Source organism: Heterodontus francisci, chromosome 6 (assembly GCF_036365525.1).
Source record: "Heterodontus francisci isolate sHetFra1 chromosome 6, sHetFra1.hap1, whole genome shotgun sequence".
NCBI classification, from domain to species: Eukaryota; Metazoa; Chordata; class Chondrichthyes; order Heterodontiformes; family Heterodontidae; genus Heterodontus; species Heterodontus francisci.
The window spans coordinates 119,820,087-119,929,667 of NC_090376.1; the positions used below are offsets into that span (position 1 = coordinate 119,820,087).

General features: G+C 42.9%; 2 protein-coding genes across 3 annotated transcripts; one reads left to right on the forward strand and one right to left on the reverse strand.

Moving 5' to 3' along the window:
* Window positions 1–2,978: 2,978 nt before the first annotated feature.
* Window positions 2,979–66,062, reverse strand: atp6v1ab (ATPase H+ transporting V1 subunit Ab). The gene is made up of 15 exons (XM_068034193.1): window positions 65,989–66,062; window positions 32,985–33,076; window positions 32,371–32,499; window positions 30,425–30,639; window positions 23,363–23,500; window positions 22,088–22,239; window positions 20,395–20,557; window positions 19,658–19,766; window positions 18,592–18,714; window positions 17,802–17,916; window positions 16,566–16,629; window positions 14,574–14,777; window positions 10,847–10,941; window positions 9,375–9,546; window positions 2,979–6,674 (listed from the first exon to the last, which is right to left on the reverse strand). The coding sequence occupies exons 2-15, from the start codon at window positions 33,064–33,066 to the stop codon at window positions 6,582–6,584; spliced, it is 1,854 nt and encodes a 617-aa protein (XP_067890294.1). The 5' UTR covers window positions 33,067–33,076; window positions 65,989–66,062; the 3' UTR covers window positions 2,979–6,581.
* A 751-nt stretch (window positions 66,063–66,813) lies between these two features.
* Window positions 66,814–101,069, forward strand: naa50 (N-alpha-acetyltransferase 50, NatE catalytic subunit). Of its 2 annotated transcripts, none has more exons than XM_068032924.1 (5): window positions 66,814–66,995; window positions 89,595–89,728; window positions 96,079–96,198; window positions 100,001–100,067; window positions 100,412–101,069. In XM_068032924.1, exons 1-5 carry the CDS (start codon window positions 66,988–66,990, stop codon window positions 100,581–100,583), a joined length of 501 nt encoding a protein of 166 aa, XP_067889025.1. In that variant the 5' UTR covers window positions 66,814–66,987; the 3' UTR covers window positions 100,584–101,069. The 2 variants fall into 2 exon arrangements, with proteins under 2 accessions (XP_067889025.1, XP_067889026.1); XM_068032925.1 differs by having other exon boundaries at window positions 66,815–66,995; window positions 89,592–89,728.
* The last annotated feature ends 8,512 nt before the right edge of the window (window positions 101,070–109,581 follow it).

Consider the following 109,581-nt stretch of genomic DNA (forward strand, 5'->3'; position numbering starts at 1 on the left):
ACAAAGGTTCTTCCTCAAATCCCACTTACATCTCTTGCCTACAATCTTAAATGCGTGTCCCATGGTCCTTGTACCAACAGCTAATGGGAACAGCTTATACTTTGTTTACTTTATCTAAACCTGTCATAATCTTGTGGACCTCTTAACAAATCTCCCCTCAATCTCCTTTACTCCAAGGAGAACAACCCCAACTTCTTCAACCTAACCTTGTAACTAAAATCCCTCATCCCTGGAACCATTCTGGCAAATCTCCTCTGCACGCTCTCAAGAACCCTTGCATCCTTCCTAAAGTATGACCAGGACTGGATGCAATACACTAGTTGTTGCTTAATCAGAGCTTTATACAGGTTCAGCATAATTTCCCTGCTTTTGAACAATACCACTATTTATGAAGCCCAAGATCCTATATGCTTTGCTAACGACTCAAAATGTCTTGCCACTTCCAAAGATATATGCACATGAACCCTCCAGGTCCCTGTCCCTGCACACTCTTAAAAACTATGCCATTAAGTCTACATTGCCTCTCCCTATCCCTTCTGCCAAAATGCATCACCTCACAATTTTCCGTATTAAATCCCATCTACCACTTGTCTGCCCATTCTGCTGGTCTGTATATGTCCTGTTGGAGTCACTTGGTATCATCCTCACTGTCTGCCACACCTCCAATTTTGGTATCAATCGCAAATTTTGAAATTTTACTCTGTATTCCATTATCCAGATTTTATATTGATCAAAAAAAGCAGTGGTCCTTACACTGAACCTTGGGGAACATGACTGTTTACCTCCCTCCAGTCCGAAAAACAACTGTTTACCACGACTCACTGTTTTCTGTCCTTAAGTAATTTTTTTTTAATCCAAGCAAACACTGGCCCTTCTATTTCATGAACCTTAATTTTGTTAACCAGAACTTTATGTAGTATGTTGTCAAAGGCTTTTTAAAAATCCATATAGACAACACCCATTGCTTTCCCTTCATCAACTTTCTCTGTTACTTCATCAAAAATTTCAGCTGGTCAAGCACTACCTGCCTTGTACAAACCTGTGCTGGATCTCCTTAATTAACTCAAACCTCTCCAAGTACCTGTTGATTTTTTCCAATTGTTAACTTACCAGCCTGTAGTTACTAGGAATGTCCTCACACCCTTTCTTGAATAAGGGTATCACATGTGCCACTCTCCAAACCTCTGGCACCACCTCCCATGTCTGGGGAAGATTGCAAGATTACAGTAAGCCCTTCTGCTTTCTACACTCCCACTTCCCTTAGCAAACTGGTATGCAAACCATCCAGATCAGCAACTTTCCCATTCTAAGCATTGCCAGCATATTCAGTACAACCTTCCTATTAATCTTCATCCCATCCATTATCTCGAACATCTCCGCTTCCACCAATGTTTTGTCAACATCCTCTTCCTTAGTAAATGCTGATACGAGGTAGTCATTAAGTATTCTAGCTGTGCCCTGCATCTAGGCATTATTGCCCTCTTCATTCCTAATAGGACCCACCCCACCTCTTACTACCTGCTTATTCGTTGGATTCACTACTGTCCTTCAGGGGAGGAAATCTGCTATCCTTACTGGTCTGACCTACATGTGACTCCAAACTCACACCAATGTGGCCGGCTCTGAACTGTCCTCTGAAATGATCTAGCAAGCAGGCAGATCACCACCACCTGCTCAAAAGGCATTTAGAGATGGGTAAAAAAATGCTGGCCTTGCCAGCAACGCTCACATCCCAAGAACGAATTAAACATCTATTTACATGTCAGGAGAGGATTTTTAGATTCCCTTTTATGTGAACTGCCATTCTGTTCTCATATTCTCTCTCTGCCGGTCTTATTTTCCTTTTCACTTCCCCTCTCAACTTACTATATTTGGCCTGGCTCTTGCATGAAGAATTCACCTGACTGGCATCATACACCCTCTTTTTTGTTTCATCATATTCTCTATCTCCCTCATCACGCAAAGAGCCCTGGCTTTGGTTCTTATACCTTTTACTCTTGTTAGAATGTACCTAACTGGGACCTGAAACGTCTCCTCAAAGACAACCCTTTGTTCTGTTAGTTTCTCTGTCAATCTTTGTTTACATTTTTCCTGGCTAGATCCCTTCTCATCCCATTGAATCTAGCACTCTTCCAATTTAAAATTTCTGCTCGATTGTTCCTTGTTCTCCATCACTAATCTAAACCTTATGATGCAATGATTACTCTTACTCAAGTGATCCCCCAGACACTTGGTCTACCTAATTCCCCATCTCTTATATCTCCTCCTGTGCACTATCCAATAAACTGCAAAGCTTATCATATGCACTCATATTTTGAAAGTGTGTTCCTCCACCAGTTGCATTACCTCTGATTGTTTGCAACTTTGCAAGGGATGAAGGAGGAATTGAATGTAATTACACACCTCTTCAGTCAGGTGAACAAAATGCACTTATGGGACTTCCTGCTCCCAGTCCCTATGCTTCTATTCTTTCCAGATCCCACTTCAGTCAGTAGAATGTCTATGGATGGATGCATCAGAAAACCTGGATCCCTTATAACTACTGACATCTTTCTTACTCCCCAAAGCTGTTCCTTCCTCCTTACAAACTTTCACTTCCTGTGGTGTGGTTCCAGCATGGATAAGATGCTTGTGGCCCTTCAATTAACTGCAGGCATTTAAAACACTGAGGAACAATTATTCTCTCTCTCTCCCAGCTATGATTACCAATTTTACTGTTGTAAACCAGCACCACATACATAATTGAGATATTGCAGAAAACCCTGTTATGTGGGCAGGAAGAAGTCCTGCCCTGCTACTAACCCACTAATCGGAACAAACCCCAGCCCTTAGTATCAGTTCCTTAAAGGAATCGTGATCAATCTGTAGATCTGTGAAAAGCCTTTCCCCTCACCTCCCCCCCCTCCCCCCCCCCCCACCCCCAAAGCTCATATACGCATATTACTGGCACCAGACACCATTTTAATACCTTCAACAACTTGTATTAATATAGCACTTTTAATGTAATAACCTTCGAGATAAGTCGTACATCTGGTAAACAGTAGAGGCCCCAGGGCCGTTTCCTTGGGCACTTGAAACATCACCACTGATCAATGGGCATCATTGCAAGTTTATTCGTTTTTTTTTTACAATTTTGCACAATGACCAAACAAATATGAAAAACGTAACCATCCTGTGCACACAAAAATCATTTACTGAACAGTGAAATTTACCATTGTCAAAACTGGAAAAATACAACTTGAATTATTGCCATACATGAATCACAATGTACAATTGCATCACTGTTTTAATTCCCAATATATTCTAATACCTTTTACAGGAAGATAATTAATTACACCCACTTTTCATTGCTATTTGCTGCATTACAAGATTTTTGACATGAACTTGATTAGAGGAAATGACTCCCCATTTTCACACAACTGGAAGCAGAATTACATGCATTTACTGCTTATGAAAATGATGTTATTTGAAGAAACCACCTATTCTGTTCCAGATGTGTAGAATGTCCTTCATTTGCTGCAGTCCATCATCTCTGGAGATGCTCATCCTCTCTTGCTAAAGCTCTAACATTCCAGGCATTGATAAGCAGAGACCAGATAAATCTCCACTGCCATGCTTCCTTTGAATTTTTTCAAAAGTCAGTTGAAAGAGTTGAAATAATCTTCAAAAAGGAGCTGTTGATTTAACATCCTTTCAAGTTTATTTTTGGGAAGAAATGCTGTTTGAAAGTGCTAAGAGCCAAATTCAAAATTATTTACAAAATGAACTTCAACATTTGTTTTTCTAGGATGAAATGGATTATGGACATTTATAAGTGGGTTCAAGTTAAATTAAAAAAATAACTGCAGCTGACTGAAACTGATCAGAGCCAGACTGTTCCAAGTTTAAACAAAAGTAATGTAGACGACTTTCTAATTTCCACAAGTATTGCACAATTTTTAAAGTTGGTTCAAAGGGAACTAGCATGCTTTGATCTATTTTTGTAAGCTCAAATTGGTCATAATTGGACTGAAAGCAACTGAATCTCAAATATTGAAAAACCCAAAAGCAGATTTACAATAACCCAAATTAGTTTTTTGTGGGTACCTTATCTAACTGGCACAGGGCCTGAATGCATTGAAATGGCCTTAACATTCGCAGACGACTCAATGATAAATAATAGCAAATTAATGAAAGTGAACCTTCTAGTAAGCTTTGCGTTGGAATACGGGACTATTTATTCTAATGTGCACTGAAACATTAGCACTATATTAGTGCATTAATTATTAAACAGCAGTGAATGTGTCCACAAACTAAACTAAGCTGTGCTTTCCTTCCTAACTCCAGCAGCTATGCTCTCGCCTGGCTTTCATACATTGTGTTTTTCCCACCCACTATTACTTCACATTTACAAATATCACACAATCTCCTCCAATATATTCTCATCACCAATCACAACCAGATTATGGGCAGCATAATGAACAATTACAAAAATCAAAATTAAGTTAGCAAGAATATGAAAAAAATTACAAGTCGAAACAATCCTCTAGTAGGCAAGCTCACCAGTTGCATCCCTACGAGAACTGATTCATTTGTAATCATTACTTCTGCACATATTTTAACCACACCCAACTAAAATAGTAATGCAATACGATTCTAACTTCCTACACAACTCTGATAACAGCTACCCAGCAAACTCTTCCATTAGACAAACTAGTAGTGCAGATAATCTAAACTCCTGGAAGGCAACTTTGCACCATTTCCAGTTATCTCCCAAAAAACAAATCCATTATAGGACTGGAGATCCTGTAACAATACTAACAGATAGACTATCCCATCAATACAACTAACCTACCCGACAGTGCAGTGTTTTAAGCACAGACCAGTCACACCTTGTGAACCAGAATTGTCTTGTGACAAAGAGAAAATGCTATCCACACATAGGAACATTCTGGGCTAAGGATCAGGGCCATGTTCTTGGGAGGTGTAACTCAAAGATTGCGAGCAAAAAAGTGTGAAAAAAAATCCACAAATAGGAGCACCAGCACTAACCCAGTGTTTGAACTGGTAACACTGGCAGATACAATGTACATGTACCAAATAAAACCAATTTCAAAACTCCTCTCCCAAGCCCATCTTTCTGGTTTACCAAGAACACTTTCCTTACAGATAACCTTAGCTTCATTATGTTCTTTCTTACCGTGACAACTTTCTCTTAACTTCATTGATTCGGTTTTCTGGCCCACATCATTAACCTGTACAGAAGTCTTCACCTTTTTCAGCAGAAAAGCAACAAAATTGGATGTTGAGCATACTTCTGATCAAACTGTACTTTTCATAGCCCCGAGTCCCGAAATAACTATCTGAACCTGGTGGTGTATTCAGTACAGATGGCTTTCCAAACCCCTCTCTGTGCACATGTCCTGGAATCAGTTTCACCATCCCATAAAAGCAAGTTTATTACAAACTCTTGTGGACTGGCCTTTTAAAATCACAGGTTGGCCTTCCCCTGTGATGACAGCCAAGTGATTGGATCTTCGGTTTCATAAGGATGAAGATCTTTGCTTTCTATTGACAAGCCTCCAAAAGCTCCACGTTAACAAAATTTTGAATTTAACTTATAAAGCAGTTGTCTGAATTTCACACACAAATCAAAGCAGAGATTCCAAAAGCTCAACACAGTGTAAATGAAGCACGTACCAGGACAGAAAGCTAAATCACAAGCTTTGTGCACAATTTCACTGTAGATCAAGTTAGAGAAGATACAAAGCTTACATAACCAAAGTCCTAGAACCTAGCCTTTAGCTGCTTTGTCTAATTTGAAGGACAAGATATCTCTGGCTCTCTTGCAAGGTTTGAAATTGGTGTTGCATGGACTGCCCAATTCCTTTCTACACTAATGAAAAAAATCTAAAAGCTAAATTCTGTCAAGAAAAATTTTGCATGCATGTCATCAGTGTCCATCAGCACCAGTTGCTGGTAATGCTGTTAGGATTGGAGCTGGTACTCCTGCTCGCTATTACTGCATTCCCCTTCCCCATGGTAGCTTTGCTCTGGCAAATAGTCATGAGAGTTTCTTCACATCAAGAATCATTTCAAAGTTGATGTTGTATTTCATGCCAAAATAGGATTACTTCTGAATGTTTTGGATTCAGAATTGAAGATAAGGCTAGATTGCAATAGTGCCAATAACTATTTTGAGTATATACAGAGGCTTATGTATACATGGACACCTTACAGCACATATTTGCCATTGACTTACATTTAAAAAATAAAGTGAGGTGGTCACATTCATTTCTGCAATGGTTTAAAAGTGAACTTGACCTGTTAGCTACAGGAAACCAAGGGTGTACAATACCAGTTATGGCAGAGACACAATACTGACAATTGTTTTCACTACTGGTAAGCAGATCCCACAATTCCACAAACACATCCAGAATAAACTAGACCTATCAAACTCCATCTGAATGATGAACTAATACATCGAATACATCAAAACATTTAAGATAAATGTAGAAAAGGAATGCAAGGAAACCAAAAAATAAGCTATAAATACTGGGCAAACTGGATTTTGTTTCAAGTAATCTCAGAAGCAACTGGTTTTAGTCTTCTAGACTACGGAATGCAGTTTGCATGTCTTCAAAAAGTTGGATGTAGTCTGTCTTGATTTTTGCCTCTCCATCCTTCACTGGATCCTGGAAGGAAAGTACACTCATATCAATATGTGCCTTTCAGGCTGAAAGACGCCTTTGCATTTCAAGTGGCATGTCACTGCAACAAGTGAGGTCACGTTTAAATATCACATTCACTGCTCATTCAGTTGTGACTAGCTTTGGGACACTGAAGTTGTGAACGATGCTATTAACTCCAAATTATTTAAGTAGTGTTTTCATGGTTGGCAAGCATCAAATGAACAAACAGCCCAAAACTTCTCATTCGGAGTACACTTCAGCTTTGCAGAGTATGACCATATTCTGGCCAAATTTACTTCTCCTTTCATTACTGTAAGTTTGCCATACTCAGCTGCACTCCAGAAAGATTGCCACAGATAGCTTGTTAAAACAGAACTGAAAGAGCACAGTACAGCTCCTTTTGTCTTGGAATGCATATACTATTGCTTATGAAGGCATTCTGACCTTTCGTAAACTCTGCCTTACACCCATATTGTTGCACCATTAACATGGGACTTCAGACAACATGCATCAGCATATTGAATGGGTAGCCAGGTTCATGAAAAAGCAGCTGCAGCTCATACCAAATAGAATCTCATGAGAAACTAGAGCTTCATTAGCGAAGGCAGTAGACTCACCAAGAAGCAAGCATGCAGAAGTACATTTTCACCACTGATGGCACCTTTGACATTATCAAAGTCTCCCACCGAGTGAAATCATTGGAATATACAACCAACCCAGTTAGGCCTTGTTTAATGGTCTTTGTTTGGTTAAGGTTTATTCCACTCTACATCTGATGAAATATAGAGATCAAGAGATCAGCACTAGTGGTGCTTCTCTGACCCGTGCTCCTTGCTGGGAATATGGAATTAGTCCTATACCTGAGCAAAAGTATTTTGGAGGGAGGGGGTTTAATATTCCACATGCTTTGTGATATTGAAATGGATTCTAATTTTATGGTACATTAAGGTTATACAAAATTTGAAATATGAATGGCTCCAGGATCGCATTAGAAAACCACATTGTTATGACCGACCGCTCACGTCAAAGCCCCCAATCAAAATATATGATTCTGATTGCAGTGGAAGAAACGCACTGTCAATTCAGTCCCGTCCCTCCACAGATCGCCTAACATATCACTTTAAACTTTCCAAATTAAAGAAATCCACAGCCAAATTGAACCATCTATTAACCCCTGAATGAGGCGAACCAAACCAGGTGTCTTTAGATCAACAACTTAACTGTTTATTAGAAAAAATAAACTCTTAAACACTAGGATATAAACATTAAAAAAAAAATGTCCTTTCAGATTTACACTTCCCGATGAGCAATCCTCTGATAAAAGTCCACTCGCAGTCTTCCGAGGTCCAATGAGGGAAGAAAAATGTCCAACATCCAAATTTTCAACTCCTCTTTCATCCAGTGATGACCTCGGCAGATCAACAACTCGCAAACACTCTTCAATGAATTAATTTGGCTTTAGAATTTTGAGGGATTATAAAAGTCAGTCTAACTTCCCTTCCTTCAGTTTAAATCAGAGATCTCTGTTCAATTCATGCTGGTCCAGCTGTCTGTGTCTCTCAAAAGCCCGTTTTTTTCAGCTATTTTCAAACAGTTAATCGCAACATTGTATATTTAACCTCAATCTGAGTGGCTGTATCTGGGGCAACCAAGATGCACTTTCCTTTGTAACTTCTGAGGCTAGCTGTTCTCCCTCTCTGTATGGCTGTATCCAACAGCAACAAGAATGCATCTTCTCTAACTCCTGAGGCTTGCTTGTTCTTAAAGCAGTACTGATCCTTTGCTGTCTTAAAGACACACTGCATACTTCACAAAAAAACCCACCAGGATCAAAGCAACATCTACTGAAGGATCAAAGCAACATCTACTGAAGAATCAAACTATTTCTAAGAATGATTGGACTACCAGGTAGTACCAGAGGTTAAAACTCCAACCCAGATTGATGGAACAAACATCTCGTGCATCTGTAGGATGAAACGATTTGGGGGAAAAAAAATTAGGCCATCTCAAACAGTTTCGATAGAGAATGGACCCGAAGCAAGACCCTGATTCAGTTTCAGAGAGGGGCTAGTGGACAGCTGGTCCATGGAACAATGTCAGTGGTGCATAAAGGTATAATGAGGGGTGTTGAGGGCAAGAAATGAGGCTTAGCATGAGTCAAACTACAGCGAGCTTTACTCCATGCTCGGTTGTGCTATACATAACTTGTATCCTTGGTGCTGATAAAGCCTGAAATGGAAATTTGTTGTGCTTTTCACTGCAAACATCCTCACCATAAGAAGAAAATTCCCCAACCCGCCCAAGAAATATCAGACATCGTAACACCTTCAAATCAGTTTCAAAGTAAGGTGGTCAATGCTTTAAAATATTTAACCCATCCTTCTTGAATTTTCATTGAGTAAAAATAAAAAGGCTTTGCTGATGGGACTAAATTTCTTAGCAGGAATCACTCAGTGCAGGGAACCGCTTTCACCGTGTATTGTATCACTTTGGATTAGACCAACCGCCAACAACCATTATCCATAACCAAAATGAAAAGAACAGAATAGTCACAATGTGGTGAAATGACAACACTTTCCCCTCTCCTCCACTTCCTTCCCACCATCCTGTCTTCAGCAATTCTGTGGTCAGAAGTGCGATATATTGAGACACACAAGCACCCAGGAGAGTTTGGTAGAAATTATGCTTTTTCTAACCCATTACCTTGAATTTCATGGAACTCAGCTTGTACAGGATCTCACCCATGTGTTCACGGATAATTGACCACGTGATCTTGTTATCACTTTGGGCAGTCGACTCAACTGCATGACGAGCCATGTCATAGAAGCCAATCATATTTGCCAGCATACCAACAGTTTTGTAGAACGGGCAGAAGCTTGGGTGGGGAGAAGAGAAAAAAAAAATTGGAACAGCAGTGTCAGAATACAATGAGCAACAATATTGATAGCTACTTCAAAATCATTTTGTATTATGCTTTGGAAATTCTGTTAAATTAAGCTCAGCCAAATCCACAATAGCACGGTGGAAAGCCAGAACTCCAAACTTCTCACCACGAGTCACCTCCTCTGATATTCTTCCACCACCCCTACTATCCTCACTTAAGACATTAAAGTACAAGGAAATCATGCACTTCTTTATTGCCCAAGATCAGGCTTCAACCTGCTCCCTTCTACTGTCCTCCTTCTACTCTGCTTCTCTCTCCACAGACACTGCCAGACCTGCCGAGTATTTCCAGCATTTCTTGTTTTTATATCAACTTCTGATAGCCTGAATACCAATCTGAACCAGAAAAGCCAGAACTAAACAGATGCTATGTACTCACTCAGACTGTCTGTCTTTTAATGTGATGCACATGGCAACTCTAGGCTCCATGAATTGCTAAACTTTCAGTCCTCTTCTTCCAAATATACCAAGGCAATACCCAAAACATCTGCCTCTACCAATGCAAAGTAACTGGCAACCGGAGCACACTCATTAACACCCACCCTCTGTCAAGGTGTCTCAAAATGCAATTCATCTCCACACACATCATTCCAAGCACTCATCAGGATATTGTCATTTTTCAAGACCTTTGTGAGGCTACAGTTAGATAAATCATATGGCTTTACTTGCTGTACATTAAACCACCTGGTAAGTACCTTCATTAGCACTGTAAGAATCAGGAAACACAAAGTGGGGGGAGGGGGGCAAATACTACCACAAACCCACATACCACCGCCACCCACCTTAACACAGAATATATAGCACCTTTCATAACAGCGCAGCAGAGATATGTTGTAAATGATTAACTATTAAAAATATTCAGTTGCAATTTAAACACAGTAGATAAGAACATAAGAAATAGGAGCAGGAGTAGGCCATTCAGCACCTTGAGCCCACTCTGCCATTCAATGAGATCATGGCTGATCTTCTACTTCAAGACCATTTTCCTGCACTATCCCCGTATCCCTTGATGTTTTTAATATGTAGAAATTTATCTCATTCTTGAACATACTCTATGACTGAGCCTCCACAGCCCTCTGGGACAGAGAATTCCAAAAGGTATGAAGAAATTCCTCCTCATCTCAGTCCTAAATGGCTTGCCCCTTATTCTGATATTCTCATTTCAAAACAGACATTACACAGAGTAAGTGCACGCGCTTGTTGGGAGGGGAAAAACCTGGGGGAACATTCACCGGTCGTAGGGAGTGTATCCATTCTGCTGCAGGAAATCATCCTTTATCAACTTTGCCACTTCCAATGTTATTTTGTCGGTCTCCGCCAGAGATGCCTGTACAAAAATTTAGACATTTGAAATAAGCAATCAAACCCAGAGGAAAATTTGCCATCATCCCTTTCATCAGCATTTTAAAGTATAACATATCTTGTAAAGTGAAGACAGAGGAAAGTTACACAAAAAAACCTCATGACCAATGAAAAAAAAAAGGTGGCATTTGGTGAGGCCGCAATTGCAGATGGCACATTTCCTGCCCATGCGCAGTTGCAATATCTGTATTAATGATATAGCCCACACATACTATTGCAATAATAGTATATATAATGGGGAAAGACTATGTTTAATCCTCATTATATTCTACTAGATCATAACATATTATGCATAATGTTTCATCAATATATTTTGCACTATATTACATTCTATTCTTAATCCTCAAACCTATAACATATCCATTTCATATTTTCCTCCTCAATTTCCTGTCATAAAAATTACTTCTGTAGGCTGGTACGAAAACCATATCCCCAATTTAATGGCATATTCTGTACAGTTTCTGGTATTGTAATTGATCCATTCCTAATAACTGATTAAATCTGGCATCTGATTACTGCTCGAGATACATAGAACATAGAACAGTACAGCACCGTACAGGCCTTTCGGCCCACGATGTTGTGCCGAACCTTTAACCTACTCTAAGATCAAACTACCTACCCTTCATTCTACTATCATCCATGTACCTATCCAAGAGTCGCTTAAATGCCCCTAATGTATCTGCTTCTACTACCACCGCTGGCAGCGCATTCCACGCACCCACCACTCTCTGTGTAAAGAACCTACCTCTGACATCTCCCCGAAACCTTCCTCCAATCACCCTAAAATTATGCCCCCTGGTGATAGCCCTTTCCACCCTGGGAAAAAGTCTCTGGCTATCCACTCTATCTATGCCTCTCATCATCTTGTACCCCTCTATCAAGTCACCTCTCATCCTTCTTCGCTCCAATGAGAAAAGCCCTAGCTCCCTCAATCTTTCTTCGTAGGACATGCCCTCCAGTCCAGGCAGCATCCTGGTAAATCTCCTCTGCACCCTCTCTAAAGCTTCCACATCCTTCCTATAAGGCGACCAGAACTGAACACAATATTCCAAGTGAGGTCGAACCAGGGCTTTATAGAGCTGCAGCATAACCTCGCAGCTCAAACTCAATCCCCCTGTTAATGAAAGCCAACACACCATACGCCTTAACAACCCTATCAACTTGGGTGGCAACTTTGAGCGATCTATGGACATGGACCCCAAGATCCCTCTGTTCCTCCACACTACCAAGAATCCTGTCTTTAAGCCTGTATTCTGCATTCAAATTCGACCTTCCAAAATGAATCACTTCACACTTTTCCAGGTTGAACTCCATCTGCCACTTCTCAGCCCAGCTCTGCATCCTGTCAATGTCCCGTTGCAACCGACAACAGCCCTCCACACTATCCACAACTCCAGCAACCTTTGTGTCATCGGCAAACTTGCTAACCCAGCCTTCCACTTCCTCATCTAAGTCATTTATAAAAATCACAAAGAGCAGAGGTCCCAGAACAGATCCTTGTGGAACACCACTGGTCACCGAGCTCCATGCTGAATACTTTCCATCTACTGAGGTAACACTGAGGTAAACTTGAACTCTGCTCGACATAATAGCATACACACAACCTATGGGGAAAAGTGCATATGCGCGGGCGGATGCAATGCGAGGCGAGTGCATCAGGTGATACAGTGGAAAGCAAAAGCACCAGTCACCTGAAAATGGACACAAAAGGAAATGTAATTATTTAAAGTGTAAAACTTGACATTCTCACAGCACAGTGCACCTATTTTCTGAAGCTCCTCAGAGTCCAAAGCTGATAATTTCACTCTGAAACGGGTGCATAGAAATAAAACAGCCTCATCAGTCAGCACAATTATTCCAATGCAGCTCAGTAGAGACAAAAATTCAGATTGCTGTTCGGAATATTAATATTCAATTTTAAAAATCAATTATAAATTCAAATTTAGTCCCAATTCGCAACCTTTGTAGAACTAAAATCATTGAATCGAATCACTAGTCTAGCCCCATCTGAAAGTTAGCTGCTTGTGTCTGCACCACAGAATGCAAGGTCCCATAAATTGATGTAAACAGGACTACCGATGAAAGCAATGTCTAACTGTCCATCAATGAACGTGTCGCGCTGCCCATCCCCTTTAGAGTAAGGGTGCCTAATACCACTGACGTTTGGCACTGCATGAATGGTGTTCCTTGAAGCCTCAGATAAAGTTCAAACCACTTTGCTATTAATTTTCAACAACTCAAGTTGCTGTTACTAATAGATCTCGGTGTTCTGATTTAGGCCCTTTCTCTCGGTCTGTGAAATTCAAATCAGACAAATCAATGAATCAAAAGTGAGCATAAATAGGACTTTGATACCTGGGTTTCAAGGGCTGCATGTGCCCATAAGGATATGGGTTGGATTCATCTTTTTTTAAGGAACTACCCATACTCCAACTGTGATCAGAACAAGATTGCGGAGAAAACAGCCTCAGTTCCTGCCCTATGCAGTGTGTGTCACTGACAGCTGACTGGTTTGTGCAAGGGGTTTACAGAGAGTGGTCTGACATACTGAGTAACCTCCAGGAACCTCCCAAATCAGCTACCACAGTAAGGAATGGCTGTAAAGCTGTTGAAATCAATGCAATGGAATGCTGAATTTTCAACGCAATTCTAATGCCACTCAGTAAAAAGAAGTTCCAAAGCACTTCATGGCTGATGAATTCCTTTGGCAGTCACTGCAGTAGATAAACTGTAACCAATCTACACACAGCAAGATCCCACAGGCAACATTGAGATGGATGACAAGTTAATATCTTGTTTTTTTTTTAAAAGTAGCGTTGATTGAGGGTAAAACATTGGCCTGGATACCAAAGTACTCCTTGCGCTTCTTCGAATAGTGCCATGGGATCTTGTGTCCACCTGAGACTGCAGACAGGGCCTTGGTACAAGTTCCTCAGTACTGCACCAATTTGTCACCCCAGATTGTGCAGTCAAATCCTGGTGTGGGACAGAGGTGAGAGGCTATCAAACAGCCCCTGTGGAAACACAATTATTGCACAAACTGGCACGGTTATCAGTGCTGATCTCAGTAGAGCTGCCAACTTGAAATCTAACTGCAGGATCTCAAGTCAAACAGTGGGAGCTGCAAACAAAGAGCAACAAGTTAATTCACTCAACCACAATTTGTATTTATATAGCGCCTTTAACATAACAAACTGTCTCAAGGCACTCCACAGGAGCATTATCAAACAAAATTTGACACCAAGACACATAAGGGGCTATTAGAACAAAAGCTTGGTCAATGAGTTTTAAGGAGCATCTTAAAGCAGGAGAAAGAGTAGAAAAGCGCCGAGCTTTAGGAAGGGAATTCCAGAGCATAGGGCCTAGGCAACTAATGCAGTTAGCTACATGGACGAGTTAGCTACATGATACATCTAGAGCAACAGGAACCTGCATTTAAAAAAGACTGTTTAACACTGAAATAAACAGCAGTACTTTTAGTGTCTGGATTTTGCCTGTTCCAGTGTGGTCAGCTCTAAGTGGAACAGATTTGAGCAACGTGATGCTTCCCACTTCCATACTGAGGCTCACAACACAATGCTCGAGAAAAGTACTCACTTTTCCAACAAGTTGGACAATTTCTGCTAGGTCCTCCTCTTCCTGTAGGATTTCTTTAGCTTTGGTCCTCAGTGGCACAAATTCGGGGAAGTGCTTGTCATAGTATTCGTCCAGAGCACGTGTGTACTTACTGTAGCTGATCAGCCAGTTGACTGAAGGAAAGTGTTTGCGTTGCGCCAACTTCTTATCCAACCCCCAAAATACCTGGACAAGAGGGGGGGGGGAAAAAATCAGCTTTCAATACGTCTCAATTCCTTTATGGAAAATCTTGCTGACAGCACTTTTTCCCCCAAAGCCTCAAAGTTTAAATTCTTATCCTCGAATTTCGATTTCCATGGCCTCACTCTTCCCCATCTCCAACACTGCCATCACCCCCTCCCCAAACTCTTCATTCCTTTGCAGTGTTGGGAGCGGGTGCCTTGAGGGGGAGAGATGGGAGCAGGAGTTGGGTGTGGCAAGGAGGAGGTGGTGGGGGTGCGGCAGAGGGGGAAGAGGTAGGGGGTACGGCAGAGAGGGGACAGCAGAGACGGGGAGGTGAGGGGGCAGCAGAGTGTGTGGGAGCAGGCAATGAATGAGCGTATGAGAAATAAGGGGGAGAATAAAGACAGATGTGTGAAAGCAGCCAGTGCTTTTTCTCTCCCTAATGCTTCTCATCGCCATCTGGTGGCGAGCATATGGATAGATGGGATTGGCAGATTGAGATACTTCCAGTAATTGAACTGCTCACCAACTTTTAGACTCCTCTGAGCGGTGGCCCCACCAGTATCGACACTGGGAGCAGCCTGGATTTTGTGCTCACGTCTCTGGAGTGGGACTTGAACCCACAACCTTCTGACTCAGAGGTGAGAGTGCTACCCACTGAGCCATGACCAATGCTGAATTTCTATTAACAGGGAAGCAGTTATACCAACAGTATGCTGTTTCACACAGCTATGGCCAATCTTACATACAATTTTTCTGCTTCAGGACTTTGTTCAGGTTTGAAGTCCACAACAGAACAAGGGCATGAGAACATAGATGAGGCCAGAGCCAGCCTGGAGATTCTTTGTCTCTGTCTAAAATTATTATTGGGAGAGGGATCAGGGAAGAGGAACTTCACTGGGTTGCCAGTGACAACACTGGCAAATACACTGTCTGTGACTGGCTGAAGTGACTTTCAATGATTTACACAATCCATGTATGTGGTGGAGGTTGGCCCTGGTGTGAGCAGATATGAAAACTGGCAGCTGCAGCTCTCGATTCTCTGGTGGGCCAATGGAGACATGCAATTGTTTTGAGAAGATTTCTCCCTCACATCGCTTGGGTTGTGCGCTACTCCAATAGTCCGATTTATTCTAGTACAAACCATATTTGAACTTTTCTTTCACAGAGGTAGAAATAGATCATAGTGAAATGAATGACCAAGGATTTTTTTAAATTGGCTCCACAGGTGGCTATAACTAGAGACTGAGCCTCTGGGTACCTCATGGTACCACTTCACTCTCTGGTAAAATTACACTCAAGTAATTGTCGAGAAAGACTTCAGTAATGGTTAGGTTTGGCATTCTTTCTAAATAATCTGAGCCAAATTGCAGATACTGCATGACTCAGAATTCAAGGCCCCCTCAAAGCACCACCCTGGGGCGCATTACAAATATATATATATTTTTTTGAGTGGATAGGCTTCAGAGAAATCATATGAGTTTTATACAGGACAAGGCAGGCAAACGCATGAGTATTAACATTTGGATAATACACCTACCCCCTCAATACACTTATGTGGTATATTAAAAATATGAATGATTGCAAGAATTAAGAAACTTCCAACTACCTCATTCCTGGTAAAATTCAAGATAACCTATTATGTACATTGTGTCACATTCAATTACAATTACTGTGACTGAATGTTTTAGTAGATTAAAATAGATTGATCATATTCCAATTTGTTGACTGTTGCCAACAGGAGTGGTACAATCGAAAGCCTGCAGAAGTTTTCAATTTGTTTCAGTTTACCTGTACAATACCAAGAGTAGCTGATGTTACAGGATCAGAGAAATCACCACCAGGGGGAGAAACACTGTGCAATAAAAGACAAAATCAGTTTAGGAGGTTGAATAAAGTTTCTATGTTAGTCAGCTGATCTAGATGCAACTCCAATTACAGAGGTGCTGAAGGAATCATTTGCAATGAGAGAGAGAGAAGTTGGAAAGTACACGACAGCAAAAGAGCGAGAGGAAAGGGAGAAGACAGAGAAACAAAGAGCTAGAAAAAAAAACGAGATTATACACATATACAATTATTTAGTGTCCTGAAATAACGTAAAGGCACAGTTTTAGCACAAGATTATGTTAAAACATAAGATTTAGGACCTTCTCAGTCTGAGAGAAGACTTTGCAAACAGAAAGCCTTAGAAGATCTGGAGCAGTATTTTAGAATAAAGTCTCTCTTGCTCTCTAATTATCATCTTTCAATGTGACACAAGCTACAGATCATACATGATACAGTGTCTAATACCTTGCCAGAGATTTGAAAGAGTACCACGTCACGGCCCTCATTTCTTTCTAATGGGATTTTAGGTATCCTGTGGGAACTGTACGCAGCTGCCTGATGAAGGACTGCATAGAACTAGCAGCTCACACCCTCTGGCATCAGAATGTGGGACATACTTCAGTTAAGTGTGAATAACCATGGAACTGCTACCAAGCAGCATGTCAGATTCCTGCCCGCCTGTCCCACTCCTAGCTTGCTGAGGGAGTGTTTCTTATTGTCTGTTTTGCACATGCACAAGACATCAACCTCAGTAGCAGATCAAGACCCTGATTAAAGCAACTTAGATATGCAGAAGCGAATAGCCTCTTCCTGTTTTTTTTTTCTAAACGTAAATATGGGAAGCGCCGAATTCTAGAGTGCAATAAATAACTTCATAATATATATATATTATGAAGTTTTCAGTGGACAGGTGTTTAAAAATTGCTCAACAGAAGGGTGGGCACGATGAGCCAAAAGGCTATTATTCTGTGACTTAAGCTCTTAGCTCAATAAAACTCCAAGCAAATAAAGAAAATCACACTCTCAATGTACATCAGTACTTAGCCGATTTCATTTCATTATAGACTATGATTAAACGATGAACATGAAGTGGTGCACCTCACAATTTTACCCAATTGAAAAAAAATCAAGCAGCTTCCCATTGGGACAAGTTCCCTCACACACAAGGCTGATGCTTTTAGTTCCTGATTAAACACTTACGCTCCGACAATGCTGACACTACCCTCTCGCTCAGGGTTTCCCAGACACTTGACCCGACCTGCACGCTCATAAAATGAGGCCAAACGTGCGCCCAGGTAAGCAGGATAACCACTGTCTAGGAAGACAGATAAAGTTAGTTTCAATTGTATTCAACAATGAGTCACATTAAGTATTTGGATAATATCAGTCTGCTGAACATACAGATCCAAGTCCAATTAGCTCCAACTATTTTTGTAGAAAATAAAACAAGCTAAAAGTTTTGGATCTTAAATATCCTCTTGTGTGAGAGGATATTTAATCACCCCAGTAAGAAGTCCAAACACCTTGTCTTCAGAAGTGCCCTTGCTTCCCAATATCTAACCATAGGTTAGCGGAACCCAGGGTGCAATCACAAAGGGTATTTCTGTCTTTCACACACTAGCTTCTCCAATCTTTACAGTAGGCATCTTAACGCCTTATTGTGGGAGTAAAGTTGTTTTAACGATTCAAAATCAAGCCTCAACTTGCCTTGGGTTAATGTGGCCTGCCTTTGGAGACATTGGGGAAATCCATCCCAGGTTGCAAGGCATTTCATTATTACATACTCGATACCCGCTATCACATTTCTTGATAGAGCGGTGAGTCAACCATCATAAAAAGACACTCATCACTTATGGGAGCAAATGATGCCAATGAACGCAAGAAGGTACCTGCAGCATGACCTGAATTCACTACTATCACCAGCTCTCATTTCTACAATGAAGAGCAATATTCTAACAATTTGGCAGCAACACTGCACGCAAAAACCTACCAGCAGGCATTTCTGCCAGACGTCCGGAGATTTCTCTTAGTGCCTCAGCCCATCGGGAAGTGGAATCTGCCATCATACTGACGTGGTAACCCATATCACGGAAGTATTCAGAAAGGGTAATGCCTTAAAATAAGTGCCAAACAGGAAGAAATAGTTTAAAGTTATGCCATTTTCTGGTATAAACATTTAGAAGCTTGCATCACTTCATTAAGTTATGATAATGGTGGCGCACAATAAGCAGGGAATAGAAAGATAAAAGTTGGGTGCGTCACCAGCCCACTGCTTCAGATTATGTCACCAAAGGGCAGTATGCAGATGAGGATAAGGATGAATCTTTGGGATAATCCTGAGGTGAAAATGCAGGGGTGGAAATAGAAATCTTTGGCTGTGATTAGAATGGCTAAGCATGTGACAAGCAAGGACAGTCTCAAGAAACTGGATAATGAGCACAAAGGATTATGTGATGAACTGTCAGAAGCTATGGACAGGTCGAGGAGGAAGAGTGCATGGCCGCCTCAGAGGAGATTGTTGTGACTTTGGTTAGGGATGATTTGGTGATGTGGCAGGGGTAGAAACTGGACTGAAGGGATTCAAGCATGGAGCTGTGGGAGAAATGGGCACGGATATGGGAAGCGACAGCACATTAACAACATGGGAGAGGCAAGCGAAGTTGGAAGTGGTCCAGTAAATAGCAACAAGAAAGGAGTCGAGGGTGAGTTTTTAAAGGAAGGGATGATTAAAGCAGTTTTAAAAGATGGGTGCATAGTGTCTAAAGAGAGTGGCAATCAATTAAAATAAAATGTCAGGAAGGGAAGTTGGGTAATCAGAAGTAATCAAGTTTAAGCATTAAGTTATCCATTGGCAAACATGGGGTGGGAAGCGGGTATCTTTCTACCATCTCCTTACCACCCTGACAAATAAATGCAGGGTTATCTTCAGGCAAAATTAATTTATAAACCATCATGATACAGGCCCAATAACGCTTCTCTACCAGTAAAAGCCAAGTAATTCACTATTCCGTGCAGCAGCAAGCAATTTAAAATGTAAAAGAAATTAGATGTTATACCAGTATAGATGGAGGCTTCCCTGGCAGCAACAGGCATGTTTGAGGTATTAGCCACCAAAGATGTTCTCTTCATAATGCTTTCTACTTTCCCATCAACCTCCATTGTCAGCTAAAAGAGGCAAGAGAAATAGGGCACGTTAGCACCTAGAAAGATTAAAAGAATAAATTTGGAGAGATTTGGCCATTCAGCACCCGCAGGCTTTTGGCAATACAGACATGAAGCTGTAATACTGTTTTTATTTAAACAGTGCATCAGTGCATGCCCCTATCACTAATTCAGCCCCCGCCATCATTACCCAATAGGGAAGGGTGATATAATGCGAGCTGAATGGGACACAGAATACATCAACATACAATAATTGGAGGTCACAACTTTTATGAGATTACAAATGCTAACAGATCAGACACAGGACAGGTATCTTCTGATGTAGTCACTTCATATCACAGGAGGTGCAGGATTTAAAACAGACTCTGGTGTACACCTTTTCACCTCTGTGCTGAGTCACTTGGAAAAGGAATTAGGAGATGGTCAATCTCAGTAGACCAAATGAGTGTTCCCGGTGGATTAGTCAGAGTAGACCAAACCCTACATTTCAGCTCGTCTAATGCTTGCTGAACTTGCTGAGGAATCTGCGCTGAATTTTCAGAATATTCTGCAACTTTTTAAAAATAAAGTATTTGCAAACATAACTTCCAAGTTTGAAGTATTTTCTTTTTGAAGACAACTTTAAACTTACCTCTGGGAAATCTCTCAGGACTTCAGACATCTCATTGCCACGCTCCCCACATCCAACATAAATGATCACATCACTGTTGGAGTACTTTGATAGAGACTGTGAAATCACAGTCTTTCCACACCCAAAGGCGCCTGGTATGGCTGTGGTTCCACCCTGCACACACCTTAAACACAAGAACAGGACAAAGAAAAGCAATTAATTCACTATGAGCTGACTCTCCAGACAATGTAGGCAGAAACATGAAAATACTCCTTCCCACCAAATACTCATTAATACCCGGTTAAGCACAGCATTCATGACATATTGACATCAGTATAGAGAAGTGGACGAGACAGCATAATGCATTGTTTAGGGTCTATTAGTTCTTCCAAGTAGCGCTCTCCACACACACCTGCAGTAGATCACCACCAGGCTATAATGCACTTGGGGCAAGAGCAGTCGCCTGAAAAAAATCACGTACAAAAGCTTGTAATAACATGCACAACAACCCATGACCAACCCTATTCCCATATGGGGTCCTCATTTTAACTCCATGCAAGACCTGAAGGGACAGCACTCATGAGTGAAGGCCTTTCTTCAAGAGGAGGAAGCGAAAGCAGATGAGGGCCAAAAGGGAAAAAAAAGTGTGAAAGTGGGCGGCTTAAGTATAAGCATCAGTTGAATCATTATTCTACACCAGTCATTACCTGCACCAATTCCATATATCATCAGGGCCAATTGTGTTTCCTTTAAGAGTTACAACCCATGTGGATCTGGGTCAGTCAGGAAATCTCTGACTTCAAAACCCGCCCTCTGGTGTTCAGTCCAAACACAGTCTGTTTTTGCCTCTTTCTAGTGGAATTGCAGCCTCTGTGGCCCGGGAGCTATCTTGGCATAGAATCATAGAAGGGTTACAGCACAGAAGGAATGCAACTCAAGCTAGTCCCACTCCCATGCCCTTTCCCCAAAGTCCTGCATGTGTTTTCTTTTCAGATAATTATTCAATTCCCTTTTGAAAGTGATGATTGAATCTGTCTCCATCATATTCTCAGGCAGTACGTTACAGATCCTAATCATTGGCTATGTTAAAAAAAAAAGTTCATGTCGCTGTTGGATTTTTTTGCCAATCACCTTAAATCGGTATCCTTTTGTTTTCACTCCTTCGGCCAAAAGGAACAGTTTCTCCCTGTCTAGAGACCTCATGATTTTGAATACCTCTACCAAATCTCCTCTCAATCATCTCTTCACTAAGGAGAACAACCCCAACTTGTCCAATCGATGCAACAGAGGTCCCTCATTACTGCAACAAATCTCAAATCTTTTCTGCACCCTCTTTTCAAATACTTCCTAAAATGCAATGCCCAGAATTGTACACAATACTCTAGTTGAGACCAAACTAGTGTTTTATAAAGGTTCATTGCTTTTGTACCTTATGCCTCGATTTATAAAGCCCAGGATCCCATATGCCTTTCTAACCCCACTTTCTCAACCTGACCTGCCACCTTCAATGACTTGTGCACATATCCTACAAGAGACAAACCAGCTCCTGATCTCAGCATCAGATGGTGTCTCGCAGGAATTTAAGGGAATGCTACATTTTATACCATCAGTCTGATGCATGGCATGATAAGAGGCTGCAGCTGAGGATTCTGACAGTCTGGGGTTGGACTTTCCAACATATTAAACTGAAGTGCATTTGACTGGATAAACTTACGGGAAAAGTGCATCCAGCACACGCTGTCCCGTCAGCAGAGGGTGATTGGCTGGGAGCTTCTCAGTGACTGGCCTCACTTGACGAACTGGCCAAACCTGAATCATGGTAAACTTCTCCTTGATGCCTTCAAATTCAAGTTCCAGAACCACATCCTTTAAAGGGAAAAAGGAGAACGAAAACAATCGAGAGTCACAATTGATTGCCATCTACAAAGAGGTCAGCCATTTGAACAGCTTTGGCGCCATTTAAATGAACTCAGGAGATTTTAAGTCTCATTCACTTATCAAGACATCCACCCATGACTGGCGCACAGTGGCTGCAGTGTGTACAATTTACAAGATGCACTGCAGCAACTAGTCAAGGCTTCTTCGACACCATCTCCCAAACCTGCGACCTCTACCAGCTAGAAGGACAGCAGTAGCAGACACATGGGAACACCATTACCTACAAGTTCCCCACCAAGTCACATATCATCCTGACTTGGAAATATATCACTGTTTCTTCAATGTCACTGGGTCAAAATCCTGGAACTGCCTCCCTAACAATATTGTGGGTGTACCTTCACTGCACAGACTGCAGCAATGCAAGGCGGCAGCCCAGCACCACCTTCTCAAGGGCCATTAGGGATAGGTAATAAATGCTGGCCTTGCCAGCGATGCCCACATCCAGTGAACAGATAAAGACAGACAAGCTGGGTAATTTAGCGATTTTATTTTGCACTTTGGCATCGCTCAAATGCTCTTAAAACCTCTTCCAGCCCTTCATTGACTTTTCCCTACTTCAATCTCTCCATTCCTCTGATTCCAGCCTCTTGTGCATCTCTACACGCTCCTCTTACTCCACCATTAGCGGTTGGACCTTCAGTCACCTAGGCACAGTGCTCTGGAATTTCCTACCTAAGTTTCTCTGCCTCTCCAGCTTTCTCTCCTCCTTTAAGATCCTCCTTAGAACTCACTTTTTGGTCACCCTCCCTAGTATTTCATATTTTTTGCTTTCACCTTTGCAAAGCACCTTGGAATGTTTGTCTATGTTGAATGCAAGTAATTTTTTTTCATGCATTCACAGGATGTGACCGCCGCTGGAAAGACCAGCATTTACTGACCATCCCTAATTGTCCTCGAGACAGCTGAGTAGCTTGCCATTTTAGAGTTGTTGCACCGAAGTACAATTGAGAATTATACATCATCCAGTCTTGTGAAACATATTTGCAACTGATAAATCCAGAAACGCATCTGGTTCAGATTAATGGAATAAATGTAATCTTCAAATACTTACAGAGACATCATAGTTGCCTTGTGGCGCGACATACGTGACAGTTCCTCTGCTTTTTGGAGGAAGCATGATCTTGTGCTTAATAAGAGAATTCTCAAAAACAAAACCATATATATCTCCACCAGTGACGTGACTACCAACCTGAAAAACAATTTACAGCTCAAAATATAACGAAATAAACTATTTTTGAATATTTTCAACTTATAACTCCCAGTTTCCATTATTACTTAAGCTGTTCACCAAGAATGTCACAAATGCAAGTTATTCTTGTCATGGTATACAGCCACTAAATATAGACAGAGAGTTGAGCCAAAATGACTCAGAAGTCAATAGTCCACATAGCAGGTACAGATGACCAGACTTAACTCACTGGCAAAAAGATGGTATCGCAAGTCTTACCAACTCTATCAATACTCTTGCCTCAACTGCCATGTAGAATCTTACTTACCTTCCGAGAGCGCAGCGGACCTGTAGGAAGAACACGGAGCAGGGAGCCAATAAATACAGCCTGAGGATCGCGGCCTACAGCGCTTACCTTCCGGGAGAGCAACGGAGAGGACCTGCGGGAAGAACACTGCGCGAGGAGCGGATAAGTAGAGCCAGAGGACTGCAGCCTAGAGCATTTACCCTCAGGGAGGGCAGTGGAGAGGAGTGGACCTGCTGGAAGAATATGGAGCGAGGAGCGGATATACAGAGCCCGAGGATTGCAGCCTAGAATACTTACCTTCTGGGAGAGCAGCGGAGAGGAGTCCAGGCACGCTGGAGTTTGAAAACAAAGTGAGCAGTGATGTCACAGGAAAGCTGCAAGGTGATTGGTTGGTGAGTAACTGCTGTTTGGGAATAACTCTAAACAGCTGGGTTAGTACACTACTGTTAGAGGGTGCGTGTAAATAGCCTAATAATAAGGAACAAGTGAGTAGCTGGTATTTTTTGAGTAAGGTTTATTTTAACTAGTGAACAGTATTGATTTTTAGTAGGATTCATCAGTACTAGTAAGGTTTTATTAATAATTCTAAGCTGTTGCAGCATTGGCAACTTTTTTTTTTAGCAGTAGCAAAGGGTCAACTAATAAATAAGGCAAAGGCAAGGTTGCTTCAACCTTCAGAGTGCACCTCCTGTGCTATGTTGGAGCTCCAGGAAGCTTCCCGTATCCTGGAGAACACTTTGTGCTGCAAGTGTTGTCAATTGAAGCAGCTTGAGCTCCAGGTTTTGGAACTTGAGCGGCAGCTATCGACACTGCTGTGCATTTATGAGGATGAGAGTTACGTGGATAGCGCGTTTATAGATGTGATCACACCACAGTTTAAGAGTATGCAGGGAGAGAGGGAATGGGTGACCACCAGTCAAAAAGAATCAAGCAGGTACTGCAGGAGACCCCTGAATGCATCTCACTCTCCAACAAGTATTCAGCTCTGAATACTGAGGAAAGTGATGGTTCACCTGGGGAGTGCAGCCAAAGCCAAGTCCATGGCACCACGGGTGGCTCAGCTGCAGAGGGGGGTACAGGGAAGACTGGAAGAGCCATAGTGATGTGATTCAATAGTCAGGGGAACAGACAGGCGTTTCTGTGGCTACAGACGTGAATCCAACATGGTGTGTTGCCTCCCTGGTGCCAGGGTCAAGGATGTCACTTAGCGGCTGCAGAGCACCCTGAAGAGGGAGGTTGAACAGCCAGCAGTCATGCTCTACATCTGAACCAACGACATAGACAGAAAGAGGGATGCGGTCTTGCAGTCAGAATTTAGGGAGCTAGCTAAGAAATTAACAAGCAGGACCTCAAAAGTAGCAATCTCTGGATTACTCCCAGTGCCAAGCACAAGTGAGGAAAGAAAGAGAAGGATATGACAGATTACTGTGTGGCTGGAAAGATGGTGCAGGAGGGAGGGCTTCAGATTCCTGGGACATTGGGACTGGCTCTAGGGGAGATGGGACATGTACAGGCCAGATGGGTTGCACCTGAACAGAGCCTGGACTGAGTTCCTTGTGGGATGTTTTGCTAGTACTGTTGGGGAGGGTTTAAAGTAGTTTGGCAGGGGAATGGGGACCTGAGGGTAGACTCAGCTGGGACAAAAATCAGAAAATGGAAGGCGGAAAATTAATGGGAGAGTCTGGAAGACAGAAGAAACGAGGGTTAGGAAATAAAAAATAGTTTGGCAGTGCTCAAAGGTATCTATTTCAATGCAAAGAGTATCGAAAATAAAGCAGATGAGCTGAGGGCACAGATAGACATGTGGCAGTAAGATATCATAGCTATTACAGAAACATGGCTTAAGAAGGGACAGGAATGGTAGCTCAACCTTCCTGGATATAGGGTTTTCAGATGCGATAGGGAAATAAGAAAGGAGGGGGAGTGGCAGTTTTGGTCAAGGAAACTATTACAGCTATGAGAAGGGATAATATGCTGGAAGGTTCATCAAATGAGGCCATATGGATTGAGCTAAGGAACAAAAAAGGGGCAATCACACTGCTGGGAGTGGACTATAGACCCCCAGTCAGAGGGAGATAGAAGAGCAGATAGGTAGGCAAATCTCTGAGAAGTGCAAGAACAATAGGGCAGTAATAGTAGAAGATTTCAATTACCCCAATATTAACTGGGATAGTTTTAGTATGAAAAGAATTGAGGGAGCAGAATTCTTGAGGTGCATTCAGGAGATCTTTTTTGCCCAGAACGTAGCAAGTCCAAAAAGAGAGGGCACGGTTTTAGACTTAGTTTTAGAAAAAGATGGGAAGGTGGAAGGAGTGGCAGTAGGAGAGCATTTTGGTGGTAGTGATCATAGCCTCAAAATTAGAGGGAGCAGATTTAGGACTGAAATAAGAAGGAACTTCTTCACCCAGAGGGTTGTTAATCTATGGAATTCCTTGCCCAGTGAAGTAGTTGACGCTTCTTCAGTAAACGTCTTTAAAGCTAAGGTAGATATCTTTTTGAACAATAAAGGAATTAAGGGATACGGTGGGAGCGCGGGTAAGTGGATCTGAGTCCACGAAAAGATCAGTCATGATCTTATTGAATAGCGGAGCAGGCTCGAGGGGCTGGACAGCCTACTCCTGCTCCTAGTTCTTATGATCTTATGATCATAATTCAGTCAGTTTTAAGATAATTATGGAAAAGGACAGAGGTAGAACAGGAGTTAGAGTTCTCAACTGGGGCAAGGCCAATTTTACTAAACTGAGGAGTGATTTAGTAAAAGTGGACTGGAAACAGCTACTTGAAGGTAAATCAGTGTCAGAACAGTGGGAGGCAAACGAAGGGGAGATTCAAGGGGTTCAGGGTAAACATGTTCCCACAAAGAAAAAGGGTGAGGTGGCCAACTCTCGAGCCCCATGGATGTGAAGGAGTCTACAGGGTAAGATAAGGCAAAAAAGGAAAGCTTATGTCAGACACCCAGAACTCAATACTACAGAAAGCTGAGAGGAGTATAGAAAGTGGAGGGGTGAAATCAAAAAGGAAATTAGGAAAGCAAAGAGAGGGCATGAAAGAATATGGGCAAGCAAAATCAAGGTGAACCCAAAGATGTTTTATCAATACATTAAGAGTAAGAGAATAAGAGAATAACTACGGAGTGGGGCCTATAAAAGACCAAAAAGGTAACCTGCGTGTAGGAGCGGAAGATATTGGTATGGTTCTTAATGAATACTTTACGTCTTTCTTCACAAAAGAGGGAATGATGCAGATATTGTAGTTAAGGCAGAAGAGTGTGAAGTATTGGATGTGATAAACATAGGGAGAGAGGAAGTATTAATGGGATTAGCATCCTTAAAAGTTGATAAATCACCAACGCCAGATGAAATGTATCCTAGGCTGTTAAAAGAAGCAAGAGAGGAAATAGCAGAGGGTCTGACCATCGTTTTCCAGTCATCACTGGATACAGGTGTGGTGCTGGAGGATTGGAGAACTGCTAATGTTGTACCTCTGTTTAAAAAGGGAGCAAAGGATAATTACAGGCCAGTCAGTCTAACCTCACTAGTGGGCAAATTATTGGAAACTATTCTGAGAGATAGGATAAACTGTCACTTAGAAAGGCACAGATTAATGAAGGATAGTTAGCACGGATTTGTTAAGGGAAGATCTTGTTTGATCAACTTGATCAAATTTTTTGAATTAACAAGGAAGATAGATGAGGGTAGTGCAGTTGATGTGGTCTACATGGATTTTAGCAAGGCCTTTGACAAGGTCCCACGTCGCAGACTGGTTAAAAAAAATAAAATCCATCTGATCCAAGTAAATGCAGCAAGGTGGATACAAAATTGGCTCAGTGGCAGGAAACAAAGGGTAATCGTTAATGGGTGTTTTAGCGATTGGAGGGCTGTTTCTAGTGTCGTTCTGCAGGGCTCATGTACTCAGTCCTCGGTCCCCTGACTTTTATGGTGTATATTAATGATTTGGTCTGTAGCCCTGCAGATTACGGCACGATCAAGAGGTTTGCAGACAACACAAAGATTGGCTGTGTGGTAGATAGTGAGGAGGATAGCAGTAGGCTGCAGGAAAATATTGATGGTCTGATCAGATGGGCAGAAAAATGGCAAATGGAATTCAACCTGGAGAAGTGTGAAGTGATGCATTTGGGGAGGTCAAATAGAACAAAGTAATACACGATTAATCGGAAAATACTGAAAAGTGTAGAGGAAGTAAGGGACCTTGGAGTGAATGTCCACAGATCCCTGAAGGTAGCAGGACAAGTTAATAACTGCTTAAGAAAGCATATAGAATCCTTTCCTTTATTAGCCGAGGTATAGAATATAAGAGCAGGGAGGTTATGTTGGAACTGTATAACTCATTGGTTAGGCCACAACTTGAGTACTGTGTGCAGTTCTGGTCACCTCATTACAGAAAGGATGCAAGTGCATTAGAGACAGTACAGAGGAGATTTACGAGGATGTTGCCAGGACTGGAAAAATGCAGCTCTGAGGAAAGATTGGATAGGCTGGGGTTGTTCTTCTTGGAACAGAGAAGGCTGAGGGGAGATCTGATTCAAATGTACAAAGTTTTGACGGGTCTGAATAGAGTGGAGGTGAAGGGTCTATTCACCTTAGCAGAGAGGCCAGTGATGAGGGGGCATAGATTTAAAGTGTTTGGTAGAAAAATTAGAGGGGAGATGATGAAAAACTTTTTCACCCAGAGAGTGATAGACTGGAACTCTCTGCCTGAAAGGGTAGTTGAGGCAGAAACCCTCAACTCATTCAAAAGGAGTCTGGATATGTACCTCAAGTGCCGTAATCTGCAGGGCTACAGACCCTGGAAGGTGGGATTAGAATAGGTGCATCATATTTCAGCTGGCACAGACACAATGGGCCGAGTGGCCTCTTTCTGTGCCTTAACCTTTCTATGATTCTATGAATCCAGCTGTTGGAACTGCTTTTTATTGCTGCTCCCTTCCTATTCTCAGTGCCACAGCAAGGTATATTCAGGGCTACTTCAATTCACTTGTGCTTTTAAACTAGTTCACTCTCACTATGGGGGTGAGACTAGTTTAAGAAAGCAGTGGGAGGCTCATATAAATGCATCCCCCACCCCTAAGCAGCATTTCACATCTCCAGCAGCACACGATCCATGAGTAGCACATGGGGAGCAAGGCAGCAAATATTTTTAAGCAAAGCAATTGAAGAAGAGCCTACTTCAGTTTTGGAACCATGGCTTACGCCATGTGCCATTGATTTAGAAATTGAATCAGCCAAACGATTTATTGAATATGCAAATGAGCCTGGGATTTGGCTCACTGGTGTGTCAGTCAGCAGTGACTGAGGTAATACGGGCATCCAACTCCCCAGCAGCATTGGTCAGTAGCGCCCTGCTGCAAAGATTAAATGTGCAGTTTTGCAATTGGTTCCTAGAAGTGTGGCTGTGTCTGTCTGTCCCAAAGTAATTAGAATTACATTTTCTAACCAACAGCAGAAACATCAGTGCTAACTAGAGGCGATTTGTTTTGAAAATGCTTTTAAATTTTATCTGAAACAACTTCTAAAATTATTCTTCTCGCTTTTCTTCTGAGTGACAGAATGAAACCGTCTATCATTTGGCTATCGTAAATGCTACTAGGGTATCCTGGGAAATTGCGTATACTGCACATGCTCAGACTGTGGGAACTGCCTTCAGCTTCCAAAGTCACCTCTCCAGGCAAAAGAAAAATCAAATGCAAGCTCTGGTTTTGGGACAGGCTGAGGGCTTCACAAAACTTCAGTGGATGTATTACAAGACAAAAAAGCAGCTGATGCATTTATCCGTGCTATTTTATAGTACTGAAGATTGTGAAACTTAGCTCAAAATTATCAGAGTTCAAGGAGGAGGAAAAGAGTTGGAAGATGACAAATCACTTAAGAAATTGTTCAATATTGTATTGTATTACAATTCTGGGTTGGTTTGGCTCAATGTGCCAGCTTGGCAGTTGGGGGCATTCTGCTCCAAATTAGGAGATGAGTGCAAGAACCACTCCATGATGATAATCTAGGCTGACATCTCAGTGCAGTACTGAAGGAGCACAGCATTAAATACAAGTTCTTTGGTACAAGATGTAATATCAGTGCCCTATCTGCCTGCTCAGGTGGGAGTAAAAGATCCCATGGCGCTATTGGAAAAGTAGGGAGTTCTGTGTGTCCTGGCTAACAATTCCTCCCTCAAACAGCACCACCAAAAAATATTAACTCCTCATTCATCTGCTGTTGGTGGGACCTGGTTGAGCTCAATTGGCTCTCCAAGTGACAGGTGGATAAAGGGATAAGGGATATGGAACACGGTGGGTAAGTCTGGATTAGGATGATTTGCTTGAGCTGAGGGTAAATGCTGACATGGACTGGATGAGGCCTAGTGGCCCGTTTCTGTCTTATAACTTCTATACATTTAATGTCAAAAAGTAATCTATTGGGCGCAGTTTAGAATACCTCGAGGCATGTGATAAGTGAAAGTTATTTCTCTTAGTTACTGAGGAAGATATTAAATCATAATATTGCTGCATAATAGCGCATGGATTAGAATTAATTGGAATGCAGGTATCAATTAAATTACACATTTAGTAAGAGGCAGCCTGTCTGAAAGAATTGATTGAGTAAATCTTTTTTGCTCAAAGCTCCTACCCGCATACTCTTGGAAGGAGTAAATTCCCACTTCAAATCTCTACTCAGAGCATTCACGTTGACACCACGGGGGATGTAAATACTCTGTGTCAGATTATTGATGTCCTTTAGAGGTCGCTGGATCCCATCAAAGATGGCTCCCATGATGCCAGGCCCCAGCTCCACAGAAAGGGGTTTCCCTGTACGAAGCACTGGATCTCCAACTGATACACCAGCTGTTAGGTGGCAGCTTAGGAAAACACTGCTTAAAACATGCCTGATAAGATTAAGCATCAAATTCCAGGAACCTTCAATGACACTGCATGCCTACTAAATAAGTGCCTATAGCCCATCACTCCTTCTTAAGCTCACACACAAAGAACAGCTACTTGAAAATGTTATGGAATCATTTCACATCATGTGTCTGCCTTCAGTCAGAAAGTACTTTTTCCTCCTTGACCCTGGGTTTTGCTACCTCTTCCAAGAGATTACATGGCTGCAGGGTGGTGGTGGTGGTGCGGGGGGGGGGGGCAGGGCAGAGAGAGCAGGAAATGGAGGCGTGTGTCTGGTCATGATGTTTCAGCCATGAGTGTGGGGCAGGACTGAGATCAGCTGGTCTTTCCCTGCCTGTCAACTTCATAAGTTCAGAAGAACAGAAAGGGAGTGTGGGGGCAGGAGTGGAAGGAGAGTGAGACAAAAAAAAAACATGCATTTACATGTGTGGAAGTGAGCAGAAAGGCATGGCACTATGCCTAATGAGAAATATAGCCAAGTTAGGAATAGTAGCTTTGCTGAGCTTTGATTTTAAGTAGCAGAAACCACAATGAAATAGTTAAAAGCAAAGGCAGAGCGTGTGAGACTGTAAAGACTAGCCGACACTGGTAATTGCAAGGACATCTGTTCTTTATGGCCTGATTGTGTGACTCCCTGTGGTTTGGAACAAATGGACTCCTGTGAATCAAATGATATCCATCCCTGTGTGAGTGATAAGGAGTGCTAGGCCCCTCTTATCTTCGTGAGCTGCCACTACTTGTAGCTGCAGACTGCACGAAACACTCAGGAATGTAAACCTAATAGAGATAGCAGGATACTCCGCAATTACTTGTCACAAGATAGAAACAGAACTCATGATCCATGTAGGGAGTGAGACCAGCATGGTTATTGATGATTCCTATGCTCTTGCTAATTAGCTTGCTTGTCCGCTTTCTTTTATCTTGCTGGTACAAAACAATATTTTATTAGTAACAAGTATGTATTGAGAATGGAGTGTATTGTTAACCTCAGTAACAGATGTACTGCATGTCACCACGAGGGTGAAGTCGAATTGTATCGCACTGATTGGTTAAACAAGGAGGTGTAGCATGAATCTTAATGTATAAACAGTAGTACCTGTATCACAAACTTCACTTACTCTGGGGGGGGACCCGACAGACTCTGGTGGAGTGAGTGCCGCTGTTCTCAGAGTAAGTCCGCTGGCGACTGCGCAAATAAAGTAATTGATTTTACCTACACGTCCGACTCGGTATATTTACTGAACCAGACTGAAGGCAAAAAGAACTCAGATTTACACATGCTTCTAAAAAAGGTTTCCTTGCCCAGGCAAATGTGACTGTTAATGGTGTATGACGTCATTCTGGAGTGTTACAGGAAAAACATGCAGATCCTTTCCTCAGGCGATTAGTCGGATTGAGGTTTGAGATGAAGTACATGGTCTGTGGAAGAATAATCTTGCAGGCCAGTTGGCATTTTCCTATCTCACAGTGGTTTATGTGCTCATCACTGGAATATCCTCTCCTTCAATCACACCATTTACTGCAAGATCCAACCTATTTAGTCAGCTGCCTGCTCAGGGCAACTGGGAATGGGCAATAAAAATACAGCTTTTGCCGACATTGCCTCATCCCAAAAGACTGTTTCACTGAGCATCTCATCCAAGTTTATACAGATAATCAATTTGGAAAGGATACAGGTTTCTTCATAGACTTGGATTGTAGCCATATCTCCCTCCAGGCGGATAATCTCACCAACCAGCTCAGAATGACCTACACGAACCAGCTCATACATTGCTGCTCCAGCCATGTTGGAGGCAGTGACAACTGGAAAACACATGGAATACAGAAATAATGAACAAGTAAACACATCATCGGGAGCACAGGAACCTAACAAAACTTTGTATTTGCAAGGAAAATGATCCATTTAAATCTGAATGGCAGCTTGTTGCAGATATAAACAATCATTTACAACCAATTTGCAAGGTTTTAAATACATTTTTTCAAGAAAGGGAGACATTAAAAAGAATTAGATCCTCACCCTTGGGAAAAAGAGGGAAGTGAGGAATCTGATAAGTATACAGGCAATGCAGCATGATACTTCCGACTCAAACCCTGCATGTTAATTTCCAACAAATACAAATTCTCCCCCCGCACCCCACCATAAAATTGTACAATTTCCACAAAGCAGCAGTATTCACCAGGATGACCGAACATCTTTAGCAGACACAAAAAAGCATGTATTTTACAGAGTAACACATTCCCTCACCAACATGGTTGTTTAGCGCGTCGCCAATGAATGAAATACTCACCGGGACCCGAGACACCATGAACATATCCAACCATAGTCTCGTGGTCCTCATCCCGTATCTTCGGAAGTTTGCTGAAATCCATCTTGATCAATCTGAAAAGATTTCATAGCAGATCATATATAAGTAGAGAAATTGGGGCAACTAAAGACCTTGTAAAATTTCAGGCTCAAATTAAGAGTTTAAAAAAAACGTTCAAATACATCTGTGCTGTTTGCTTTCCAAATTAACTTTAAGATATGTATTCTGCACTGGCACATGGTTACAAGCAGTGTAGACTGCACAGGTCCAGTGTAGGGTTGCTGGATCATGTAATTGCTCACCATCAAAATAAAAATTTCATCTTGTAGGATATAGTCAAAACAAAAGCGCGCTTGGCTGACACATTGGACAACTCAGAACACTTTTCTCTTGGGTTACAGCAGTAAAAATGGATCACATCACAAAGAATATTCTTAAACTGTACGTTCCAGGAGCTTCACAAGTGCTAAGCAAGTACAGTGCCCTCTAAAATACAGCTCTCCTTCTCAGGTTAAGAGGGATCTTCACTTGCAGAAGCAACGAGTGACCAAAATTCTGCTTTTATTGCAGAAGATTCTGGGATTCCCTCAGGCCACCCAGTCAGAAGACAAACTCAGGAACTACATCCAACAATGCTGCTGACTTGTATATCAAAGTTCATAGATAGCTTCTAGCTGGTTACCACATAGCCTTTTCACTTCTTCAACCCAAGCTCTAAATCACACAGGCTAATGAGGCTAAGATAATAAGATTCTTGATAAGCAAGGGTTGTTGGGGGTAGACGGGAATGTGGAATTGAGGTTACAAATCAAATCAGCCATGATCTTGTTGAATGGTGGAGCAAACTCTAGGGGCCGAGTGGCCTACTCCTGCTTCTAATTCGTATGTTCTTATAAGAAATAGGAGCAGGAGTAGGCCACTCGGCCCATCAAGCGTACTCTGCCATTCACCAAGATCATGGCTGATCTGCGACCTCAATTCCACCTTCCTGCTCGATCCCCATATCCTGATTCCCGTACTGTCCAAAAATCTATCCATCAGTCTTGAATATAATCAACTGTGCATCCACAGCTCTCTGGGGGTAGATAATCCCAAAGATTCACAACTCTTGAGCAAATAATCTAATTTTAGCCCTAAATAGCCGACCGCTTACCTTGAGACTGTGTCACCTAGTTCTAGACTTCTCAGCCAGGGGAAACATCCTCTCAGCATCTACCCGAACAAGCCTTGAGAATTTTATATGTTTCAATGAGATTATCTCTCATTCTTCTAAATGTGAGGGAATTATAGGCCTAGTCTACTTAATCTCTCCTCATAGGACAGCCCTTTCTACCCAGTAATCAGTCTAGTGAACCTTCGTTGCACTCCCTCGAAGGCAAGTATATCCATCGCTGTATGTATGTATGCTGTTAACTGGTTTCAATTGGTTTGGGCAATCTTGGTTTATCTCTGAGTAGGAATGAAAAGCTCATTCCCCAAAGAGAGAATTGGCAATCTCAAAGGAGCCAGCAAAATGACCAATCTGAGAGAACATTTCAAACTCGAGCACTTCGAAGGCACTTTTTATCAAGCGGGGTACAAGCTGCTTTATTCTGTAATAGAAACAAGAAATGCTGGAAATGCTCAGGTCTGGCAGCATCTGTGGAGACAGAAGCAGAGTTAACGTTTCAGTTCAGTGACCCTTCATCAGTCATCAGGTCTGATGAAGGGTCACTGACCTGAAACGTTAACTCTGCTTCTGTCTCCACAGATGCTGCCAGACCTGCTGAGTATTTCCAGCATTTTTTGTTTTTATTACAGATTTCCAGCATCTGCAGTATTTTTCTTTTATTTTGCTGCTTTATTCAGTCTTCAATTCAAGTGGCCTGATCTTGGGAATGACATGATTTCTGCAAGGTGAGTAATGGTCCATTTGCTGGCACTGATGTCACCTAGATTGGCACTAAGTTCATGTATAACATCTATTTTAGCAAGAGCACTCGCTGGAGGGATTAATATTCCAGAGACACTTAGCAAAAGGTTAAGCTTTCATCATCTGCAAAATACAGAAAGGTAGTAAACCATGGAAGATTACATACTATCCCAAAATAACAGTAGCTACATTTTAAATGAAACAGAACAATTTTCTAATTACTACAGTATTAGATATAAAATGCAGCAGTACAAAGAGAAAGCAGGGTACAATTTCTAAATACTGGTAATCTCATGAAAACTTCAGGACCTCTTGGACTTAAGAATTTACTTGCCCAGGTCAACATTCTATCTAGAATGACTATTTACTACCATGGAATGTAATACCACTGTCAGCTTTGTAAATCACCACCTCAAAGTTCTTCCTGCTCCACTTTTTTGGTATTTTTAGCACCAGGTACATCTGTATACACCTGTCCACACTAACAGAGGCTCTTGCAAATGTGCAATCCCACTTGCCCCTGAAATTCTTGGGCAATGGGGCAAGATTTCCTGATGTGCCCCTGGCCCCATCCCGAATCCAAGGACAGAAGTCATTTTCATATAGGACGGGGCGAGGAGGAGGGAAAAGATGGAAGGAGAGAAGAGAGGCACCATGCCAATTATAGTATTACCAGGGCTGCAAGTGAGGGAAAGAAGGCAGAGATGGACAGGAATTTCACTGCAGCATCTTGCTGGAGTGGCCTTGTCAGCTTCAGACAGCCAGAAACTTCGCAATTTTAATAATTTAAAGCTGCCGCTTTCCCCAATGGCAAATCAATGGCAGTTGAACTGGAGAAAGCAGCTGGGGGTGCCAAGTCAACCAGACTGTGGTCATGGCATTCAAATATGCCTGGATCTTGCAGGCCTGCTTAGGTTTGAAGCAACAAAGGTGTAATTGGTATGACTTCTGGCAGATATCATTTTGCCTCTTCTAATGGGTGGCTGATGGGGAGAAGGGGGGGCAGGCACAATACGCCCCTGCCCCACTTCTTAAAATTTCCTGCAGAATGAGCATCTTGGGGCATTTTACTACTTTAAAGGTTCTATACAGATACACACTATTTTTCAACAAAAGGCAAGAGATCTAGCAGCAGGTCCTGTACCACATTCAGCCAATGCATCCCAAATTATACTGCTGCTATATCTCCACCCTGCAAACCCAGGAATATCAAGCTCACTTTATGTTTTAAACATCCAGTTTTTCCCCTCACCCCTCCACTTCTACAGTCCTTGTTGGAATATCTCACACAACTGCTGGCCATCCTCCAATACATGAAATGGGCCAAAATTTTAGTTCAAGACTGACGTCTGCGAGTTAACAGTGGGAAATATCATGGTGAACCCAATCCTGTACTGGTCCAACGTATACAGGTGCACACTTCATACATAGTGATCAGGACCACGAATCCTGGCCAATTTCACCCTCACTAACCCAATGATAGCAACATCAATTATAACAGACCTACAACTGTCCTGGACCCTGAACAAGATTAGCCAACTCAAAGCAGATCAGGAATTGTACCTGGGACCTTTCTGGTCTGCAGGGATCAACTACACACAACCTCCATCTGCTGGGCCATCAGCACAGCTTGGAAAATCAACTTTAAATGGAACTGATTCTTTTCTACATTTAGTTCGAGTCAAGTACAATGATGAATTTATCTTTGTGCAAACATTTCTGAGAAAACAGATGATGATTATTGGTACACAGAAACCCAGCTCCAGTACATACAAGGGACTGCTGCATGTAGGTTTAGCATGACAGACTAAGAGGGACTCCAGTGCTTTTTCACAGGATAGATAACACTTATGATTTCATCAGCATGAAATAAGGCAGTTGCGAAGTTTCCACAAGATTGAACTATAACAGAGAATGTCAGTTTTCACACACACACTTATATCAGATACAAGAGTACACAATTCTACTTTCCAATGCCTCCATTATTTGATTCCATTTAATTTTTCTCTTTCTTTAAGCTTATTCTCCATTAACCCCTCATTCCTGGTTTCAATCTAATAAAATCTCACTACACTTTCCATGGCCCCTTATATCCTTTCTTCCTATAATTGTGTGCCTCGGACTCCATGCAGTGCTCCCAACTGTGGCCTAACCATTGACTTGTACATATTCAAAATCAATTCCTTGCTTTTACAGTCAGCGCCCCCATGTGTGAAACCCAGTGGTTCAAGAAAGTGACAATCCTTGACTCCGTATTAACACTCTCGCCTTTTAAGTCAGAAGGTCATGTTCCACTCCAGAGAGTCAACAATTTGTATAGCACCTTTTAATGTAATAAAACATCCCAAGGCACTTCACAGAGACATCATAAAACAAAATATGACATCAAGCCACTTAAGATATTGGGGCAGATACCCAAAAGTTTGGTCAGAGGTAGATTTTAAGGAGCTTCTGAACAGGAGAGAGGGAGGGAGAGGTTTAGGGAGGGAACACAGAGCTTAGGCCCTAGACAGCTGAAGGCACGGCCTCTAGTGGTGGAGCGATTAATATCAGGGATGCTGCAGAGCCCGGAATTGGGCGTAGCGGTTAGCACCTCAGCCTCACAGCTCCAGTGACCCGGGTTCAATTTTAGGTACTGCCTGTGTGGAGTTTGCAAGTTCTCCCTGTGTCTGCATGGGTTTCCTCCGGGTGCTCCGGTTTCCTCCAACATGCCAAAGACTTGCAGGTTGATAGGTAAATTGGCCATTAGCAATTGTCCCTAGTATAGGTAGGTGGTAGGGAAATATAGGGACAGGTGGGGATGTGGTAGGAATATGGAATTAGTGTAGGATTAGTGTAAATGGGTGGTTGATGGTTGGCACAGACTCGGTGGGCCGAAGGGCCTGTTTCAGTGCTGTATCTCTAAACTAAACTATACATTATGGTTCTGAACAGCAGGGACTCAGTCTCGAGAACTCGGCTAGTTGTAGTCTCCAAATTATGATCATCATCAATTTAAACTACCTCAGTTTCCTATTAGCCAGCCAATTCATTGTTAGGTTTACAACATCTTCCTTTATCCTATAAGCATTTACTTGACACTCCGAGGATGGGACCCTGTGACTATTGCAACACTTGAAGAAATGGAAAACAAAATCCAAATCACCTTTCCCTCACACACCAATTTTATTGACAAGGTAAATTTATTGGTTTAAAACGAACAATTTGCATTCACTCGTTAGATTCTCACTCTCCCCAACCTCCATCACCTTTGGTTGTGCTAAAAATGCAGAATTTCAAATACATTGAATGAGGAAAAACACTCCAGTGTACTGGTTAACAAAAATCCACAGAGACACCCTGCAGAATTGCAGTGTGAGGAGTGTACAAGTATAGCATGCAGACAGACCACTTTAGGTTTAATACTCTAGTTCTTGGGCAAGGTACATGCTGGCTAGTAGCAGCCACACTGCTTTCTTTTGGTGACGCCACATTGCAGCCCTCGCGGGATAGTTTTACCAAAGGGAAGAAATGCCAGAAGCCCAGAGCCACCCTAGAAAAGCAGCTGCATATCGAAGTTAATTATTTTCCTTCGACGTTTAAAGCTTTTTTTTGGGGTTGGGTTGAGTGGGGAGAAAGGAGAAAGGTAATTTTTCCCACATATTACAATTCCATTTTAACCATCCTACCTTTTGTTATGTACGTACATTTTACAATCCTACAATCCTTGACTGCCATATAGTCAGTATTTCTAAAATACTACCAATTCCAAGGTCTTGTGTTCGGACTTTGCTTTATCCACACAAATACATGATTTGGACAGTAGCACACAGGAACATCAATTTGCCAATACCAGATTAGGGATATTGGTAAGTGGCAGGAAAGAAAGCAGGAAGCTACAGAGGAGCAAGCCTCCTTTGACAGCACCTTCCAAACCTGCAATTGCCACCACCTAGAAGGACAAGGGAGGCAGATGCATGGGAACACCACCACCTGCAAGTTCCCCTCCAGACCACACACCATCCTGACTGAGAATTCTGTCACCATTCCTTCACTGGTGCTGGGTCAAAATCCTGGGACTCCCTCCCTAACAATATCGTAGGTGTACCTGCACCACATGAACTGCAGCAGTTCAATATGACAGCTCATCACCACCTTCTCAATTAGGGATGGGCAACAAATGCTGGTCTTGCCAGTGATGCTCACATCCCATGAATGAATTTTTAAAAATGAAGTGCTACATTTTGGAAAAAACAGAAATAAAGACTAAATGGTTAAGTTCTGAGTTAAGTGGAAGAACAGGGAACGTAGAGTTGCAGCGATAGATTCTTAAAAGCAGGATTGAAGGTGGGAAAATCATAAAAAAAAGCAAATGGGATTCTGGAATTGCTGTATGTGGGCAATGAATTCAAAAGCAGGGAGGCAATGACGAATCAAAGCGAGACAGACAATGGCACATTTTACATAGGATAGCAGTTTGGGAAACCCTATTACAGAAAAGATACTGAGTCATGGAAAATGTGCAATGTAGATGATAAATGATAGAATGTATAGAACCACAGAAAAGTTACGCCACAGAAAGAGGCCATTCAGCCCATTCGTGTCTGCGCCAGCTGAAAGAACTAGCCGCCCATTCTAATGTGGTGGAAGGCATTGAACAACCCCAGCCAGGACTGATATGCCTGTCCATAGAAAGATCCATAGAACAGTTACAGCACAATAAGGAGCCATTCAGCCTATCGTGTCTGTGCTAGCTATAAAAAAAAACTAGCCCCTCAATCTAATCTCACCTTCCAGCACCTGGTTTGTAGCCTTGCAGATTACAGAACTTTAGCTGCATGTCCAGGTACCTTTTCAATGAGTTGAGGGTTTCTGCTTCCACCACCGATCCGGGCAGTGAATCCCAGACACCCACCACCCTCTGGGTGAAAAGGTTTTTCTTCACGTCCCCTCTAATACTTCCACCAATCACCTTAAATCTGTGCCCCGTGGTAATTGAACTCTCTGCTAGGGGAAACAGGTCCTTCCTGTCTACTCCACCTACGCCCCTCATAATTTTGTACACCTCAATTTAGTCATCCCTCAGCCTCCTCTGTTCTAAGGAAAACAACTCATTAGCCTATCCAATCTTTCCTCATAGCTGCAATTTTGCAGCCCTGGCAACATTCTTGTAAATCTCCTCTGTACTCTCTCCAGAGCAGGTATGTCCTTCCTGTAATGTGACGACCAGAACTGCATGCAATACTCCAACTGTGGCCTAACCAGTGTTTTATATAGGTCCAGCATTACACCCCTGCTTTTGAACTCTATACCTCAGCCAATAAAGGAAACCATTTCATATGCCTTCTTCACCACTTTATCTATCTGTCCTGCAACCTGCAGGGACCTGTCGACATGCAATCCAAGGTCTCTCACCTCCTTTACCCCTCTAAATATCATCTTGCTTATTGTGTATTCCCTTTGTTTGCCCTCTCCAAATGCATTACCTCATACTTCTCCAGATTGAATTCCGTTTGCCACTTTTTCGTCCACTCAACCAAACTATTGATATCTTTCTGGAGTCTACAGCTATCCTCTTCACTATCAACCACATGGCCAATTTTTATGTCATCAGCAAATTTCCCAATCATGCCTCCAACATTTAAGTCCAAATCATTAATATATACCACAAACAGCAAGGGACCCAACACTGAGCCCTGTGAAACGCCACTGGAAACCGCTTTCCATTCACAAGCATCCGTCGACCATTACCCTTTGCTTGCTGTCCTTGAGCCAATTTTGGACCCAACTCGCCACAATCCCCCGTATCCCACGGGCTTTCATTTTACTGACCAGTCTGCCATGTGGGACCTTGTCAAATGCCTTACTAAAATCCATGTAGACCACATCCACTGCACTATCCTCATCAATCCTCCTTGTTACTTCCTCAAAACATTTAATTTAGTAAGACATGACCTTCCCTGAACAAATCCATGCTGACTATCCCTGATTAATCCGTGCCTAAGTGACAGTTTATCCTATCTCTGAGCATTGATTCTAATAATTTGCCCACTACTGAGGTCAGACTGACCGACCTATAATTATTTGGTCTATCCCTCGCACCCTTTTTAAACAATAGTACAATGTTCGCAGACCTCCCAATTCTCTGGGACTGCACCTGCATCGAGTGAAGATTTGAAAATAATTGTCAGAGTACACGCTATTTCCTCCCTGGCTTCCTTTAACAACCTGGGATGCAATCCATCCAGCCCTGGTGATTTATCCACTTTCAAGGATGTCAGACCCTCTAGTACTTCCTCTCTCATTATGCTTATTGTATCTAATATTTCATACTCCTTAACTACAACGTCTGCATCATCCCTCTCCTTTGTGAAGACAGAGACAAAGTACTCATTAAGAACCCTATCCACATCTTCTGCATCCATGCACAAGTTACCTTGTACATCTGATAGCCTCTACCCTTTCCTTAGTTATCCTCTTGCTCTTAACGTACTGATAAAACATCTTTGGGTTTTCCTTGATTTTATCTGCCAATATTTTTCACATCCTCTCTTTGCTTTCCTAATTTCCTTCACTCCTGTACTTTCTATACTCCTCTAGGCTTTCTAAAATATTATGTTTTTTGTGACTGTCATAAGCTTTCTTTTTCTGCTTTATCTTACCCTGTATGCTTCTAGATAACCAGGGAGCTCTAGATTTGGCAGTACCACCCTTTTTCTTTGTGGGAACATGTATGCACTGTGCCTGTAGTATCTCACTTTTGAATGCTTCCCACTGATTTTCCTTCAAGTAGCTGTATCCAGTCCACTTTCGCCAGATCACCTCTCAGCTTTATAAATTTGCCTTCCCCCAACTTAGAACTTTTACTCCCGTTCTATCTTTGTCCTTTTCCACAATAATGCTAAATCTAACTGTATTGTGGTCACTATCTTCAAAATGGTCACCCACTACTACTTCATCTACTTGCCCAGCTTCATTTCCTAAAACTAGAATTGCGCCCCCTCTCGTTGGGCTTATGTGCTGGCTAAAAAAGTCCTCCTGAATGCAGTTCAAGAATTTTGTGCCCTCTGTACCATTCATACTGTTTGTTTTCTAGTTGATATTAGGGTAGTTGAAATCCCCAACTATTAATGCCCTATTATTTTTGCACTCAGAAATCTGCCTACATATTTGTTCTTCTATCACCATCTCACGACTTGAGGGTCTATAATACACTCCTAGTAGTGTGGCTGCCCCTTTTTTTTTATTTGAGTACAACCCATACGGCCTCATTTGATGATTCATTTAGCGTATCATCCCTTCTCACAGCTGTAGTTGATTCTTGAACAAATGCTACATCCAGTCCTTTTTTTATCCCCCTCTGTATACTGCTTGAAAACTATATCCAGGGATGTTGAGCTGCATTTTTGCCCTCTTTAAGCCACGTTTCTGTTATAGCCATATGGCCATATTCGCTGGGGAAGATGTGAGTGGAAAAATTATTTCCACTACTTGGTGAATTCGTAAAAATGGGAGCATAAATTTAGGATAAATGCCGGAAGAGTGGTGGTGGCGGCGAAGGGTTATTGTCCTGCAAAGGGTTATTGGAATACTAGTGGCCATTTCAACTGCAATCTTTAAGAGGGAGTTAAACACTTGAAGAGTGCATGTAAAGTTCAAGCAAATGTAACTGTACAGTAGAATAGCTCCAGTGTGAAGCCAAGTGTGGCACAATCACAGTGGCCTCCTGCTCTGTTTACTTTTCAATGCTTAATAGGTTAACACTGTTTGGCACTAAAAAAACCAAAGAGCAAATTTCTCTGACACCTTCTTGCTCCCAATGGTCCACGATATTAGCCCAACAATTTGAGTGAAATATTTCATGTATGAGTTTTATGATTGTTATGTACTTTTAAGTATTATTTCATAACATTTAAATTATGTATTTGCATCACTGCCATGAAATCTGTACCACTGCAATGAACACCCAACCACCCCATGGACAGATCCATCAATGTACAACATGGTTTGCAAATCAAAGTCCTTTACATCAAAAAAGTTTATCAAAAAGCACATTCAGACATTTTGTACAATCAGCCATCCATATTTTTGGCAAACTACTTGTTTGAGTGGAAATTTTGTAAATGTAGCTAAAATAGAAAAATAATAATCCTGAAGTCACAAATCCATGGCACACAATAATGAAGAACAGCCTAAAAAAAGAGCCCAGTACGAAGTCTGCTCCCAAGTTCAAGTTACTAATAACGACGTCTGTTAAGTATTGTGGTGAATATTTATAAACACGTGATCCAACACACTAAGCTTTTCAGCACGTCCTTTTAATTGCAAAACACATGAAGTTTACTGAAATACAAAGTCTGAACATTAAAGGGTTTATAACACTTCTATAGGTATTCATTAAATAAAGACAACTTCAACTATGCTGGTTTCTGGAAATAAGTCAGCATCTGATAAGAGGAAGACTTTCAGTCTGATAAAAATCTTGATAGTAGTTGACTTTGAGGTGACCCGTTAAACGCTCACAGACAGAACTGTGGCAGGTCTCCAGCAGGTCAATGTTGCAGTTAATTGGAAATGTTTTCACTGTGGCTTGTGCAATACTTAACTACCAGGGGAGAGACCATGATCTTCTCCTTTGACCCTGGCCCAGGTATGCTTTGAGTAAAATGGCTGTAACCAATCTTAGAGCTTCAGGCCAGGGAGTGTGTGACACTGTTCGGGTGGTGGTGAAGGACAAGGAAGGAGATGCACCAGTTGACCGTACCTTCATCAAGAGAATCCTCATTGATTGCTGTGGATTCCAAGCTACGGACATCTTCTGCCTGCAGGACTTCCCCAGCAGTGGATATTTCGACGTGACGTTCAAGAACGTGGCGGGATGCATCAAGTTCCTGAAGGTGTTCAAGGAGAAGGGAAAGCAGGCGCCGCTGTCCATCCTCAAAGCAGAACCGCTCTTCATGCTGACATCACAACGTGACCGGGTGGTGACAATTCACCTCTTTTACCCCCATGTTCCTCTCGTGGATGGACTCACCTTCCTCGCCAGGTACGTCGAGGTGGCCGGCAGCAGCACTGATGTCAAGGACCCGTTTGGGATTTGGACCAGCAAGCGGCAGGTCAAAGTGACTTTGAAGGTCGAAGCCAACGGAGTCATCATCCATCCTCCCTCCAACTTCGCTATTGGGGGAAGTCGAGGCTTCTTGGTCGACGCTGGGCAGCCCAGAGTTTGTCGCACCTGTGGCAAATCTGGTCACGTGGCAGCTAACTGCAGCACAGTCATCTGCAAGAACTGCAAGAAGGAAGGCCATCAGACCAAGGACTGTAAGCAGAGTAAGTGCTGCAACCTGTGCCGTGAGGCAGACCACCTCTGCAAAACCTGCCCCAAACACTGCCTCAGTTATACTCAGGTGGCAAGGTCCAAGGAAAGGCCAGGAGAAGGAATGACAAATGCGTCTGGTGCTGGGAAGGAGACAAACAACCCTCTCCACAGCGAGGAAAGTCTACTTGAGAAGGAGAAGGGGAGGCAGCTGAAACCAGCGACCCAACACCTACCCTGCGCCCGGAAACCCCTCCTCCACAGACAGAATCAATGGAGGAGGCAGCAGATGGACAAACAGGCCAGTGGCAAGTGGTACAAAGGAAAACCACAAAAAACCCCTCCAAAAACAGAACAGGCCACCACCTAAACCAGTGGCAAGAGGAGGCTACCGTCTGAGACGGACTACAGCAGCTCCTCCTCACTGGACGAGGAAGTGCCGGAACGACGGCACCTGCAAAAGAAACGGCAGAACTCAAAGGAGCTGGAAGAGAAAGTCCCCCAACCCCTGGGCACTGGAAGTTGTGATGGGCCCAGTGCACCCCAAACCCAAAGCGCTGAACCTAGCAACACGCCTAGCACATCCCAGCTCTGGGACACAGAGAACAAAGAAGTGTCAGGCGCACACCAGCTCCGGGAAGCCGGGAGCAGTGATGTTTTCGAGGAGGAACAGAGGGGAAAGATACCAACAGCAGTGGACAGCCCAATCCTTGCTGCCTACAAGACCACCCCCCCCCCCCCACTGATGTCACCCCAGCGAAACAAACCCTGCATTAGAAACCAGGAGGGGTTTCTGAGCCCAACCAACGTGAACAGCTTGTGTACACTATGGGTATGCAGGAACATACCGAAGGACTGGGACTAGCAAGGGCAAATGGTATGGAATGCAACAACTAACTTAAAAATGGGTATGAAGATTGCTTCAATTAACACGCGTAGCATTAAATCCACTACGCGATGTGTTTCAACCTTGGACTGCCTCGCCAAGGTCAAAGCCGACCTACTGTTTCTGCAGGAGTTTTTTTTTAAAATTCATTCACGGAATGTGGGCGTCACTGGCTAGGCCAGCATTTATTGCCCATCCCTAAATGCCCTTGAAAAGGTGGTGGTGAGCTGCCTTCTTGAACCGCTGCAGTCCATGTGAGGTAGGTACACCCACCGTGCTGTTAGGAAGGGAGTTTCAGGATTTTGACCCAGCGACAGCGAAGGAACGGCAATACAGTTCCAAGTTAGGATGGTGCGTGACTTGGACGGGAACTTGCAGGTGGTGGTGTTCCCATGCATCTGCTGCTCTTGTCCTTCGAGGTGGCAGAGGTCGCGGGTTTGGAAGGTGCTGTCTAAGAAGCCTTGGTGCATTGCTGCCGTACATCTTGTAGATGGTACACACTGCTGCCACTATGCGTCGGTGGTGGAGGGAGTGAATGTTTGCACATGGTGTGCCAATCAAGCGGGCTGCTTTGTCCTGGATGGTGTCGAGCTTCTTGAGTGTTGTTGGAGCTGCACCCATCCAGGCAAGTGGAGAGTATTCCATCACACTCCTGACTTGTGCCTTGTAGATGGTGGACAGGCTTTGGGGAGTCAGGAGGTGAGTTACTCACCACAGGATTTCTAGCCTCTGACCTGCTCTTGTAGCCACGGTATTTATATGGCTACTCCAGTTCAGTTTCTGGTCAATGGTATGGTAGGCCCTAGGATGTTGATAGTGGGGGATTCAGCGATGGTAAATGCCACTGAATGTCAAGGGGAGATGGCTAGATTCTCTCTTGTTGGAGATGGTCATTGCTTGGCACTTGTGTGGCGCAAATGTTACTTGCCACTTATCAGCCCAAGCCTGGATATTGTCCAGGCCTTGCTGTATTTCTACACGGACTGCTTCAGTATGAGGAGTCGCGAATGGTGCTTAACATTGTGCAATCCTCAGCGAACATCCCCACTTCTGACCTTATGATTGAAGGAAGGTCATTGATGAAGCAGCTGAAGATGGTTGGGCCTAGGACACCACCCTGAGGAGTGTGGAATACCACACCTCAGCACCTACAGGCAATGGTGGTCCCAAGGGCTATTGATCTCGTCAGGGGGTAATGATTCTTGTTCCTCCAGCCTGGGTATTCTGCTGGCAACTTCACCATCTCCGAAGTTAAGGAGGTTGCCTCCTTGTAGCAGATGTAATGTACAACAATGCTCCGCTCCAGTTGATCAATGTGCACGCCCCGGTTCAATGCAGCGAGCAGCTGACCGTCTTCCAGCAGCGCCCACTGCTGCTTGTGACGTCCAGGCTGGTCATTCTAGGCGGTGACTTCAGCTGCATCATCGGTGCAACTCGATGATCCGACAGTGACGACAGCAAACTGGACGCTACATCCAGATTCCCAATAGAAACAGTAAAAGATGCCAAGCTGCACGACGTCTTCAGCAAACCTGCAGACGGAGCGCAGCACAGATACACCTGGTCAAGATCAGACGGGTCTGTCCATTCCAGGATTGACTTCCTGTGTATCCCATGCTGTCACGGTCAGATCCACTGACGTCGAGCCGGTATTCTTCTCCGACCATTGCCTCTTACTGGACGACTGTCGCTTACAGGATGACCAGCGGGTTGGCAGGGGCACATGGAAGCTCAATACTACACTGCTAACCCCAGAGCATGTTGAGGAACTCAAAAGGGATTACTAAGGTTGGAGAACCGTGAAACCCCTCTGAGCCTCCAGTTCACTGCTGGGAGGTGACCAAGGAGATCAAGAGGTTCTTTATCTTCAAAGGTGTTCAGAGGGTGAGAGAGACACAGAGGGAAATGTCCCAACCCCAGAAAAGACTGCAAAACCTGCTCCGGCTGCAGTCGATGGGGGTCCAGGGCAAGGAGGACCTCCATGAGGCGAAGAGCCAGCAGGTCTCGCTCTTTGCCACAGAGGCCTCCAAGATCATCTTCCGGTCCAGAGTCCGCTCCATTGAGCAGGATGAGACGTGCTCGGGTTATTTCTTCCAAAAGGTACACAGAGTGAGCTCTGTGATCAGCAGCCTGAAGGAAGAGGATGGCTCAGTAACGTCTTCGCAGTCCGACATACTAAGGATCAGCAAATCCTTTTATGCTGGGCTGTACGACGTGAAGCCCACAGACAGCAGAGCCTCCCACTCCTTCCTGTCATCTATCAGAGGTCTTAGATGACAGCATGAGGGAAAGACGGGACAGGCCGCCGCTAACTCTGGACGAGCTGACAAAGGCCGTCAAGTCCTTCGAGACAAATAAAACTCCCGGAAGCGATGGCTTACTGGTTGATTTGTATTCGGCCCTGTGGGACTGGGTCGGCCCAGACCTGCTGGAAGTATATGAGAGTATGCTTCTGGCCGGCAGCATGTCAGAATCCATGAGGAAAGGCATCATCACCCTCATCTACAAGCGGAAGGGGGAGGGGGCAGAAATCAGAAATTGGCAGCCCATCTCACTGCTTAATGTTGACAAGATTCTGTCCAAAGTCATCGCCAGTCGAGTCAAGTCTGCTCTGGAGTTGGTGATTCACCCTGACCAGACCTGCGCTGTACCCGGCAGGAAGATCTCTGATAGTCTCGCTCTACTCAGGGATACCATCGCCTATGTACAGGGGGGACAGGAGGGTGGACACCTGCCTCATCAGCCTGGACCAGGAGAAGGCTTTTGATTGGATATCGCACACCTACATGATGGACGTGCTTTCCAAAATGGGGTTTGGAGGGGGAATCTGCAATTGGATCAAATTGCTCTACATAAACATCAGTAGTGCAGTCTCAATCAATGGGTGGGAATCAGAAAGTTTCCCGATCCAATCTGGAGTCAGACAGGGCTGACCTCTCTCCCCTGTCCTGTTTGTTTGCTGTATTGAACCCTTTGCTGAGTCTATTAGGAAGGATGCGAGCATAAGAGGGGTGACTATCCCAGGCAGCGGAGGCACTAGGGTTAAAACCGCCCTGTACATGGATGACGTCGCCATCTTCTGCTCGGATCCGCTGTCAGTTTGCAGACTGATGGGCATCTTCGACCAGTTCGAACTGGCCTGACTGATCTCCTTTGTCCCCTTCACCGTCAGGTCAGACTACCTGAAGATGCTGGGGATATGGTTCGGAAGGGCCGAGGCGTGCACCAAAACCTGGAGGGAGCGAGTAGCCAGGATACACCACAAGCTGAGCATGTGGGAGCAGCGATCTCTCTCCATTGTGGACAAGAACCTAGTCATCAGGTGCGAGGCGCTCATGTTGTTGCTGTACGTGGCACAGGTCTGGCCCATACCCCACTCCTGCGCCGTGGCGGTCAAACGAGCCATTTTCCGCTTCATCTGGGGACCCAAAATGGACCGGGTCCGGAGGGACACCATGTTCAAACCTCTGGATAAGGGCAGGAAAAATGTACCCAATGTCACCCTCATCCTGATGACCACCTTCGTGTGTGGCTGCATCAAGCTGTGTGTAGACCCCCAGTACGCAAACTCCAAATGTCACTACGTGCTGAGATTCTATCTGTCCCCGGTGTTGCGAAGGATGGGCCTGGTCACATGGCCACGGAATGCTCCATCCAGTTGGACCATGCCGTACCACCTATCCTTTGCGGAAAAGTTTCTGCGGAAAAACACCTCTGACCACCAATCCATCAGGCAGTGGTCTGCACGGAATGTCCTCAAGGCCCTACGGGAAAAGGAGACGGTGGATCCTGTCGGATGGTTCCCCGAGCAGACTGCCAAAGTCGTTTGGCAGAATGCCTCATCACCAGAACTTTCAAACAAGCACCAAGATGTAGCTTGGCTGGTGGTGAGAAGAGCCCTCCCCTTCCTGCACGCCCAGAGTCTCACCCCCTCCGCCCAATGCCCTTGAGGTGGCTGTGGTGGGGAAGAGACAGTTGCCCACCTACTTCTGGAATGTGACTTTGCAAAGCAGGTGTGGAAAGAGATGCAGTGGTTTGTGTCGCAGTTCATCCCAAGCAGCTTTGTAACACAGGACTCTGTGCTCTACGGGCTGTTCCCAGGGACACACACTGAGATAAACATCAACTGCTGCTGGAGGACTATCAATTCAGTGAAAGATGTTCTTTGGTCTGCCCAAAACTTGCTGGTCTTCCGGCGCAAAGAGTTGTCCACGACGGAGTGTTGCAGACTGGCACATTCCAAGGTCCAGGACTACGTGCTGTGGGACGTACTAAAACTTGGGACAGCCATGGCAAAGGCTCAATGGGGAAAGACCACTGTGTAAGGTCCCCCCACCAAGGTGATCTGAGGGGCTGGATCCATGGAAAATCCCTCGGGTTGTATCCAGCAAATATGGGTTTGCTGCAAAATGTACATGGCACGTAAAATGAAATGGAAGGGTTGTGAGGCAACTCACTCCTGTATTGAAGGAAACTGATCTCCTGTGAACTCCTTGTATTTTCGACTGAGTACTGTTTTGAACTGTTTAGCAATGCATTTTTTTTTTAAAACAGATTTTTATGAATAAAGTATATTTTGGAAATAAAAAAAAGTGGCTTGTGCAATACTAATACACATTTTGCAGAGTGAAAATCTTTTTCAAGGAAATTTATTTGTAACTCCAAAAAAATCACCAGCTCTGAATCTTCATTCTACTGAACAATAAGACATTTAACAGCACCATAGCTGAGGAATAAAAACCATGTAAACAGCTCCCCTAACATAGAATGGCTGAGGATTTAACAAGGGACAGAGATCAGGGTACGGAACAGATAAGGGAAGAAATTAAGGGAGATTGAGCTAAAGGCCTGCTCCCCAACCCGAACTCGATGACATGGGCCGGGGTTGGGTCGCCATTCTGGCTCCGGCTTTCAGGCTCGGGTTGGGTCCGGGTTGGACACACACAGTATTAATTGGACTTGAAAGGTTGTTTAAAAATAAACTGATTCTGAATCAGAAGATAGGTATAGGTAGAAACATTCCAGTGGTCGGATCAGGCATGGGAAAAAATAGAGGGACTCTGGCCGGGTTGGACTTGTGTTTCTGTTGGGTTCGGGTAGTTTTTTTTTCTGACCTGAGCAGGCCTTTACATTGAACTGATCGCACTGCTGAATAGATCTTATGATGCCTTTTCTGAAAGGAAGAGAGGTAGCATAGTGATTAGTTTTGAAATTGGACAGAATGTTAATGTGTAGGAGATGACACTCGAAAGATAAAGTGAGGGATAAGCTGCATTCCAGGGTCAGAGGAACAGAAGGTACTTTCTCAACATGCAGCACGGGCTAGACATAGCTGGAAAAGACTGCACAGGTAGTAATGAGAGACTGCAGACATGTTTGAAAATAAGGGCAAGGGCTCTGTAGTTGATATGCTGATTTGCCCATTGACCTTTTAAAGCACATTTATTTGCACACGTTCTTTTCATGGTGATTACAGTTGCTTAGACCGGATAAATTGATAACACTTTTAAATTGATTTAACTATTATTGTAAAACTAGGAGGTTCTGCTTTCTACTACCTATAATAATAAAGGAGGTGTTCTAAACTCAACAACTTATTAGAATGCTTCAATAATGGCACCCACCTGTCAACTGGATTGTTTTGGTTATAATACAATAGTGCCTCAGTATTTTAATACAGATTTTGCATTTCTCCCCTCATTTATCTACAATATTGTTTTCTGTCATGAGAGTGGGTGATTCGTGTCTACCAAGATCGTAAATTCAGTCAAGTTAATCAACGAAGAGGGAGCTTCACCTCATCCTTCGCCAGAGATTAAACTACACACAACATAAACAAGTTGATACCAAATTTGACCCTTCTTTTAGCCTGTATAAATAATTTACTGAACGTAGAATTTTTGAGTACATCAAAACCACACAGTGTTACAGCACAAGAGGTAATTTAGTCAATTGTGCTGGCTCCTGACTACAGCAATCCAAATGTAATCCCCACAGCCCTGCTCTCTTCCCCATAATCTGCATCTTTCTCTGCTTCAAATGTTCACCCAAATGTTCTCAAAACATGCAACGGTCTCTGTCCCAATTTGTTCCCATGGCAAAACATTTCATACTCCAATAACCGTTTTTTAAAAATTCTCCTAACCTCTCCCCTCATTGAGGATTCTAAACTGATGACACCTCAAACAGAGAAAATAGTTTTACCCTGTTCACTAACAAAATCTTCCCTAATCTTAAATGCCCTATTTTCTGTTCCCTTAGAAAAAGACCCAATAGGAAGAGGGGCAGGCCACTCAGCTCCTCGAGCTTGTTCCGCCATTCAGTTAGATCATGGTTGATCTGTAGCCCAGCTCCATTTACCCTGCTTGGCTCCAAATCCTTTAATATTCTTGTCAATCAAGAAGTTATCAGTCTCAGATTTTAAATTAAGCAAGCTAGTATCTACAGCTTTCAATAGAAGAGCATTCCACACATGTACCACCCTTTAGATGAAGTTTCCCAATTTCTCTTCTGAACGGCCTGACTGATTTTAAGGTTATGTTCCTATGTCCTAGACTCCCTCTGAGGAAAAAGTTTCTCTCTATTTAACCTATCAATTCCTTTCAAACTCCTAAAAGCTTCAATCAGATCACCCCCTAACCTTCTATATTCCAGGGAATACAAGCCTAGTTTATGTATCTCCTTGTATCTAACTTGAATCTCCTCAGCTTCCCTTCCCTTGCATCACCCTGGATCTAAGCTATACGCACTGTATGGCTTTACTGCCCCTTCAATAATGGGGCAACCAAAACTATACACAATATCCCAACTTTGGCCTAACAAATATGTAAAAAATTCTTTACCACTTTCTTAATGTCCCTATTTATAAAGCCTGAAATACTGACGACTAGGACTACAACACATTTTGTGGGATTATGATTTCCTGTTCCTAAAATTTTCCCCTAGTTTAAAAAAATCTCAAAGCAAACACTGAATAGATTAAAAATATTTATATTGCAGCTACAAGTACAGTTAGTTGAAAACTGGAATTTTCAATAAGGATATGTACTGTTAAACAGAGACTAACTTTTTCTAAATGGCAACACTAACAGGAAATTGAAACTCTTGAGAAAGCTTGTTCATTAACAGGTGCTACCTTACTGAAGGCCATCTCCCATTAACAGAAGGGTAAAGTCAAACTTTGGTTGCTGAAATTTCAAAACAGAAGCACTGCAAAGAGTGTAAGGAAAGGGTTAATTTGATGATCCTGATGTCTGTTAACGACTTCTAAAAAGATCTGTACACATGTGCTCCAAGGTCCCTCCTTTCCTCTGCACTTGCAAAGTTAAAGTCAATATTAAGTCACCACTGGGTTAATGATCCTAGGCTGGCCTTAAAGCATTGGTCAGTTTAGTCACAACAGTAAATCTAATTTAAAAGACATGCCAGTGCATCCTGCAGTCGATAGCGTGCAAGAAAAGCAGTAATGTTGGCAAAGGAAAACATCTGGGTTGACTGGTACAAAATTGTACTGAATCAAAGACAGACTTAAGTAATTAAAACTTTCACCTGGTAGAATATGTAATAAATGCGAAACTATCAAGATGATAAAGTAGGAGAGTAGTACCAGTCTATGGAAAAATAACTTGTTAAAACCAAAGGGATGTCAATTGAATTCTTTTATACAACTGTATTTTAACTTTTACACAATTATGCAATACAGAATTGTGCATACATAGAGTAAGAGGAATGTATAAAAACTAGTTGTTTGTCATGAGAATTTAGATTCATAATGGCTCAAGATAGAGCGCTCAGGACATTTGAACCCCCAATTAACGATTAGGTCTGATTGCAAATATCATCTTTTAAGAGTATGTTTAAGTACCGTTAAATGTACTGGTAAATGTACAGGCGCTGCACAAATGACTACTGGCAACACCTTCTTCTTCTTTCTTCTTCTTTGGCCTCCTTGTCTCGAGAGACAATGGGTAAGCGCCTAGAGGTGGTCAGTGGTGTCAGTCGCTGTGAGGCAACTATGGAGTGACCTCTCCATGGCGCATGCCTGGCCTATGCAGTCATATTCAGCTGGCCTCAGACACCGGAAACATCAGAGGAATGCATGATGGCATTAAGAGAGCTCTTGGGCCAACAGTCAAGAAGATCGCCCCCCTCAAATCTAAATCAGGGGACATAATCACTGACCAACGCAAGCAAATAGACCGCTGGGTTGAACACTACCTAGAACTGTACTCCAGGGAGAATGTTGTCACTGAGACCGCCCTCAATGCAGCCAAGCCTCTACCAGTCATGGATGAGCTGGACGTACAGCCAACAAAATCGGAACTCAGTGATGCCATTGATTCTCTAGCCAGTGGAAAAGCCCCTGGGAAGGACAGCATTACCCCTGAAATAATCAAGAGTGCCAAACCTGCTATACTCTCAGCACTACATGAACTGCTTTGCCTGTGCTGGGACGAGGAGGCAGTACCTCAGGACATGCGCGATGCCAATATCATCACCCTCTATAAAAACAAAGGTGACCGCGGTGACTGCAACAACTACCGTGGAATCTCCCAGCTCAGCATAGTGGGGAAAGTCTTTGCGCGAGTCGCTTTAAACAGGCTCCAGAAGCTGGCTAAGCGTGTCTACCCTGAGGCACAGTGTGGCTTTCATGCAGAGAGATCGACCATTGACATGCTGTTCTCCCTTCGTCAGATACAGGAGAAATGCCGCAAACAACAGATGCCCCTCTACATTGCTTTCATTGATCTCACCAAAGCCTTAGACCTCGTCAGCAGATGTGGTCTCTTCAGACTACTAGAAAAGATTGGATGTCCACCAAAGCTACTAAGTATCATCTCCTCATTCCATGACAATATGAAAGGCACAATTCAACATAGTGGCACCTCATCAGACCCCTTTCCTATCCTGAGTGGTGTGAAACAGGGCTGTGTTCTCGCGCCCACACTTCTTGGGATTTTTTTCTCCCTGCTGCTCTCACATGCGTTCAATTCTTCAGAAGAAGGAATTTTCCTCCACACAAGATCAGGGGGCAGGTTGTTCAACCTTGCTCGTCTAAGAGATAAGTCCAAAGTACAGAAAGTCCTCATCAGGGAATTCCTCTTTGCTGACGATGCTGCATTAACATCTCACACTGAAGAATGTCTGCAGAGTCTCATCGACAGGTTTGCGGCTGCCTGCAACGAATATGGCCTAACCATCAGCCTCAAGAAAACGAACATCATGGGACAGGACGTCAGAAATGCTCCATCCATCAATATCGGCGACCACGCTCTGGAAGTGGTTCAAGAGTTCACCTACCTAGGCTCAACTATCACCTGTAACCTGTCTCGAGATGCAGAAATCAACAAGCGCATGGGAAAGGCTTCCACTGCTATGTCCAGACTGGCCAAGAGAGTGTGGGAAAATGGCGCACTGACACGGAACACAAAAGTCCGAGTGTATCAGGCCTGTGTCCTCAGTACCTTGCTCTATGGCAGTGAGGCCTGGACAACGTATGTCAACCAAGAGCGACGTCTCAATTCATTCCATCTTTGCTGCCTCCGGAGAATACTTGGCATCAGGTGGCAGGACCGTATCTCCAACACAGAAGTCCTCGAGGTGGCCAACATCCCCAGCTTATATACCCTACTGAGTCAGCGGCACTTGAGATGGCTTGGCCATGTGAGCCGCATGGAAGATGGCAGGATCCCCAAAGACACATTGTACAGCGAGCTCGCCACTGGTATCAGACCCACCGGCCGTCCATGTCTCCGCTTTAAAGACGTCTGCAAACGCGACATGAAGTCCTGTGACATTGATCACAAGTCGTGGGAGTCAATTGCCAGCGTTCGCCAGAGCTGGCGGGCAGCCATAAAGGCGGGGCTAAAGTGTGGCAAGTCGAAGAGACTTAGCAGTTGGCAGGTAAAAAGACAGAAGCGCAAGGGGAGAGCCAACTGTGTAACAGCCCCGACAAGCAAATTTTTCTGCAGCACCTGTGGAAGAGCCTGTCACTCTAGAATTGGCCTTTATAGCCACTCCAGGCGCTGCTCCACACACCACTGACCACCTCCAGGCGCTTACCCATTGTCTCTCGAGATAAGGAGGCCAAAGAAATGTACTGCGAGCTTAATAAATCTGTGATACTTGATATTCAATGTATAAGAACCTTATTGATCTGCGGAGTAAACTACAATTAAAAGCACCTATCCTCAAACAGGAAACCAACTAAATGTACTGATAGACTAGTCATATTACACAGCTAGTATGGATGCCAAGCTGGTTCATGCAAACTGAGGTCTAGCATTCGTGCTAACACAATCCCTTCCCCTCTCTTCCAAAATTGCCTCTGAGCCCAACCACATTTACACCCTCAGCATCTTTTACATATGGGAGGCAAGATGCAAGGCCGCCACCAAAACTTGCGAAGGCAGAGCTCAGGTGTCCATCTCAGTGGGAGAATGAGGTTGCTGGTAAACTGGCTGATCAAAAAGTTTTCCCTTAAAACGTTATTAAGGCTGCGTACGGTGACAGCACAAGTCCCGGCCAGAATGCAGTGTTTGGGAATTCCCCAATCAATGAATCCTGGAGCGCATACTGCTGTAATGACTGGAATTGATTTTATGCACATTATTTGCATTATGTAACTATCCTCCACTCACTGCATTTTGCTACAGAAATAGTCCTGCTTTTAATCAGGAGATGTGGCTGTAGTTTTGATCACAAGTTTAGTTTGCTGTACTTCATAAAGATTCTTTAATTAGATTGTTTGCTGAGTAAATAGACCCCCTTATCTACCTGTCCTGCTACGTTCAGGGATCTGTGGATACGCACTTCAAGGTCCCTCTGTTCCTCTACACCTCCCAGTATCCTGACTTTTATTGCATATTCCCATGCTTTGTTTGCCCTCCTCAAATGCATTACCTTGCACTTCTCTGGATTGAATTCCATTTGGCACGTCTCAGCCCATCTGATCAGTCTATTGATACCTTCTTGCTGCCTACAGCTTTCTTCCTCACTATCAACCACAGGGGCCAATTTCAGTGTCATCTACAAACTTATTAAATCAAGCTCTCTACATTTAAGTCTAAATCATTGATAAATACCACAAAAAGCAGGGAACGTTGTACTGTCACAAAAACAGCCATTGACCATTACCCTTTGCCTACTGCTACTGAGCCAATTTTGGATCCAACTTGCCACTTCCTCTTGGGTCCCATGAGTTTCTAAATTTTCCGATCAATGGTATCAGCACTCATACTGGTTTATTAATGGGGCTTGTGGTGATAACACACTGAAAGTCACTACAACAGGCACATTCAGACATTTTAACCCAAGGTCCCCTCCGTTGATCACTGGTCACCAAGACCCAACAGCCAGTCCCTGCGTCCCATTACAAGACTGCGAATGGGAGAATCAGCAATGAGAACAGAAAGTGCCAGAAATACTCAGCAGGTCTGACAACATCTGTGTAAAGAGATGAAGGGTCACAGACCTGAAACATTAACTCTTACTCTCTATAGACAGATGCTGCCAGACATGCTGATCATTTCTGGCCCTTTCTGTTCTCATTTCAGAGTTTCAGCATCCGCACTATTTTGTTCTTATGGGAGCATCAGCATGTCCCTCGTCTTCATCTCTTCACCATAGCACACACATATGGCAGAAACAATATTTCCCCCATCACTCTCCTGACGAGCTGCCCAGTGAAAATGGTGGCGAGGTTGGGATGCAGCAGAGTGCATCTCCATGTGCAAATTAACCAGTATTTGGGCACAAGTGAGGAAAGCCCTACTTAGCCCAGCCAGAATGATGCAGAGCTATCCCGATCTATCAGTCCCGCACACATCAGTCTCAAACTGATAGCTCAAAGAGTTATGCTGGAAACAAAACCTAAATCTGCCTAAACTTTTCTTTAAACCATGGAAGGCCTCAATAGATGCACAGAGTAAATTTAGACAATGCAATTACAGGGCAAGAATATTTTGATATTAACTTATTTAAGTTTCAAGAGAAAAAGGTAGGCCTAAACAGTCTACTCCTGTTACTATGTTGATAAAAACTTTACCAATCCTTTTATGAAATCAAATGTTCTACAAAGTACGTATTGCACGAATGGGGAAAAAAATTGCAGCATACCTTTACTAATTTTATTTTGAACTAACAAATATTTAAGGTACCACACATTTTCATTTTACTGCAACTGAACTGACCTAGATAGAAGAGCCTGGGGTTTTCTCCACACGTGTGCCCAGATGCACACAAAATTAGGACACAAACAAAACACATGTCTTTGAAAAAAATGGGAAATTGTGCCAGTAACTGCATTGGCATCAACTACAATATGCCCATATCTTCTCGTTTATTTCAATCTTCCCATCAAACTTTGTGTCCAAACCATTTTCCACCAACAAAACTGGACGTCACATCCCAGACTCTGAAATGCGAGCATCCTCCAACTGGGTTTGAGAGTCTCTCAACACTGATCAAGTTTCCAAATAGAGCATGAAGCAGAAATATGTCTGATCCTTTAAATGCAATTATTTGAGATCTGCTCTGTATTATCTGTTTCTTTTAATGCATTTTTATGGCAAAATGTAAGCCACATTAAAAGTTGAAATGCTATCCCAATTACAGGTTATTACACATGTTGTGCCTGATGTACATGAACGATGGTTAGAAAAGTTGAAACTAAACTTTCAAGACTCAAAGAAGAAACATACAGGTGTAGATTTGGCATTTCCTTGGGCTCCCAATATTTCAGCTGGTATATGCCAATTTAAACTCATTATAAGTTTGGGCACATTCTAATGAGGTTGGGAGGACACTAGGGCATTTTCAACATTTGCAAAATGGGTACAATTTCGGATGCAACTTTTAGGTTGCACCCACAGAGAAAACTCCACTATAACATGTTTAAGAGCGCAATAATAAAGCTCCCCAGATAGGCTGATTGAGTTAGTGAGTTGCCAAGCCACTATGACTGGGTAGGTCTAAGGACTGATTCCTGATCAGGGGTGTTACTTCATCTCAGCTGGAACAACTGTCAGTGCACAATTAGCCAACATCACAAGTTAAGGGATAATCAAAAAAAGCACAGGCAAAGTTCTTGCTTCTGATCATTATCCAGTGATCCCACTGGCTGTGCACATGTGGATACTGGCCAATGATAGGAATGATTTGGTTGTAATTGGTACTCTCTAACAACAGTCAAATAGCCCATCAATGCCGGCTAACTTCACATGAACAGACACACGGATTATGTTCTAGAGGACAGCCAAAGCAAACGGCTACCTGACTTCAGTAAGGAAATTTTAAAGCTAAATAATTTAACAATTTGTTTCTGAAATTTAGAAACATTTATTTCACACTCCTAAACTCCCTAAGGTGGCGATGGGTCATCCTGAATTGTTTCTACAACTGAGTAGCATGCGAAGCCACTTTAGAGGACAGTGAGTCAATCACATGGCGTGGATTGGAGTCTCATGAAGGCCAGACAAATTGAGGTGGCAGATCCCCTTCCTTGAAGGACATTAAATGAACCAGTTGGGGGTTGTACAACAATCCAGGTAGTCACTTTTCTGGTACCCAGCCAACAAGTTCAGTTTTGTAACTTGCCATAGTTGGATGTAGAGTCAGAGTCATAGAGTTATGTAGCACAGAAACAGGCCCATCGGCTCATTGTGTCTGTGCTGGCCATCAAGCAACTAACTATTCTAATCCCATCTTCCAGCACTTGACCCATGGCGTTGCATGCTGTAGCGTTTCAAGTGCTCATCTAAATACTTCTTAAATGTTATGAGTGTGCCTGCCTCTACCACCTCTTCAGGCAGTGCGTTCCAGATTCCAACCACCCTCTGGGTGAAATTTTTTTTCCTCAAATCCCCTCTAAACCTCCTGCCCCTTACCTTAAATCCATGCCCCCTGGTTATTGACCCCTCTGCTAAGGAAAACATTTTCTTGCTATCTAACCTATCAATGCCCCTCATAATTTTGTATACCTCAATCAGGTCCCCCCTCAGCCTTCTCTGCTCTAAGGAAAACAACCCTAGCCTTTTCAGTCTCTCTTTATAGCTGAAATGCTCCAGTCCAGGCAACATCCCGGTGAATAAAAGCAAAATACTGTGGATGCTGGAAATCTGAAATAAAAACAAGAAATGCTGGAAATACTCAGCAGGTCTAGCAGCAGCTGTGGAGAGAGAAGCAAAGTTAATGTTTCAGGTCAGTGACCCATCTTCAGAACTAGCAGATATTAGAAATGTGAAAGGTTTTAAGCAAGTAAAGCGGGGGTGGGGCAAGAGATAACGAAGGAGAAGGTATAGATAGGACTAGGTCGCAGAGAATAACCGACCAGAAGGTCATGCAGCAAAGGCAAATATATTAATGGTGTGTTGAAAGACAAAGCATTAGTACAGATAGGGTGTTAATGGACTGAAAGCTGAACAGCCACAAGTACTAACATAAAAAAAGTGGGTAGGCAAACTGAACAAAGGTAAAATAAAATAAACACAAAAATATAAAAAAGAAAAAATAACAGTAAAATGGGGGGCCCGTCATGCTCTGAAATTATTGAAGTCAAATAAAATCCTGGTGAATCTCCTCTGCATTCTCTCCAGTGCAAGCACATCCTTCCTATAGTGTGGTGACCAGAACTGTACACAGTACTCCAGCTATGGCCTAACTAGTGTTTTATACAGCACCATCATAACCTCCCTGCTCTTATGTTCTATGCCTCTGCTAATAAAGGCAAGTATCCCATATGCCCTCCCTAACCACCTTATCTACTTGTGCTGCTACCTTCAGTGATCTATGGACAAGTACACAATTTGAATTCACATCTGGGCTGCCATTCCAGTGCTACAGCCCATTAATGGTTTCAGGAGAGGGGCACGGAAGAAATTGAGGGGAAAAGGAAGAAAAATATCCCATAATGCTCCCATAAAATTGCATTTATTCCTGAAATAAAACATCCCACCAAATAGGCACCCTCCATAACCTGAAGCAGTTGATAGTTCAGCAGGGGGCGGAAATCTCAAGGAGAAAAAAATAGCCATGTCATCCTGTTACCCAATGTCAGAAGACTGTAACAAAGAACACATTTTCACTTTTTACACTGTTGAAGTATTTAAACAGGTAGGCTGTAGCTGGCCAGCGAAGAACACAAGATAATCAGTACTGAATGACAAGTCGACGACAACTGACCACTTGACTTAAATCCAATCTAAAATATTCGTTTGCAGATCAAATGTATTGGTTGTGCTCTAACATTCAACACCCACGTTATCCAATGCACAATCATAACATGCATCGAAGCTGTTCTCAGAGTCAGAGCAATAAACAGGCAAATATGACATTAACTAAAAGTCACAAATTGACACCAAGTTCCAGTGCAATTGCCAAGATACATGACGCTTCAATATTCTGTGACCTCAGAACACCAAACTAATTCAATACACCTCAACTCACACCAGGTTATATACCCGAGCCATGTCATACCTAAACAGCAGAGCACCAAGCTGACACTAGATACCAAGCATTCCATTCCCAACCAACAACTCACTGAGCACAAATTTTCTACCCAGTTAACAAAAAAAATCCCAAGGAACAGTTTTTACAGCCATGACAATACTTATTTCATTCAAAGGGGAGATTCAAGGGGTTCAGGATAACCATGTTCCCACAAAGAAAAAGGGTGAGGCCCCTGGATGTCAAGGAGCCTACAGGGTATGTTAAGGCAGAAAAGGAAAGCTTATGTCCGACACTGAGAACTCAATACTACAGAAAGCCGAGAGGAGTATAGAAAGTGGAGGGGGGAAATCAAAAAGGAAATTAAGAAAGCAAAGAGAGGGCATGAAAGAATATTGGCAAGCAAAATCAAGGTGAACCCAAAGATGTTTTATCAATACATTAAGAGTAAGAAGATAACGAAGGAGAGAGTAGGGCCCAAAAAAGACCAAAACGGTAACCCATGTATAGGAATGGAAGATATTGGTATGGTCCTTAATGAATACTTTGTGTCTGTCTTCACAAAAGAGGGGGAACGATGCAGATATTGTAGTTAAGGAGGAAGAGTGTGAAGTATTGGATGTGATAAACATAGGGAGAGAGGAAGTATTAATGGGATTAGCATCCTTAAAAAGTTGATAAATCACCAGAACCAGAAGCAAGAGAGGAAATAGCAGAGGGTCTGACCTTCATTTTCCAGTCCTCACTGGATATAGGTGTGGTGACGGAGGACTGGAGAACTGCTAACGTTGTACCTCTGTTTAAAAAGGGAGTGAAAGATAGACCGAATAATTACAGGCCAATCGGTGTAACCGCAGTAGCGGGCAAATTATTGGAATCTATTCTGAGAGACAGGATAAGCTGTCACTTAGAAAGGCACAGGTTAATCAAGGATAGTCAGCATGAATTTAAGGGAAGATCTTGCTTGACCAACTTGATCTAATTATTTTGCAGTAGCAACCAGGCAGATAGATGAGGATAGTGCAGTTGATGTGGTGCACATGGATTTTTGCAAGGCTTTTAACAAGGTCCCACATGGCAGACTGGTTAAGAAAATAAAATCCCATGGGATCCAGGGAAATGCAGCAAGGTGGATACAAAATTGTTTCAGTGGCAGGAAACGAAGGGTAATTGTTGATGGCTGTTTTAGTGACTGGAGGTCTGTTTCCAGTGGCGTTCTGCAGGGCTCAGTACTGGGTCCCCTGCTTTTCGTGGTGTATATTAACGATTTGGACGTAAATGTAGGCGCATGATCAAGACGTTTGCGGATGACACAAAGACTGGCCATGTGGTAGATAGCGAGGGGGATAGCTGTAGGCTGCAGAAGATATTGATGGTCTGGTCAGATGGGCAGAAAAATGGTAAATGGAATTCAACCTGGAGAAGTGTGAGGTGATGCATTTGGGGAGGTCAAGCAAGGCAAAGGAATACACGATTAATGGGAAAATACTGAAGTGTAGAAGAATGAAGGGACCTTGAAGTGAATGTCCACAGATCCCTGAAGGTAGCAAGACATGTCAATAAGGTGGTTAAGAAAGCACATGGAGTCCTTTCCTTTATTAGCCGAGGTATAGAATATAAGAGCAGGAAGGTTATGCTGGAATTGTATAACTCATTGGTTAGGCCACAACTTGAGTACTGTTGAGCAGTTCTGGTCAGCTCATTACAGAAAGGATGTGAGTGCACTAGAGAGGGTACAGAGGAGATTTACAATGATGTTGCCGGGACTGGAAAAATGCAGCTATGAGGAAAGATTGGATAGGCTGGGGTTGTTCTCTTTGGAACAGAGAAGGCTGAGGGGAGATCTGATTGAAATGTACAAAATTTTGAGGGGCCTGGTTAGAGAGGAGGTGAAGGGTCTATTCACCTTGGCAGACAGGTCAGTGACAAGGGGACACAGATTTAAAGTGATTAGTAGAAAAATTAGAGGGGAGATGAGAAAAACTTTTTCACCCAGAGAGTGGTGATGGTCTGGAACTCACTGCCTGAAAGGGTAGTTGAGGCAGAGACCCTCAACTCATTCAAAAGGAGTCTGGATATGCACCTCAAGTATCGTAAGCTGCAGGGCCACGGACCAAATGCTGGAAGGCGGGATTAGAGCAGGTGGATCGTTGTTTGGCCGGCACAGACACGATAGGCCAAATGGCCTCTTTCTGTGCCTTAAACTTTCTACCATTTTATTTCCCATTACATTGGAGGACCAGTCAGCTAAAAGCTGTGTGTTTCTAGGTAAAATTGCAAGCCCCAAGCTAGAATGGAGCTTATAACTTGATACCTCAGTTTCATACTTAAACGTGAAGTCTTGAAATTCAGTTAGCACTCCAGTGTGTATATTTTCTAGGAGATTCTTGAAACTGATCAATACCTTACAAAGCCCCACTGCCTCCCCTACAGAAAATGACTTTTTGAACTGAACTCAAGATTCATGCTGCTCTTCAGGCTAACTAAATCACTCATTACTAAATGGGACAAAGTGTCTCTATGATTAATTATTACTCCAAACTCGCCAGAATTATGGCTTTTTGTATTAAGGGAAAACAATGTGCAGGAGGAGATCTAATTCTTTACATACCTCAAGTTTAGGGAGAATGAACTCTCGCACAAAGCATACAAAGATGAAAATGTATTATACAAAGAATATTAGCACATGGCAGTTAGTGTAGTACATACCAGGAAACGTGATCATTTAAAAAGTGTACTGGCAGTTAAAATTGAAACTCGAAGAATTTACTGCAAAATACTGGTTTTCATTTTAGAATTAAAATATGCCAATTGGTCTCTAAATGAAAGATGAATACTCCAGCCTTGTTAAAATACTGATTCAAATCATGGTTGCCAAGTATGAGGATTGCAGGAGGAATTCCTATTTTGTTTACTATTTTGTTCATTTTTCTTTATCCTTCACTTTTGAACGAATAGGGGGACCTGACTGAGGTATACAAAATTATGAAGGGCATTGATAGGTGAGATAGGAAGAAACTTTTTCCCCTAGCGGAGGGGTCAATAAGCAGGGGGCATAGATTTAAGGTATGGGGCAGGAGGTTTAGAGGGGATTTGAGGAAAGAAATTTTCACCCAGAGGGTGGTTGGAATCTGGAACACACTGCCTGAAGAGGTGGTAGAGGCAGGAACCTAACATTTAAGTATTTAGATGAGCACTTTAAATGCCATAGCATACAAGGCTACGGGTTAAGTGCTAGAAAATGGGATTAGAATAGTTAGGTGCTTGATGGCCGGCACAGACACGATGGGCTGGAGGGCCTGTTTCTGTGCTGTATAACTCTGTGACTATGAAGTTAGCTGCAGGCTTCATGCAGGCTACCCTACTACAATAACTGCTTCACTAGTATTACAGACAGTTGGTCTCACGCACACAAGTCAATTCCAAGACTCTCTAAATACAGACATTGTTTTCTGCCCACCCCAGCCCACGAACCTTCAGACTTTATAGAAAATGTTCAGTTTCCAGCATGTCAATTTTTATAAAGGTACACTTAGGAGCTTTGAGGAAAACATGAACACTCTGCACTGCCACAAGATCTTTCTTCTCTTAATCACGTCCTCCAGGAAAGAGAGATGAAGTATGTCAGGAAAGCTAAAATTCTCTAAGAATTCCATGAAAAGGTTTACACAGAAAAGACACACAAATTATTAGGGTGAGGATATTTGAACTTGATGCCTCACTGCCAGTATTCAAAAGCCTTTGACTACTTTACCCTTTTTCCTCATTTGATGTTTCATTTATTCTGCTTTACACATTTAGGGTTTATAAAAAATATGCAGAGTCATACACAAATTTTTAATTGAGAATCTCCATTCTATGTTTGACGATCAATTTTAAAAATAAATCTCACGAATTGTAAGAAGTCACAAATGCACATAAAACAGAGAATCAATCAGCAAGTAATATTGACATCGTGCAGAAACCAATTTCGGATTATACATTGATGAGAATACCATATTACAATAAAAGCTGCACATAACTGAATATTTTATTCCTGTTTCAAAGGAGAAAACCATCAGCAACACTTTGTACATTTACTATAAGACATTTCAGCATGAAATTCCTCCTATTTAAAAGTTCTCTCAGTATCAGATATACAATAGGGAGTTGCACAATGCATTCATGTTTTTCTTCATGACTTGTAAAACTACTGTTTCACTTCCCATTACTGGTGCAAGACACCACTCAACTCCTCCATCTCACCCTCCCTACTCTTTTTGGAGATTCATGTCATCATGCAGTGATACAGCAGACCTTCAGCCAATTCACATACCAAGTACATGCAAATGCGTAGCATGTCAACCTGAGGAAAGATGACAGAAATGGACCAAATTGTGTTTTATTTTGATGTGGTGGGGGCGGGGGGGGCAAGAGAAGAAAGACTGGGTAAGTGTGAATGAGTGAAAAAATCTGAGAGAAAATGGTTTGAGGATGACTTAAAGCAAAATGCAGTCTGATCAGTGGGGAGAAAGCAGTGAACTTGTAATGTGGCCACTAAAATAAAAGCAAAATACTGCGGATGCTGGAAATCTGAAACAAAAACAAGAAATGCTGGATTCACTCAGCAGGTCTGGCAGCATCTGTGGAAAGAGAAGCAGAGTTAACGTTTCGGGTCAGTGAAGGGTCACTGACCCGAAACGTTAACTCTGCTTCTCTTTCCACAGATGCTGCCAGACCTGCTGAGTGAATCCAGCATTTCTTGTTTTTGTTGTAATGTGGCCAGCATTGTGTAGGGAGGCATACTGTAGATTTGCAAAAGAGGATGAAGAGCGGGGGAGGTACTCAGACTGGGAGAAATGAAAATAGAGCAGTGGAGAAAAGAGAGATAGGGAGAAGAGATGAGGGATTACAATCGTGACAAGGGGGTTGAGGAATCAGGCATAAAGGTGGGCGAAGAGGAGGGAGTGAGGAAGGGGCTGCAATCCTGCTTCGGAGTGGGGGAAAGAAGGGCTGCAATCCAGCCTGAGGGTTATGAGGGAGGAGGCAGGAATATGGGGAGGGAAGGGTGCAATCCAACCTTGGAGTTAACGGGGGAGGGGTTTGAGTGGGAGCAATCCAGCCAGTCTGACAGGGAGAAGTAACGCCTCGGTACCCTCCCGTCTTATTTCCTGCAGCTCCACAAACCGAATACCTATCCCCGGGAGCTGTTAAGGGGGGAAATCACCTGCCCCGGGCTGGGGGGGGAAATTACCTGCCCCCGGGGCTGGGGAGGAATCAGCAGGCTCCTGTCCGCCAGCCCAGGCTGTGTTGCCAGTGAGAACCCCAAGTTCGGCCTGCAGTCTAGCGTCACTCACACACCCACCCCTCTCCCTCCGGGGCGCTTATAAGGGACCCGTTCTCTGGGTATGTGGTTGTGTGGTGCGGGAGCTGCCGGGGCTCGGCTCGGCTCCGGCAGCCGACTCCTTACCTTCTTCACCAGCTGTTCCCCTCAAGCTCCTGCCGTCCACTGACAGTCAGCTGACTCTGGCGCATGCGCACACCTCCAGCCTGGAGGGGGTGGGGTAACAGAAAATACCCATTTCACTCATATTTCATTTAATATTATTAATTCTGGCGCCGATTAGAATCCAAAAATTGGAAATAAATTAAAAATAATACATTCCTCGCCTTTTCTGAAGTGCAGGGGAAAGAAAATGATGCAGTGACGTCACTAGTAGTCAACCATTCGTCATCAATTCCAATTCCAAAAATATTTTTAAACATACAAATTAATTTAAAATTTGATTACCGCCGTTTTAAAATTGTTTCATAAGTTGATCACGTTTATTTATCACATGATTAATTACAATATCTTTAAAATCCTGTCCCAGTCACCTGATCTCACGCCGCAATTTTTTTTAAGAAAATCATTTTTTTTAAATAATGCAACGGAATAACATAAATATGATCCTAATGGGTGTTTCTTGGGAATTGTAGAAGTTTGATTTCTACGCGAAGACGGATAAAAAAATGTTAAGCCGGAGGAGTGTCAAAAGGTCACAGACTGTGTGCGTCGTTCTTTCCGCTGGTCTCAATAGTCTGTGTGAAGGCGGCTTTAAAAATATTTCATGCAGTTTAAAAAGCAGGGGAGAAGTTCAAATCGACGCTGTTTGGTGTGAATGATTATTTCTGAGGGGATTAATTGGGTTCGGATGGACTCAGATTGACTCGGTTGAACTCGGGGTGGATTCGGCTCGGCTCGGGAAGACTCGGGCAGACTCGGCTCAGTTCGGGTAAACTCGGTCCCCGGCCGATCGTCTGTCCCCGGGGAGGAGGAGGTCAGGGGTCGGAGGTAAGAGTGGGTGGCGCGGAGCGGAGCGTGCGCGGCGAGTGGCATGTGTTAGAGGCTGAAGAGTTGGGCGATTTACCTCCATCCTCCTCCCCACCGCTCGGTCAGCAGGTGAAGACGGACAAGCGCCCGTCTAACATGAAGGGGTGAGTATTCCCGGCGAGCGAGTGGGAGAGGCCTGGCCTGTCGGGGCTTTATTCCATCCTCTCTCCCTTCAGCGGCCTCGGGGAAGCAGCGGGAGTTGTTCCGTCAGAGTTTTTTTTTTAGTTAAGTTGTTGATGGAGTCTGACTCCCGCGGCCTCTCTCTCGCTCTCCCTGTGTCACTCCTGGTGTAGGAAGACCTATTCCACCCACTCTGACTCTGGGTGTTGTACTCACACTCACTCACAGCCTTATTCCGGAGCAGAATCATCTACCTTCCCCATGGACATTCCCTCCCCATCCTCCTTCCATTACAATACTTCACTGATGGGTCACTAAATCCCCCACAATAATTGGCTCCACCACTTGTTATAGTTTATGATTTATTATTTATATATTTGCACATTGACAGATTGGAAGCTTGTTGGTTGCTGTGTTTCTGTGAATTACCTTTTTCTGTATAATGCAATCTGGGAATGCAATCTTTTTTACCTCTGATTGTTTGTAACATTTCCAAAGTCTGCCCGTTGGAGGTGGGCACTGAAAACAAATTCGCTAAACTTTTTATTCTTGTCTTTTTTTAATTTGGCGTGTGTCCCGTGTGGAGCCTAAGGACTGGTTTAAGGCTTTATGACCCCCATTTAGAACAGAAGTTGGAATGTCAGCCACTAACAAATTTGGAAGGGCGGTGAATGAAGTTTGCAGAGAAACCTGTTCAAATAATTTTTTTTTTAAATCAAGTTTTTGCTGATGTTTTATAAACTTCCCAAAAATACTGTCAAAATACTTTAAACGTTTTGTCAGACTACTGTCATTTATTTATATTGCTGCTTTTATTTTTTTTTGTGCGGCAGCAGTTATATAGAAGCAGTGATACAATTTGAGGCAAACCTTTCATTGGCTGTAAACTGCTTTGGGATGTCCTGAGATCGTGCACGATGCTATATAAATGCAAGTCTCTTTCTTTTGAATGATTTTCCTGAATTAGTCATTTGTATTAAATTAAAGAATATGCAAAGTTTATTCAGCAATGTTGGAACCCACTCTCTAATTTGTTTTTTTTGTGGCGTAAAAGGAAGGGAAGTTACAGGATTAGTGAAGTTATATTGTTTATTGATAATTTGAATTTGAGGAGAAGATGCATAATGTTTAATGTTCTGTCATGTGTTCATTTAATTTTTATGAATTTAAGCTACAGTGACAGCACGGTTAATTAAAACCTATGTGTAACTGGGCCATATGGATTAAAAGGTTCTAGGTTTGATTCCTGGCCTGTATTAAGCTTATCGATCTTACCTTGGGTAGCTGTCGAAGAGCTGCAGTGGATGCAACACCACTGGGTCAGGGAGGGGAAAATCATCTGGGATTCCTCTTCCTGATTGCTGTCTAGTGATTCCTGCTGGAAAGTGAGATTGCAGTACTCCCCACAGTGGAGTAACTTGGCTTACTTACAATGTGGAGGGTGGTTGTTTGGACAAAGTTACCAGAGTGTACCCATGAAACAACTCAGTAGGAAGCAATGTTTCTAGGAGAGAAAATTGACAAAGTGTGGAAAATTGTAATCTATAACAATCATTTTGTGTATATCCTAAGTCATGACCACTGGAGTTTTGTGTTTCCAAACAAATGAGAATGAGTAATTAAATCCTGAGTGCGATATAAAATGGGAAATCCAGAGTACATGGTGATTTTAAAAATTCTCATCCCTGTGTTCAAATCTCTCTACAGCCTTGCCTCTTCTCCCCACCCCCCCCCACAAAAAAAAATCTCTGTAACCTCCTTCACACTCACAACCCTCTGAGATTTCTGCACTCCTCCAATTTGGCTGCTTGTGCATTCCTTACCATTGGTGACTGTGCCTTCAGCTGCCAAGGCCCTCTGCTCTGGAATCCCCTCCCTCAACCCCTTCCCCTCCCTCAACCCCTTCCCCTCCCTCAACCCCTTCCCCTCCCTCAACCCCTTCCCCTCCCTCAACCCCTTCCCCTCCCTCAACCCCTTCCCCTCTCTGTATCTCCCTCCTCCTTTAAGATGCGCCTTGAAATGTATCTTTGACTAAATGTTTAGTCGCCTGACCTAATATCTCCTCCTTTGACTCTGAGTCAATTTTTGTCTGCACTCCTGTGAAATGCCTTGGAATGTTTTCCTATATTAAAGGTGTCTGAATTCAAGTTCTTTCCATTTATTAACAGCAAGTTGCCTCTTGGTAATGAGCGATATTGTTTGTTTACTGCAAAAGGCACTGTAAATACTTGAGAGACAGTATGTAAATCCCTGACTGCTGTTTTCAAACGCCTCCTAAAGTGAACATGTAGTGAAAAATAGCAAATGGAAGGCAGGATGGGCTGAGGATTGAGATGTTACTGGAAATGATCAGGACAGGGCCAAGAGTATGGCATTAATTACAGGAAGTATTGTGTTACCTGGACCAACTCAGTAGAAGCATTTGGGGAAAAAAAATGTTTGAAGTAGAGACAGTGTGGCAATTGGTGATTATATTTAAAGGACACCTGAGAAATAAAGGGAATTGAGCCAGATGTGAAGCTGTTTGGTTCGATGTGTGTAATGAGTAAGAGGCAGGAATGGTTTGAGTTTGAAAGACCAATTTAGAAGAAAAATTCAGTTTATTGATGAGGTTAGTAGGGCAAGCAAGAAAGGGAAGGCAGGATTGATTTAGCCAGCCTATTGTGCTCAAGTGGTTAGGATAGTGTAGCAAAAACTACATCCTGACTCAGTCACCAAGGAACACGAGAACAAGACATTCTGGGCATAGTTCTTGTATGTGTCAGAGGTGCTATTCAGGAAGTAGAAATGGTAGAACTGTCAGGCTGTATCACATTGCTCTGACCTGGGAAACAGTGCCGAATGTAATCAAACCTGGTATACAACTTTATAGATTTCAGATGCATGAAACTTGAGCTAGTCGAAGATAAATCTGACGAGGAGCAATTGCTAGCCCGTTTAGAAACACTTTGGGACCTTTTGTGGAAATGTACCAAGAACAGTTGAGGCATTGTAAATAAATTTACCCAAAGTGTGACTGGAAGGTAAATATAAATATAAGATAGTCACTAATAAATCCAATGCGGAATTCAGGAAAAATCTCTTTACCTAGAGACTGGTGAGAACGGAATTTTCTACCACATGGAGTGTTTGAGACAAATACCATAGATGCGTTTAAGGGAAAATTAGATAAATACGAGTGAGAAGGGCATGGTAGGTTATGTTGTGAGATGAGGAAGAATGGGAGGAGACTCGAGTGGAGAGATAAATTCTGGCATGGACTGGTTGAACCAAAAGGCATGTTGCTGTGCTGTTAATGCAATGTAAATGTATGGGTCATAGTCAGGTAGCATCTGTGGAGAAACAGAAGTCAAGTCGACTGACATTTCAGGTCTAAGACCCTTCCTCCTGAGATGTTGACTGACTGGCTTCTCTTTCTCCAAGAATGCTGTTGAGAATTTCCAACTATTTCTGTTTCTACTTTTTGTAAAGTTGAATCAATATGGCAGTTAAACTTTCAGACCAGAAAAAACCCTGATCCCATTTGGTAAACTTCATACGTACTGATAGTGTGAGCAGAACCGCCTCACTTATCATATTTGGATCAACCTCTGCTTAAGTTGAAAACTGCCCAAGAGATTGGGCAAACTGTACTGGAGTTGCATTGCATGTGGAGTTGAACCACAGTGTGAGGCACTTTAGGACATTATTTAGTTGCAGATGTGACGAATTTATTTTAAGATATTCATTCTCGGGATGAGAGCATCACTGGCAAGGCTGACACTTATTGTCCATCCTTCATTGCCCTGGATGCAACTGAGTCCTTTGATCAGCTACTTCAGAGGACAGTTAAGAGTCAACCACACTGGTGTGGGACTGGAGTCGCGTGTAGACCCAGACCGAGTAAGGATGGCAGATTTACTTCTCCAAGGAATATTAGTGAACCAGTTGGATTCTTTCGCAATAGTCTGACAGCTTTATGATTGCTTTTACTGATTGCAGCCTTTTATTTCACAAATGAAATTCATGAAACTGGTTCAACATTTAATACAGCATATTGTGGAGCAAGGGAGATAGTTCAGCGATAAAGAACCAAATAGGATTTTTTTGTGTGCCCCTTAATTTGTTCTGAGAATTATTAATATTGCAGTTCTGGTGCCAGCATTCTGTTGATTTTTTAAAAATGCAATCTGTCCTGATTGTCACAGCAGGCTCTCATTTTGCCTACAAGTTGCCCAAACAGGCTGCAGCTTTATATTTTTTTTTAGAGATACAGCACTGAAACAGGCCCTTCGGCCCACCGAGTCTGTGCCGACCATTAACCACCCATTTATACTAATCCTACAGTAATCCCGTATTTCTACCACATCCTCACCTGTCCCTATATTTCCCTACCACCTACCTATACTAGTGGCAATTTATAATGGCCAATTCACCTATCAACCTGCAAGTCTTTTGGCTGTGGGAGGAAACCGGAGCACCCGGAGGAAACCCACGCAGACACAGGGAGAACTTGCAAACTCCACACAGGCAGGACCCAGAATCGAACCCGGGTCGCTGGAGCTGTGAGACTGCGGTGCTAACCACTGCGCCACTGTGCCACTGACATAAATTCTTGTCCAGGTGTATGTAGTATGCTATACTATTATTGGCTATCCCTCGCAGGCAAGGATGATTGTGTTCCAGGACTCCAGATATGGCTGATGAGGCCAATTTGGATCTACGGACTTTATGGCATGTGGGGCATTTGTTGTCGAATGGGATGCCTGGTCGTGTATTATTAGTTTGGGTCATGGCTTGTTCTTTCTGCCTCTCTCGCTTTTCCTCTTCATTTTGTTGTCGTTGGGTCTCAAAAAGCTGGGATCCTTCCCACAGACTCTGCTTCCATCTGGTTCAGTCCAGGGCAATGGTCTCCCAGGAGTTGATGTCAATGTTGCTTTTCTTAGTGTTGGCTTTCAGCACATCCTTGAAGTGCTTCTTTTGACCTCCTCTGGTGTGTCTGCCCTGATTGAGCTGGGAGAAGACTACCTGCTTTGGGAGTCTGGTATCTGACATTCAAACTATATGACTAACCCAGCAAAGCTGATGGTGGATAATCATAGCCTCGATGCTTCTGGTGCCTGCTTGCGAAAGGAAACTGAGGTTGGTGTGCCTGTTCTCCCTCTTGATATGTAGGATCTTCCGCAGGCAGCATTGATGAAATGACTCGAGTGCTTTGAGGTGCTTCCTATACGTTGTCCATGTTTCAGCTGCATGCTGTAAGTTACGGATCACAATCGCATGTTGGTTTCAGTTTTGATGTTATGATCTGCAAGTGCTTGCTTCCTCAGGTGGCCAAAGGCTGCATCAGCAGATTTCAGGTGCTGCTGGATTGTTTCGTCAATTCAGCCTTCTGTGAAAGATAATTTCCAAGATACCGGAAGTGTTCCATGTTTTCCAGACCCTCATCATGAATCCTAATCAATGGGGCTGGTGTGTGTGCATTTGGAGCTTGCTGATGGAGAACTTTGGTCTTCTGAATGTTGAGTGTAAGTCCCATCTTCTCATATGCCGCAGTAAATAAGTCAACGACTCTCTGAATCTGCACTTAATGCAACGTCATCAGTGTATTGGAGCTCAATGACTGAAGTCGGGGTGGTTTTAGTTTTTGATTGGAGTCGTCTGAGATTAAATAGTTTACTGTCCGTTCGATAAATAAGCTGCACTCTAGCAGGGAGCTCGTCTCTAGTCAGAGCATAACTGCTAGGAAGATCGAGAATAGAGTTGGGGTGATGACACAACCTTGTTTAATTCTTGTCTTAACCTCAAAGGGGTCTGTAATGGATCCGTTGCTAAGGATTACCCGGCGCACATCATGAAGCAGGCGGAGGATGGTGACGAATTTTGAAGGACATGTCCTCCAAAATTGTGCTTTACTGATTTGTCATGGCTCTTATCAAACCTGGAAACTCTAGCTGACTGTTGCCAAGATAGGAATAGCTGGATTATGGAATCAATTACACAGTTGGGAAATTTGAAATAAAGAGGGCTGTACACTGAACTTGTATCTGAAGGAGTGCAACTTCTTTTTAAAATTAAATTTGAAGTTACATGGAATTTACAGCACAGAAACAGGCCCTTTGGCCCAACCAGTTCTTGCCCGTGTTTATGCTCCATATGAGCCCTCTTCCACATACTTCATCTAATCCCATCAACATATCCTATTCCTTTCCCCCTCGCGTTTACCTTTCTTCCCCTTATACTATTCACCTCAACCACTCCATGTGGCAGCAAGTTCTACCTTCTTACCACTCTGTGGATAAAGAAGTTTCTCCTGAATTCCTTATTGGATTTATTATTGACTGTCTTGTATTTGGTTCCTAGTTTTGGTCTCCCCAACAAGTGGAAACATCTTCTCTACATCAACCCTATCAAACCCTTTCATAATTTTAATGACCTCTATTCGGTCACCCCCTAGGCCTTCCCTTTTCTAGAGAAAAGGGCCCCAGCCTATTCAGTCTTTGCTGATAGTTATAACTCCCCAGGTCTGGTATTATCCTTACAAATCTTTTTTGCATTTTCTGTAGTTACTATATCCTTTTTGCAGTATGAAGACCAGAAAAGTTGCCCTGTATTTTATTGGAGTCTTCAGTATTAACTATGTCATAATATATAAGAAAGAGAATTTTGTAAAAGTGTATATCCCAAAGTTGCACCAATATTTTTGCTGTGCAGGTGTCACTGTTGACTTCCCTGCCTAATGCTATTCTAAGGTTGAATCCTATGACTTGAAGTGGGCCTGACCAACTTTATCTTTCCTACACATGTCAAGACTGGAAAATTTTTAGCTATGAGGAATAATTGAGTAAGCTGCAGTTATTTTTCCTTGGAGCAGAGGAGGCTGAAGGAAGAGTTTAATTGAAGTGTATAAAATACGAGGGGCCAAGATAGAGTGGATAAGAAAGACCTATTTGCCTTAGCAGAGAGGTCAGTAACCAGCGACACAGTTTAAAGTAATTGGGAGAAGAATTATAGGGGAGTTGAGAAATTTTTTCACCCAGAGGGTAGTAGGGGTCTAGAGCTCACTGAAAGGATGTTAGAGGCAGAAACACGCTTCACATTTTACGTATGGATATGCATGTGAACTGCCATAACCTACAGGGCTACGGACCAAGAGCTGGAAAGTGGGAATAGGCTGGATAACTGCTTTTTGACCAGTATAGACATGATGGGCTGAATGGCCTCCTTCTGTGCTGTAAATTTCTATGATTTTTTTTCTATGTGGTTTCAAGTGTGATGACATTGAAAGTATGGAAATTGTGATTTTCTATTTTTGTCTGCATTGCTGTAGCGTTACATTGGATTGAATGGAAACATGAGCTTAACCGCATGGAAAGTAATGTAACATGTTGAAACTAGATGCAGTTTCTACTTGTATGGGGGTGGTCTTTTTGATTTTGTATGTTTTTTTTTAAAGGCTGCATTTGTTTCTGTGATTTTTGTTGGCATTGTGGGTATTACAGCAGCTTTTAATCTTGGGGTTGACTAAATACTCAATTGTTTGGATGCATCAGTCAAGGTGACTGTACTTTTCATGCAGAAGAACACAAGAGTTCCCCCTTGTACAAAAGGTCCAAAGAGCTTGCTGTGATCAAATACTACTTCCAGCCTTTACATGTTACCTGGGCCACATGTGACTGGTGATTTTGGGCCTGTTAGTTGCAAGGAGTTCCAGGACCTTTGGGCCAAATAGCCACCATCTGTACTGTATAATTCAAACAACAGAACCTTTCTTGCATCTCCAACAGTGCATGTTCCCTCAGTTCTGCACTGGGACTGTCAGCCTAGATTGTAGGTCAAGGCTTTGAAGTGGGGCTTGACCCCACAACCTTCTGATTCAGGCAAGATTGCTACACACAGATCTATGGCTGGTAAACATTTTAGTTGGAAGAAAAGCTCTTATTTCCATTGCAGTGATATTTAGGGGTAATGTCAGGAAGCATGCGTTCATACAAAGGATGGTGGAAATCTGGCGATCTCTCTCCCCAAAAAGCTGTTGGGCTGTGTGGGGAGGATGGGGAGTTCAAATGAAAAATTCAGAACTGCGTAAGTTAGATTTTGTTGGGTAGCACAGGATATGGAGCAAAGGCATGTAAATGGAGTTAAGTATGGATCAACCATGATCTAATTGAATGGCAGAACAAGCTTGAGGGACTGAATGGCCGTCTCCTGTTCCTATTCACTACTGATGTGATCACGATGTTCTAGCTGACCAGCATTGTTTAGTTACAACCAAGTGGTTTTTAAAAAAAAACTGCACCCTTTAATATAGGAATGAAAGTATTTTTATAGAGTAGAATAATTATGGCCTTATCTTGGGGAATTCCTTTAAGTGAATATTGCCAAATTTTCTGTTACAAGTTGGATATTTGGATCCTGTTCAATGAAACCTCACTTGGTTGTAATCTATAAGGCTCCTTTATTTAACATTACAGCACTCAAATTCTTAAATGTTAAAGTGCATGCAGAAGATTTATTGCATCAATCTATCTCTTGCATCATCCACAGCGGATTTTAAAAACCTGCATGAGGATGCAACTTAGTTGTTTTATGGCCATCTTTACAAGTCCGAGATAATGGCAACTTAAAGAAATTGCATTCGTACAGCACCTTTCTTGTTCTCGGGATGTTCTAAATTACTTTGCAGCCAATGAGTTAGTTTTTGAAGTGTAGTCACTATTGTTACAGCAGAGGCAGGAGCAATGTACTGTTTTGTTTTCTAGTTCCACTTCTCCACAGGTCATGACATATATTTAAATGTTTACCCAGTTACCGATACAGTCAATCATAGACTCTGTTTTTATCCTGGAATAAAATACACCAACCAGGTTTCTGTAATAAACAGCAAAATTATTAGTTTATTATAAAACAAGACATAACCAGTAATGAAGCAAAGTATCAACACAGGAAAAATATAAAGTTCCCTTTTACTTTAGCTCTTCTGTCTCTTTTTTTCTCTCTCGCTCACTCTCTCACACACACACACACACACACACACACACACACACACACACGCATGTTAACTGAAAAATAGAGATTTTCTCTTTCGAGCACGGTTAGAAAAAAAGAATACTTTGGCCAAATACTTGCTAATTCTTGAAGAAAAAAGAGAAGAAATGGAAAGCTGTCGGATGTCCTTTTTTTTGGTTTGACATTCCAAATACCCGTAGACTGCTGTCACTGGGATCCTTTTCTGGAGCAATTCGTTCAAGCAGTATCAAGTATTTATCTGGCACATTTTTCCAACATCTCAGGAGAAATGTGGCAACTGGGGTTTCAAGCAGGCCTTTCAGGATGAATGTAGCATCAATTTTTCTATTTCTTACACTTGCTTCTAATAGGTTCTCAGATGGAAAAACTGGCAGGTTTTCCAAAGAGATGGAAAAGGCTGAGCTGGGGTGACTGCTCTCTTGGCTGGTTTTTAAAACTCCAACTGACTGTCTAAAGCAAAACAATATCTCAAGAGTCAAACCTCTTGGCCCCCTTTTAAATCTTGACCTGTCACTTCTCTGTAAACATCTCCCTCAAGTCAAAAGGCCGCTACTGGCTAATTATCTGATGACAGATGACTTCCAGTAAGGGTTGTGTACAAACCAACTCCAAAAGACCTTTCGATGACCTCTTTTTAAAAAAAAAAACGCAAAGTCCAGCATCTTTGGGACCCTTTTCAGTTTTAACACACAAGTCCTCAAAATTTAACAAAAAATTGAAGTACTTTCGTAACACATAGTCGGCAAACTTGATTTGTTCTGCAAATGCTGCAAGGAAACTTGCTTTAACTTCTTGTGCCATCTCATCGCATGACTTATTTGTTCTCTACCGTCATGTCAGACAAAGGCAGACTTCAACTTCAGCAGTCTTCCAAGATTGAGAGTTTCAGTACTAGATTCTTTTCATTAAATGAGTAATGAAATTTTTTAATTGTTGTACATCCTTTTATATTCCATAGAATTACATAGTATTTACAGCATAGAAACTGGCCATTTGGCCCAACTGTTCTCTGCTGGTGTTTATGCTCCTCATAAGCCACCTCCCAGCGTACTTCATCTCATCCTATCAGCATTCCCTTCTGTTCCTTTTTCTTTCATGTGATTATCCAGTTTCCCCTTAAATGTATCTATGCTACTCACCTCAGCCACTCCATGTGGCAGCGAGTTCCACATTCTCACCACTCTCTGGGTGAAGAAGTTTCCCCTGAATTCCTTATTGGATTTGTTAGTGACCATCTTATATTTATGGCCTCTTGTTCTAGTCTCCCCCATGAGTGGAAATATTTTCTCTACGTCTACCATAGTAAACCGCTTCATAATTTTAAAGACCTCTGTTAGGTCACCTCTCTAGAGAAAAGAGCCACTGCCTGTTCAGCCTTTCCTGATGTTAAAACCTCTCAGTTCTGGTATCATCCTTGTAAAGGATGAATGCGTTTCTTTATTCATGTACTTTGTTGCCAAAGCAGGCATTACCTGATGGACGCACAATTAAATCTCGGATACACTATTTCAAAGTGGCGATTAGCGATTCACCTCGTTGCTATAGATGATGAGACATTGCTTGCTGTAGTTGTTAGAATCTGCTTTAATAAGTTGTGCCTTGTGTGTATGTCCATACCTTAAAACCACCCAAAATTCAGGACAAGTTAACACATTCAGCATTCTCATTCAGAGTGGACGGGTGTTAAGAAGTCAAAAGGGGCAAAGCTTCCTATTTTGCGTGTTTGAAGATAGCTACTTCAGTTGTGCTCTCTAGGAGCATAAAGCTGGATCACTCTGGACCTTGGGAGACTCTGCAAATTCTTTTATGACTCTGCTGGTCATGTTGCCAACAAGAGAGAGGGAGCAGCATCTGGTGTGCTCCAAGACTTTCGGCCCAATTGCCTCAGATGTCCGCTGTTTCTCAGTTGGTAGCACTCTCCCCTCCCGACTCAGAGGGTCGTGGGTTCAAGTCCCACTACCGTGACTTGAGAGCACATAATCCAGGAGGATGCTCCAGTGCCAGTACTAAGGGAGTGCTGTAATGTCAATGATGCCGAGTTTCAGATGAGACATTAAACCGAGGCACTGTCTGCTCTCTTGGATGGACATGAAAGATCCCATCACCAATATTTTGAAGAGCAGAACCTTACGAAAGGTTATCGACCTAAAAAGTTAACTGTTTTTCTCTCCTTGGATGCTGCCTGATCTGAGTATTTCCAGCATTTTCTGTTTTTTATTTCAGACTTCTAGCATCTAGCTTCTGTGTCAGTAAAACTGATGATCCAGTCATTGCCACATTGTTGTTTGTGGGAGCTTGCTGTGCTGAAATTGGCTGCTGCGTTTCCTAAATTACAACAGCTGCTACACTTCAAAAAGTACTTCATTGGCTTCTGAGAGCTTTGAGATGTCCCGAGGTCATGATAGCCGCTATATAACTTCAAACTAAGTCAGTCTGGAAGGCAGAGCAAATATAAACCTGTTAAGGCACAAGCGAATAATGCAAGGATGTATTGCATCTATTTTAATGCAAGGAGTCTACATGGACTTCAGTAAGGCTTTTGATAAGATTCCGCATGGGAGATTGGTCAAGAAGGTAAGAGCCCATGGGATCCAGGGCAATTTGGCAAATTGGATCCAAAATTGGCTTGGTGGCAGGAGGCAGAGGGTGATAGGATTGGAAGCCTGTGACGAGTGGTGTACCGCAGGGATCAGTGCTGGGACCCTTGCTGTTTGTAGTGTACATTAATGATTTAGATGTGAATATTGGAGGTATGATTAGTAAGTACGCAGATGACACGAAAATTGGTGGTGTTGTAAATAGTGAGGAGGAAAGCCTTAGATTACAGGATGGGCTGGTAAGATGGAAAGAGCAGTGGCAAATGGAATTTAATCCTGAAAAGTGTGAGGTGATGCATTTTGGGAGGACTAACAAGTCAAGGGAATATACAATGGATGGTAGGACCCTAGGAAGTACAGAGGACCAGAGGAACATTGGTGTACTTGTCCATAGATCACTGCAGGCAGCAGCACAGGTAGATAAGGTGTTTAGGGAGGCATATGGGATACTTGCCTTTATTAGCCGAGGCATAGAATATAAGAGCAGGGAGGTTATGATGGAGCTGTATAAAACGCTAGTTAGGCCACACCTGGAGTATTGTGTACAGTTCTGGTTGCCACACTATCGGAAGAATATGATTGCACTGGAGAGGGTGCAGAGGAGATTCACAAGGATGTTACCTGGGCTGGAGCATTTCAGCTATGAAAGACTGGATAGGCAAGGGTTGTTTTCCTTAGAGCAGAGAAGGCTGAGGGGGGGACCTGATTGAGCTATACAAAATTATGAGGGGCATTGATAGGTTAGATAGGAAGAAATTTGTCCCTTAGCGGAGATGTCAATAACCAGGGGCATAGATTTAAGGTAAGGGGCAGGAGGTTTAGAGGGGATTTGAGGAAAAAGTTTTTCACCCAGAGGGTGGTTGGAATCTGGAACACACTGCCAGAAGGGGTGGTAGAGGCAGGGACCCTCACAACATTTAAGAAGTATTTAGATGAGCACTTGAAATGCCATAGCATACAAAACTATGGGCCAAGTGCTGGAAAATGGGATTAGAAGATTGGTGCTTTGTGGCTGTCACGGACACGATGGGCCAAGGGCCTGTTTCTGTGCTGCATAACTCTGACTCTAAATCTGTCTTTCTTTCATATAGAATGCCAAAGAGTTTGTGGGGAAAGTGCTTTGTGGATTCCAAAAGATCACCATGTAGATGATCAAGCCATGCCCAACTCGATCCCTGCCCATTGTGGTTTCCTTGGACCAGTACCCTTGGTTTCCTCCTAATTGCAGTCTGCCAGTGCATTCCGCTTTGATAGCACGTTAATCCCCAACCCAAGCAATATGAATCAGGGAACTAAAGACCCAATCTGGGGACATTAGCAATATAGCTATTGAGACTGAAACAGAAGGAAATCTTCCAAATGTACAGCACAGAGCCCAAGCATACCTGCATACTGTGCCAACAACACACAGATGTCAGACTGTGTTGTAACTGAGAACAATTATATTGTTTAAATTGCTCATTAAAGGGATGCTGTGCTAAAGTGGGGGGCTAAGAAATAAAGTAGCAGGTTTTTCCTTTTGCACCTGGTCAACTTGCATATATGTAGTGCCTCAAGCTGTCCCAAAGTGCTTTACAAACAATGGAAGTACTTTTGAGGTGTAGTCACTGTTGCAATGCAGGCAGCACAGCAGCCAGTGCAATAATGACCAGATTTTTTTCAAGTGATGTTTCGGAATAAATATTGGACTAGAACAAGTGGGATAACTCCTCTGCTCTTTGAAATACTTTTTTAAAAATTCTTTTCATGGGATGTGGGCATCACTGGTAAGGCCAGCATTTGTCGCTGATCCTGGAACTGAATGGCTTGCTAGGCATTTCAGAAGGCATTTAAGAGTCAACCAGATTGCGGTGTGTCTGGAGTCACTTGTAGGTCAGACCAGGTAAGGAGGGCAGATTTCCTTCCCTAAAGGATGTTAGTGAACCAGATGGGTTTTTATGACAACCAATAGTTTCATGGCCATTACTGAGACCAGCTTTCAATTCCATATATTCATTAATTGAATTTAAATTCCATCAGCTGCCATGGTGGGATTTGAACTCGTATACTCGGCATTAGCTTGGGCTTCTGGATTACTAGTCCAGTGACATTACGACTGCGCCGCCATCTCCCACTGCAATAATATTTTTTATATCCACTCGAGGAAAGATGGAGCCTTGGTATAAAGTGTCATCTGAAAGATGGCACCTCCGACATTGCAGCACTCACTCATTACTGCACTGAAATGCCAGTCCAGATTCTTTGCTCAAGACTCTGGAATGGGGCGCCCTTTAGACGTTGGGGTTCCGTTGTACGTAGACGTTAAACGATTGAGGACGACTAAACGGGAACTAATCGATTTGAAGACCTTACTTGAATTAACTTCAGGGTGCTTAGTATTTCATTGCTTCAAGCTTGAGCACAGTCAGATGGAGGAGGAGGGAAACCTATTCCTGTCAGCAGTGAAGAGTAAAGAAATTGAAATCCCATAGCATGATGCTATTTTAGCACCAACACCTGTTCAGACTGTCTGAACAGTGTCCTTTAACAGCTGTCACTGTAAGCATAGCAAATCATTCTAACATATAACGACTAATTTTATTTGCAGTGATTGAGCAGTCTCATCAGCCTGAAGTTGAGAACAGACATGTGTGTTCTGTCCAGTATTGACCAACTTAATATGAACATTGGAGAAAATGGGAAAATATGGAGAAATATCAGGAGAAGCAAATTTTTCTCTTCAATTCATTCAGAATAAACCAATGTATAAAAATAGGATTTAAAGATTTGTTAAAATGTTGACTGACATCGAGCCAATCCACAAGTAGAATGTTTGCTTGTTTTGTGAGAGAGAGGAAGCATCATCTAATTTCATGGATATGGTATTGCAGTGCTTGTTTTATTAGACTTGTAATCCAGAGAAAGTGAGTTCAAATCCCATCATGGCAGTTTGAGATTTTGATTTCAGTTAAAATCTGGTAGTAAATAAAATTCTGGTGTCAGTAAAAGTAACAGTGAAGCTGTCAGATTGTTGTAAAAGAAACCAACTGGTTCACTAATGTCCTTGAGGGAGGGAAATCTGTCCTTGCCTGGTCTGAAGTATATGTGACTCCAGTCCCACAGCAATGTGGCTGACTCTTAACTGTCTCCTGAAATGGCTTTGCAAACCAGTCCAGAATGAATGATAAAACTATTGCGCCGTACGTCAGAAACTGTAGCAAGGTTGCATAGGGGTTGAGAACTAAACAGATTCAGAGTTCTACCACACGGGAATACTTTCGCACTGAATAGTGCATTTACAGTTAACATGTTAATCCAGAGGGTAGTATTTTTCAGGTGCTGCTGCTTTGTGGAAAGAGTAGTGCTAAGATGTTTAAAGTTGTACAGCTCAGACAAACATGACGGCTATTGTTTTTATTGATTGCTAGCAGGATTTTAAGGAGGATTTCAAATAATTATTGCTCTCTATTTGCAAGTTCGTAAATTGTTCATGAAACTTGTGTGATGTGGTGTAGTGTGGCACGCGGATGTGACCATGTCCTCCAGCTCAGGTCTACTCTGTTATCTTGCACGTGGTTAGTTTGTATTCAAGTATTGGTGTGTTGTTATTAGTGTGATATTTGGAAGTGTAGAGATGGGTGACAATTACTTGGAATATATAGAATGTACAGCAGATTTGTCCATCTAGTCTGCTGGTGTTGAGACTCCACGTGAGTCTCCTCCTATTCCATCTGCCTTATTTCAATCTTTCAGCATATCTTTTTATTCCCTTTCCTCTCGTGTACAATAGGCAGGATAACCCATCAGGTGCCAGATTTTCAAATGGAGTTTGGCTACCGTTCCACTGTTGGGGGTTAACGGAGCATATTTAGTGGACGACATAATTGAACAAGCGATTGTCTGGTTACCCAAACCTTAGCCATCGTATGCCTCCCTCGAGTATTTCAAATTTTACGGTGAAGTTACAGGAACAGACCCTGGTCCTTTGGTTAAGGTACATGCTGCTGAGACATCCCAAGAGAAGCTTGAGGGTGAGGTGACTTGGCCAAAAATGGGGTCTCACACGGATACTGGCAAATTCGGTTGTGGTGAGCTCCTGTAACGTTAAACATGGGAGAAGGTTGGCACGATAGCTGCAGAAGGAATGGCATTCAGATCTTGGTTCCATGTTGGAACGGAATTGGGAAGTCTCCAGTTTGTCATGATACTGCAGAAGCATTTCTGTTGAATTTGTACTCAGCACTGAAGTCTGTCTGTCTCTAGATGCAACCTCAATGCAATGGGACTTGAGCAACTCTCGCAGGAAGACAAAGGCAAACATCATGCCTTTGAAGAGACAATGATGGTTATTTACTCTGTGAATATTAAAACCACAGTATTGACCAATAAGTTGGAACAAACAGAGTCTCAAACTCAAGACTGAAACTACAGTAAACAGCCTTCTGATGAAAACAATTTTTTTTCTCCAGTATAATGCAGAGTGGGGGATAATTACATAATACAAATTATGTGCATAAAATCAAACCCAGTCACTTACAACAGTTTCCAGGTGTGATTGACAGGAGAACTGTCCAGTCATCTCCATTCAGGTCGTGTTTGTAGTGTTACTATATGCAGCGATTTTTCTCTCTCCTGATTGACCAGGTAATTTTTCTCTTGTACAAAGCGAGCTGATTTGTATCCCCCCCCGCTATTCATTCAACAATCTATCAGGAGGCAATCACTGTCCCGTACTAGTTGTCATGCCAGGCCCCCACCTGTCAAGAATGAGGCACATCAATGTCATGAACATTGATTTTTAACCGTTGTTGGAGTGAGGAAATGACTTGTTAAACAGATGCCAATATCATCACCCTCTATAAAAACAAAGGTGACCGCGGTGACTGCAACAACTACCGTGAAATCTCCCTGCTCAGCATAGTGGGGAAAGTCTTTGCTCGAATCGCTTTAAACAGGCTCAGAAGCTGGCCGAGCGCATATACCCTGAGGCACAGTGTGGCTTTCGTGCAGAGAGATCGACCATTGATATGCTCTTCTCCCTTTGTCAGACACAGGAGAAATGCCGCGAACAACAGATGCCCCTCTACGTTGCTTTCATTGATCTCACCAAAGCCTTTGACCTCGTCAGCAGACGTGGTCTCTTCAGACTACTAGAAAAGATCGGATGTCCACCAAAGCTACTAAGTATCATCACCTCATTCCATGACGATATGAAAGGCTCAATTCAGCATAGCGGCACCTCATCAGACCCTTTTCTATCCTGAGTGGCGTGAAACAGGGCTGTGTTCTCGCACCCACACTGTTTGGGATTTTCTTCTCCCTGCTGCTCTCACATGCGTTCAAGTCTTCAGAAGAAGGATTTTTCCTCCACACAAGATCAGATGGCAGGTTGTTCACCCTTGCCCGTCTAAGAGCGAAGCCCAAAGTACAGAAAGTCCTCATCAGGTAACTCCTCTTTGACGATGCTGCTTTAACAGCTCACACTGAAGAGTGTCTGCAGAGTCTCATCGACAGGTTTGCGGCTGCCTGCAACGAATTTGGCCTAACCATCAGCCTCAAGAAAACTAACATCATGGGACAGGACGTCAGAAATGCTCCATCCATCAATATTGGCGACCACGCTCTGGAAGTGGTTCAAGAGTTCACCTACCTAGGCTCAACTATCACCAGTAACCTGTCTCTCGATGCAGAAATCAACAAGCGTATGGGAAAGGCTTCCACTGCTATGTCCAGACTGGCCAAGAGAGTGTGGGAAAATGGCGCACTGACACGGAACACAAAAGTCCGAGTGTATCAAGCCCGTGTCCTCCGTACCTTGCTCTATGGCAGTGAGGCCTGGACAACGTATGTCAACCAAGAGCGACGTCTCAATTCATTCCATCTTCGCTGTCTCCGGAGAATCCTTGGCATCAGGTGGCAGGACCGTATCTCTAACACAAAAGTCCTCGAGGCGGCCAACATCCCCAGCTTGTACACACTACTGAGTCAGCGGCGCTTGAGATGGCTTGGCCATGTGAGCCGCATGGAAGATGGCAGGATCCCCAAAGACACATTGTACAGCGAGCCTGCCACTGGTATCAGACCCACCGGCCGTCCATGTCTCCGCTTTAAAGACGTCTGCAAACGTGACATGAAGTCCTGTGACATTGATCACAAGTCGTGGGAGTCAGTTGCCAGTGATCGCCAGAGCTGGCGGGCAGCCATAAAGGCGGGGCTAAAGTGTGGCAAGTCGAAGAGACTTAGCAGTTGGCAGGAAAAAAGACAGAAGCGCAAGGGGAGAGCCAACTGTGTAACAGCCCCGACAAACAATTTCTTCTGCAGCACCTGTGGAAGAGTCTGTCACTCTAATATTGGCCTTTATAGCCACTCCAGGCGCTGCTCCACAAACCACTGACCACCTCCAGGCGCTTACCCATTGTCTCTCGAGACAAGGAGGCCAAAGAAGAAGATATGCAGCGATTTTTCTCTCTCCTGATTGACCAAGTAATTTTTCTCTTGTACAAAGCGAGCTGATTTGTATCCCCTCCTGCTATTCATTCAACAATCTATCAGGAGGCAATCACTGTCCCATACGAATTTTCATGCTAGGCCCCCACCTGCCAAGAATGAGACACATCAATGTCATGAACATTGATTTTTAACCTTTGCTGGAGTGAGGAAATGACTTGTTAAACAGATCAGCTGTGGCTGGAAAACAACATTTAAATATTTAAATACTAACAGACATCAAAGGTGAGGAAGCGCATTCCAGGGCATGCTAAGGAGGATACAATCCACAAGGGACAGGACTGGTTAGACCAGCTGGTCACATGACTAGCTGGCTGTTCCAGGGTTTTCTTTTGAACTGGCCACAGAGAGTTGGAAGTCAGAGTGTCTGTTTGCTCCTGGACTGAAGATCTCTCTCCTGTCTGTTCTCATCTCTTTCTCAAGCCTCTGAACCCCAAGAGAGAAAAGTCTCCAACAGCGAACAAGGTTTAAGAAGAATACTAGGCCCCAACGAAAAGCAAGATCTACCTACAATCAAGAACTCTACAGTGAACTTGAAGAACCGTAACAACAACAACTCTTCAGATATTGCCTCAAACTTTTCCACTTTATTTTTCTTCTCTTTTCTGTCTCTATTTGCATGTGTATATCGCGTATGCATGCTAGCGTGGGCGCGTCGTGTGTCCATAGGCGTTAGCCGAATTAGAGTTAAAGTTTAATAAATTTCAACTTTTCTTTAAACCTAAGAAAGCCTGTTTGTGCTGGTTTCTTTGCCTTATAATTGGAAAGTGGTAAACAAGAATTCACCAAGGGGGAGCTAAAAACACGGTGTGTTTAAAATTAAACCCTGTTACAATCAGACCAGGTGAAGGCTGAAAGGGAACCCTGGACCTCCTGGTGCTAACACTAATCTATAAAAGATAAAGGCCTTTTTGAATTAAACTTCCTGGTGCTTATTATCCTTACTGTCTTGTAATCTTAAGGGTACTGCTGAGATAGTAGCCAAGAGAATTGAGGTGTTTCTACCTTGTCTTATCCTGTACTAGTTCCATTAAGAGTCTTCGTTCGTTTGTTGATGCCAGTGCATTTATTGTGTTGCTTGCAGTAGTTGATTAACAGTGTGGAAGGGTTATCAAGAGAACTGTTGACGGCAATCTGTGGCAGCCTGTTGATTGCTTCTTCATTGATGGATGTGCTTAAAGTGCTCTGCCCATCTTTCTCGAATTTGGGCTTTTTCTGTGAGCAGTGTTAACCCGTTGGAAATGAGGATTGGTGATGAACCAGTAGACTGGGGCCCATGGACAGATTTTAGAGCATTGTAGAATTTCTTCCAGTCTTTTAATTCCATGGAGAGCTGGCATGAACTCGATGGGATGAATGGCCTCGTCTTGTGCCGTATACGACTCTATGAATCATAGAAGTTACAGCTGTGAAGGAGCCCATGCAGCCCAGTGTATCTGTGGTGCTAATTTTTTAACTGAAGCTAACTAGTCTAATTGTATTTTCTTACCCTTATTGATCTTTTTAAAATCCTCTTTGATTCCATTTAATTTTTCTCTTTTTCTTTTAAGCTTATTCTCCATTAACCCCTCATTCCTGGTTTCAATCTAATAAAATCTCACTACACTTTCCATGGCCCCTTATATCCTTCCTTCCTATAATTGTGTGCCTCGGACTCCATGCAGTGCTCCCAACTGTGGCCTAACCATTGACTTGTACATATTCAAAATCAATTCCTTGCTTTTACGGTCAGCGCCCCATGTGTGAAACCCAGTGGTTCAAGAAAGTGACAATCCTTGACTCCGTATTAACACTCTCGCCTTTTAAGTCAGAAGGTCATGTTCCACTCCAGAGAGTCAACAATTTGTATAGCACCTTTTAATGTAATAAAACATCCCAAGGCACTTCACAGAGACATTATAAAACAAAATATGACATCAAGCCGCTTAAGATATTGGGGCAGATACCCAAAAGTTTGGTCAAAGGTAGATTTTAAGGAGCTTCTGAACAGGAGAGAGGGAGGGAGAGGTTTAGGGAGGGAACACAGAGCTTAGGCCCTAGACAGCTGAAGGCACGGCCTCTAGTGGTGCAGCGATTAATATCAGGGATGCTGCAGAGCCCAGAATTAGAGGAGTGCAGATATCTCAAAGGGTTTTAGGGCTGGAGGAGATTACAGACATTGGCAGGGGTCAGGCCAGGGAAGAATTTGAAAATAAAGATGAAAATTTTAAAATCGAAGTTCTTAACTGGGAGCCAGTGTAGGTCAGTAAGCGACAGGGGAGATGGGTGAACGGCATTTGGTGCGCATTAGAACACAGGCAGCAAGAGTTTTGCGTGACCTCAAGTTCATGAAGGGTAGAATGTCGGCGGCCAGCCAGGAGTGCATTAGAACAGTCAAGTCTAGTGGTAACTAAGACATGGATGAGGATTTTAGCAGCTCAAGAGCTGAGTCAGGAGCGGAGACAGGTGATGATGCAGAGGTGGAACTAGGCAGTCTTAGTAGCGGCACGGATGTGTGGTTGAAAGCTCATTTCTGGGTCATATATGACACCAAGGTTGTGAACAGACTGGTCCAGCCTCAGATAGTTGCCAGGGAGAGGGATGGAATTGGAGTGGCGTTTGTGGCAGAGACTGAAGTCAATGGCTTCAGTCTTCCTAATATTTAATTGGAGGAAACTTCCGCTCATCCAATACTGGATGTTGAATAAGCAGTCTGGTAATTCAGACAGTGGAGGAGTCGAAAGAGGTGATGGTGAGGTCGAGCTGGATGTCATCAGCATACATGTGGGAACTGACCTGTTTTCGGATGATGTTGCCAAGGGGAAGCAAGCAGATAAAAAGTAGAAGGTGTCCAAGAATAGATCCTTGGGGGGCACTAGAAGTAACGGTGTGGGAATGGGAAGAGAAGCCATTGATGGTGATTCTTTGGTTATGATTAGATAGATAAGAATGGAGCCAAGTGAATGCAGTCCCACCCGGCTGGATGACACTGAAGAGGTGTGGAAGAGGATGATATCGACTGTATCAAAGGCTGCAGACAGGACGAGGAGAGGGAGTTTTCATAAAAGTGCTTAAAATCATGAAGGGTTAGTTAAAATAAATAAACAGAAACTGTTTCCAATAGCAGAAGGGTTGATAACCAGAGGGCACAAATTTAAGGTTAAGAACCAGAAGCGATGTGAGGAAAAACATTTTTATGTAATAAATTATTAGAATTTGGAATGCACAATGGATAAACATTCAATAGAAGCCTGTCGAAGAAAAAAATTTGCAGGGATATGAGGAAAGAGCGGGGGAGTGGGACTAACTGGATGGATGTTCGAAAGAACCCATGCACTTGATGGGCTGTTTGGCCTCCTCCTGTGCTGTGTTGTTCAATGAGTCAATCACCAGGTTTGGTATAGTTTCTACATTCAAATATTGGTACTGAATTTTTGTCACCTAATCGCTGGTTAGACCGCAGCTGGAGTTTTGAGGACAGTTCTGGGCACCATACCTGGAAAGGAGTAAAGCTCTTGGCAAGGGTACAGAGTGTTTACTGTAGTGTTATCAGGGATTTCAGTTATGAGGAAAGGTCAAAGAACAAAGAAAATTACAGCACAGGAACAGGCCCTTCGGCCCTCCAAGCCTACGCCGATCCAAATCCTCTATCTAAACCTGTCGCCTATTTTCTAAGGGTCTGTATCTCTTTACTTCCTGCCCATTCATGTATCTGTCTAGATACATCTTAAAAGACGCTATCGTGCCCGCGTCTATCACCTCTGCTGGCAATGCGTTCCATGCACCCACCACCCTCTGCGTAAAGAACTTTCCACGCATATCCCCCCTAAACTTTTCCCCTTTTACTTTGAACTCGTGTCCCCTTGTAATTGAATCCCCCACTCTGGGGGAAAAAGCTTCTTGCTATCCACCCTGTCTATACCTCTCATGATTTTGTACACCTCAATCAGGTCCCCCTCAACCTCCGTCTTTCTAATGAAAATAATCCTAATCTACTCAACCTCTCTTCATAGCTAGCGCCCTCCATACCAGGCAACATCCTGGTGAACCTCCGGTTGGAAAAGTTAGAACTCCTTTAAACAGAGAAGGTTAAAAAGTGACCTAATAGAGGTTTTTTTTAAGTTAGAGACTTTTGATAGTTTTCCTTACCTACTGTATTTCCTTTGGCATGTGAGCCAATAACTAGAGGTCACAACTTAATAAACAATTGGCAAGAGACCGAGCAGGGTGTTGAGGAGAAATGTTTGCACACAGGGTTGTCGAGATCTGGTATTCTGCACCTGAAAAGGTGGTAGAAGCTGATTCTGTAAACAATTTTAAAAGGGAGTTGGACAGGTACTTGACGATGAAGAACTTATAGGGTTATAGACAAAAAGCGGAGACTGCTGTTTTAAAGAGTCAGCACAATCGTGATGAGCTGAATGGTCGCCTCCAGTGCTGCAATTTCCTGAGTCTAATTGATGTATCTCTCCAGGCACAGCTATATGAAATGTCTTTGTTTTGTTCCAGTAGTCGGATTGAGCTTGGAGATGTTACTCCACACAACATCAAACAGCTGAAACGATTAAACCAAGTCATCTTCCCTGTAAGTTACAACGACAAATTCTACAAGGATGTGCTGGAGGTTGGAGAACTTGCAAAATTAGGTAAAATTTGTGTTTTTGCATGTCCTCATGCATGTAGTATTTGCAGCCAAGTTCTTTTTAAAATAAATAGTGTTTTGCTAGGTAACGCTCTGCCTGGGTTGAAACCTGTGCTGGGACTGCATTCAAGCAGTTAGCTGTACTAGTATGAGGACCAAATGTCCATTTATGTGGCCACACAGGTTTTGATTCTCCTCGATGGGAGGGTATTTTCATCACCATTGTGTCAAACTTCTGGAACCCCCTCGCTAACAGCGCTGTGCATAACATAACACAGACTGCAGCGGTTCAAGAAGGCAATAAATGCTGGCCTTGCGAGCAATGCCCATATCCCATGAACAAATAACTAAAAAAATCGGAGGGAAGCTAAGTGCTCTAGGATAACAGCAGGGCCATCAGAAAACTGCGCAATACAGAAAACGTCCTATCAGAGTAATGGGTTACAGTAAGCCGGAACAGCTCATCTGCTTGCAAAAATAAACAATATGTGAAACCCTTTCCTCACGTTCTGTTAAAACCAGGTCAAAAAATGCAGCTCATCAAATCAATGACGAGCAGTCACATCTTGAAGGTGATGCAATGCAGAGAGATTCACAGAAGGGGCTCTTGTATACCAGACCTCTCAAAAAATGTACTCTTCCTGCCTGGGATCTGAGTAGCTCCACAAACTTCCGTTAAATCATTTGATTTTCTTTCCAGCTGAACAATAAAAATAGAATAATTGTGCTACTGCCCTGCATTGATCCAGGCTTTGGATGGGTTTGTGTTCTGCACGCTTTCAGGATCTAACTGCTTGCATGTAGGGACCATGCAGCTGCTTGTGCTCTGCCCAAGTTTCTACCACAACTAATATTGAAATTTTACCTTTTTGAATGCCATACCACACATGTGTTTCTGTTGCATGTATGCCAGAGATAGAATCCAGATTACATTGTGTAGATCCACACAGGGCTTTCTGCTTCAGTGCGTACTTAACTCATGCTTTGAGAAAGCTAAGTTTTCTACTTTTACTCCAGTTAAATTATTGCCTGTTAGTTATAGAGAACAGTGTGTGTGAGCCATGAAATGTGGCCACTGCTGCAAACTAAAAGGGGACCATTTTCTCCTTTGGCACACGAAGTGGTGGGAGGAGTCTTGTAGAATTATAGAATGATACAGTACAGAAGGAGGCCATTTGGTCCCCATAGCTGTGGTAGAGCTATTCAATTAATCGCACTACCCTGCTCTTTCCCAGTAGCCCTCTGATTTTTTTTTTTTTCCCTTCGAGTATTTATCCAATTCCCTTTTGGAAGTTACTGTTGAATCTGCCTGCATCATCCTTTCACTTAGCACATTCCAGATCACAACAACGTGCTACATATTTTTTTTTAAACTTGCCTCATGTCGCAGACCATAAACAGTGGCATGAACCAGTTGTGCCGAATGGTCTCTTTCTGTGCTACGAATTTTATGTAACTAAAGGCATGAGCAAGAACTGTAACCAGAACGTAAGCACATCTAGAACCACAGGCATTGGAGGTTCATATTTTCAAAGGTCTTGAGTGGCCCTCTAATCTTCTGTTAGGGCGGCACAGTGGCGCAGTGGTGAGCACCGCAGCCTCACAGCTCCAGGGACCCGGGTTCGATTCCGGGTACTGCCTGTGTGGAGTTTGCAAGTTCTCCCTGTGTCTGCGTGGGTTTTCTCCGGGTGCTCCGGTTTCCTCCCACAAGCCAAAAGACTTGCAGGTTGACAGGTAAATTGGCCATTATAAATTGTCACCAGTATAGGTAGGTGGTAGGGAAATATAGGGACAGGTGGGGATGTTTGTTGGAAATGTAGGATTAGTATAAATGGGTGGTGGTTGATCGGCACAGACTCGGTGGGCCGAAGGGCTGTATCTCTAATCTAATCTAATCTAATCTAAAAAGCGTAGAACCAGATTCCCTACCTCTGTGATGGGGATTGCCAGTATCTGGGTTTGAGCTGGAACAGGAAGAAATATAAAAAACCTGATTAAGTTATATACCCCGGGAATTCTGGCCAACTGTATCACTGATGTGCGTTAAATCTTGGGTGCCTGATAGATGAGATGGAATTGGTGTAAAGCAGATGCTGATGTCAGATTAACAACATAGTATTTTAATGATCAGATTTGCAATTCTTTGTTTTCACTGAAAGGGGGCGTAATGGAATACTCAAAAGTAAGATACATGAAGCGCACTTCCAAGGTATCGTAGTCACTTGTGAACTCAAAGCTAAGGTTTAAGCAGCAGAACACTAGTCTGCTTTAAACTTTTGGTCTCCTAGCCCAGGATAAATTAGTGCGCTTGATGCGCGCATGTGCAAGTCTGCGTGTGTGTGGTTGCTGATGGGGAAGCACATTGGAGCATTTGTACATTGGTCTTGAGGTGACTTTGCTGCTTATGTTGCTCTTCTTGCGTTCTAGCTCTTCGTAATCTTGGTTTAAGTTTTAGCCCAGCTGTTCAATGCAAATCTTACATCAGTCAATGGTTTTTATAAATCAGGAGAGCACAAAGACTCATTTGCATGAGTAGTCCATGTGATCTTTAATGTTCACCTCAATAGGTGGCTGGGACTTTGGTTTCATGCCTTAACTGAAGGAAGGCATCTCTGAGAGTACACTACTCCCTCAGTTCTCCATGGGCATGTCTGCCTCAGTTATGAACTCCAAGTCCTGAGATGCCAATCCACCCAAATCCACCCCACCCCACAACACTGTTCAATGAATCTGTCAAGACATCAACCCAGGCCCTTTAGGAATGGGTCATGGTTGTACTCTGGGTACACGCTCGTTCCAGAGGTGACTGTGAGCTCAAGAGATGAACCTGCGTTGGTTTACTCTAGTTTAAAGGGAGAGAATCCCAGGCAGATAGAGTAGGAGGATAGGTACTGAAGACATTTGGTATGACTGGCTGCCCTGAACTATTTTGGTTTGATACGGCCAAATCCTTCTTGTTAAAGTGGCAAGGGTGCCTATGTGCAAACATGGTTACAGAATATCACTGTTTCTGTGCTACTGTTCTAGTAGGAGCTATGTACAATTTTTATAGAAAATTTAAATGGGATATGTAAGATTGACTCCCATGACTGAACAATAGAAATCTGTAGCAGAGTCTGAAAAAGACTGCTTTTACTGATCGACTCTGTATGTTTCCATGCTGTGACTACAAAGCCAACCCTATCCTCTCTGCATACTGAAATGTTAACAGAAGGGGCTATTCAAACCTACAGGAGCACGCATGCATTACTGATCACAGACCATCTGTGGTGCAGCAGCTTCTCTTGGCATTAAACAGCACTCGGTGTGAAAATCGAGCTTGATTCCCAAATACTGTGTAAATGGAGATTTTTATTGGTATTATGCCAAAGGGGCAAAGAAAGGCTGGGAAAAGAAATGCTCCCTCTTCTCAAAAATTGTGTAAATATATAATATATTGCCTCAGTTTTATAACATATAGAATCATACAGCTCAGAAGGCTACCATTTGGTCCATCATGCCTGTTCTGGCTCTTTGAAAGAGCTATCCAATTAGTCCCACTCCGCTTTTGTTTAAATTCTTTTGTGGGATCAATGGGTCGCTGGCAAGGTCAGCTTTATTGCTCATAAGCCGCTGCTTTGAACTGCTGCAGTTCATGTGGGGTAGCTACGCCCTCAGTGCTGTTAGGAAGGGAGTTCCAGCAATTTGACCCAGTAGCAGTGAAAGAACAGCAATTATTGTTCTAAATCAGAATGGTGTACGACTTAAAGAACTTGCAGGTAGTGGTGTTCTCGTGCATCTGCTGCCTTTGTTGTTCTTAGTCGTAGATGTCGCAAGGTTGGAAGGTGCAGTTGAAGGAGCCTTGGCGAGTTGCTGCAGTGCATCTTATAGATGGTACACGCTGCAACTGCTGTGCATTGGTGGTGGAGGGGGTGAATGTTGAAGGTGGTGGATGGGGTGTTGATCAAGTGGGCTACTTTGTCCTGGATAGTGTCGAGCTTTTTGAGTGTTGGAGCTGCACCCATCCAGGCAAATTGTGAATATTCCATCACACTCTTGACTTGTGCCTTGTAGATGGCAGACAGACTTTAGAGAGTCAGGAAGTGAGTTACTTGCTGCAGGATTCCCAGCCTCTAACTTGCTCTTGTAGCCACAGTAATTTGTATGGCTGGTGCAATAAAGTATCTGGTCAATGGTTACCCCCAGGATGTTGATGGGGGATTCAGCGATGGCAATGCCATTGAACGTCAAGAGGAGATGGCTAGATTCTCTCTTGTTGGAGATGGTCATTGCCTGGTACTTATGTGGTGCGAATGTTACTTGCCACTTATCAGCCCATGCCTGAATGTTGTCCAGGTTTTGCTGCGTATGGGCACTGACTGCTTCAGTATCTGAGAAATCTCAAATGGTACTGAACATCATGCAGTCATCAGCGAACATCCCACTTCTGACCTTATGGAGAGATGGTTATCAATGAATCAACTGAAGATGGTTGGGCCTAGGACACAACCCTGAGGAACTCCTGCAGCAATGTCCTGGAACTGAGATTATTGACCTCCAACAGCCACAACCATCTTCCTTTTGTGCTAGGTATGACTCCAACCAGTGGAGAATTTTCCCCCGATTCCCATTGACCTCAATTTTGCTAGGGTTCCTTGATGTCACACTCTCACATGCTGCCTCGATATCAAGGGCAGTCAATCTCACCTTGTCTCTGGAATTCAGCTCATTTGGCCATGTTTGGACCAAGGCTGTAATGAGATCTGGAGCCGATGGCCCTTAGTGGAACTCAAACTGAGCATTTGTGAGCAGGTTATCACTGACTAAGTGCTGCTCGACAGCACTGTCAATGACTCCTTCCATCATTTTGCTGATGATTGAGAGTAGACTGGTGGAGCAGTAATTGGCCAGATTGGATTTGTCCTGCTTTTTGTGGACAGGACATACCTGGGCAATTTTCCACATTGCCGGGTAGATGCCAGTGTTGTAGCTGTACAGGAACAGTTTTTTCTTTTTCAAGTATTTATCCAATTCACTTTTTTTAAAAGTGCATTCCAGATCAGAACAACTCACTACATTCAAAACCAATCGTTTTGTCTTCCCTCTGTTGCACTGGCAATCACCTTAAATCTGTCTCCTCTGTTTCTACTGCAAGGAGGGTTGGTAACCAGAATAGATAAAGGGAAACTATCAAAACCCCTCAGAACCTTCACAAGACTCAAGATAATATTTTTGTGCCTCACTTCCTCCGTTAGCTACTGCTTCATTCTCATTAACAGGAACTGTGGATTTTGGACCAGCCTTGGGGTTGGTTCAAAGCTGGCTTCCTCCTACAAGGCTGAGTATGTAACAATAGTTGCCTGGAAGGAGGCTTTGCAGGGTCTGGGGAACATGGATGCAGCAGTCCAATGAGCCAATTGTGATTGGGATTCCCATCAGCGGTCGTCATTGACAATATTGAAAATGCTGGTTCCTTTAATTAAACAGGACTCATTTCAGTGTTAATAGAGAGCAGGTGATGCTCATTATGGTTTTGCATTTAAAGGCTGGATTTTTGCCCAGTTGGAGAGTTAGCCCATGAGGGAAGAGTGGGAACAGGTATTTGGACTGAACTATGAATTGCCAATGAAACAGTTGTGGATCAGAGACTGTCATTGGCTTCCTCATTTTGGTGAATGGACATCTGCCTGTTTAACAATCATAACCCGCATCATTGGAGCAGCCGAGGAGAGAGCTGAGAGGCAGAAATAATGGTTCCTCGGGTCAAACTGAACTGTAAAGTTTAGGATGTTTTTCAAAAAGGTGGTCAGTTATAAAATATATGGTTAATGCTTTACACAAAATTTAGTCTCTTTAGTGAAGCAAAATGTTGTGTTGAGAAAATTATATACTGCTGAGGAAATAACTGCAGTTTATTATAGAGTCATTATGGCACAGAAGGAGGCTATTGGGCCCATCAAGTCCCTGCCAGCTCTCTAAGGCAATCCAGTCAGTCCCATTCCCCCAGCTCTATACCCGTAGCCCTGCAGTTTTATTTCCCTCAAGCGTCCATCCAATTTCTTTTTTGAAATCATTAATCATCTCCGCGTCCACCACCTTCACAGGCAGCAAGTTCCAGGTCATCACTCACTGCATTAAAAAAAAAATTCCTCACGTTCCCCCTTGTATCTCTTCCCAAAACCTTAAGTCGGTGCCCCCTAATCCTTGTGCCATCAGCTAAAGGGAACCCCAGCTTCTGCAACCTGTCTATATGGATTTTATTTGGGCATTACTTCTGTTTTGCAAAGTAATTTTACAGCATTGCGCTTGGACATTTTTATACATTTAGTGTTGAATGGTGATGTTTAAGAATTGTTTTATCTGCTTTACTTGCAGCGTATTTCAATGACATTGCAGTGGGTGCAGTATGCTGTAGAGTGGATCATTCGCAAAACCAAAAGCGATTGTACATCATGACTCTGGGATGCCTGGCACCGTACCGCAGGCTAGGAATAGGTAAGCTGAACAGGAAAATTGCAAAATCAAGTTTCCTTTGATGCGTTTGTAACTCATGAAGCTTCTTGGCGAATAAGACTAGGTTGCTTAGACTAGGCTTGTATTCCCTCCAGTGTAGAAAATTAAGGGGAATTGATAAATTATTTCCTCTGGTGGGGGAGCCCAAGACGAGGAGGCATAACCTTAAAATTAGAGCTAGGCTCTTTAGGGGTGATGTCAGGATGCACTTCTTCACAGAAAGGGTAGTGGAAATCTGGAACTCTGTCCCCCAAAAAGCTGTTAAGGCTGAGGCCAATTGAAAATCTTGAAACAGAGTGGGACTAATTGGATAGCTCTTTCAAAGAGCTGGCACAGAGGTGATGGGCCGAATGGCTTCTTTCTGTGCTGTAAGATTCTATGGAAAAGATTCTTTATCCAGAAGCCAAGAATCCCTTATGCTTTATTAACTGCTTTGTTAATTCATCCTGCTACCTTCAAAGATCTGAAGGCTCCAACCCACAACCTTCTGACTCAGAGGTGAGTGTGCTGGCACCTAATTTTGATTGGATAATTGGGAGAATTTCAGAATTTCTGGAGATTTTGATGAGATAAATTCAGAAAATCTATTTGCACTGGTCAATGAGTAGAGGGCATCAATTTAAGGAGGGAGATTTTAGGTGACATCTAAGAAGGTTAAATCATGGAATGTCCTACCAGAAAGAGTGATGGAAGCAGAATCCATGATGACTTTTAAAAGGGTAGTGGATAAATATTTGAAAAAGATAAACTTTAAACTTTAGTTAGGCCACACTTAGAATATTGCGTGCAATTCTGGTCGTCACATGACCAGAAGGACGTGGAGGCCTTGGAGAGGGTACAGAAGAGGTTTACCAGGATGTTGCCTGGTCTGGAGGGCATTAGCTATGAGGAGAGAGGTTGGATAAACTCTGATTGTTTTCACTGGAACGACGGAGGTGGAGGGGCGACATGATAGAGGTTTACAAAGTTATGAGCGGCATGGACAGAGTGGATAGTCAGAAGCTTTTTCCCATGGTGGAGGAGTCGGTTACTAGGGGACATAGGTTTAAGGTGAGAGGGGCAAAGTTTAGAGGGGATGTGCGAGGCAAGTTCTTGACACAGAGGGTGGTGAGTGCCTGGAACTTGCTGCCGGGGGAGGTGGTGGAAGCAGGTACGATAGCGATGTTTAAGAGGCATCTTGACAAATACATGAATAGGATGGGAATAGAGGGATACGGACCCCGGAAGTGCAGAAGGTGTTAGTTTAGGCAGGCATCAAAATCGGCGCAGGCTTGAAGGGTCGAATGGCCTGTTCCTGTGCTGTACTGTTCTTTGTTGCATGAGGAAAAGAGCATTTCCACTACAACTACAAGCCAAATGGACTGAGGAGCCAGCTAGGCCATGATGAAGTGGTTATCCAGAGAGCTGTAGGGAGCAATTTACAGCACAGAAACGGGCCTTTAGGCCCAACTAGTCTATGCCAGTGCTTGTGCTCCAAGCAAGCCTCCTCCCACCCTACTTCATCTCACCCTATCAGCATATCCTATTCCTTTCTCCCTCATGTCTTTATCTATCTTTCCTTTAAATGCATCTATGTTATTCGCTTCAAATACTCCTTGTGGTAGTGAGTTCCACATTCTCATCATTCTTGTATATTTAAGATCTGAATATAAAAGTTATCTATTCCAGCATCCAGTTTACTAGTGAAAGGTGTTAACAGTTAGCTATTACTGCCCATTCATGGTTAGTAGGCAAGAAACCTAGCCCAAAGTTAAACCAGTTTAACAGCTGAATATAGGGAATGTATCCAATGTTTTCTGCTGGAATGGAATTGTAATTAATTGGACGCTGAACATATCGGAAAGCTTCTGCATGGGACTGGATCAGAGATCGTGGATGCACAGTTTCCATGGATTTGTATTCAAAATGTCTTGACGGTTTTAGTGATTTAATAAAAAAAACAATCTTTTGCTCAATAAAGTCCCTATACCACCACATACAGAGGGGACTTTGATTGCAATTATTTGGACAAGTCCATGTTTGATCAGACTGTGCTGCATCTAAACCAGAGACACACAATGCTGGCAATGCTCAGCAGGTCTGGCAGCATCTCTGAAGAGAGAAGCAGACTTAACATTTCAAGCCGATAGCCTTTCATCAGAACAGTCTGTTGTTCTGCTTAAGATCTTCTAATTCCACAAGTCATTCAGTCCTGTCTAATATTTGGGAGGGGAGTATGTTCAATGGACTTTAACACCAGCTGATGACTGTAAATTCATCAGATCTCTTTACTTAATGGCCTTTTAAACCTGTTTCTATTTTGAATTTGGGATGTATCTGTTCAAAGTGCCGAAGAGTTCACACTACTCAACGTATAGTATCCCAACTATAACAAAAATATAATAGTTGCTCTGTAAGATGTGTGACATTGCAGTGACCCCAGGATGGAATTCATATTTTTTTATAGCTGCTCTGACAATTTGCCTGTCCCAGAGCCGCAGAGAGCTTGGCACAAGAATTAGTCAGTTAAAGGTTATGTATAAAAGTTGGGTACTTTAAAGCCTGTTCCATTACCAGCCTCTGAGGGAAAAAAATAACTCCTGGAGCCCTTTGTTCCAGCGGATTTGTTCCAGCGGATCTCCACTTTAAATGGTGATGCTGGACTTTGTCAGGGACAAACAGCCATTGCTGACTTTTTATTGCAAACTGTAATGGGTCATGACTACCAGTTCCATCTTCGATAACTGGACCTCAAGAAAAGGGCGGTGCAGTGGTTAGCACCGCAGCCTCACAGCTCCAGCAACCCGGGTTTGGTTCTGGGTACTGCCTGTGTGGAGTTTGCAAGTTCTCCCTGTGACCGCGTGGGTTTCTGCCGGGTGCTCCGGTTTCCTCCCGCAGCCAAAGACTTACAGGTTGATAGGTAAATTGGCCATTGTAAATTGCCCCTAGTGTAGGTAGGTGGTAGGAGAATGGTGGGGATGTGGTAGGGAATATGGGATTAATGTAGGATTAGTATAAATGGGTGGTTGTTGGTCGGCACAGACTCGGTGGGCCGAAGGGCCTGTTTCAGTGCTGTATCTCTCTATGACTCTATGACAATCTGATGACTTGGAAAATGAGAAGATTCCCATTTATGCTTTAATATCCCACTCCAAATGTAAATACAATGAAATGTAAGCCAATGTAAAAGCCTAGCTTAAATGTCAGAACTCAAACTTGAAGACAAAGTAAATGTTTTATGACAACTTAAAGGTACTGCATCCATTGCAAAATTCAGAGAACATTTATGGCCATTCTGTTTCCTGGAGGACACAGCGCTGTGGGAAATTCCAGTGTATTTATTTATTTAGAGATACAGCACTGAAACAGGCCCTTCAGCCCACCGAGTCTGTGCCGACCAACAACCACCCATTTATACTAACCCTGCAGTAATCCCATATTCCCTACCACCTACCTACACTAGGGACAATTTACAACGGCCAATTTACCTATCACCTGCAAGTCTTTGGCTGTGGGAGGAAACCGGAGCACCCGGGGAAAACCCATGCGGTCACAGGGAGAACTTGCAAACTCCGCACAGGCAGTACCCAGAATTGAACCCCAGTCCCTGGAGCTGTGAGGCTGCGGTGCTAGCCACTGCGCCACTGTGCCGCCCTCATTGTGGCAGTTCATCATGCTGTACACTGATTACGTGCTAGTAACAGGTTGGATTACTTGCCCACTTATGGCGCACAGTTTATTTTTCAGGGCATGTGATGTGCAATGACTCCCAGCATTGAATGATTTATTCTTTTTCATTGTTTAGGAACTAAAATGCTGAATCATGTGTTAAACATCTGTGAAAAGGATGGAACTTTTGACAATATTTATCTGTGAGTATGCACTGTTTTCTTCAAACCAGTTCCTTCCCAGCAGATAATGTTTTGTTAAACGCAGATTTGGAGATGATTCTTGCAAAACATTTTACAGAGACTTTGCTTGTTTAGCAAACACAATTTCTGTACGCTCAGAATGTATCTATCCACAGCCTCCAACTGCACATTCTGAATGCAGCCTTAATAACAGCACTCAGCGCTGAGATACTTCTTGTATCCATCCACGCTATTTCCTTCTATGGTTCTTACAAACATAACAAAAGCACTTCACCGAAAGCTGTACTATAAGTAATGCTGAATTTCTAATGCTGCATGCATTAATATTATGTTTACCTTTCCAGGCACGTTCAGATCAGCAATGAATCAGCTATTGAATTCTACAGAAAATTTGGCTTTGGAATAATAGAAACTAAAAAGAACTACTACAAGAGGATAGAGCCAGCTGATGCACATGTTTTGCAGAAAACCCTCAAATACATTTCTCCATGCCAGAGTGTGGAAAATCAGAAGTGAAATTGTGGCTGATCTTGCACGTTTGTTGCCAAAAAAAGTCTATACAGACGGTTGGGGGGCGAGCGTCGAGAGAACCTGTTCTCTACAACGCGTTGTGGCAATATTCTTACCACGTTAACCTGAAACCACTCAAAATTATTCTCGCATAAAGCATTCTGTATCTTCACCCGTTAGAATTAATGTATCTGGGACAAGCAACCCATCTGCCAGAACTGTAATCAAAGCATGGGGTTTGGGCATGTTTTTATTACTTTACCAGGTTCTATATGGGATTATTTTTGTTTTCCAGTTCAAACGTGCAAAGAAGTGATCTGATTTTGTATTTAAAAAAAAAAAATCCAGACCTATTCATGCATAGTTCATTTTTCCATAAAAGTTGAATTAGTACTTTCAAGAACTAATTGTCCTATGAACTTATTTGTGCCTATTGGAGTTATATCTCCCACTTTTCATTTCATGGAATAAATATTTCAATTTTAAAGATGATACTGGAGTGCTCACTGGTTCATTTTGTCAGCAGGAACCAAGTCATGTCCTTTGTTCTCCTGGAGCTGTCCATGTACCCCCACACTGATCTCAATTCCTGAATTCATTTGTATTTAATGTCTAGTGCAGCGGTGTTTGTTTCACAACCCAAACCAAGGATTGGATTGAACCAAACCTCAGAATTTCATGGCTGGAACACAAAGGGTCAGCTATTAGGGGCTGAGGTGATGAAATGGGGTAGCAGATAAATAATTAAGAGTTAGATTTAATGAGCAAACAGGGCTAGTGGGAATTGGGAAATGATCAAAGGGAAAAGAATGGAAATATTCATGGTAACAAGCTCATACAAGCTTCACTAAATAATTACTGACCATGAGCCATCACTAAGACTGCCTATTACCAGCTTAGCAACATCGCCCAACTCCATCCTTGCCCCAGCTCATTTGCTGCTGAAACCTTCATCAATGCCTTTGTTACCTACAGACTCGACCATTCCAATGCACTCCGAGCCAGTCTCCCATGATCTACCCTCCGTTGAGGTTGAAATTGAGATCATCCAAAACTCTGCTGCCCCTCTCCAAGGTGCACCAAGTCTCATTGACCCATCACTCACTGACCTGCATTGACTCCAGGTTAAGCAATGCCTCATTTTTGTTTTTTTAAAATAAAATCTTGCTGTGGCCTCGTCCCTCCCTATCTCTGTAATATCCTCAAGCCCCACGACCCTCCGAGTTTTCTGTGCTCTTCCAATTCTGGCCTCTTGAGCATCCCAATTTTAGTCGCTCCACCATTGGTGGCTGTGCTGAGCCCCTAAGCTGGAATTCCTTCCCTAAACCCCTCATCCTCTCTGACCCTCTTTCCTCCTTTAAGATGCTCCTTGAAGCCTATCTCTTTGACCAAGCCTTTGGTCATCTGCCCTAATATCTCCTTGTGTTACTTGGTGTAATCGTGATTGATAACCCTCCTGTGAAGTGTCTTGGGACCTATTATTTCATTAAAGAGGCTAAATAAATAGAAGTTGTTGTTACCCACCCAGTGGGTGGAGAAATGGGATTTTAAAAAAATTAAATACAATTATTGTTCTATTTTCAGTTGAGTAAGAATGTATTATAATTGGTTCATCTAAAAACTTGAAGCAATGATGAATACAACAAATGAAAAGAAATGAGGGAACAGGTGTAAATTTCACCATAAAGTAATGCATTTGATACATAGTGGTGAGTTTCAAGGCTAATGCGGTCAAGGGATTTGGATGGCTTATTAAAAAGAATCATTGCTTTCTGTTTCTAATCCTTGGTGTAATGCTGAGGTAAGGTTGCAGCCTTTTATTTGCTGTATCATATGCAGAGCATGGAGCTGTAAGCTGAAATTTGCCTTTTGTTAACCATGCCTACCTTTTCACATTGTGGGGCACTTGGATGTGTGGATGTGCGAGCCATTGTCTTACGGCAATATACTGGACAATGTGCTTGTACAATTGCCACATACAGCAGAGTGGTTGGAATCAGAAAAGTCTATTGGGCCCAACAAGCTTGTCTTCCCTCACTCTGCTACCTACCTTCTCACCATATCCCTCAATCCCTTTTCTCTCCAGAAATACTTCAAGTTGTCCTTAGAACCATTCATGCAACCTGTTTCCATAGTGTTGGTAACTTACACCTCTTCAAAAAGTTCCAAATTCTGTTGGACATTCCTCTTAGAATCATAGTATCTGTGCTGGCTCTTTGAAAGAGCTATCCAATTGGTTGCACACTCCTCCACTCTCCCTACTGTTCCCACCTCTTTCCCCACAGCCCTGCAAATTTCTCCTTTTCAGGTATATATCTAATTCCCTTTTGAAAGGTCCTTATGGAACATACTCAATTACTCTTTCAGACAGTGCATTCTCGATAATAACAGCTCTTGACCATATAGAATCATAGATGGTTTGCAGCACAGAAGGAGGCCATTCAGCCCATCGTGTCTATTCCAGCTTTCCAAAAACAACTCTTAGTCGCACTTCCTCGCCTTTTCCCCCGTACCCCTGCACATTTTTACTCTTTAGATTATTATCCAATTCCCTTTTGAAAGCTACAACTGAATCTGCCTCCACCACACTCTCAGGCAGTGAATTCCAGATCCTAACTATTCACTGTGTAAAAAGTTTTTCCTCATGTCACCTCTGGATCTTTTGCCAATCAGCTTAAATCTGTGTCCTCGACCCTTAGAGTCCTAGAGCCATAGAGTCATAGTCCACCAATGGGAATAGTTTCTCCCTATCTACTCTGTCCAGACCCCTCATGATTTTGAGCATTTCTATCAAATCTCCTCTCGACCTTCTCCAATCTCATAGTCATACAGCACTGAAACAGGCCCTTCGGCCCACAGAGTATGTGCCGACCATCAACCACCCATTTATACTAATCCTACATTAATCCCATATTCCCTACCACATCCCCTCCTACATTAATCCCATATTCTCCTACCTATACTAGGGACAATTTACCTATCAACCTGTGAGTCTTTGGCAGTGGGAGGAAACCGGAGCACCTGGCAGAAACCCACGCGGTCACAGGGAGAACTTGCAAACTCCACACAGGCAGTATCTAGAACCGAACCCAGGTCGCTGGAGTTGTGATGCTGTGGTGCTAACCACTGTGCTGCCCTATCTATCCATATAACTGAAACCCTTCATCCCTGGAACCATTCTTGTAAATCTTTTCTGCACTGTAATTGCTTCACATCCTTCCTAAAATGCAGTGCCCAGAATTGGACATAATATTCCAGTTGAGGTGAACCAGTGTTTTTATAAAGGTTCACCATAAATTCTTGCTTTTGTACTCTATGCCTCTATTTATAAAGCTCAGGATCCTGTATGCTTTCCCAACCTGCCCTGCTACCTTGAATGAGCTGTGCACATATAATCCCAGGTCCCTCTGCTCCTGCCCTCCCTTTAGAATTGTATTTTTTATTTTATATTGCCTCTCCTCATTCTTCCTACCAAAATGAATCACTTCACACTTCTCTGCATTAAATTTCATCTGCCACTTGTCCGTCCATTCCACCAGCCTATGTCGTCTTGAAGTCTCTCACTATCCTCCTCACAGTTCACAATGTCTTCAAGCTTTGTGTCATCTGCAAAATTTGAAATTGTGCCCTGCACACCCAAGTCTAAGTCATTAATATAGATCAAGAAAAGCAGGGGTCCTAATACCGACCCCTGGGGAACCCCACAAAAGTACCTTTCTCCTGTCCAAAAACAACCATTCACCATTACTCTGTTTTTTCTTACTCAGCCAACTTCGTATCCATGCTGCCACTATCCCTTTTATTCCATGGCTTTAACTTTGCTGAAGGTGTGACTGACAAGACATTGAGGTTGACCAGGAGGAGGAACTTGAGGCAAAGTTCACAGTAGCTTGTATAACAAGACTTGGCAGAAAACAGCGTTACTTTAATTTTTGCTCTTTGTCTAAGCTTCCTGTAGACTTCTATCCTGAAATTGTGCTGGGGGAGTGAGATTGAACAACTTTCACCTGAGAAGTTACGAGGCAAACAACAGAGAGGGCACTGCGTGAACTGGGATCAGTACAGGACTCTTCCCGGCCGTGGTGCATCCCAGGTGTGGCTGGACTTTTATTTAAAGCGGTGGCTCAGCTCGTGTTGAACGAACATCACTGCTAAAAAAAAAATCTATATCACATTGATATTTGTGGGATCTTGCTGAGTGCAGGTTGGCTGTCACATTTTCTATATCACAACAGTGACTACGCTTCAAAAGTACTTAATTGGCTGTAAAGTGCTTTGGCATATCCTGAGGTCATGAAAGGTGCTCTGTAAATGCAAGTCTTTCAAAGGCCTTTAGCTGCCTTATCAAATGCACTTTCATCAAATGCCTTTTGGAAGTTGATGTACACCCTCATTAACCCTCTCTGTTACTTCATCAAAAAGACTCAATCAAGTGAAGTTAAACAGGATTTGCCTTTAACAAATTCATATTGGCTTTCATTCATTAATCTACATCTGTACAAGTGACCGTTAACTTTGTACTGTATTATCATTTCGAAAAGCTTTCCCACCACTGAGATTAAACTGACCGTCCTGTAGTTGTTGGGATTATCCTTGCAAGCTTTTTTGAACAAGGCTGTAACATTTGAAATTCTCTCGTCCTCTGGCACCACCCCTCGATCTAAGGAGGATTGGAAGATTATGGACAGTGCCTCTGTAATGTCCCCCTTCCTTCAGTATCCTCTGATGTATCTGATCCAGTCCTGGTGACTTATCAACAGCCAACCTTTTAATACTGTCATAGGAGTTTTTTTTTAAATAGAAGGTCTGTGTGCCTTTAAAACTGATGAGAAAAAAAATCCTTTTGTGCATTGAATGTTGACATTTGGTGTTTGAAGAGTATGAGGCAATTTGTATCCGAGCAACAGCAAGATTTTATGACGGCCTTATGACTCCTGTGGAAAAAAAACTGGGAGTTGCAGTTCTGTAGTGAAACTGGACAGAAAGAGAGCTGTGAGTTGCTGATAGATCAGAGGGAAAAGGCCTGTTCTCTCTGAAAATAAGCTCTGCATTTCAAGGGGAAAAGTGCTACATTTAAGGTGAAGTTTTGACCTGCCTGTAGAGAGAGTAAGAGACCCAGAGAAAAGAGGGATTGCTACCCTCTGTGGAGAAATACTGCTTTGGAGTAAGGAAGTCTCTTTCAGGTGTGACAAGTTGCTGTTGCCTTTATTCAAGGATTCCTGCCTGAAGAGTGAATTCTGTAATTGCTCTGTGGAGAAGGCTCCTAGGCTCCTTTGCTAAGAGTAAATCCTGTTGACTTTTGTGTTTTTGGAAGCTCCTAAAATCTCAAGAAAGTTTCTACTGTTCGACTGCTACATTAAAATTTAAATAGCCCTGTTGCCAGAAGATCTGTGTGACACCTGCTGCAGATGAACTACCTTGAACGCCTACCCATCATAGACTGTTCATTAATTTCACCTGGAGAGACATTGAGTGGCATCTAACTATTTGACTCTGGGACACGTCACATTTCCAGGAAAATAAAACCAAACGTTACAACCTAGTTATTTATTTATTTATTCCTAAGAGACTCTTGTAAAGTCAATACAACCATTTTCCCTGGTTAACCGTTGATAATTGAATGTGTGTGTGTGTGTGCATGAGGGTTAGGAAGATTAAGGAGCTATAAAGTCTTTTCATATATGTCGATTCATCTCATTATCGTTTAAAACCTGGTTTATTAATTAATAGTTTTGTTGTTTAAAGAAACCTGGTTTGGCATGCTTTATTCTGGGGATAAATAAAGTGATTAATTTGGCTATTTTTCCAGTAGGTGGGAAACTTTACTCATATGCTGTGACCTGTGGAGTAGTGGGACTGAATTAACAGTGCATTACTCCTGCCTCAGTCGTACCAATACCTCCTCTTTATCAATTTTTAGCCCATCCAGTATCTCAACTACCTCCTCTTTCACTATGACTTTGGCAGCATCTTCTTCCTTGGCAAAGACAGATGCAAAGTACTCATTTAATACCTCAGCCCATTCCCTCTGCCTCTATGCATCGATCCCCTTTTTTTGGTCTTGAATCGGCCCCACTCCTCCTTTTACTACCCTTTTACTATTTATATACCTATAGAAGACTTTTGGATTCCATTTTTATGTTAGCTGCGATTTTCTTCTCATTTTGGTTGAATTATTCACCATTATGCTTTGGATTCATCTGTGTCAATTCTTTTCATCGCCATAACTTTAATTTGGTTCGATCTGAGGCTGTCCCAAATAAAAAGGCCAATCTTCCTGTTTTAACATCGTTGTATGCAGTGTCCTCTCTCTCTCAGGTGAAAGTTGTTTAAACTCACTCCCCCAGCACAATTTCAGGATAGAAGTCTACAGGAAGTTTAGACAAAGATCAAAAATTAAAGTAACGCTGTTTTCTGCCAATAGTCTTGTTATGCAAGCTACTGTGAACTTTGCCTCAAGTTCCTCCTCCTGCTAGACCCGTGGCATTTTCAATGTCTTGTCAGTCGCACCTTCATATAAAGCTGATTGATCAGTGCAGGACTCTTCCCAGTCGTGGTGCTTCCAAGATATGGCTGGACTTTTATTTAAAGTGGTGACCTAGCTCGTGTTGAACGAACATGACTTTCCTAAAAAAAAATCTGATTATCACATTGCTATTTGCGGGATCTGGCTGTGTGCATATTGGCTGTCACATTTCCTACATCACAACAGTGACTGCACTTAATTGGCTGTAAAGTGCTTTGACATGTCCCGAGGTCATGAAAGGTGCTCGATAAATGTAAGTCTTTCTAAAGCCTTTAGCTGCCTTGGCCCTAAACTCTGGAATTCACTACCCAAGACTCACCATCTCTCTCACTCTGCCTCCTTCTTTAAGAGGATTAGAAGCCTAGATTTAGGAGTTTGTGAGGAGAGAGGGGAAGAAGCAGTTTGTGTAACAACGTGTTGAACTTCTTGATAATGAAAATTGGAGGTACGAATTAGAGGAGTGCAGGTATCTCGGCGATTTGTAGGGCTGGATGGTTACAGAGATAGGGAGGTGGTGAGACCATGCAGGGATTTGAAAACAAGGATGAGAATTTTTAAATCAAGGCATTGCTTAACTAGGAGCCAATGTAGGCCTATGAGCACAGGGGTGATGGGTAACTCCTATCTCTCCTGATAATGAAGAGTTTATAACATCCTGTTACCTCCTCTGACTCCTTTACAGTGCCTCAATATGCTTCAAGTGTGGGTTCCAAAACTGATTGCAATACTCGTAGTGTGTATTTGTCATTTGCCCTCACTGATGCTACCACTATAACCTAAAGCCGCTGTTTCCTGCAAATGGTATTTTGGCTTTTATTGCAAGAGGATTTGAGTACAGGAGTAAAGAAGTCTTGCTGCAATTGTATAGAGCTTTGGTGAGACCACACCTGCAGTATTGTGTACAGTTTTGGTATCCTTACCTAAGAAAGGATATACTTACTATGGAGGGAGTGCAACGAAGGTTCACTAGACTGATTCCTGGGATGGCGGGATTGTCCTAAGAGGAGAGATTGAGGAGATTGGGCCTGTATTTTCTAGAGTTTAGAAGAATGAGAGGTGATCTCATTACAGGGCTTGACAGGGTAGATGCAGGAAGGATGTTTCCCCTGGCTGGGGGTCTAGAACCAGGGGACACAGTCTCAGAATAAGAGGTAGGCCATTTAGGACTGAGATGAGGAGGGATTTCTTCACTCAGAGGGTGGTGAGTCTTTGGAATTTTCTGCCCCAGAGGACTGTGGAGGCTCAGTCATCGGGTATATTCAAGACAGAGATCGATAGATTTCTAGATCTTAAAGATATCAAGGGATTGTGCAGGAAAATGGCATTGAGGTAGAAGATCAGCCATGACCTAATTGAATGGAAGAGCAGGCTCGAGGGGCCGAATGGCCTATTCCTGCTCCTATTTCCTATATTCCTTTCCCTATAGCAAATACGCACTGCTTTTGTGCACCCTTCTTCTTTTCTCGTCTATTTTGTTTAGAGAATACTTTTGCACAGTATAAACATTCTTGGAGTTTCCTGGTCCCATGCATATGACTTAATACTTGCCCATATTTAATTTCAAATTGTTTGCTCCAGTCAAAACCCCCAATCAAAATATACGATTCTGATTGTGGGAGAAATGCACTGTTAATTCAACCCCGTCGCTCCACAGATCACCTAACATATCATTTAAAACTTTCCAAATTAAAGGAAGACCTAGCCAAATTGTACCATCTATTAACCCCCGAACGAGGCTAACCAAACTAGGTGTCTTTAAATCAACAAATTAACTCTTTAATTAGAAGAAATAAATTCTTAAACACTATGAAGATATAAACAACATTTAAAATAGAAAAAAATAGAGTCCTTGCAAATTTACAGTCTAATGTTGCTTGAAGTCCTCACAGAGTGTTGCTTGAAGTCCTCACAGTTGTCCGATGCAGAAAAAAGGTTCTTCCACAGTACAGCAGTCCATTGTATAACTTCAGCAGTGGGTGATGCTTTCCTTCTCCAGCGAATTTCAACAATTAACGACTTGCAAACACTTTCAATAGAATCAATCTGACTTTAGAGTTTTTGAGGGATAAAAGATTGTCACAGTCTAGCTTCCCTTCCTTCAGTTTAAATTACCAGAGGTTTCTGTTTTGGCTTGACTTTTTTTTTTAGAATTTTGAGAGATAATTAAAAAGTCAAAAATCCAGTTCCTTCAGTTTAAATGGCTGAGAGCTCTTTTTCCAGGTGCTAAACACCACAGGTGTCTGTCTGTGTGTCCTCTGTGTCTGTATTCTGTTAGAACAAACTATCTTCAACTAAAAAGCCAGTTCAAAATTGAATTGTAACAAATGTATCGCTTGATACTCACTCCCAGTGGTTGTATCCATGGTAATGAGAATGCACCCTTTGAATCGCAGTCTCCAAATGGTTGTTTCTAAGGCAACGAAAATGCACCTTCCTATAACTCCTGAGGCTTGCTGGTTCTTAAAGCAATACTGAACC

Bases quoted from the DNA above. Each gene is read 5' to 3' on its own strand.
- atp6v1ab (XM_068034193.1), bottom strand. From the start codon at position 33,066: ATGGATTTCAGCAAACTTCCGAAGATACGGGATGAGGACCACGAGACT. The intron at 20,558-22,087 runs GTAAGTTTATCC...CTTGTGTTTAAG, and splicing joins GTGCTGGATGCACTTTTCCC to GTGTGTGCAGGGTGGAACCA. The intron at 16,630-17,801 runs GTAAGTGTTTAA...TTTATTGCACAG, and splicing joins AGTGTCAGCATTGTCGGAGC to TGTTTCTCCCCCTGGTGGTG.
- naa50 (XM_068032925.1), top strand. The intron at 89,729-96,078 runs GTAAAATTTGTG...CTTTACTTGCAG, and splicing joins TGGAGAACTTGCAAAATTAG to CGTATTTCAATGACATTGCA. The intron at 96,199-100,000 runs GTAAGCTGAACA...TTCATTGTTTAG, and splicing joins GTACCGCAGGCTAGGAATAG to GAACTAAAATGCTGAATCAT.